This window comes from Antechinus flavipes, chromosome 1, assembly GCF_016432865.1.
Source record: "Antechinus flavipes isolate AdamAnt ecotype Samford, QLD, Australia chromosome 1, AdamAnt_v2, whole genome shotgun sequence".
Classification (NCBI taxonomy): Eukaryota; Metazoa; Chordata; class Mammalia; order Dasyuromorphia; family Dasyuridae; genus Antechinus; species Antechinus flavipes.
This window is the reverse complement of record NC_067398.1, coordinates 590,667,071-590,788,966: the sequence shown is the minus strand read 5'-3', so window position 1 is coordinate 590,788,966 and position 121,896 is coordinate 590,667,071. Positions and strand designations below refer to the sequence as shown.

Below are 121,896 nucleotides of genomic sequence, written 5' to 3'. Positions count from 1 at the left end.
TTGTACTGGGTTATCTTTATATTGTCTTTTGCAGCTCTAAATCCTATGATCTTCAGATGCGTGTTTACCAGAGCCACGGGTAGATTGTCCCATCATTTTTTTCCTCTACGTCTAAATCACTCACTAGAGGGCGGGGCCAGCTAGCTAAGGTTGGGGAGGTAAGCAGCTAATAAGTGAGGAAGGGTATGTTAGCCTAGAGCTAAGGGGTTTAGGACTTAACTCAAACCTTTTGTACCCTTTGCTTTTGTTTATCAATTGGTCGGCTAGCTCAGGTAGAGGCAAATTACTATCATCCCTGGTGGAACTTGGACTTTTCGCATGGTTGGGTAATTGACTAAGGGCGTCCAGTTGCTTCTGAACTCTCTCACAGGGGAGACACCTTAGGATCCCGCTCCCAAATGCAGTTGTATCCCATCTGCAAGAGGTCTCGGACCGACTAGTTGCGGGAGGGAGGCTATTCAGTGGGTATTTCTCTGACCTTCTGCAGTGGCCATGGCTGCCCTGCCGCGGCTCCTCATTCGCGGGGGCAGGGTGGTAAATGAGGACCGCTCTCAGCTAGCAGATGTGCTAGTGGAGGATGGCGTAGTGCGGGCTTTGGGGCCTGACCTCCTGGCGTCTGGAACTTCTGCCGAGGGTTTGCGGATCCTCGATGCCACCGGCAAGCTGGTGCTGCCCGGAGGCATCGACACTCACACGCACTTGCAGTTCCCTTTTATGGGAACACAGTCCGTCGATGACTTCTATCTGGGGACCAAGGTACTGACCATCCGTTCTCTCTCCTTGCGACCAAAGCAATCAGGAGCCCGGGACTGTTCTAGTGGAAGAGGGTGTAGGAGGGTTTCCTCTCAGCAGGGCATCAGCCGCAGATTTCTGCTCTGGACTTCATTGTCTACTCCCTTCTGAGACTCCAGACCCTGGGAACTGTCTCCTTGGCTGATCAGTCGGTTAAAGTTAGTAGGAGCCCCAGGAATTCAGGAAACAGTTTTTTGCTTCTTTGCGGGGGGATGAGAGTTGGGGTGGGGATTGGGATTGGGAAACGGGAATCTGCTGTGAGTTTGCATAAAGTGAGGGATTTGAAAGCAGGGCTGATTTGCACCACTTTTTTCTTGGCACATTTGTCTGTCCGTTTGCCATCCTATCTGAACTTTGAAATAGAGAGAGAAGCTTCTCTTTTCATGCCATAGGACTTTTTTTTTTTTTTTATTAACTTAGAAAGGATCCTTCCTCTTGGGTTACAGATATTCGAAACTGGTCTCTTAGTAATAAAAATAACAATAGCAAGCACTTATATAGCATTTGAGATTTGCTTGGCAAGCTACATAATCATCTCATTTGATTCTCACTATGACTCTGTTCTAATTGTTGGGGAGGAGAGTTTTGTTGGCTGAAGACTGGGCCAGATCCATATGTTCTTCTCAGAGACTGCTCCTCACAGAGACTGCTCCTCACAGAGACACCTCTCTCCAGCCCCCGACCCTTTTCTCATCCCAGGGTTAGTTACCCTTCAGAAAGTCTCAAGGAAACTAAGTATTGTGGACTAGCTAGCAATCTGAAAACTGTCTCATCTGTCCTTGCTCCTGCTTTATAAGAAACATAGGAATAGCTAATGGGAAGCCAGAGACAACATAGAAATAACTTCCTACCTCACTTGCCTACCACTACATAGATGCAACCTTGTCCTATTTGTCTTTCTTTTCCCTCATTCCCTTCTCCCCAGTATTTTGCTTCTAAAACAGCCCTCCTCTTTTACAGTCCCTCCCTCTTTCTTATACTTTTACTCTTTCTACTTCTGTTCTCCCTTCCATTAGCCTCCTCCGTCTTGTCCTATTTGTCCACGGAATTGATATTGCTCATTAGTTTCAGTATGAAGAGAAAGACTAATAATTTTGAGCTTACTTCATTTTACTGCCTACATAGATCTGAATCTTATACATAAATCCAGAGATTGTCAAGTGGTATTACCTACAGTCAAAGAAGCAAATCTTAAAAGTCTCCAAAGGATATGAGAGGAAAGGAGACTCTTAAGGAGTCTCCCCAAAGTCACGTATCTTTGATCTCCAAACATTTTTCTAAATCAGAACTTGTAAGTCTAGCCTTCTTGATTATTCCAATTTTGATTGTAATATTTTGGAAATGCATGATCTAGCATGTTTTTTAGGGGGTAGCAAATAATCTAGTTTATCAATCTCCATTGGAATTTTCCCAACAACTATAATCAAATGTTTGAAAAAGGTACTCTATAATGTATTGTGTTTATAATCCCACAGTCTATTTTTCCTGTTTAAATTTTTTTAATTATGAATTTAGCAAGTGCCAAATAAAATTAGCATTTCCATATATACACAGAAAAACAAAACAGGATGTTCCATGAAACTACAAATCTCCAATATATATGACAGCCTTATAAAAAAAAATACAAATTCAATCTGTAGCTTTCAAAAGCTACAAAAATTCAAAAATTTCCTGATTATTTGTACTTCTTTCTGAATTTCCTTCTGATCTCTGATTTTTTTTTAAAGTTGCCTTAAAAGGAAATGAAGATTAAAGCAACTCAGAGTTTCAACATAACCTCTATTAGATTGTAAAAGCTGACAAAGAGGGAAATAACAAATATTGGAGGGACTGTGAGAAAATCATTGCTGATGGAATTATGGACTAATTCAACTATTTTGGAAAGCAATTTGGAATTGTGCTAAAAAAAATCATTCAGCTGAACATATTTAGCTGATCTAGTGATAACACTATGTGCACATACCCAAATATATAAAAGAAAAAAAAAAGACATAGGTATAAAAATATTCCTAGCATTTTATTCCATAGCAGGGTGAAAAAAGATCCCAAACCCCAACAATTTGTCCACTTCCTAGAAAATGATTAAATAAAGGATAAAATATGAATGTAATTGAATATTGGGTCATAATAAATATGGGCAGTTTCCTCAGAAACTGAGAAGACTGATTTGAATTGATGCAGAATGAAGTAAGGAGAGCAATTCATAATATGATAACAACATTGGTTATTTTTTATTGTTATTATTTTTATTTTTTATTTTTTTATTAAAGCTTTTTATTTTCAAAACATATGCATGGATAATTTTTCTTTCTTTTTTTTTCTTTTTTTATTATAATAACTTTTTATTGACAGAACCCATGCCAGGGTGACTTTTTACATTATCTCTTGCACTCACTTCTGTTCCGATTTTTCCCCTCTCTCCCTCCACTCCCTCCCTTAGATGGCAAGCAGTCCTATATATGTTAAATATGTCGCAGCATATCCTAGATACAATATATGTGCGCAGAACCGAACAGTTCTCTTGTTGCACAGGGAGAATTGGATTCAGAAGGCAGAAATAACCCAGGAAGAAAAACAAAAATGCAAATAGTTTACATTCATTTCGCAAAATGAATCATTGTTGAAGTATATAATGATCTCCTGGTTCTGCTCATTTCACTTTACATCAGTTCATGTAAGTCTCGCCAGTCCTCTCTGTATTCATCCTGCTGGTCATTTCTTACAGAACAATAATATTCCATAACATTCATATACCACAATTTACCCAACCATTCTCCAATTGATGGGTATCCATTCAATTTCCAGTTCCTAGCCACTACAAACAGGGCTGCCACAAACATTTTGGCACATACAGGTCCCTTTCCCTTCTTTAGTATTTCTTTGGGATATAAGCCCAATAGAAACACTGCTGGATCAAAGGATATGCACAGTTTGATAACTTTTGGGGCATAATTCCAGATTGCTCTCCAGATTGTTCACAACTCCACCAACAATGTATCAGTGTCCCAGTTTTCCCACATCTCCTCCAACATTCATCATTATTTTTTCCTGTCATCTTAGCCAATTTGACAGGTGTGTAGTGGTATCTCAGAGTTGTCTTAATTTGCATTTCTCTGATCAATAGTGATTTGGAACACTCTTTCATATGAGTGGTAATAGTTTCAATTTCTTAATCTGAGAATTATCTGTTCATATCCTTTGACCATTTATCAATTGGAGAATGGCTTGATTTCTTATAAATTAGAGTCAATTCTCTCTATATTTTGGAAATGAGGCCTTTATCAGAACCATTAACTGTGAAGATGAACAACATCGATTATAAAGAAAAACAAGTTTGAAAGACTTGAGACCTGATCAATTCTGTGATAAACCAGTAAGTAGTTCAAAACACTAAAGATGAAACATGCTACTTACTTCTTTTGAGATGTGATAAACTTCAAATGAAGACTAATATTTATATTATTTTTTCTACATGGACAAGGTGGAAGTTTATTTTGCTGGACTACTTATTGATTATGAAGGTTTTGTTCTTTTTCATTGTTATGAAATGGGGGTTAAGGGAACACATTAATAATAGTAAATGTGTAAATACACAAACAAATAAAAGTTGCCTCAATGATCCCTTTTTCTCTTTTTTCTTTTTTGCTCTGCTGTTCCAATCTCTCTTTTGCCCTTTGCCACTACTTGAGAGAAAAAAGGAATGGAAAACAAAGCCTTTTAACAAATGTACATAGTAAAGCAAAATAGAATCCCACATTGTGAAATATGTTTGCCTCTTCATGGAACCCATCACTTCTCAATGTCCTTTAGAATTTTTTGTTTTATTTTTTAATAAGTTTTTTTTTTCTTTTTCAAAATCCATGCAAAAATAGTTTTCAGCATTTACCCTTATGAAACCTTATGTTCCAAATTTTTCTCTCTTCCATCCTCCCCATTAGACAGTAAGTAATGCACAATTCTTCTAAACATATTTCCACATTTATCATGCGACCCAAAAAATTCAGATCAAAAGGGGGAAAATGAGAAAGAAAAACACAAGTTAGCAAACAACAATAACAAAAAAGGTGAATATGCCATGTAGTAATCCACATTCAGTCCCCACAGTCCCCTCTCTGGATGCAGATGGCTCTCTCCATCACAAGTCTAATAGAATTGGTATGATTCACCTCATTGTTGAAAAGAACCAAACCTATCAGTTGATCATCACATAATCTTATTATTGTATACAATGTTTACTGGATTCTACTTACTTTATTTAGCATGAGTTCATGTAAATCTCTCCAGGCCTTTCTGAAATCAGCCTCTGATTATTTCTTATATGTGAAGTCCAGGATAGCTCCCTGGAGGCTTCAGGAACACCCATAGTCAGGATAAATAAAAGTCCTTGGTCTTCAGGGGGAGAAGTGAAGGAGACACACAAACTGCCACAAGCTTGCCACCAATCTCTCTTCTCCTGGTCCTGCTGCAAAGTGAAGTTCTCTTGCCTCTCTCACCCCACTCTTAATTTTTACCTACAATTATCTTTATACACCAAAGATCAAGCCAGCACAGACAGTGAGAAGGGCCATTTTTTCCAAACATATGCTAATAGAATCATTGTCCAATAGGTAATTAGCCTTAAGTGCTCGGTTGTCTGATTCAAGCACACCTTTTAAGAGTTTCAGCCCTTTACACTTATAGAACAATAATATCCCATTTCATTTATATACCATAACTTATTCAGCCATTCCCCAACTAATGGGGAATTTCTACTTAGTTTTCAACTCCTTGCTACTACAAAAAGGGCTGCTACAAACATTTTTGCACATGTGGGTCCTTTTCCCTTTTTAATTTGGGATACAGACCCAGTAGAGACTATGCTGGATCAAAGAGTATGCACAGTTTGATAGTCATTTGGACATAGTTCCAAAATATTCTCCAGAATCATTGAATCATTTCATAATTCCACCAACAATGTATAAGTGTCCCAGTTTTCCCACATCCCCTCCAACATTTAACATTATCTTTTCCTATCATTTTAGCTAATCTGAGAGGTATGAAGTGGTATCTCAGAATTGTCTTAATTTGTATTTCTCTAATAATAGTAATTTAGAGTGGTTTTTTTTTCATATGACTAGAAATGGCTTTAATTTTTTCCCTGAAAATTGTCTGTTCTTATCCTTTGACCATTTATCAATTGAAGAATAGCTTGTCTTCTTATAAATTTAAGTCAAAATTCTATATTTTAGAAATGAGGGCTTTATCAGAAACCTTGGATCTAAATTGCTCCCTTCCCCCCAATTTTTGGCTTCCCTTCTAATCTTGGTTGCATTGGTTTTGTTTGTACAAAAACTTATTAGTTAATCAAAATTATTTATTTTGCATTTCATAATCTCCTCTAATTCTTATTTGGCCATAAATTCATGTAATGTCCAGGTTAGTTTTCTGGAGGTCTTGGGACCAGCCTTCATTTCAGCAGAATAATCACCACAAGAATAGTTAAGGATAAGGTCCAAAGTCTTTATTTTCTCCTTCACAGTCTATCTCCTTCTCCTGGGGCCCAGGGTAGCTTTCTAGAGGCCCTCTGGAATGGGTCTTGGTTTCAATGTAGGAGGCAGGAGAGTCACCAGGACAGCCTTTATCTTGAAGTCTGTGTCTGGCTGAGTTTGTCCAGTTTATATACTCTATTACAATTATATCATTATAATATACTGAGTATAAACCAATCATTATATCACTAGGGAACCATTTTTTGTTGTAAGATTAAATCAATCATACTGAACTAGAGAACTCACATGCTAAACTAGATAATCATTGTCTTATCAATTCTACTGAGTTAACACCTTGTTGTAGGATTAAATCAATCATACTGAGTTCCTTCCCTTTACAAATTCATTGCTTCTCCACAGATCTGAGAGGTAAACTATCTGTTGTTTTCCTAATTTCCTTTTTGTCTAAATAATGAACTCATTTCCACTTTATCTTGGTATAGGATATTAGGTATTGACCAGGGCCCAATTTGTGCCATACTATTTTCTAATTTCACAGCAAATCTTGTCAAATAGGAATTCTTATTTCACAAGCTGGAGTCTTTGGGTTTCTCAAACACTAGATTACTATAGCCATTGATTATTGTGTCTTGTGAACCTAACCTATTACATTGATCCACTACTCTTATTTTTTATCTAGTATCAAATGGTTTTGATGACTACTGTTTTATAACTTATAGTTTTAAATCTGGTACATCTAGGCCACCTTCATTATTATTCCTACCTCTATAAAATAGTTTCTTGGAAGTTTGGTATAGCACTGAATAAGCAGATTAATTTTGGCAGAATTATCATTTTATTATATATATATATATATATATATATATATATATATATATATAAGTTCAGCCTATCCATGAGTACTTGATATTCTCTCAATTGTTTAGTTTTGACTTTATTTGTGTGAAAAATATTTCATAATTGTATTAATATAATTCCTGGCTTTGTCTTGGCAGATAGACTTCCAAATATTTTATATTTATATTCCAGTTATTTTAAATGGAATTTCTCTTTCTATCTCTTGCTGTTGGACTTTGTAGGTAAATGCTGGTGATTTCTATAGATTCATTTTATATCCTACAACTTTGCTAAAGGTGTTAATTGTTTCTAATAGTTTTTTAGTTGATTCTCTAGGATTCTCTAAGTATACCATCATATCATCTATAAATGGTGATAAATTTTTTCCACATTGCCTACTCTAATTCCTTCAATTTATTTTTCTTCTCTTATTGCTAAAGCTAATATTTCTAATACAACATTGAATAGTAATGATGATAGTGGGCAATCTTGTTTTCCCTTGATCTTATTTGGAATGCTATCCTTTAGAATCTTGATTGGTTGTTTTATTTTCCTTGGTCCTCATCAAGTTGCTTTTCTTTATAATATTGTTATTTTATAAATTATTCTGGTTCTATTCACTTCACTCTGTATTAGTTCATACTGATCTTTGTTTTTCCCCAAACCATTTCATAATTTCTTATTTTATTGTTAAGTCATTTTCCAAGACCATGCACACCATACCACAATTGGAGCTATTTATCTTATAGATGGGAAAATTAAAGCTGGGTGGAAGTAGGGAGTGAGGATGGACAAGTAGTTGTGTTGAAAAAAAAAACAATGCAGTTTTTTGTTTCTTTTTGTTTTTAGTCTCAGAATCCAAAAACAATTTAATTCAATTCAACTTTTCTAGCTTGTAGAGATATCCATAACAGCATAGTTCCCTCTGCCCTCTAACATGACCCCTTTACTCCAGATGATTTGAGATAAGATTTATAGAATCTCAGAAGAAAAAAAAATGTTAAAATAGTATCTTGATTAACCTTCCAGAATCATTGGGTAACCAAGTATTCAATCCTTGAATACTCCCTTTATTCTTGGAGTTAAACAAAGACATCCCCCCACTTCTGTCCCAGTGATTAGTACAGTGCCTGGCACAAACGTTGGTTGACTTTATGCCTAAGATAACTTGATTTTTTCTCAAGGAAAAAGAGTGGGTCCTATCAAAAAATACTTTGAATGGATTGAATTACAATGACCTGATCAAGACAAAAATTAAATTTGGTTATCTTTAATGCATTTCTCCTTTTCCCTTGATTGATTATCACTTATCTTTTCTAGGGGTTTTACCAATGATTTTATAAAGAACTTTTTAGAGCAGAAAAATACTGTTTCTTAATATAGAGAGACTGCTGGATCTGGGGTCAGAAAAAACTGACTTCAGTCTAGCCTCAAACCCTTTCCTAGCTGTCACAATGACCTTGGACAAGTCACTTGATTTCTGCCTGCCTCAGTTTCTTCATCTGTAAAATGAAAATAATAATAGCATTTACATCACAAGATTCTGGTGAAGATACAATGAGATTATATTTGTAGAATGCTTTGTAAATCTCAACGTGCTGTTATAATTAGTATTGTTAAAATTTCTAGAGAAATTTAATAGGAGGGTTTTTAATATGATTACACAATTATCTTCAAGAATTTGTTGGCTTGAAGGGAAATTTAATTTGGACAGAACTAGTAGTTAAGAGTGGATGAGATAGATTTAGAATTGTTGTGAGGAAAATATTTCCTTAACAATTATTGTCCAAAAGTGAGCTGCCTTAGAGGGATCATGTATTCTCCCTTGCTAGAGATTCTCAAAAAAAGTCTTGATGAGTATTTGTAAATGCCATGTAGAAAATTCTTGATTAATTACAAGATGGATTTAATGACCTCTGAAATTCCTTCTGACATTTGTTGTTGAAGTGAACTCTTATCTACTTGTGTTGTTCAGTCATGTCCAACTCTTCATGACCCTGTGGGTTTTCTTGGTGAAGATACTGGAGTGGTTTGCCATTTCCTTCTCCAATGGATAAAAGCAAATAAATTAATTGAATTGCCCAGGATCACACAATTAGTGAAAGAAGGCCAGATTTGAATTCATGTCTTTGTGACTCAATACCAGTGTTCTATTCACTGAGCTGCCTCTTACATACATGAAGCTTTGCCTCATTATTATGACTCAGCTACTACGAATTTCATGTCCAAAATTTACCTCGTAATTATTTTGTATAAAATTTCTACACAGCATACAAGTTGTCTCCCCCAGAATAGAAGCTCTTTAAGAATAGAAACGATTTCATTTTTTCTTATATCCCCTAACGTCTAACATGGTGCTTCACAAACAATGGGCATTGAATAGATGCTTGTCAGTTACTTGATTCTAGGGTCACATAATTTGTTATAGAATCTCTACCACATTTCCATTGTCATCATGTCCTTTGATTGAATAGGAAGGCATGACATGGTTTGGAGAAATAGTGTTACACTCAAATAAAAATTTCAAATGCACATAAGAATCCCAACAAACACATATTTACTTAGAAAACCACACATATAGATAACATTTTCTATATTTTATTGTGGGCTGCTAAGTGCCACAGTGAATTGTGCTGGTCCTAAATTTGGGAAGACTCCTATTCATGAGTTCAGATCTGGCCTCAGCCACTTACAAGATGTGTGATCCTGAGAAGTCACTTAGCTCTGTTTGCTTCAGTTTCCTCATCTGTAAAATAAGCTAGAGAAATAAATGAAAAACTATTGCATTATCTTTGCCAAGAACATCCCAAATGGGATCACAGTCAGACATGACACAAAATGACTGAACAACAATATTCCATTGTATTTTTGTATATTTTGTGAAAGATTTCCTGATTATATTTCAATTTGGTTTGGTTTGCATTGGAGAGTATCCACTCTGGTTTGAAGGATCTTATAAATTACTTTGTAGAATTTTGCTATAACAACATATGTTAGAGCTTAAGCCTCAATTATCTTTGTGGTGTCTCTTTGTTTATATTCACTGTATGAGTCTTATATGATGAGGTTATTAAGTGTTCTACTATAAGTCTTTCTTGGGGCAGCTAGATGGCACAGTGGATAGAGCATAGCCTCTGAAGTCAGGAGGACCTGAGTTCAATCTGGTACTTAACACTTCCTACCTGTGTGACCTTGGGCAAGTCACTTAACCCCAATTGCTTTAATGTGTATGTGTGTTGTTGTTGTTGTTGTTGTTGTTGTTGTTGTTGTTGTTGTTGTTTTGTTGCCTTTGATAACATTTATTTTATTGTTTCAGACTCTTTGTGACCCTATTTGGGATTTTCTTGGCAAGAAGTATAGTTGTGCTTTTCTATTTCCTTCTTCAACCCATTTTAAATTTGAGGTATTGAGATAAACAGGGTTAAATGACTTGGCCAGGATTATACAGCTAATATGTATCTGATGAAAATGACTCTTTTCTTATTGCAAGCCCAACACTCTATCCACTGCACCATCTAGTTCCCTTTGAATACATACCCCAGAGAATCTGGCCGAACTATTGAGAAGATTTGAGATCATTTTATACAAAGATTATTTGTAGGTAATAATAACATTTACCCTGGAAAAGAGAAGATTGAAAGTATGATTGCTGTTTTCAAGTATTTAGGGAGCCTTCATGCAGAAGAGGGATCATTATATTCTATTTGGCACTAAAAGACAGAACTAAACACTATGATTGGAGTTACCCAGAAGAAGATTTAAGCACCATAAAAGAAAAAAACCTCACTAATGATTAAGAATGATCCAAAATGGAATAAATTATCTCAAAGGGTAATGGGTTTCCCATTCTTTAAAGTCTTTAGGAGAAGGATGGATGATCCCTTGTTAGGAATATGGGTGACACTATTCCTCTTCAGGTATACTATTAATACTCGATCCCATTCCTGCACATGTACTACCTAAATTTTCAAACCAATTAATCATTGCAAACACTACCCATTTTCTCCATTATATCTAAGAGGCATGATCTTAACTTTAAAATTCTTAAGGCCATATTTACGACAAGGAAAACTTCTTGAAGTCATTATTTTCTTTATCTTGGCATATTTTAGATAAAAGAACCTTTGGTCAACTGAATAGCACCAAATAAACAGACTATTTTTAAGAGAAGATATAGAAAAATATTTAATGAGAGATAAGATAATTTATAGATTTTGAGAGAATTTTATAGCTTAATATAAATATACTAATCCATCAAAATAATATCTATAAATTGTGAAAACAAACACATTTTTATACTAATCCTAAAGTAGAAATTGCATATTCATGAAAAAAATTATGGAATCAAATTACCTTTCTTGGCTTCAGTCAGACCTGCCTTGACATGAAATTATATAGGTATTAAAATTGCTAGTGGGAAGGTGGGGAGGGGAAGGTGAGGAGGGGAAGTGGGGAGAGAATGGGGGGGGGAACAGAGACAGAGAGGCAGTGAATAGGGAAAAAGACAAAGACAGAGAGAAAGAGGGGGAGGTAGAGAAATTTAAAAAGTAGAGAAAGGAAGAAGGTGTGTGTGTGTGTTATTAGGAAGCAAAATACAGGGGCAAAATAAAGAGCAATACTTTAATTCTCCTTTAATTCTGTCTTGTCAGTAAGGGAAAGATTTGTGCTTCCAGAAAGGAAATAGAGGCTCATACTAAGATTATTAAGTCCTACTGAATATTTCCAGGCTAGTCAAACTTCTTTTTTTATAGAATTTATGTTCCTCATCATGCTCCCTCCCTGTTGAGGGAGTTGAAAGCAACAACAGACTAGCATTCCAAGTTATAGAGCAGATTTAAGAGTTAATGAAGATTTTCTTTTCAAGGGACAAATCAGTTTTGGATTAATATGATCCTCCTATCATTATAACAATAAAAAGTCATATATTCAATCCAGCTATATGAGCTGATGATGTATATATTACCAACTCTCTCTCTCTCTCTCTCTGTGTGCGTGTGTGTGTGTGTGTGTGTGTGTATGTTTGACTGAAAATAAGTGAGACAGAGGTGAATTATCTATGAGGTAACTTGGTGTCTAGTATAATTAAATCCTGCTTAAGTTGACCAAATAAGCAGACTTCTAAAAACAAATTAAAGAAATTAGGATTTGAGATCCCTTCAAATTTTTGAGATTCTTTGATTACAAGGAAAACATTTTAGATCAAGGGGCTTCTTGCAGATCAGAAATTGTCTTTGGGGATCAGGGCCCATGAGGAATTCTTGATTTTTTTTATTCTTCTATGCTGACTCCATGGATACTCTTAAAACTCCAAGTGAGGATCATAATAAATGATTCTCACAGGATGGTGTGTGTGTGTGGGGGGGATGTAATGCATTTCCAAGAATACATGTGATAGGAACTAGAGGTATCCACTTATAGAATTTGGACTTTCTAAATCTGGGATTATTGCTATTGATACAACTCAAAAGTATTTAAAAACAATCACAGGGCTAAATTTATTGGGGATAGTAAGTAAACGGTGAATGATGGAAGGTATATTTTGAGGCTTCAATTACCTGTCTCAGAAATAGGACAAAGAAAAAAATACCATTTCAGAAATGCTTCACCTTTGTACTACAAGGAACTGTAGCACTGAATTTGATCCTGAAGAAAATTATTTGCTTAAATCCTATTTCTCTGAGAGATAACAGAGGCACACTTATGTATACTTGTACTCACCTCTTCTAAGGACACAAATATGATTATCTAAATTAATTGAAGTCAAGAAATTCAGAGAGATATGTCATGGTCTCATGAGATGGCTAGACTAGAAACTGTTTACTTGATTAATCCATCAAGCTATTCATTTATATGCCTTTATAAATAAGAGATATTGCTTGCGGTACTTTATTCATTGATCACTGAAAGGTAAAGGTATCCAATTTAAAAACTAAAATATAGGTCAATGAAAGGTTACAGATTTTTGAATCTAATATATGTCAGAAGCTGGTTTATGAGTTAAAATTGATTCACCTAATTATCAGTAAAAGCTTTTTCTCCTGAAATAACTAATGAAAACAACTTTGTACTTAAAAGAAATCATATTTCATTTCTTTGACCTGTACTGAATTACAGTAGCCTTCCAATAATTCAATATCTGTGAGTGAGGACAGTACAATTTTTTTCAATTGAATATCAAGAATTAGATAAATCTGAAGGATTTATGACTTTGCTTTTTGCTAAATCTATGCTAAGAAAGTGAATTGCAAAAGCTTAGCTAATTACATGTATTTAATTTTTATTTTATTTGAAAGTAATGATATTGTTATTAATCCACTTCTATGTGTGTGTGGATTTGTATTAAAAATCTGGCAGTACCCTTAATTAGCAAAGGAATTATCCAAAAATTTAAGACAATATGTTGGGTACATATTCTTAAAAAAAAACAAACTAAAAATAGTTAAGAAAGAGGACTGTGTCTGATTGTGGGGTTTTTCTAGTAAGGTCACAAGGAACAAGATAGTGTAACATATGATTAAATGCATATTTTGTATATTATTTTAAATACTCCTGAATATCACTTTATCTAAGAGTTGTATTCAAACAAAATTGGTTACAAATTGAATTCTGTTTTTTGTGATCTGCCAAAAAATTGGTCTGAAAGTCAGGAGAACTAGATTCTGCTTCTAACTCTTTTACTAATTCTATGACCTCAGTCATCAGTTAGCCTCTTCAGGATTCAATTTCCTCATCTGTAAAATGGAATTGGATTAAATGAACTCTAAAGTTTTCTCACTCTAATAGTTGATGATTCCATGATACTATTTTGTAGGTACTATTAGACTGAAAACCACTAGACAGCAAGGACCATATCTTTAGTTTCCTAAATGAGAACCATAATCCAATTCAGCCAATTAGACAGCCATCCAACAATAAAAATCTAGTGGACATACAGTACCTATTGTCTAAGCTATGCTGTGCAGTTGCTGTGCAGGATCACCCAAGGACCTGGTTCATCAAAATATCTACTTTGCATAGACATTATATATGACAATGATCTGGCTCCAGTACTGAATAGAAATAGGTAAGAAGGCTGCATTTTCTTTAGAAAATTGTTCTCTTAATAGCCTCAAACTTCTTTATGAAACAAAGAACAGTTTCAGTAAAGGCATTCTTTGGGCTGAAGAATTGATGTAAAAATTCAAAAGTACATGTTGGCTATGAATGCATTACAACATTTTTATCAATTAGCTCAGAAAAAGTATCATTAGAGGTTTCATCAGAAAGATGTGATTAGAAAATGAAGCAGACAAGTCATGTAGTTCTAGTGCAGGATGACTGATGGACAGATTATGCTCTCTATTTTTATCCTCTTGTTATCAAGAGAATTCAAAAATGTCTTAAGTGAACCTACTTAGGAGAGTTTATAGAAAGACATGACCAAGAATTACATAGGATGTAGAAACATGGAGAGGTTGTGTTCTATACATGAATCATAGAATTCATAGTTGTAAAGGACCTTGGTGACTTTCTATTTCAACCCATATCTGAAAGGATTCCTCCTTAGCAAATGGTCATTCTGCCAACCTCCAAGGAGGAGAACCACAATTTCTTCAGACAATTCATTCTGTGTCTGGAAAATTCTAATTGACAGAGAATTTTCTGGCCTTAAGAATAAATTATTCTCTTTGGGATTTCTACCCATTGTTTCTGGTCCTGCTGTCTAGGGCCAAGCAGAACAAGTTTAATTCTATACTTCAAATATTTGAAGACAACTATCATATCCCTCCCTAAAAGACCTTGTATTTATTTTTATTTATTCCCTGTATAGTTACATGTGTACACGTTTTCTGAACAGATAGAATATAATCTCTATGAGAAGACAGATTATTTCATCTTCATATTTATTTACCTAATTCCTATATTTTGTATGCTAGCTTCCTGGTATATAGTAGGTGCTTTAAAAATGTGCCAATTGTTTGATTACCTACTTTTGGGTTAAGGGAAAACATTATGTAAACCATAAAAAGCTACATAAATTTATTGATTATAAAATTAATTAATATCCAATCTTATCAATTCTATAAATTAGAAACTCTGATTAGTAATATTAATTAATATCAATATTAAGCGTAAAGCATAGAGACATATGATTGCCAGAGGGAGGGATATCTGGCTCCTACTGAGAATTGTTCCCCATAGATGGTTGAATAGTCTCTTAATTGTAAATAGTTTTGTCCTGATTTCATCCAGGGTTGGAACATTGCAGAGTCTCTTAGAAATGGAAAAACTGGACAATGAATGGTAATCTCTCAAAGGAGTTTGGTGTAACTATGCACATAGCAAAGATCAAGTAGATGAAAAATTCCTATTTTCCTGTGATGAGATGCAGTCAAGTGGAAATTCTATAGAATTTGTTCATCAATATATGTGCATGTATTTGTATGTGTGGGCACTTAGGTGGTACAGTAGATAGAATGATGGACCATAGAGTCAGACACTTATTAGCTATGTACTATTCCATAATTCACTTAATCTTGTTTGCTTCAGTTTTTTAATGTGAAAAATGAATTAGAATACAAAATGGCGAACCACTACAGTGTCTTTCCCAGGAAAACATCAAATAGAGTTATGAAGAGTTAGACATGATTGAAAATGACAACAACAAAATATTTATGTGTATGTATATATAAACATATTTTTGAAAGATGGCACAAATGGATGTTAGGTTCAGAATTAAATAGGAGGAAGGTAGATTAGGTTATTTTGGGAAAATTGTAAAATTCTCATTATGTTACCTCTTAATCATTATTTTATTAATTAATTATGATTCTTTTTGGGGAAAAAAGTACATCTTTTTAAGACTAATATTCTATCCATGTCTTTGAATGGTTACATTATAGAATATTAAAGTCTCTGAAAAATTTAAACTGTACCACTTTAATATTAATGGAGTGGTACACGATGGTGGGAGTAGGCTACAATATAAGACAAATTAGGAACTATGAAGAACTGAAAATAAGAAATCCTTAATGAAATAGTTGATAGAAAAAGATGGATTGGTCAGTTGTTGAAAGTAAGGAATAACCAATATATAAGTTCACATATTTGAAAAGTATTTTTAATTTTAAAAAATGAAGATACCTCCTAGATATTTGAGGAAGATAGAGATGAGTATGGTACGAGATGGCAGACATGGATGGATTGTGATCCACATCATTCAAGAGACTGATGAGATTACAACTCCATTTGAGTTTTTGAGAGAAGTTATATATAAAAAAAGTTTACTTAAAATAAGATGGTTTGTATCAATAATGTTATAATGAAGAGCAGTTTATATTTCATAAAATTCTTATAAGTGATTTATCAATATAACAATAAATTATTTCATCAGTATTTCATCTGAGATTAAGTAATGAACACCTTAAAATACATATCCTGTCTTTATACATGCTCAAAATTTCTATTAATTTTCACATCCATTCACTAAATACTTATTAAATGCTTACTATATTCCAGCAGCTCTGTTAGTAGTTGGGGAAACAAAGAAACATCATTTGATATTTTCCCAAAAGTATTTATATTCTTTTGAGAAAAATATTATATATATGTATACATTTGTATGCACACACATATTTTGTATAAATGAAGAGTGACTTCAGAGGCAGAGCACTAGCAATGAGTAGAGAGGAAAGGGAGACTGAGATAGCTTTCCTCCATGAAGTGGCATTTGAGTTGAACTGAGAAGGAAGCTAGAATATTTGCGAGTAGAATGTTAGAAAGGGAGCTCATTCCAGACATGAGAAGATGGCCTCTGCAAGGAAGTATTAATAGAGCATTGAATATCATGGACAAGGAAGCTAATTTGGATACATTGTAGTATATATGAGGAAAGGAACTGCTAGATGGTGCAGTGAACAGTGTGCTGGGTGTCTAGAGTTAGGAAGAACTGAGTTCAAATCTTGTCTCAGACACTTAGTAACTGTGGTTGTAGAAAAGTCATTTAACCCTATTTGCCTTAGTTTCCTCAATTATAAAATGAGCTGAAGAAAAAAATTGCAAACCACTCTAGTATCTGCCAAGAAAACTCTAAAGTGGGTCATTAAGAGTTGGACATTACTGAAAATGACTAAACAATATTGTGCAATATACAGGAAAACTAAGGCGTAACCAGGTAACAAAAAACTTTAAAATATAAAGAGAACGATTTTTTTTAAATCCTGAAAGAGATTATTTGTCCAAGACTAGTAATTGTTTAGAACAAAGGGCATTGAACTGGATGGAACATATCCAACAATATGTTTTGGTTAAGTAGAATATGATCACCTATCCATATGAATCATGGAAGAAAGTAACAAAAATTCATCTAAATAGAAAGGTCCGTTAGATAAAGCAGGGTGGGAAGTGGTTTTGTGCTTTTATGAATTGAAATTTTTAGTAACAAGGAATAATGTTCAAAATTCTGCTAAAGTTTTTTTTCAAAGCTCTGATTATAAGCTTTTTTTCTTTTACTTAAATTTATTGGATCCTATGATTGACTGCACTGAAACTTGTCATCTATTTCAGAAAAAGCTTAGAACCAAGAAAGCTATGAGGTCTTCAGATGGAGTGCATGCTTAGGTACTATGGTAATACATAACTTGGAAGGAAATAAATTAGATGGATAAAATATCATGTTATATAATATTATGATCCACTCTTTGTTAGAGTTTATCTAAATTTAAATTCCATTACATTTTACATCTGAGATAGCATATTCTTTTTCTAAAGAGAAGATTTTGGATAAATTAGAAGGTTTTCAGAGAAGAACAACCAAAGTAATTAGGAACTGAAAGGCTTGATTTATGAGGCAAGATTAGAAAAGGTAAATGCATTTTGTTTGGCCAACTGACAAATATAAGTGCAGAGAAATTTATTTTGGGTGAAAACAAGGAATATAGATAGATAGATAGATAGATAGATAGATAGATTCATATACATATATACATACATATATATTAGGACCTTAGATTTTATTGGTGGGAACTACTTCTGTTGTGGTAATTCTTTCTATCCATTCAGATGGGCTATTGGTATATAATTTATAGCCTTTTGGAGTCTCATGGAGCATTAAAAGATTGTCACTGTTATGACTGACTACATGTTTATCTTTATCAGGGTAGGGCTTGAGTTCATAGCTTTCTGAATCAAGAATAGCCTTGTATCCAGTAGTGAAAAAAAGTCTCAGATTTGAAATCAGTAGACATTGATTCAAATAATATTTCTGTCAACTAGTTACTGTGTATGACTTTCTATATATCATTCAATCTCTCCGAATTTCATTTTCCTTATCTGAAAAATCTGTATATATGTGTGTATGTTGGGGGAGGGGAGGATACAGTCGGACTTATTGGCTTCTAGAGTCCCATCCAGTTCTAAATCTTTGCTCCTCTGATCCAAGACTCTATGCCAATTTAACAAGAAAAAAGTAGCTCTTTCTAGGGAATAAAACAATCTTTCTAAAGAAATATTCATGTTGTCAAGAATTTTCCTTCTTTTAAAATGTTTGGTGACTCCTGACAGATATCTGGAAAGTAGAGAACAACAACAAGAAGAAGAATGTCACAACAATAACAACAATAATAAACTCTCCACTAATTGGCATGATTGGAGAATGCAGTTTTTTGGTTAACTGAGTAGAATTATAGCGCAATCCTTCTAAGATAGAGAAACAAGGAATAAGGGAGAATTTGACTTTGTCTAAAGACAAGGGGAGAAGGTATATGGATCTGAATGTTTCTTTCTTGTTTCAAGTCAGTACCCTGTTTTCTGCTCTAAAACACTGGATTGCTGGAAGAGGTGGCCTAACAAACTGATCAAGTCAGAGGATTGAATGAATGAATGACCACTTTTTTATATTTCCAGAGCAAAAGTATAGGACTGCTAATCTTTGATAGTCATTGTTCTTTCATACCAAGACATTCAATAAGTCATTTTGGGAGGGAGTAACTATTCTTCCCATGAATTAAAATTCTCTAGGAAGAAAAAAAAGTTAAAAAGGAAAGGGGGCAGCTATATGGGTCAGTGGATAGAGTATCAGCATTAAAGTCAGGAAGACCTGAGTTCAAATCTAATCTCAGACACTTAATACCTACCAGTGTGTGACTCTGAGCAATTCATTTCACCCCTATTGCCTTGCAAAACACAATTACTAGGAAGAGTAGTCTACTGGTAGACCTGTGATTCTCTCATTCCTTTTACCTGGGCTTTGTCAATAATTGTCCACCTCTAAAGTTTCCTTAGGAGATCTCATTCCCTGAAGGTTAAATAAGGTTCAATTCATGATAAAAGTTGCATGACTATGAGTATTATTCATAAGCTTGATTCCATTGCTTAACTCTTTATTCTGAGACTTCATTATTCATCTGATGAAATGACTATATGGATAAGGCTAATTGCTTCTCTCCTTCATCCTCTCCCTCATCTCCATCCCTAAGGGAGAATGACATGTATTTTTGGTTTCTCAGAGGTCAAGGTATAGGTTGAACCTTCCAGTGGGAATGGTCCTCCTTACTCTTTTGTATCCCAGAGAAAGAGAATGAACACTAAAAGCATGTTTTCCCTCTTAAATTCTTAAACTTAGATTCTTAAATTTTAAAACTAAAACAGAGCTAGAAAATCAGACATAACATATAACTTAAATTGGAAAGCAAAAGTAATCACATTTGAATGTTTGGATTCTACCTAAGAATAATGCCCCTAATTCATGAAATTTCTCAGGATTTTACATCTTTTCCCTTTTAGGCCTCTTTATGTTTTAGTTATATATATTTTTGTACATTTAAATCTTGTGAATTACAGTCACTTTCAACTACCTTTCATCAGTAGCTCAATTTGATCTTCATTCTGAGAACAACTTCTGACTAATCTTCAAAAGCATCTTATTCCCCTTCCCCTATTCAACTTTGTGGCTCCCTCAACACATTCTATCACTCCTTTTTATATTTGCTTTCTGGAAGATTGTCTAATCTGTCACTGAGTCTCTTATTTCAAACCCTGCTCCCAACATATTCCCAACAGGGAATTTCCTTGGGACTCTTTTAGGTGTGCATAATTATATCACTTGATTTTTTATGAAAAAGATCCCAAAATCACATATTTAGAATCGAAAGAAACCTAAAACCTCATTTTACATATGAAGGATATTAATTCTCAGAGATGCTCAGCATCAATGCAATTTTAATTTATGATTTCAAATATATGTGACTCATTGTGCCAAACCAGGACTTTTCCTAATGGTTTTATAGAACTAGAGTCTTTTGGAATAGACATCTTCATTGCTGATTCTACATATAAATGCAGAGGACACAGAGCAAGAAAAATAAATTTGCCTTCTTTTATAAATATGTCTGATTAGGTTGCTAATAACTGAGATAAACCATAAGCAATATTTTAGGAAGTTATAAGAGTCAGTATCCCTCAGATTACTCTAGTTCAGACTGATCCAGAATAACTGCTGTTTCCATCTTGTGTTTCCCTACTTTTTCCTGTTTGGAAGAGGAAAACTTGAAAATAGATAGACATATATATATACACATATATAGATAGATAGATAGAGATGTTATATATAGATAGATAGATAGAGATGTAGATTTTATATATATATAGATAGATAGATATGTAGATTTTATATATATACACACACACATATATATGTGTATATATATATATAATATACATATTCTGACTCTACTGTCATCTTTTCTTAGATTAGTATAGAGATACCACTATAGTATCATTTTGTGGGTATTTCCCTATTAATTTCCACTTTAGCATGTGGTTCAGGAAATGGAGCTTCTGTACTTTTAGAAATGCAACACTTTATTTTATAGGCCATAAATCTACAGTCTCATAACTAGACCATTAACTGCAGTGTCAACACTCTTTGAAAGTGATCTCATTAAACTACAAAGTTAAAAGTTCTTTCTAATGGTTTAGAGAATGCAGAATAAACTGAAAAAGAAAACGAATCCTTTTCTCCCAACTTCATAAAATTACAGAATTTTAGTGTTAGGTAGGGGTCTTAGTAGCCCCCCGTTCTAATCCATACTGCTCCCCAAAAGAATCTCTATTGTAACATTCCTCTAAAGTAGTCATCTAGTCTTAGTTAGAAGGTCTTCAATGAGAGAAGAAAATTCTCTCTAACTGCCACCCATTTCTATTTATGAGCAACTCCATTTGTTAAGAAGTTTTTCTTTATATCAAAACTATATTTTATTTGCTTCTTCTGTCCATTACTTTTATTTCTTCCTCATGGATCCAAAAGGAACTAAGTAATCCAAAAAAATCTCTTATCTTCATGTGACAATTTTTCAAACAGTTGAATAAAGTTATACTTCCCCTGAGTCTTCTTTTCTCTAGGTTAAACATTCCCAGTTCATACAGATCAAAAGCTACAAAAGTTCATGAGAAACTATAAGCATATATATATGTATATATACACATACACACACACGTACATACATGTGAATTATATGTTCATGCACACACATTATCTAAAGTGTAAACATTAGAGAAAATTCTAAAGAAATGGAACAGTTGGAAACTGCTTGCTAAAGTAATCAGTGGTTTAAAAAATTAGATGTAAGCCTTTTTGCTCTGTTTTTTGGCTAACTAAATAAATATAGACAGTGCATAAGTTAAATCTCTCCTTTCCTAACCCTCCCAACTCTTTTCAAGAATACAAGAATAGAGAAGTAAATTATTTTGCCAACATATCCATTCAAATGCATTAAACATAATTCCGCTTCTGCTAACTTTGTGTCACCCTAGTAACAAATATTTACTGGCCTTGAATTTGGCTTTAGGGATTTTAAATAACATTTAATTTTTTTTCTTATGTTCCTCAGTTGGTACTTGGGGAGGGGATAATTTGGAGGCTTATATTTTATACATTAGTTCATTGCCATAAGCACTTAATAATTGGTTGCAGGTTGTCAGTTTTTTTAGAGATTATAATACTTCTATATTTTTCTCTCTGTTTAGTTCTTGGATTTTTTTCTTTGCCTACATCTATAGAGGATGCACCAAAGATTTCCTTTTTTTTTTTTTTTAATAATTCAGGAAAAACATGTTTTCTCTTTACAAGATGTACCAAAAGTCTTATTGCAGCTAAAAGCTATTAAAGTTAGTTGGACTATTTTTCTCCCTGTCTTCTATTCTTCAATACCAATTCCATCTCATCATTTGACATATTGTGGACTTAGATGCTATGGGACCTAAATGGTTGCGTGCCATTGTCATCAATGATGAAAGCTGAGGAAGAAGACAAGGAGATTGTTGAAGGCAACACCATTTTGAGAAGGTTGAGAGATCATATCTCTAGATATTTGAAAAGGAAGTTCCTGAATCATTGCAAAAAAATCACAGATAGAATATTACCTCAAAAATGCAATTAAGTAGAATGGGAGAGAAGGGGAAAGGGAACAGGGGAAGGACATTTTATACACAAGTCAGAAATACAAGAAATATATTTATTAATATAGAATAAACTCATAGGAGATTACAAGACACAAGTTAATTCAAGTTGTTTATTCAGGTGGGAGGGATTGGTTTCCATTCATAGATTCTATGAAATATAGCCTCCTTTAAGAGGAGACTGTCACAGTAGTCTCCAGACCACTAGGCTTTATCTTACAATAAGCCTGGAGACATTAATAAGCCAGGATTTAAACCTGGTTCCAAGACTCTCAATCTATTACTCTTTCCACTGTGTTGTACCTAGTGATTGACCTATAAGCATCTAGGTGAGACAATAATTAAAGCAATGGATCTAGAGTTAGAAAGATATGATCTCAAATCTTAGAAGTTTATTAATTATGTGATTGCGGAAAAAGCATTATTTCAATTTCTTCACTTCTACTTCCTTGAAAATTCAATTAAATATCATCTCAGCTGTTAGTGTCCCCCAAATTATTTTCTATTTTATATATATTCTGTATTTAATGTGTCTTGAGACAGTTACTCCTCCCCTATTCCAATTTTTTTATTTTTAGTTTTGAACACTAATATCTTAATTATAGCAGGCTTTTAACAAATATTTTTTGAATGAATGTGTATAGAAGTCAGTCAATTATGTATATGTATATATATATATACACACATACACACACATACACCAAAATACCTAGGACTAGAGAAGCCCAAGAAGTAAATCCAGAAGAGAGTAACTCTAGATAGAATCTTAGAAGGGAAAAAAAGATCCTGGTCACACAAGATACAGGAATACCTTGAGAAAAAAAAGAAGCAATTGAAATAAAATAGAACAACTGGGAAAGAATGACAAGGAGAACTAATAGCTTAAAAGAGATTGATAAAAATCTAATCAAAGAATTGAATTCCCTGAAAATTATGAACCAAAAGAAAACAACTCTGTGAGACAATAAATATTAAAACAAAATTAAAATATTGCAAAAAGAAGAGAAGAAAATGTAGGCTATTTATTTTAAGAAAAATGTACCTGGAAAATAGGTCATGAGTTAATCTAAAAATGATCAGATTACTGGAAAAAATTATTTATTATTTTATAAGAAATAAGAAAACTACACAGATCATGTAGAACTGAAAACAGAAGGAATCCTTTGATCACCTCCCAAAAGATGTCCTCAAATAAAAATTCTTAGGAATATGATAGTCAAAATCCAGGTCAAATAAAAACTATTATAAAATAGCTAAAAATAAAAAGTTCAAGTAGTAAAAGGTCATAGTCAAGATCACACAAGATTTTTCAGCTGCCATTATAAGAAGAGAAAAAACTTGGAATACAATATATTAAAAGGCACAAAATAAAGACTTAGAACCAGAAATAATCTGTCTTATAAAATAAAGCATAATTTTTTCCCCAGACATATATAATTATGCCTGGAGGAAGGTGCCAAGAAGAACTAGACCTTTAATGAAATGGAAGATTTATGATCATTCCTTATGAAAAGGCTAGAAATGAGTAAATATGTTAAAATGGAGACAAGATTAATTATTTAAGAAGGAAAAGAAACAAGTGTCTTCTTAAATCCCTTAAATCCCTAAGGAACAGACTTGCCAAAAATTTCAATTTCATCTGAACTGTGCAAAGGAATATTGAATATTCACATGCAAACCACCCACATAAACACACACATAGAACATAATGCAAATTTCTTAAATTAAATTGATTTAAGGAGAGGGGAGAAAATGTTTTAAGAGGGTGAACAAGATAGTTGATGGAGTAGCCATAAACATAACAAAATTCAGAGTTAGAAGTGGAGCATGAGAAGGGATTAAAAGGAAAAGAAAAAATAAAAACATGTGATTGGATGTGGGGAATAGGGACAATGGGATACATATGGCATCATTTATATATTATAAGTTTAAACAAATCCTTTTGCAACTTTTTATTGTTTTTTTTTTTTAATTTTTGCAAATGGAATATAGGAGAGAAAAGAAAAAGTATGAATATAGAAAGAAATATACAATTAACAATCATAGCCAGGAATGTGAAAGGAGTCAACTCACCAATAAAATGAAAGAGTAGACTAGAATGTATTAGATAGTAGAATGCAATAACATATTTTTATTAGAAACACACTTGGAATATTAAAATTTACAAAGAATTAAAAATGAAAGGATATAACATCTATTATGTTTCCAGTAAACTCCAAAAAGTATGGGTAACAAACAGATAAAGTTAGAGTAAAAACAGATATGATAAAAAGAAGTAAGCAGGGAAACTATACTATACTTAAAGACATAATAAATAAACATGAATACTAAACAAATATGCACTAAATTGAATAGCATATATAATTACATTTTAAAGGAAAAAGTTAATTGAATTACAAAGAGAAATAGATAACAAAACTGTAATAGTGAGAGACCCCAATGTATCTTTTTCAGATCTAGATAAATCTAACAAAAATGATAAGCAATGAATAAGTTAAGGACCTGAATAGAACTTTAAAAAAATTATAGATGATAATAGATATATAGCCATAACTGAATAGGAATATGAAGAAGTTAATAAATTTACTTAGTTGTGTATTTTTAGAAAAATATGACTATGCACCACTACATGCCTCTCAGAATGGCTTAGATGACAGAAAAAGTTAATGATGAATGTTGGAGGGGATGTGGGAAAAGTGGGACACTATGTTCACTGGACTATCAAATTATGCATACCCTTTGATCCAGCAGTATCTCTATTGGGTCTGTATCCCAAAGAGATCATTAAAAAGGGAAAAGGACCCACATGTGAAAAAATGTTTATAGCAGCCAATTTTATAGTGGCAAAGAACTGGAAACTGAGTGGATGCCCATCAGCTGGGGAATGGCTGAATAAATTATGGTACATGAATATTATGGAATATTATTGTTCTATAAGAAACTATCAGCAGGATGATTTTGGAAAGGCCTGGAGAGACTTATAAGAACTGATACAAAGTGAAATTAGTAGAACCAAGAGGACATTGTGCATAACAAGATTATGCAATGATCAATTCTGATGGATGTGGCTCTTTACAACAGTGAGGTGATTCAGGCCAGTTCCTATGTCTTGTGATGGAGATAGCCATCTGTACCCAGAGAAAGGATTGTGGGGACTGAGTATGAATCACGACATGGTATTTTTACTTTTGTTGTTGTTTGCTTGCATTTGGTTTTCTTTCTCATTTCTTTTTCCTTTTTGGTTTGGTTTTTCTTGTGCAGCATGACAATTGTAGAAATGTATAGAAGAATTGCAATGTTTAATATGTATTGGATTATTTGTTGTCTAGGGGAGAGGATGAGGAGGAGGGATAAAAAAAACTTGGAACACAAGGTTTTGCAAGGGCAAATGTTAAAAACTATGCATAGGTTTTGAAAAGAAAAAAGTTTTAAAAATAAAAAATTAAAATGACCATGTATTAAGACATAAAAACCTCACAAACACCAAAGATTAGAAATCATTGACACATTTATCACTGGCAACAAATACAATAAAAATACATTCAATAAAGAGCCTTTGAGGAAAATTAAAGATTAAATAATTTAATAATAAAAATGGATGATCCAAACAACAAATCATAGAAAAAACAGAAAAGTTCAAATAAAATGCAATAATACATATTTAATGTTTTATTAGTGTTTGGGAAACTCATGGTTCAGAAAATCTCAAAAATTAGCAATAAATAACTGAATAACTAATCTGCTAATTTGATGAAAATCTTTTGTGGTTTCAGGCAGCTTTGGCTGGAGGCACTACCATGATTATTGATTTCGCCATACCTCAGAAAGGCTGCTCCCTCATTGAGGCCTTTGACAAGTGGAGAAGCTGGGCAGATCCCAAAGTTTGCTGTGACTATGCACTTCATGTTGCAGTTACATGGTGGAGTGACCAGGTAGAGGGAACAAGAGTCATTAAGTAGTCATTAAGTAGAAATTTATCAAGTATCAATTTGGCATAATATTCTGTTTCAGGAATGTCCTAAATGTTGGGTACACAAATGTGAAAAAGAAAGAGTCTCTGTCCTTGAGGAGCTTATAATCTAATGGGGAAAAGATAGAACCCAAAAGGAAGATAAAAGAGGAGAGGGAAGGGCATGGAGGCATGATGGAGAAATGCAAAGTGTTATAGCCAGGTGAGAAATGAGAAGACTGGCTTGAACATTTTCTTTAAATAGAGGTTAGGAGAAAAGCTCTTCACTCTGCTTTTCAATCAGAGTTTCCCAAGGGTAGAGAATGTGTTGAGATGTGACTACTAAGGCTGATGTGATCTTGCTGTATGATGAAATTCCTAAGGGCATGGTGGAGAAGTCCAAAGGAATATTGTATTTGGGTAAGAAATGAATAATTAAGTAGAATTGTGTGTGGTAATTTAATAGTAACAATTTGGGGCACATTTACATGCAAAATCAGTTATGGGACATATTTATACATTAAGAACTGAATGGAGAAAAAGATTCCTTCTGGAGCTCAAATAGAGTATTACCCTTGAATGCCCCAGTATAGTTTTGGCCAAGGGCAAAATACGCTTTTATTTAGTTCATCTATTTGGTTAAGTTACTAGATTGTAAATATTTGATGGCAAGATTTTGTTCTCTACTATGTTTCCTTCACTTATCTGTCTAACTATCTATCTGTTTATTAACTGTTGGCTTTTGATGAGACACAGCAAAATGATTAGATATTACAACTCCTCAAATAATTGACAGTTCTCAGATCCACTAATGTTCTTTTTTTCTTCACAAAATTTCCATTTGGCTTGATCTTGAGGTGCTTCACTGTCTTGGTTGCTTACTTCTGTATAATTGTCAGATTATCAATTACCTTACTAAAATCAGAGTTGTGCCCAGAATTGAATGTTATAGTCCAATCAGGACAGAGTATGACAAGACTCTGTTGTCTTTACAACAGAGATATCTGGCCATTACTGAATAGGAATATGAAGAAGTTAATAAATTTACTTAGCTGTGTATTTTTAGGAAAATGTATCATTACACACCTCTCAGAATGGCTTAGATGACAGGAAAAGTTAATGAGAAATGTTTTTTCCCTATTCACTATGCCTCTCTTATACCTGACTAGGATGAAATTAATTTTGTTTTGTTTTGGTTGGTGATTTTATTTTTAACTGTTATGTGCTTGGCTAACTCATTTTTCATTTGAAGCCCTTGCCATTGATTAGTAACTGAAGAAAAGATCCCTAACATCTCTTGGAATTTTTGTTTTATTTTCTTATTGTTGTTCAAGACTTCCAAATCATTTTCAGTGTCTTGAACGACAATATAGAGTAGTAGATAGAGAACTGGGCTCAGACACTTAATACCTATGAGATACCGGTATTATGTGACTGGCTCTTTTCAGATATGAATGCATATCTAGTAAAACTTCCCTCATCTTTTATTTGTGAAGATAATTTTTTGAACCCACATATAAGACTTTACATTTACCCCTTCAAGATTTCATGTTATTAAATTGTGTTACTGTTCCACCTTTCAAAGTTTATTTATTTATTTTTTGGATCCTATCTGTCATGTAGAATGTTAATTATCCCTTTGTGTCACATACAAGTTTGATATATTTTTTCATTTAGTCATTAATAAAAACATCAAAGAACACAAGGTCAAGCATGGCCCCTGAATCACTTTACTAGAGACCTTTAAATTATTAATAACTACTTATCTGGTCAAACCATTTAAACAGATTTGTATTCATCTAGTTGTAGCTGAGACAGGTAGGTGGCACAGAAGACAGAGTGCTGGGCCTGGAGTCAGAAAGACTCTTCTTTCTAAATTTAATTCTGGTCTTAAACACTCACTAGCTGTGTGACCCCGGGCAAGTCCTTTAATGTTGGTTGCCTCAGTTTCCTCATGTATAAAATGGCCTGAAAAAAGAAATGGCAAACCATTCCAGTATCTTTGCCAAGAAAACACCAAATAGCATCACAGAGTCAAACATGACTAAAATGGCCGAACAACATATAGCTTATATTACTTTTTCTTTTCTACCAGAACAACATAAGCAACTTTGTCAAATGCTTTGATAAAATCTAGGTTTAAAAGTATTTCTAGAATGCCTCTGATTTACCAGCCCAGGAACTCTACCCACCAAAAAAAAAAAAAAAATGAGGCTAGTCTGGCATAATCTGTTGTGGATTTTGATTGATCCACTGCATTTTAATGATCACTACTCTTTTTTTTTTTAGATGTTTCTGCAATTTTCATCTATTTCCTTTTCCCATCCAGATGCTATATTTTAATACACCAATAAAAAGGTCACTTTTGTTTCTGCCTTTATTGCTCTTCATACAAATGAGCTGTTTCTTGATGTCTACCTACTGCTTCTAGTTTTTAGATTTTCTTGCATGCATAGATCTTCAGATTATTTTGTTCTTATATCCCCTCCTAACAATTCTTTTACTTGCCTTCTTCTGAATAAGTAGTATCCTTTAAGAGCCTCATTCCAATTATGGTTTCATACTACTAAAACTCAGTGATACCACTAAGGTAACATTTGCCTCTTTGAGTTCAATTCTTCAGATTGCTTTTCCTTACGCTTTATGAATTTGTATAAAAGCATCATGTTTTTTCCTTCAAAAAAACAAAGAACAAAATCCATGGATTTACCAGCTTTTAAATTTTTTTTTTTTTGATTTTTGTCTCCAGTGAGTATCTGTTTGTCTCTGCTGCTATGTACTCCTTTCAATATGGTTTCCTCTTTCTATAGTTTCTAGTTGTATAGACTTACATAGCAATTTTCTTCCTCCTCCTAGTTTTATATTTTAAGACTCTTTGGATAAGAGTTGCAAGAATATATTCCATCCTTGATCAGGAGTCCTTCATTTCTATATAGTTCATTTTCAAGGTTTGTTTCTGTAATTCAAATGTCATTCACATATACTGTCTTAATAATGAATGTCTTATTCATTTCCTAAATCTTTGTTTTTCATGTGAGTCCTTCCCATTGATTAGTAACTGAAGAAAAGATTCCTAAAATGTCTGGAATTTTTTTTTTTAATTGTTGCTCAAGAGTTCTTATTCTCATTCTTATACAGTACTTATTCTGTAGAGTATGAGCTAGCTCCCTGGAAAGCTTCAGGGTCAGCCAGAGCCAGGACAAATCAAAGTCCTTGGTCTTTAGGGAGAGAAGTGAAACAGGCAGGTAAGCTTCCATGAGACTTGCCAAAGATGTCTCCTGGATTCTGGAATCTGGAGTCTCCAGCCTCTCCTCCTCCTCCTGCCACCAAGTCACACGATTATCTTACTATACCAAACATTCAGCAAGCACCAAAGGTGAGGAGAGCCATGATCTAAATATATGTTAATAAAGCCATTGTCTCACATCAAATAGGTAATTAGCCTTAAGTACTTTGCATTCTCAGATAAGTATACCTATTCAGAATTTCAGTCCTCTACAGTTATCAGTATTTTTAGAGACAGTGGGGAGTAGTGGCTAGAGCACTGAACTCAGACATTTACTAGCTATGTCCTTGTACTAGGCACTTAGTCCTTCAGTTTCCTCAAATGTAAAATAAGAGATTGAAATTAATAAGAAGGGATTGAAAATAACCTTTCAGATTCCTCTCAGGGTTAAATACAATTTTTTTTTTTTTAACCACTGTAATTTTTGTCTATGTGAATTCCTAGAAATAGGTGGTATTCATTTGGTTTGGCTCACACAATTATAAATAAAGAGCTGGGAGGGATCTCAGGGGTCATCTAGTATAGCCTCCTAATTTTGTAGATGAGAAAATGTAGATTCAGGGAGATCAAGTAACTTATCTTAACTCATATATATATTAGGTGGTAGAAGTAGGATTTAGATCTAGATTGTCTTGCTTAATTAAGAGCCAGTGTTATTTCTACTTTTTCTACCATCAAGGAAGCAAACATCTCTATTGCTGTTACCTGATCAACAAATTTTTTGTCTCATTTCAGCAATGAGTCACTTGACATCATTTAATAATATTTAAAACAACAACAAGAATAACAATAAAGTTACATGGAAGCTTACAGTGTACTTTATATATGTCATCTCTTTTGACCCTCATTATTATTATTTACTCCATTTTACAAGGAAGGAAATAGAATCTAAGAGGTGCTAATTAATTTCCAGTCACACAGCCTTTACTAGATGATGTCCTACCAAATAGCCCCTCAGATCCACAACATCATTTCTTGGAGAAAAAACTAACTGCTTCCTTTATAGATGATCCTTTTTCAGAAAGGGCCTCCTATCTGTCTTTTGACGCTAATATTCAGTGGTTATTTTTCCATTTATCTTGTTCCTTTTTTCTTCCTTCATACACAAGTTAGATCCATTTTGTTCTCTCTCTTTTCCCTTTTCAGTCTTTTTCAGCTGATTTCCTTCTCCCCCACCCCCCAGGCAATTGGGGCAATTGGGCAAGTTACTTGACTTGCCCAGGGTCACACAGCTAGGAAGTGTTAAGTATTTGAGCTCAAATTTGAACTCAGGTCCTCCTGACTTCAGGGCTGGTGCTCTTTCCACTGTGCCACCTAACTGCCCCCTTTTCAGTTGATTTTTAAAGTAGTTCATTTTCACATATATCATAAAATCTGTCACTTTCTCTGTCTCCTTAAGTTTGAGTCCAAACACTCTTTCTTCTCCTTAAGATCTTTACCTCTTTCCTCTACAGGTCTCAAGTATGAATCCAGATGAGGCTCTTATCTATGACTTTAGATAAAACTTCTAATCTCTTTGGACCTCAATTTCCTCATCTGTAAAATGAGAAGTTAGACAAGATGACCTCTGAAGTCCCTTGCAGATTTAAATCTGTGATTCTATATTAGAAGGAGGAGAGGATGAGAAATAGCCAAGACCAATTTCAATGACATCTCCTCTGTACCCATGACCTATATCAGGAAAATCTTGTAGCCCAGAAGGTACTATAATAGGCAGCTGTGGATTTTCTTTCCTTGGGCACAGCTACCATATACCCTATTGGAAATTTAACTATTCTTTTATTTCATTGTTCCCATCTGTAAGACTGCTTCAGTTCCAATCCTTCTGGCCTCCTTGAGAAAGCCTCCCCATCCCCTTCCTGTCTTTACTCCTATTCTTCTTCTTCAGGTATTCTGGCTCAGTGAGCATTTTAAAAATAGCACCCACTCAATAAATTTGAACACCATAAAAAAAAAAAACACCAAAAACAAAACAGGCAATGCAAAATAAGTTGTGCTCAAACACAGATTATATAAGATTCTGTCATTCTTGCTTCCCGAGGCAGAAAATCAAAGTCTTGATTAAGTGAAATCTCATATTACCTAATCACAAAATAGGCAGTGATTATCTCTGTTCTGCACCAAATCTGGATCATTTCATGTTCTGCTGATTCCAAATTCCCTGAACAATCTTAGTAGAATGCAATTCTGTATTTCATGTCTTAAAAATTATTGTACAGACATTTTATGTTCTAGTAGAAGGCAATTATATATTGCCTTTAAGACTCTGATTCTCAATAATGGGCAGTCCTTCATTTCAATTATTTATTTATTTGGAGGTGTGGGGAAAGATAATATAGTATGAGGTCTCCAGTATGTTCACCAGTTTTAATTTTCTAAAACTGGTTGAACAACTTGCTAGTTAAAAGCAAAACCAGAAAATGGATTGTTTCATTTATCTTTGAAATTTTTTCTCTGTTGCTCAGCAAGATACCCTAATACTGATCAGATGCTCTTATATTGATCTTGATGATCAAGGATCTCTTACCAGGGATCCCTTCCCAGAAAACTTTGCCAGAAGCAGGGGATTAGTATGAGTGACCTCATACATTTCTGTCTAACTTTATTTCTTTGATTGTCTCTCACCAAGGTATTGTGAGTGTTTATGACAATACATGAAATATATAATATGAGCCCTGAGGGAAAAGATCTAAGACATTTTCATGTATTTTATAGATGCTTAATAAATAATACATATGGAGGAAAGATACTTTATCTATAAACTGTATTGTTGTAATATGAAATGAATATATATTCATTTGAGCTTACAAATAGATTTTAAAAATTGTTAGATTTTCAGGCTTTAAAATATTCCATAGTCCTCCTCTCATTGATTAGTATTACTGCAGTTCTGAAGGCAATGAACATTATAGTTGCTCAAAAGCACATGGCAGAATTTCAGTTTTTAAAAATTTTACCAATGGCAGTCATACTTTCTGACTCTTGATGTTTATCATTAAGCATCCTAAGGTTATAGATTATGATCTAGAAGAGACCTTAGAGATAATTTACTTCAAACCCTTCATTTTACAGATGAAGATAATGAAGTTTGGATTAAAATACCACTTGTATTAAAAGGTTAATGACTAGCCCAAGTTTCACACAAGTATTAAGTAGCAGAGCTGGGAATTAAATCCGGAATGCAGCAGTATCAGAACTTAAGATAAGAAGGCCAGAAAATGAACCTAAGATAAACAGAGGACTATAAAAAAGGCAACAAAGACTAAACTCAAAGCAAATACAAAAACCTCTTAAATTGTGGTAAACAAAAATCGAGGTGGGATTATGAGGGATGATTGAGTGACCTGAGTAAGAAAGGGGGAGACTAGCACCAGCCCTGAAGTCAGGAGGACCTGAGTTCAAATCTGGTCTCAGACACTTAACACTTCCTGTGTGACCGTAGGCATATCACTTAACCCAATTGCCTCAGAAAAAAAAGGGAGGAGACTTGCTACCTGAAAGTGTCATGGCAGTAGGATAGGAATTTGGTTCTAAGACTCTAAATGGCAAAGAAAGTGCCTCCTTGAATTGACAGAGAGAATTGCCTCTTTTTAAGATTTTCCTCAAGTCTAGGTCCTGTCTGTTTCCTTTCTTTGGTACCCAGTTTTGGGGAGTGATGACTATTATTTGGGTTCAAGAACCATCCTATTTGTTCCCTTTCAGGTCAAAGAAGAAATGAAAATTCTAACACAAAATAAAGGGATTAACTCTTTCAAGATGTTTATGGCTTATAAAGACCTGTACATGGTTAGAGATGAAGAGCTTTATGCAGCTTTTTCTCAGTGCAAGGAAATTGGAGCAATTGCTCAAGTCCACGCTGAGAATGGAGACTTGATTGCTGAGGTGAGTGTGTGCATTTCAAATCTGCAGACATAAAAGTGCCTACAGCTGTGAGGGAAGACAAGTGGCCTACTTGGTGCCAAAACTGAAAGCTTAAATTAGTAAACTCATTTAATGCTTCAGGTAAGAAGGAAATCCAGAACATAGTTCTCTGTGCTTTAACTGGAAATATGATTTGTGAGCATTGGTCACTTTTACCTTCTGTTTATTTAGAGCTTCTTAGAGTTAAAATAAATACTTCCTTCTTTATAGTAAGCCATTATTACATCGCAGGCCTTTCTTATTATAAAAATATTAATAATCCTCATTACATTTTTTAGTACTTCTTGTTTTGAACCATTCAGAATGCTAGTGCAGAATCCCAGCATCTGGGAAAACAGCCATGCAATCTGAGAGCCTGAGTGTGGGTTGATTGAAGCAATGGACTTGTTCTTGGTAAAACTAAATCATAAAATGTATTCTGGAGAATGGAGAATTCTATTTCCTATATTCTTATATTATAATATATATATTCTTATATGTAATTTCATATTACTTCAGAAATTCCACATTACTTTCATGAGTTTTATAACTTTAGAATCCTCATTTTAACCTTAAAGTGTTCTTTGAGTCTATGGAATTTTTAAAAAAACATTTATAAGTATTTCAATATAATAGGTTTCCTTTGTAATCCTATGCATTTTATTTTATACATTTAATAACACTATTTTGAGAAAGGATCCATAAACTTCATCAGGTTGCCAAAGATACCCATGATACAAAGTTGAGAACCCTTGTTTTAGAGAGAAGAAAATGAGCTTATGGTGAGGAGAGACCAGAGTTCAAGTGCTAAGTCAGTGGGTAAACTGCTTAATGAGCTTAAGTTTCTAAGCATTACTTATCTTACAGAGTTGTTAATCACATTATTAGATGTGTATCTCTTAAGGAATATCCATGACTGAATCCACAGGTTAAGAAGATAGAAACCCAGAAAGTAAAAACCTCCATAATTAACACTGGAGAACTTAAGACAAACAGGTCTCATTTAGCATCTACATCCCCAAATGATTCCATGGGCCATATATGTTACAAATAGTCTTGCAGGCCTGTGGACTCAAGGTCAAGCTATTGGGACCCTATGATACTACTTATGCTTAAACTCATCTGTCCTCACTAAAGACAGAAAATACTGCATTATCTATCCATGAGAAAGAAAAGAGAAAAGAACAGACTGGAGGAGGGGAAGAAAAGATTTAGAAAGGATGAAAAATGAATGCAGTGCTGTGAGCCTGAAACTAAAAGAAAACAAGCTTTGAGTATGAGGGAAAAGGGACTGAAAATTCAGCTAGGGATCATTCTCTCTTTTCCCCAAAATGTATCCAAGACAAGAACCTCGACCTATTCAATTCCAGAAATTCTAAAGTGAGGAGACTGAGGGGTCTCAGTCAAACCAGTCTCAGCAAGCTGTGCAGTAGTGGAAGAGAGAAGGAGCAAAAAGTGACCACGATTCTTAAGAGCAAATAATGGTGAATACCAGAGAAATACCAAAATGTTGATATAGGAAACCTGAATAAAAGCCTAGTAAATAAGAAATAAAGAAGCAGATGGGATACCAATAATGGAAGCTTTAATAAAGTTTCAAAGGGATCTTTTAACATAGGATGGAGGAAAATAAATCAAGATAGCTCCAAGGAAAAATGTAATCTTGAGGATTACTAAGAGACTATGGAACAATAGTAATAAACTCAAGATAATTTTTTAAAAAGAAGCAAAAAATCTTAACATGAATTCAGGAATGATTTTAGGTAGAAATATGATTTCTCAAAAGAGATTTTATTTATTTTTTATTTTATTTTATTTTTTTCTAGTAAATTTTTTATTTTTAATACACTTTACTTTATGAATCATGTTGGGAGAGAGCAAAAGGGAAAAACTATGGGAGAGATAAAAATGGAAAAAGAAGTGAACATAGCATGTGTTGATTTGCATTCAGTCTCCTTAGAGTTCTTTTTCTGGATGCAAGTGGCATTTTCTGTCCAATGTCTTTTGGGATTGTTTTGGAGTACTGAATCAATGAGAAGAACTAATTTTTTTTATGATTCCAATTTATTAAATTTCAGAATTAAATTAATTAGACAAAATATTCATTTCCCAAAAAACATATAACATCACTGATGGCTAGGTTTACAAAAAGAAAATGAAAGACTGTAGTCCTATCTTTCCCTCGGTGGTTTCTTGCTCTACTACACTTACATAAATTTTATTTTATTTTATTTATTAAAGCTTTTTATTTTTCAAAACTTATGTGTGGACAATTCTTCAACATTAGCCCTTGCAAAACCTTGTTTTCCAATTTTCCTCCCCTTCCCTCATGTCCTCCCCTAGATGGCAAGTAGTCTAATACATGTTAAACATGGTAGAAATATATCTTAAATCCAATACATGCATACATATTTATACAATTATCATGCTGCACAAGAAAAATCAAATCAAACCAATAAAAAAAGAGAGAGAGAAGCAAAATAAAATGCAAGCAAAAAACAACAAAAAAACAATAAAAAATGCTATGTTGTGAACCATACTCAATTCCCACAGTCCTCTCTCTGGGTATAGATGGTTTTCTTCATTACTAAATAATTGGAACTGATTTGAATCATCTCATTGTTGAAGAGAGATATGTGCATCAGAGTTGATCATTTTATAATCTTCTTGTTGCCGTGTATAATGATCTCCTGATTCTGCTCATTTCACTTAGCATCAATTCATGTAAGTCTCTCCAAGCCTTTCTGAAATCATCCTGCTGATCATTTTTTACAGGACAATAGTATTCCATAACATTCATATAGCATAATTTATTCAGCCATTCTTCAATTGATAGGCATCCATTCAGTTCCCAAGAACTAAGTCTTTTATAGTTGATCATTGCACATTCTTGTTGCTATTGTGTACAATGTATTTCTGGTTCTGCTTGCTTTGTTCAGCATCAGTTGATGTAAAATTTTTCAGGCCTTTCTAAAATCAGCTTGTTCAAGTTTTTTTTTAATAGAATAATAATATTCCATTATCTTCATATATCACAACTTGTTCAACCATTCCTCAATTGATGGTCATCTATTCATTTTCCAATTCTTTGCTATACAAAAAGAGATGCTGCAAACATTTTTGCACTTTTGAGTCCTTTTTTCAAAACATGATTTTAAAAACATGAATAATAGAATAGGAAAAATTGGATACATGATGAAGGATCTCCCTAAAGAATTGGTAGATCAGAGAGAGAGAGAAAAAGAGAGAGGACTGAGGGGGGAAAAAGATTTGGAATATGAAATTACTGAAGCAGAAGAAATATTGGTAAAAGGAAAGCAAAAGGCAATAGCTTTTTTAAAAAGCATGAATTTTACAGTGTACAAGTCAAAACTGACATTGAAGAACTTAAGAATTATAGGCCTCCCAGAAGAAAATAAAAAAGTAAAAACAGAAAAAGAATCCCCAAGATTACAGAAAATAATACAAGAATTTCTGAATAAAGAAATTTTTTGTTGATTGAGAGAAATCATAACTCACTATCAGGAAAAACAACACTAACAAATATTTCAAACTTTTCATGTCATTTTTGCCGTTTCAAATTTCAAGACATCTATTGGTTAAATATAGCAATTTCAGTTATAAATTAAAAAAATAAAATTGCAAGTGTCCAGGAAACTTAAATATGAAGAGAAGGAATTTCTAAAATACTAAATTAATACTAAAATTACTTATGTAGGGAAGAAAAGGCCTATTATATATATATATGTATATGTATATATATATCAGAGGCAGGACTTCTTCATTCTGAAGCCAGCTTTCTATCTACTATACACCATGTATATACTTTATAATTAAGTATACAAGAATCCAGTGCATATCTAGTGGTCTTTACTTTTAAGATCCAACAATGCATATTGTCACCAGATAAGGCAAGTTGTGGTAATTCTTAAGATATTTGCCAAGTCAGAAGGTCTCTGACAATGTTTTGATGGACCTTTTAATATTCTTAGGTGATTAGGAAGTCCCAGCAAATATGATTGTGTTCAGTCATTTTCAATCATGTGTGATTGTTCCCATTTGTGGTTTTTTTTGCTAAAGAAACTTGAGTTGTTTGCATTTCCTTCTCCATCTCATTTTTGAGTAAACTGAGGTAAACAGAGTTAAGTGATTTGCCCAGGATTACATAATTAGTAAATTTCTGAAACCAGATTTGAACTCAGGAAGATGAGTCCAGGCCAGGCCCCTTACCCTCAGAAACATCTAGCTGCTCATCTGTCAATATAGTTAGAGACTACTAGGAAACTATATCAACTAGGAAGCTATATTAAAGAACATGAAACTTGATATTTGGTCTCCTTCCATGGCTAATTAAGTCCCATGGACAGTTTGTTTCCTTTTAAGGAAAAATTAGCCTAATCCATATTATAGGGAAAGGAAGAAACCTTGGTAGATATTGTTCCTATTTATTGCAAGGTGGGAGTTAATTTTTCCTAACTCCAATATCAGATTTTTCACTAAAACCTATCTTTTATGTAATTAGGATTAAAATTGTACTTAAATTTCAGACAGGACATAACCTGGAGTCAACTCAATTTTTTTTTTCTCAGGACTTATGTTGGATGTCTAACTGCTGCACTATGGAAACTTTTCCTTAATACACTGATCATGAGACTCTTAAAAGATGAATATCTATTAGGATAGAGATAATGTTAGCATTGCTCATTCTGAATCAATAATGATCCTGAATATTTTATCCTTATTAACTTTTTATTACTAATTTTGACTAGGTTTTCTATAAAGAACCTAATTAGCATTAATTCTCATTAGAATTTTTTTTCAGTTGATCAAGCCAAGTAGTTTAACTATAAATTAGTGAAAAGACATTTCTTTTCTTTCTCTTTCTCTCTTGTATAACACCCAGGTAATGGGAACAATTGATTTTTACTCAATTTATTTAATGCGTTGGTATCTTAAGTGCATTTGGTTTTATATGTGTATGCATTTTTATCGGTCAATTTTCAGGGGGCAAAGAAGATGTTGGCTTTGGGAATAACAGGTCCTGAGGGCCACGAGCTGTGTCGTCCAGAAGCTGTAGAGGCAGAAGCCACTCTGAGAGCCATCACTATAGCTAATGCTGTAAACTGTCCACTCTATGTTGTACATGTGATGAGCAAGTCTTCAGCTAAGATAATAGCTGATGCGAGGAGAGAAGGTACCATTTTATTTCAAATTCAAATTTCAATTCAAAATGAATTTCAGATTCAGTCAATATGCTTTAAAGTTGATGTTGGAATACCACTTTAAGACTTGTGAAACATTGAAATTAATCATCTTATTGGTCCTTTCAATAGCCTCATGGACTAAGTATACCAAACTTATTCCTATTGCACAAATCAGAAAGTGAGGCTTAAAAGAGATTAAATAATATGCCAAAGGCCAAATTATTAGCAATTGATTTACAAACATTTTTAAAGCACTTACTTTGTTCTAGGCACTGTGCTAAGTTCTGGGACTACAATGAAAAACTGAAAAGACTTCCTATCTTCAGGAAGTTTATACTCTAATGGGGGAGACTAAATGTATATAAATAGGTGTATACTATACTAAATCCATTATAGATGGAAGAGAATTTTTTTTCTTTTTTGTATAAGTATGGATGTGTGTATATGTGAGGTAATTGGGGTCATACAGCTAGTAAATGTTAAATGTCTAAGGGTAGATTTGAACTCAGTTTCTCTTGACTCCAGGGCTGATGCTCTATCTTCTGAGCTATCTGGTTGCCCCTGTGAAGAACTTTTAATGTCAAACAGAGGAGTTTTATTTGATCCTAGGCTTAGGATACTTACTAAGAAGGGAAAAAGTTGATTAAAGCTATGCCTTAGGAAAATTACTTTGGCAGGTCTAGAGATTGAAGTAGAAAACAACATGCAGCAAGGAGACTAATTAATTAGAAAAAAAATATGGCAATAATCTAGGTAAGAATGGTGAGGGCTTGGACTAGAGTGATGTGCTCTGAGGGGAGTGAAAGTGACCAGTGTGGCAGTTGTGATTGATTAGCTATATAGGGTGAATGAGGGGTTGAGAACAACATTAATTTGTCAGAAAAAGTAGTTCCTTCACTGTTGTTGATTATAGTCCCCATTGGGATCAGTGGTGACCCAGATCTTTTTGAACATTCCTATGGCTTTAAATGTTTGTCCTTTAAAGCCTTTCACTACCTCTTAATTATCCAAATTTACCTCTTCTGCACTTCATTGTTCAGCCAAATTGACTTTCTTTTTGTTCTTTATGCCTGTTCCCCCTATCAATTATATCATCAAAAAGCATTTATTAAGTGTTTACTATGTGCCATAAGTGTTACTATGTGTCAGACATTCTGCTGGATGTTGAGGCTATCATCACAAAAAATAAAACAATTCCTTATCTCAGTGAACCTAGATTCTCTCATGCCTTTGAGCTGGTGATCCCTCATGAATAATAACAATAACAATAATAGCTAACATTACAACAATTTAACATTTGCAGAACATTTTACATATGTTGACTCATTTCTTTCTCATGAAAGCCCTGTCAGCGTGGGTGCTAATATCTATTTTACACATATTGAAACAAAGTAATATGTCCAAAGACATACATATAGTAAGTAACTGAAGAAGATTCAAACTCAGGACACCTGCTTCCAGTCCAGAGCTTTTGATCTCTGCTGGAGTTTGGACCTTGCAGCTGTAGAGTTGCTAGAGTTTGGACCTGTTTGAGAAGCAGGCTCACCTCCATGCCAGAGCCAAACCTGAGGGAGCCAGAGAATGGTAATAATTATTGTCAAAATTAGGATCTGTTGCTTCCAAAGTACATAGAATATTCATCTCCTAACAGAGAACTGATAGCTCTGGAGCATTGAATGAGTCATACAATTTTAGACATGGCCAAAGAGGAAATTTGCTTTGCTTAACTATATACATGTGTGCTGTAAGAATTTTGTTTTCCTTTTCTTTTTCCCCAGTAAGGTAGGGTAAAAAAAATCAATTTTAGGAAGTTTTTTAAAGTAAAATATTAGCTTCTATTTTATTGAAACAAACCCAAACAAAGGAATTTCCCATTCTTCATCTCATTGTACCAGTGTCTTGTTTAAAGGGTATGCATCATACCATACACAGGGGACAATGATGCCTTTCTATAAACAATACATATCACTATGTTCCTGGCAGCAGCACTTAATATTTTCAGATCTTTAATGGATTAAGGAGAGTCCCTTTTTTCAGGGTTTGGTTTTTTAAATGATAAGTTAGAATTTTTCCACCAGATGGCTCTGTTGCCAGCATTATAGAATTAGTCATTCTATAATTACTTACCTTTGCAAGTCATGTACTATATACCATCCTCTGTCAAGTCCACAATGTCAGAATATCATTTAAGAAACAGTAAAATCAGCAGAAATGTCCAGACTTAACCCACCAGCAAGCTGAGGTTTTGACAATGCTGTCAGGAAGCAGTTTCTTGATCTTTTTTTTTTTCCTTCCTCCCTTGGGACAAAATTCCATTCAGAGTATAATAGAAATCCAAGGAAAAAATTTAGAATATAGGACAGAAGTAGAAAAGTTATTAAACCTAAATATGGACCACTAGAAATCTTCCCCCAAATATAAAGTAGCTATAGTTGGTCAGTTGGTGCTGAGTCAGAATAATGTTTGACTTAGAAGCAACATTGTGGCAGGGTTTGTAAAGGGAGCATACAAAATATTTTAAAGAAAGTATTCTTATACTACAAATAATGCAATCTAACTATGATATTGGAAATAACAGGAGCAGGCCTATAGCTTCTCCAAATTTCCCTATTTTTTGTTGTTGTTGTTGAGGTTATCATCAACCTCACTCAAACAGGTTCATAACTTCAGTTACCTTGACTCTTTGTTCTCCCTTACTTCAGTCTTATCCATTTGGTTGCTAAGTCTTGTCAAGTCAATTCTACTTCCTCAGAATCTCTCTGCTCATGCCCATGCCCACTCACACAAAGTCTATTTTTGTCTATCTTATCACTTCTTTCTTGCTCTTATCAATCACTTCTTTCTTGGACTAGTCCAAGTCCAATTTCTTCCCCTCCAGTTTGTGTACCACATCGACTGACAAAATATTCTTTGTAATGTTTAGGTATATACATGTCGTTTTGTTGTTAAAATTTTTTCAATGGTTTTCTATTGCTTATAGAAAAGAAAAAAAAAAACGGAATCCTCTTAACAGGATATTTAAGACCTTCCACAGATAGATTGATTATCCCTTATCTGTATAGCCTTAGTTCATACAATTCCCTTCGTGAACTCTATGTTCTAGCTGTTCTCCAAATTCAGCATGCCATCCTCCCTCTGTGCATGTGCATAAACCATCAAACCCTCTTCTCTCTGCCCTCATCCCCTTTCTTTCTAGACTCCATTCTTACCTCTGCTTCTCAGGATCTTTAGTTTGTTTCAAGGCTCAACTCAAGCACCATTTACTCCATGAAGCCTTTGATAATTGTCCCCAGTTGTGAGAGTATTTATCTCCTCATTTTCCTCCTCAATCTTGCTTCTTGTTGTTTCCTATGCTTTGAGCATACTAGATGTTTAATGGATATTTGTTGAGTTGAATGAACTTGCTATGGGGCAATCACTTATCCCATTTCCAGTTAATTTTGAGCAAAAACAGACCAAGCATCTGAAAAGGGCAGAGGAAGAGGGTTGAAAATGGTTTGAGGCTCTTATAGAGTCACAACAGAGCATTTTTTTTTTGTAGCACAGTGGATAGAAAGCTAGCTTTAAAGCCAGGATAAACTTCAGTTCAAATCTTCTCTTAGACATTTACTAGTTGTGTGCTCCTGGATAAATCAGTTAATCTCTTCTAGCTTCCATTTCCTTCCATGGAATAATCTAGGTAGTTCAGTGGATAGAACTCTGGGCTACAAACCAGGAAAACTTGATTTGCAAATTTGGACTCTGACACTTCCTAGCTGTGTTGCCTCAGTAATCTCAATTGTATGATGGGTGCAAAAATAGCACACACCCCTCCTCCATAAGGTTGCTGTGAGGATCAAATGAGATAATATTTGTAAAGTGCTGAGTATTGTGCCTAGAACACAGTAGGTTCTTACTATATGCTTTTTTCTCCTTTCTCTCCCTCCCTCACATAGTTGTTGAGAAGATGAAATAAGATGCTCCATGTAAAGATTTTTTGGTTATTGTTTTTGCAAACAGTAAAATATTTTATAAATACTAAATGCTAGATATGTGAACATGTTGTAGAAAGGCATGTTGGACAAAACATTATCTGATTTTGGCCACATTCATTGTCCTGGATGACAGGTCATCTTAACATTCTCTTGGAATCTGTGGCACAATAATACATATTTATGAATAGTCTCCTCATTCAGAGAGGGATGAACAGCTTAGCTTGAAAAATCAGAACAAGAACTTTGTCAGCCCACAAAGATTTTCACCCACTCATCTTCCCTCCTAAGAGGCACAAAGGATATAAAATAAATGTCAGTGGTTTTCTTTCCTCCTTGTCTAACGTAAATGGTTACTCAGCCTGAGTGTGTGGCTGAATGTCTATTTGCAACCTTGGAAGGAGAGCCAGATAAGTTCAAGGTGGAATCAGCCAGCGGTGCTAAGAAAACCTTGTCTGAGAGGATATTCTGGTCGCTTTCTTTTTGCTGGGACTCTGTTATTTTAACTTTAAGCTGCGGTAGACAGAAGAAAATGTGAATGAAACTTCTGGCTCTAATCTATCAAATGCTACTGCTTCAATTTACCCCTTTGGGGGGCTGACAGGAAATAGCATTTTTCTATTTTATGCTTGACCCTGAAATCACAAGAAGAACCATATCTCATCTATTTCCCATGTCAAAGACTATTAGAGAGTTGATATAAGCAAACCAAAGCAAACAATTTAAAAAGTGGAAAGGGGGCTGTCTTGGTAGGCAGTGGGTTGTCCCTGATTGAATCCTCAAGTGAAAGCTGCATAGAATGCTAATTGAGGGCATTATAGAGGAAAATTTTATTGATAATTTTATTAATCATCCTGGGAAACCACTGAATCTTCTTTCAGTTCTGAGTTCATGATTCTAAAATCACAAATATTGATTTAGGATTACACTAACACTGGAAGTTATCTGGTCAAATCCCCTGGTTTTACAGATTAGTAAACTGAAGCCTATGGGTGTTAAATGATTGTTTGACTCAAGGCCACACAGTAAATAAAAAAAAAAAAAAAGTCAGGACTTGAATCCAGGGCCTCTGGCTTTAAATTCAGCATTCTTTCCATATCACCATTATTCTTCTTAGAAGACTTTCACCTAAATAATACTAACCTCTGATCCTAGTACTTAAATTCAAAGGTGGCTAAGTAAGATAGAATTATGATACCAATAGAAGATTAATCCAGGGAAGTCTTGTCTTGGCAGTGGACCTGATCTTATGCATTTTAGAAGTCAAATTCTAGGAAGGCCTGTGGCTTTAAATTCAAATGGGAGCGTGACCTAATTGACAATTGTTTTGTGCAATAATTGTGCCTAATATGCTTATCCTGCTTTTCCTTTTCCTACTAAAATACTGGAACGGTATGACTCTTTCTTTTGATTCCTCCCCTATGCTTCTCAATGTGACTAGCATTTATATAGATTCATTAAATTCCCTTGCTTTCAGTTACTGAGGTCCTAGAGTGGGGATATTCTCTAGAAATCTGCTCTTTGCCCTGTGTGATCTATGTTTACTATGGTTTTCTTCCTCTCATAATGAACTTCTGACATGTTTTCATAGGGCTATTCAGTTCAATCTACAAACATTTATTAAGTACTTTGTACACAACCATCAATTTTATCCACTCAAATGATGCTTCATTCTTTTAAGGTATTGTAGTTTTCATTTAAACTTATCAAATATTCTTTCTGCTAAATCCATTATACTATATATGTGCATTGTAGTATCTGCTCTCTGTCTCTGTGGGGAAAAAAAAAAAACCTTTTCAATTTCCTTAGTCTTCCATTTCAGGCAAACTCTTTGCAACCATTTCTCTTATATTCTTGAGAACATTGCAGTGGTGACAAGCAGCCATGGTGTGGGCCTCTGCAGTAGTATTCTCTCCCCTCTGGCAGTCATTGCTTTGGGAATAAACTGTTTACCCAAGTGAAGTGAATTAACTCTTAGGATTTTCACTTTGTGGATATAATCAACGTGTGTGTTGCTTCAGTGATGATTTGGTTCTCAGGCTTAGCTTACATAACACAAACTTTCTTTCACATCTAATTTACTATGCTACTGGATTTTAAGCAATTAACTGTTTCTTAGCCTTTTAATTTTTTAAAAATGAAAGTGTTATGTTTTTAAAATCTATCTTTAAGCATTCTCCTTATAGGTTTTTTCCCCTTGGGTCAGACCTACATATTTCATACATCTTTTCCCTCTGTCTTTTATAAATATATCTCTTGGAACCAAAACAGCTTCAGAAGAGTACTTCTCAGAATGCTTTTAAAAAGAAAAGAACAACTTTTTAATTGTTGCAGATTTTCTCCCCTCTTGATGGTTGGGAGTAGTTGGGAGCTGAGGGGATTGGAGGGTGAGGGGGTAAAGGAGGGAAGGGGGGAAAGAGAGAGACTGAGAGAAAGAGAAGAGAGACAGAGAAAGAAAAGAGAAAGAGACACAGAGACACAGAGACAGAGATACAAAGAGACAGGGAGACAGAGAAAGAGACACAGAGACAGAGAGAGACATATACACATAGAGACACACACAGTGAGAGACAGAAGAGATGAGAGAGACACAGACAACAGAGAGAGAGGCAGAGAATGCTCTAAAAGAACCGTGATATTTGCTGAGGTACTGGGATGAGATTATTGATAAAAATCTATCTCTCAAGAGTTGCTGAAACCATTTGAATAGCTAGAGTAATGAGGAAAATAATACAATGAGACAGAAATAATGAGTAGATAGAGAGTTGGTCTTGAAGATTTAAGGTTTGGAGTCAGGATGATCGTCTTTGACATCCAGACTGGGTGACCTTAGAGAAATCACTTAAATTGTCAGTTCCACAATCACCCTCTAAGATTCTGGGTTTTCAGGCAGATTCTGATCTTTCTTGATAGAGATAGTTTCTTAGTTGGGAGTCTGATTTACCTCTCTGTAAATACAGTAAGAATGGATTAGAACATGTTTGATCATCCCAGTGCTTTATCTAGTAAATAAGCACTAGAATGGAAAATGCTAAAACCTAGCAATAGATACCATGAAGTGGATTGAAACTATTAAAAATACAAAGGAGCATAGATTTAGAACTGGAAAAGACCAATATCTCAGACTAATCCCCTCATCTATACCAACATGATAAAAATGAAATTCAGAAAACAAAATGACTTGCTTGTGATCAATCAGGTAGAAGAGACAAAATTAGGATGTCACCCCAGATTCTATGACTCCAAAGCCACCATTCTTTACGTAATCTCATGTTGTCTTGCCCTGAGCTTTGCCAAGGAAGAGAAAGTAGAAAGTACCAGGAGTACTTACCACTCTGAATTCCACATCCTTTTATATATGCAACCAATCAATTTTTAGTTATTTATATGGGGTCTAATTGTCTGATCTATGGATTATTGAAGTCTTTTGTTTCTCCTTTTTCTTGCCTGTTTTTTGTTTAGTTTTGTTTTGTTTTTTGGTCCCTTGACAGCTTTTTGGCCTCAGCAATCAGATTTCCTACTTTAAGTAGAAAAAACTAGTAAATTTTCCCAGTTGTTTAGTGTTTCTGAAGGTTTTGATGAAAGGAGGTTGACATTTTCACTAAATGAACAATTGTCAGCCAGTTTCATTCCTCCCTCCACACCTCTCACCGTCTCTGTCCTCAGCATTAACTCATGGAAGTGATAGTTGGCTGCACATTCTGAAAAGTGGCCTAAGACATTCTAAGATGGGGAAAGAAGGATGACTGAGAAAATTACCTGTCATCAGATCTCAAAAGAATACTGGCAGGATCTGATCCTTTTAATTCTTGCTGATAGTTATTAAAATGGTAGAACTTTTGGAACTACTGTCTTCTATTACCTTGATAGGACAAGTGATTGAATAGAACATGTGATAAGTATCTTTCCTCTGTGACAAAGCACCCTAGAAAGTACTGAGTTAGCAATTTGGGAAGTGATTGCAGATTAAGTCACTAAGTTCTGCATTGCTCATGTTATTGGGCAGTTATTTTAAAAAATAGAGAGAGACGATTTTATCTCCTGTTTTGGGGAATAGCAAGGACACACCAGGGTGATTCTTTTTCATCCATCACAACTTGCCTGTGTTTTTTTCTATTTATGTGTAAAACTTTATGGTACTTTTGCCTTCTATGAAGCTAGAAAACATTCTATTCCTCCTTAATTGATTCAATAGTCCATTTTTTAGAGTAGCAGCTACAAATCAAGTTTTTCCACAAGTCTCCCACCAAACACCCTCCTACTATCTTCTCATCCAATGACCTCACTTCATAGCATGCTAAAAATTGACATCTATAAAAAGCTCTTTCTTTTCTTCTCCCTCCTCTTTATCTCACTATCTTCTCCTTCATTCTAGTCTCAGATGAAAAAGTAGCCTTTCTTCTTGCCATGAAAAACCCCTCTACATTCACAAATGATCCTATTCCACCCAGTCTTCCCTCCTAAAATTTGCCAAAACTATCCTTTCCACATTCTCTCCTTGCTGCCTACAAACACACCCATGCCTCCATCTTTAAAAAAAATACTCTCACTTCACCTAATCATCACTCTTAGTTATTGTCCTTTCTTCTTTTCATGTCTAAATTTCTTGAAAAAGCCATCTACAATGAATGTCTCCATTTTATTTCCTCTTACTCTTGTCAAATTTGTGTAGTCTGCCTTCTGAATTTCACCATTTTACTAAAAGTATCTCTTCAAAGTTACCAATGATCTCTAATTGTAGATCTAATGGCCTTTTCACAGCCTTCATCCTTCTTGATTTCTATGCAACTTTTGACAATGTTAATCATTCTCTTCTTGAAACTGTTTTCTCTCTAGGTTTTCATAACAATGTTTTCTCCTGCTTCTCTTGTCTGACTGCTACTTCTTGATCTCCTTATGCTGGATCTTCATCTAAGTTTTATCTAATACCTGTGGATGTTCCCCAAGCTTCTGCCCAGTACTTCCTCTCTTTCTGTACTATTTTACTTAATCTCATTTGTTCCCAAGAATTCAATGATCTTCTCTAAGCAGATGATTCTCAAATCTATTTTTCCTGTCCTAAACTCTCCCCTGACCTCTAGCCTCATATGTCTATTAGACATCTCAAACTGGATATCTGTAAGACATCTTAAACTCAATATGTCCAAAACTAAATTCATTATCTTTTTTCCTTAAATCCTTCCCTCTACCTAATTTCCCTAACATTGTTGAGGGCACTACAATCCTTCTAATCACCCAGTCTCACAATTACGTTGTCATTCTGAATCCCACAATAGAATCTATTGGCACATTTTGTCATTTTCACTTTTATGACATTTCCCATGTATGTTCCCTTCTCTCCATTCATATAACCACAATCCTAATTCAAATCCCCATTAATCCTCACCTAGATTATTATAATAAATACTTTTCAAATTAAATTAAATACCAGTTTCAAGTCTCTATTTCAATCCATTCTCTTCTACTCATCTGTCAAGGTGATTGTTCTAAAGTGTTAATCTGACCACATCTTTCCCCCTGCTCAAAGAGCTCAAGTGATTTCCTTTTACTTCTGTGATCAAACATGGAACTTCTCTATTTGGCATTTAAAATTCTTCATAACCTGCCCCCTTCCTCCATTTTCAGTTTTTATATGTATATACCTTTCTCTTCTCCAGTCACTGTAAATCAAGCTACATTAACTTGCCATTCTGGAAAAAAGAATCCTATATCCTATCTTCATTCCTTGGACTAGCTATCCTTATACCTATAATGCTCTCCTTCTACTCCTTTGCTTCTTAAGTTCTCTGGCTTCTTTCAAGACTCAATTCACATCTTACCTTTTGTAGGAAACCTTGGTCCTTCCAGCTGTTAATGCCTTCCACTTTAAAATTATCTTCACATGCTCTGGCTACATATCATATATATCTTCATATTTTCATGTTTTCTCTCCTATTATACATCTTGAGAGAAGGAACTGGAGTTTTTTTTGCTTTTTTAGTTTTCTTATTTTGTTTTTAGCTTTTCTTTGCATCTCTGGTTTTTATCATAAAGCTTGGCACATAGGGAGTGCTTAAAAATGCTTGTCAAATAAGTGATTCTATGAAGTAAATAATATGTTTCTCCTCAGTGTGAGTTAAAAATCAAGACTCCTAGGTGACTGTGGAGGCAGGTTGTTTCATATATAGTCAGACATGGTCATTAGACTGGCTGTTTGGGGCTCTACTATTTTTCAGTAAAGTATTCAGTTCTAGGGGCAGGGGGGAAGAGATAGGATGATTATATCCAGAATTTATTAATTTTAGCTAGATAGTGAGTTTAGAATGATTGAAAAACAATAGGCACCAAAACCTATTTTTCAAAATGGTGACTCCTCTTTCAGCAAGCCAGAGAAAGACCAGTGAATCACAGATTTTAAAGAGACCTCAGAGATCACATGATTTCCAGTTTCCTTATCCTCTTGGTCACTTTCCTTTTAGACACAGTACAGAGATATCAATGGTATCATTTTCTTTGCATAGAATAGGAAACAGACACAAAGACATAAAAGAATTTGTCATAAATGAGTAACAATTTTGACAGCTGGAAGCCATATGCTTTCTCCTCTCCAGAGTGCTACATTTACTTCAGTGATCTAGGAATTTTGGCTAGCTACTATTAGCAAAACAATTTGAGATAGTGGATAGAATATAGAGGTTGGCATAAGAGAAATCTTTTTCAAATCCTACCTTTTATTTCAGCCAAATTATTTCAGTCAATAAACATTTATTAGTAGCAATTAACATTTATTATAAAAGTTATTTGATTTCTCTACCTTTAGGCAACTTCCTTGGACTTACATACTAAGAAATAAAGGGTTTGACATGGTGCATTGGTGGAGGGTTCTCATACTAATAGTTCTCCATACTGATAAAATCACAGATTTCACTTACTTTTAATTAAAACTGGCATTTGAGCAAACCAAGTAGTCAAGCCAGTGTCTTCCCATAGATTACCCTTATTCTACTTCTGCTTAGAGGATTTAGTGCAAGGGTCAGTTAACAACTTTATTTAAAAAAAAAATCTAAGCTAGGAAATCATCCAAAAACAAAGGGCCAGCTTTGTTCACAGTGGTAGTTTGTTAGCCCATCATCCACTGGATAACCATGAATGCTAACCAGAAGTAGAGCCTGCATTTCAAATAAAAATTCACTTTGTATCTATACTTTTATGTCTGTGATTAGCTTTCATTCTATATGCTCTCAGAAGTTTGTATGAAAATGATCGGGGGGTTTCATGCATTGCAATCAGTAGTATCATATGGTCAAAAATATAATGCAATCTTGACTTCCTTAAGAGATAAGATAGAGAGGTTATTGTCATTGGATAATAGCTCCAGAGCTAGAAAGAACCTCAGACCTATTTAGTCCAACATCCCTATTTTGTAGATGGGGAATCTGAAGCTAAGTTAAATGGCATAGTAGATAAAACGCCAGATCTGGAAGTAGGTAAACCTACTTCAAATCCTGTCTTGGCAATTTACTATAAGTCAGCTAGATGATATAGAGTACCACCCCCGAAGTCAAGAGGACCTGAGTTCAAATGTGACCTCAGATACTGTGTGACCCAATTGCTTTGTCATAAATAAATAAAATTTGAAAAAACTTACCAGTTGGGTGACCTTGGATAAGCCATAACCTTTAACAGTCTCCATTTCTTCATTTCTAAAATGATAACAATAGCATCCACCTGCCAGAATATCATGCACATGAAATAATATTTGGAAAGTACTTTGAAAACTTTAAGGTGCAAATACTGCTAGCAATTCAAGATAGACAGTCAATAATGCTAGCAATTCAGGATAAATAGTCAAAGGATTTGATTAACCTGTGGGTTGGTCACACAGTAAACACCAGAGGCAGGATTTGAACCCAGGGCATCTGACTACAGTCATTTGTTTTTTTTTTTTTTTTTCCTCCCTATCATACCATACCTAGCATGCAAGATCCTTCTATAATAGCTGCATCTGGAATATTATATTCCACTCTGGGCACCAAAACTTTAAATCACTGTTAGAATGAATGGTAGAGTATCCAGAAGAGAACTTTAGTTAATGCCATTGAAGGATAGACTAAAGACATTGAGGATGTTTAGCATGCTAAAGAGAAAATCCAAAGGGGACATATTTGTATTCATGTATTTCAAGAGCTAACACATGGAAGAGGGGATTTAAACTTGTTTTGTTTGGCCCCAGAAGGCAGAGTCAGGAGAAACAGATGGAAGTTGCAGAGGAGAGAGTTTAGGTTAAATGCTAGGGAAAGCTTCTTTACAGTTGTTGTTCAGTTGTTTTTCCAGTTGCTTCAGAATCTTCATGACCCAGTTAGGGTTTTCTTGGCAATGATACTGCAATGATTTGCCATTTCCTTCTCCAAACTGTTTTACAAATGAGAAAACTGAGGCAAACAGGTTAAGTGATGTGTTCAGGATCACACAGCTATAAATGTTTGAGGCAAGATTTGAATTCAAGAAGATGAGTTTTCCTGACTCAAGGACTGGTGTTCTATCCACTGAGTTATCTTGATGCCTTTTACAATAAACAGTGGCCAAAATGGACATGGCCTGCCTCAAGAAGTAGTAAACTTTCCCTCCCCTTCAAATAGGTACTGGATGACCACTTACCTGCTATATTGTTCCTTTCAGATGCCTTTCGGGTGGAGGCTTGATGCTGAGATCTCTTTCACTTCTAAAATTCTTGTGTGAATCTGTATGTGACATAAACCTCTGTCTGAGTATGCATCCATGGCTAAGATTTTATTATCAATGGATAATATTTTTTTTGCTAGTGTTGAATAGTTTAGCTGTTATTGTTATTGTTAGCTGTTCATGTTTAAAGGAGAGTTCTCATTGAATTTATAAGCACCCTTCTTCTCCAGGGAGAACCTGTCTGAAAAAGAATAATAACATTTACCAAGATGTTACCCATTAGAATTCAATATCTCTGATATTATGAAATGTACTTCCTCAAATGTAGTTAAATGCAGAAAGTATATGCATGAATGGATTTTAATCCCCTTTCCCCTTCTTTTTTCCTCAAGGGGAAAGAATAGCATACTCTATATTTAAGTGCTGATGAAACTTTTGTACTTTTCAGGAAAGGTGGTCTTTGGGGAACCTATAGCTGCTAGTCTTGGAACAGATGGGACTCACTATTGGAATAAAGAATGGCATCATGCTGCCCACCATGTCATGGGACCCCCGCTAAGACCAGATCCTTCAACTCCTGATTTCCTTATGAATCTACTGGCTAAGTAATTATTCAAAAGAAGTCATAAATACTGAGACCATGTAAATTGGTATAGTGGAGGCAGTAGGATGGAGTAGGGAAGATTTGGAATCGGATTTAGTGCAAATTTTACCATTGCTATTCTACTAATTATCTTTCTGACCTTGGCCAAATCCCTGAGTCTCAATTTCCTCAGCAATAAAATGAAGAGACAATTAAATCTCTCATGCTCCTTCCATTCTAACCTCTAAGTAGTTAAGTACTTACCATGTGAAAATACAACAAAAAAATGAAGTCTTTTTGCTCAAAGACCTTACATTCTACTGCCTCATAAGAGGTAGCAAGGGAAGATTATGGGAAGATGGCAGGGTAGATCATAAGAGGCAAATGAGTGATATAGTGGATAGAACTAAGAATAATGCCTGAGTTAAAATCTGGCTTCAAACACACACTAGCTGTGTGAGACTCTGGGCATGTCACTTTTGACTCTGTCTACCTCACTTTCCTCAATGACAAAGTGAAAATAAATAATAGCACTTGTCTACCAGGGTTGGTGTGAGTATCAAATGAGATATTTGTAAAGTGCTTAGCATAGTGAGTAGCATAGAATAATATTTAATAAAATATTTATTCCTCTCCCTTATATAAGTTCTATCCAGGTTCTTTAGTTAATATACCAGATGTAGGTTGGAAGGGGACTGTGTTTTCCAACTGTAATATTAGATACTTTTATGTATCCTCTTTGAATATCCCAGGTTTTATCTGTTTTAATTTGCCCCTATGGTATTTGGAAAATCAACTTGGCTGGGGAAGAACTCCTTTTAGAATTCTTACATTGATATACTCTCACATCCACTTTGAATTAAAAGGGATCAAAGGATCTATTAATGACTTGCTCCATTTTAATTTTGTTTGTATATCCCTTTCTATATACTTTTTATTCACTAGCTAGAGGCTTTTTAACTGAGGTACAAACATCCCTTTCAGGGAATTTGTGAACTTGGATGGGGGAAAAATACATCTGTATTTTTAGTTAATCTTTGACAATTAGCATTTCCTTCAATTTTTTAAACACATTATCCAGAGGATTCCCTACATTTTACTGGATACATAATAAAGAATCCCTGGGCTAAAAATTCTTCACAGTAGTTTATTGTCAAAATGTGTGTGAATTTTTCATTTCTAATAATACTAATTCTTTCCATTTATCTAGATCTTTACAATTTTCCAAAGGCTTTCATACAGACAGCTTTTTCATTTCATTTTTGCCACAATCAACTAATCTAATCAATTAGTATTTATTAAGAGCTAATGTATGCTAGGCACTATACTAAATTATAAACTAAACATATATACTGGGGATTTTTGTACAAAGAAAGAAACAATCCCCATTTGAAAGAAGTCTCCATTCCAGTGGAAGAGAAAACAAAGAAGAAAAGGTGAAGAGAATAAGCATTTATTAAATGCCTACTGTATATCACACTAAGTACTTAACAAACATCTAACTTGAACAAGAATGCATTGAAGTATATAAAGAATAAATATAAAGAGAATAAACAGAACAAATATAAAGACAGTGAACATATGCATATGTATATATAAGTATACATATTAGTTCTGAATCTAAAGTATACACACACACACACACACACACACACACAAACACATATACTTTACATACAAGGTAGTTTTGGAGGGAGAGCACAGGCAGTTGGGGAGAATCCAGAAAATCTATATCAGTGCAAAAGAAGATGCTATGATAAATATGGAAATATGTTTAGAAGAATTGTACATATTTATTGGATTACTTGTTGTATAGGGGAGGGGAATGGGGAGAAGGATGGGAGAAAAATTTGGAACACAAGGTTTTGCAAAGGTGAATGCTGAAAATTATCTTTGCATGTATTTTGAAAATAACCTATTATTTAAAAATATTAAAATTATTTTATATGTAATTGAGAAAAAATAAAATAAGAGAAAATATATAACTTTTAAAAAGATAATCCTATGTAAGAAATGACCAGCAGGATGAATACAGAGAGGACTGGCGAGACTTACATGAACTGATGCTAAGTGAAATGAGCAGAACTAGGAGATCATTATACACTTCAACAACGATATTGTATGAGGACATATTTTGATGGAAGTGGATTTCTTTGACAAAGAGACCTGAGTTTCAATTGATAAATGACGGACAGAAGCAGCTACACCCAAAGAAAGAACACTGGGAAACAAATGTGAACTATCTGCATTTTTGTTTTTCTTCCCGGGTTATTTATACCTTCTGAATCCAATTCTCCCTGTGCAACAAGAGAACTGTTCGGTTCTGCAAACATATATTGTATCTAGGATATACTGCAACATATCCAACATATATAGGACTGCTTGCCATCTAGGGGGTGGAGGGAGGGAGGGGAAAAATCGGAACAGAAATGAGTGCAAGGGATAATATTGTAAAAAAATTACCCTGGCATGGATTCTGTCAATATAAAGTAATTATTAAATAAAAATTTAAAAAAAGAGCTGTATATATATATATGTATATATGTATATATATATATATATATATATATATATATATATATATATATATACATATTTTTTTTTTTGGCAAGGCAATTGGGGTTGAGTGATTTATCTAATATCACACAGCTAGTAAGAAGATTCTGAGGTTTGATTTGAACTTCCTGACTTCAGGACTAGAGTTTTACCCATTGAGCCATCTAACTACTCCTAGAGCTGTATCTTAGAGGAAGAAAGATACTCACCGAATATAAGAATTGGCAAAAAGTTGACAAAATTGACAATATTGTCTCCAGTTTCTATATGAAGAAGCTAAAGTGGAGAGAATTTATTTGAGTTTCCTGAAACCATACAACTGAAAATAAATAGAGGTGAGGCAGGAGTTCAGGGATTTTAATTCTAAGTCCAATGTCCTTTTTATTTCATTGTGCTTTTCTCAACAGGACTTTCTAAAAGGGTGACATATAAAAGGAAAAGATAAAATTCGAACTAAAAGATGGATAGTTATGTTCTTGGTGAAGCTTAGCATTTGCAGTTTAGTTTTTTGGGAAAAAAAAAAAAACTAAGTTTTAACTTAGTTTCCCTCAGAAGGAGGGAAAACTCTGGACAGGATCACTGGGATAAGGTCCTTGAAAGGTCCAGTTTCTATGTCTCCTCATTCCTGTATCTTGTTTATTTGCAGTGATGATCTTACCACAACTGGGACAGACCACTGCACTTTCAATACCTGCCAGAAAGCACTTGGGAAGGATGATTTCACCAAGATCCCTAATGGGGTCAATGGAGTTGAGGATCGAATGTCAATCATATGGGAAAAGGGTGTGGTGAGTTTCATGAAATAATGCCCCAGGCAGCCCCTTCCCTCCAACCTGTGGCTCAGAGACCAGAGTATATTAAGCCTTCCAACAGAGAAGTCTTCTACTAGTTTCTCCAGGGGATTGAAAATTAGCTCTCTCTATTATAGGGAAAGCTGGAGTATAGCTTTCCCTCTTTTGCACAGCTTGGGGGCTCTAGTGCCTCATCATGCAGAGCTGTTAGAAGTTAATGAAACTAATTATAAACTAAGTATGTTAAAATCTCAGGTTATAGGACCCTTCAGCCTTGGTTTTTAGAACCATTAAATTCTAATATATCATTGGAATAAACACACGAAATAACAAAACAAGGCTCAAATGAAACTTATTCCTCACAATAACACTCTCTTTCAGGAAACCCACAGAGATGGCCTTTGGGACTCATGGAATCTGTGACTTGCAGTTTTAAAATTATTGCCTGCAGACACATATAAGTGATTGAACCCATCCTCAGAGTATAAAGTCTCATTCCAGAGATTTAAAAACAACAAATACCAATCCAGGTTTTCATCATTCTAAGTCCAGTCTCTAGTTATTCCATCTCCTAGTGGCCTTATAGTGTTGCTTGTAGTGTTGCTAACAAAATGGGAATGATTCAAGCTATTTCCATCTAAGTGGCCCTTCAAAGGATATGTCCCAATGACCCTCCCCAATGTTTCCCCTTCTCCTGAGCCATTTTGGCAAAGTCCAAACTGGAAATGCTGGTGTATTCTATGTACAGTGACAAGTTTTCCACATTAGAAAAAATGTAATGGGATGAGGGAGAAGGATATTTTTTCCTAATGAGTTGGAATGTTTATGGCTATTGGCGAAGGAGGCAGATACATAAATAGAGCAGTGGATTTGGAGTCAGGAAGATCTGAATTCAAATCTAGGCTCAGATACTTACTATTTTTGTGACTTTAAGTGAATAATTTTACCTCACTTTCCCTTAGTTTCCTCAGCTGTAACATAGGGGTAATCAAAGCACTTATTCCCCAAGGTTATTGTGGAGATCAAATGAAATATTTGTAAAGTAGAGAGTTTGGCACATAATAAGCACTCAATAAATGTTTATTTCCTTTCTTTAAAATCCCTTCAATTATTGACTGCAAGAGCAACTTAACTAATGTTCTTCTTCCTCCTCTGCCTCCCTCTAATTTTATAAAGACTGCCACCCTTTTCTTTGCTGTTGTCATGACAACATCAACATTTTTAAAAAAAATTATCACCAACTTTAACTGTATGGCATAATTCCTATTTGTAGATTATTTTTTAATGATGCCATTTTAATTTGGCTGCTCTTTGATAACAACCAGAGAATGACCTCATTTTCATCAGGACTGTGCCTCTGGCTCACTTTGTAGCATGGATGATGTCTGAGGTCTCTGGTTGGAAAGGAAGCCTAACTATGTTTTGTGTTTTAAGAAGTTTTCTCATAGAAGCATGTCAGCATGTCAGTATCTTCTTTTTGTGGTCTTTCCCATAGACTGATGAATTGTCCCTCTTACTTTCGGTGCTGTAACTGTCTGAACCGTGATTGTACTCTTCAATAGATATTGGGCTTGCAAGAAAAAGGCTGGACCTTCCTGAAACATGACTCATGGATAAATATTATATTTTTTTAATCAGAGGAAAGAGGATTTCAGCCATCCTCATTGATTGAATTACAAGGAAATGATCATTTTAATAAAAATGCAAAATATTTCCAGCACAGGGACTACAGATGTTATTACTCATGCTTAGCTGACTACAGATGCAATTTCATTATGGTTTTGGTAAATATGGGAGACAGTGAAATCATTTTTTTTCTGAACTAATATTCTTTATATGCCAAAAACACAGGATTCATCAGTGTGGGCATTCATTGCACCATCTCAGATCTCAACTCTTTAATGTCATAATACACAGTGTTGTTGTTATTGGTGGAGGGTTTTGTATGTTTCCATGGTCAAAAAATCTATCACTCAATAGCTAATCTGATGAATGAACCTCTCTAGGCTTAGTTAGGGTGATTGATCCTCAGATTTCAGGGGTGAAGTTAGTTTCTGGGCCTATGTTGGAACTTTACTAATTTGATACTAGAGTATCCTTTCCTTCGCCAGCTCATTTTATAGGGGAAGAAACTGAGGTAGACAGGATTATGTGATTTGTCCAGGGTCATACACCTATTAAGTATCCAAGGCCAGATTTGAATTCAGGAAGAGTTGTGTTGGCAGAATCACCAAGAACTCAGAGTAACATCCATGACATAAGGAGTGCCCAAAAAAGGATTTACATGGAAAGGATTTATATTGACTCAGAAAGCTCAAGATCTTTGATCTTTGCACATGGTTGTACTTAGGGAAGCATTTATAATATAGCAAAAATCAAACTAAAATTTGAGCTCAGAAGACCTGAATTCAAATCCCAGTTTAGCTCTTATGTGCAGTTTCCTTGAGTAAAGTGAGAGAGTTGGAGTATATAACCTTTAACATTAAAAATTAATTTTTGAGGTGCTTATTGGTTTCCATTATTTGGATCATGTTACAGTTATTTAAGACCAATTAATAGACCAAAATAGGTTGAGCATTATAACATAAGATATTAGATACAATATAGATGGTTAATTGGTGCCATAGATAGAACATTAGACCTATAATCAGGAAGATTTGAATGTGAATCCTACCTGAGATACTTAATAACTGTGTGGCTCTGGACACAGCAATTAATGACTTCTACTCTCAGGTTTCTCCTCTGTAGAATGGGAATAATAACTGTTGCTATCTGTACAGGGTTGTTAGGGGATCCAATGAGATAACATAGGTAAAGTGCTTTTCAAATCTTAAAGGTATTCATAGTAATAATCTCAAAGCCACATGTTTTTGTTAATAGGAGATTGTTGTCATATTTCCTTATTGTAATGATTTTTTTCTTTTTAAATTATATTATAGCATAGTGGCAAAATGGATGAAAACCGATTTGTTGCTGTTACCAGCTCTAATGCTGCTAAAATCTTTAATCTCTTCCCAAGGAAAGGAATAATTGCCATAGGATCTGATGCTGACATTGTTATTTGGGACCCAAAAGCAACAAGGTAAGGTACAAGACCACATACTTCTGAGCTTTGAGGGGGACCAAGAAAAGGAGTTGTTCTCCACTATTCAACCAACAACTCAAGCATTTATGAAAAGCCTGCTATGTTCCTAACACAAGGTTAGGCAATATGGAGTCAGAGACAAAAACAGTTCCTGTCCTCAAGGGACTTAAATTCTACTGCAGGGATTCAACATGTTCACAAATAAATAATTCAGAGAATGTAAAAAGCAAGTACAAAGTTATTAAGAGGAAGAGAGAAAGTGGCCCTAAATAGAAAAATCAGGAAAGAACTCTAGAAAAAGATGCTACTTGATCTGAACTACTAAGGGATATGATCTTCAAAGAAGCAGAGAGAAAGAAGTAAAGAGGAACAAATCAGGTTTGAAGGGCAGATTTTATAAAGGTAGGAAGTGAGAGATGGCATGTCCTGTGTACCTTGCAAATTTGTAAAAGAATTAGGTTGTATGGGACCATTTTCTATCACATAATGTATAGAGAGTCTCAGATACTTCTGAGACTTACATTAGAAGAAATATATACAGAAAACATAGGCATGCTCATTTATATTTTATTGACTAAAACAAGTTTTCTAGGACACTTCTCAGAAATCAAGTGTATATGAATACCATTTGTGATTTAACCAAAGACCTAGAGTACAAATGATAGAAATGTGAAGAATTAAGAAGAAGAATAAAAATTGGAAGTGACTTTGTAGGATCATTCTTCTCATTTTATTTTTTGGATAGATGAAGAACTGAGGCCCATAACAATTGTGACTTTCCTAAGGTTTCACAAATAATATGTAATACAGCCAATTTCTGTAACTGTAGTAGTAGCTCCACTATACTTTCTTGCCTTTTTTAAAAAAAGAAGCTAAACTGGAAACTGGGCATTTGAAATAATTATATCCAAAATGGCACAATAGAAATCACATTCAGTTTACTCCTCACAGGGGCTAAATTTACCACTTGGATTTACCTTCAACCAAGAATTCCCTGTGCACACCAGCTTTTCTTTTCTAATTTCCTTTGTTCTATAGTAATATTGGAAACCTGTACACAGTTCACTTAACTGAGAAAACCATGGAATAGGGAATATAATTTTGTTAACTTATCTAATTAAGCATTTAACAAATGGAATAATCATGGAGAGGCATTTTTCAGGTGCTAATTTAGTGCCTTATTATTGCTAGAAAAAAAGTTAGAAATGTTTCAACAAATTTTGTATAAATAAGTATGGGACCTAACAATGGTAGGTTCTACCATTATTAAGTAAATTACTATGTAAATGGGCAAGTCACTTAAAACCCCATGGCCCCCAGTTTTCTCATCTAAAAATTAGGATGATAATTTGGATGACCTCTGAGGTTTTGTTCAGTTTTGGATCTATGATTCTATGAATGTCAGTTGTGAGTGATACTATAATAGGCACTATGAAATATAACAAAGAAATAGAAAGAAAGGTGCCTATTTTCCAAAGAGCTGCTATTGAAATCCTATTGTTAGAGTATAGCACTGGGATCCACTTTACATAGCTGATTGAGGGGTGAGAGTAGTGACATCATCATTTATTCACTGATTAACTTAACAAAGTAGGTCCATATTTGCCTGAAGGTAAGATCTAGACTTTGAGGCAAAACAATACAAGACGTTCTCTTTTGACAGAATACCTCTTTAGATCTACTATGAATAGAGATCAGAACATGACCAGATGGGAAGACCATGCAAATTCAAAAGAGAAAATTTGGAATTGAATTCTGACTGTTACTTACTAACTAAGCAACTCTGCATAAATCTGGTCACTTATCTTCTCTGGGCTGCAATATTTTCTCAAGCAATAAATGAAGAGTTCAAACCATTTGGTCTCAAGGAACATTACATACATTACAACTCATACATGAACCTTATTGAGGACCCCCAAGAAACTTTTTTTAAAATGTAAGTGAAAGCTATTGACAATTACTGTTTTTAGAAATTAACACATCTTAGTATTGTTATAAAAATAACTTTGATCTCACTTGATCCTCATGGAAAGATCTTGAAGACCCATGGGTCCTTAGACTAGACTTTGACAACTATTGGCCAGACGATCATAGAGGTCACTCCCAGATCCACAACTTGTAATTTCCCCAACATGGTAACAAGTGTATATAGTTGATGAGCCAAGTAGTAGCATGATGCTACTTCTAATATTTAATAAAATATATTAGTTTATTTTTATTCCCAATTTTGCGATTCATACTATGGAATATATGTAATATAAATGCATCATTCATTTTGAAAATTGTCTAAAGGTGCTAATTGTATCTTTGTACCAGTTATTTTCTTAATAGTCAATTTCAAAATGAGAGAGTTGGGCATCACTCACAATAGACACAGATAATGCCTTAGAAATCTGAAAGCAATGATCAAAAATGTTGCATAGAATGCCAGACCAGGAGTAAGGAAGACCTGACATAAAATCATTCCTCAGACATTTAACTCTGTGACTCTAGAAAAGTCAAATGCCTCAGTTTCTTTATATGTAAAATGAAGATAATACTATTCCCTATCTCTCAGGGTTGTTATGAACATTTTTTAAAAATAAGATAATATTTGTAAGGTGTTTTTAAAGTCCTAAAGAAATAATAGGGGCAGCTAGGTGATGCAGTGGATAGAGCACCAATCCTGAAGTCAGGACAACTTGCGTTCATATTTGGTTTCAGACCAGCATCTCACTTAACCCTGTTTGCCTCAGTTTCCTCATCTGTAAAAGAAGGAAATGACAAACCAATGCATCTTTACTAAGAAAACTCCAATTCAAGGCAATCCTAATAGACTTTGCATAGAAAATGCTATCTGCATCCAGAAAAAGAATTATGGAGACTGAATGTAAATCAACACATACTATGTTCACTTCTTTTTTCTTTTTTCTTTTTCCATCCGAAGGTTTTTCTTTTTTGTTCTGATTTTTCTCTCCAAGCATGAAAAAAAGCAATGTGTATTAAAAATAAATAAATAAATTTTAAAAAGAAAACCCCAAAAGTCCCAAATAGGGATATGACTGAACAAAACAATAACTGTGATGATTTTTAAAAATAATATAATATTTTTAAAGTATCCACTCACCAAGACATAGTATTATCCAATCAGAATGGAGCATATAGAGCTCACAACAAAACAGCTCAGCTTTGATTTTAACTTTCTGATCAATGATCCAGTCAGGTTGTCACCTACCAGAATCTTCATCATCCAGTTACATCCCAGCATTTCTTTATGTACAATAGAACCACCACAAAGCCTATAGTTCTACCCTCCCTCTTTTTCTTTCTCAAACAAAAGAATGCAGCAAGAATAATTGAAGCTTCTGAAAGGCTTCACATCTCCTACTGAAGGGCATCAAAGGGCAACAGTTGGAACTGAAGCTCTTTTCCAAACCAGCTCCAGTCTTGATTCAATTAATCAGTAACTGGAAGCCAAAACTTTCTTATCAGCTGAATATTGCTGATTTCTTCAAACAGCTATGATGGAGGTATTTTCCCACCTCACCCTCTTCTGGTCTTTCCTCTTCTGCTCATTTGTTTGGTTATCTTCACCAAATGCCTTAAATCAGAGCATGCTGTTACTCAAAATTCATCCTTTCCTTTGAGGTTAAAAACTCAGCAAATCTCCACTATAAAATCAAATTCTTATTTAATCTTTGTCTCCAAACAGATAAGTGACTTTTTCATCTTATGAGTTTTATCCTCTTAAGTCTTAAAACAATTACATGCAAATGAGCTGAGGGACCACAATGTTCAGCAGCTCCAACCATTAATCAGTTTTCAAAACAATCCTCCATTTCAGTCTGTATCTTGCAAACTATTTCTTCATGTTCACATTTTATCAGTTTTTAAGAAGTAAAACTTCTTTCTCTCCCTCTTTTAATCTATCAATCTGTTCATATGCAAACCAAGCATCACCTTACATCCTTTACAAGGTTATTTAAGCCTTTATATTTATGCCACAGTCATTTTCTGCCCTAAACTTTTAAAATCATAGCTGGAGTGTATTTCTTTATACACATTTTAGCAGTTTTTATTAAAACAAAGTTCTTTCCCACTTCCTTCCTTCACCAAAAGCCACAAAAGAAGCAATACCTCATATTCTTTACTAATTGATTTTCACTTTTTCTTTACACAAGTGTTTTTTTTTTTTTTCTGTTTCTCTCAGCAACCTAATCAACCTGAAAGGACAATGACCAAAGAGACAGTATAATATTATATTTTAATCTCAGCATGAAAAACACATAGTAGGTATTTTATAAATTTTTATTAAATGAATTATTGCATGAGTCAACCACAGAAGACTGTTTATCCAGTTGTTAAATTATCTCAGTGACTTCCATCTTGTTGATCCTGATATGAGGATCTTGAATAGTTAAGGCTATTTGTACTTGACTTTTCTATTATCAGTGCTCATAAAATTTTAGTTTTAGATTTAAAATATTAGCTAGACAAGGAGTTTGGGATAAGCCATAGGGATAAGTTTGGAATAAGAGATAGTACTGGGGGCTTGCCCATTAGAACCTGGCCCAGCCAGTGTCTTTCAGAGTTCAGGTACCTCAATGAGTTGCTGGAACTAGATAAGGATGTTTTTAAATTGTTTATTTGGCTTAAGGAGATAACAGTATTCTCAGAAAGCACAGGATATTTTTTAAAGTTATCTTTCCTACAGTAGAGGGAAGAAGCAGAGAATGAAAATTTTAATCTATTTTTAAAAACAGCTTCTAGATATATGGAAATAATTTGGTTTTCATGTATACAACTCGCAATCCTTTTCTATAATGCTTTTTCACACATTCTCTCACTTGGTATATGGTAGAGCAGAAAAGAACACTGGCTTCAAAATCAGGAAGACTCTTAATTTCAATTCTAGCTCTGCTTGGGTGACTTAGACAAATCACTTCCTTCTGAACATCAGATTTATCACCTGCAAAATGGGAGGGTTGGATTAACTGATCTCAAAGTCCCTTCTAGCTCCAAATTATGATCATAAAAGGTTCACAATTATGTTATCCAGGAGTTATCAGTCAGTCAAGAAACATTTATTAAGTACCTATTATGTGCCAGGCACAATGACTAGAAATACAAAAAAAAGGTACAAGACAGTCCCCTTTCTCATTATGGCCTAATAGGAGGGAGACAACATGCCAATATCTTATTGATAAACATGATATAAACAAAATAATCAATAGAGGGAAGATATCAACATTAAGGGGTTTGGGGGAAAGTTTCTTGTAGAAGGTAGGATTTAGCTAGGATTTCAATGAAGTCAGGGAAAACAGGAGGCAGAGATGGGGAAGAACATACTAATTGTGGGGGACAGAGGGTGAAAATTCCTGGAATTGGGAAATAGTTGTCTTGTATCACAAAAGTATAAATAAAACTGGAAAGATAGAAAAGGGCCAAGTTATAAAGGACTTTGAATGCCAAAGAGAAAATTTTATATTTGATCTTGAAGCTGATAGGATGCCACCAGAGTTTATTGAACAGGAGACTGGAAGAGAGGAAATGATACTTTGGTTTTAAAAAACCTATTTTGACAGCTGAGGGTGGACTGGAATAGGGAGAGACTTGTGGCATATAACCAATCAGCAGAAAATTGAAATAGTCAAGGCAGAGGGTTATTTTCAGGGTGATAGCATCATTTGATGAGGAAACTGAATTGTAGAAAGGTTTTTTAGAGTTAAACAGTAATGATTTTAGGGACTGGAACAGATTTTATAACTTCTCCCCCAGTACTCACTATACCATCTTGTCTTCCTTTACTAAAAGAAATTTTGTTGTACATTTAAGAAGCCACTCAAAGGAAATTAGATAATAAAACACAAAATAAAATTTAGTTTTTTTTTTAAAAGCTGCTCAGTCCTTAGTTTAAGTGTACTAACAGAATGATTTATATTTGCTGATTTGCTAAAAAGCTGATAATATTTTTGTACGCAAATACAGTTGGTATTCTCATGCCTGTTATTGTGAAGAAGCTCAACAAACCTTTCCCTGTCATTTTTCATGTAACTTTGATGTTTTTGATGTCTAAACAAAGGGACTTCTCTTACTGCTTCTAGTGTCCAAATTAGGTGTATGTATTGTATTCAAGGCGTTATCTTCCATAGACAATTGGACAAGGAGAAACGGCTTGAACTGTGAATAATGCACTTACTTCATTTACCATATATTGCTACTTTGAGGGTATTTATAGACTGTGATTATGGCTCTTTGAGTCATCTGGTTTCTGGACTACATAAATTTAGATTCCTACATTTCTCACAAGTTTTAGCTACCAGTTTCTATAACATTGCTTTGTCCTTTGTTCTTCAGTTTTAAGTGTTCCTTCTGAATTGTGTGTCAAGATCCTGGTGTGTTTCTCTCCCCACCACTATCTCAATCCCAAACACAGTCACCCTCAGAGTCTATATGTCACTTCCCTTATTCTCCTCTGAAATTTTCTTCAGTTGAAATTTAAGAACTGAATTAAGGGAAAACTCAAAGTATTTGTACTTTTCTGTTTTTTATTCATCTCTCTGGATTTTAAATCCTTTCTTACTCAATAGTTGTCCTTTATGTATTGATGATTAAGAAAAATTGAATATTTCTGTTTGCTTATGTTTACATTTTGGGGTAAACATAAGCAAAATGTATAGCTTTTTAAGAATTCATTCTCTTTCTTATACATACATATATGCATATATGCATTATAGATATAGGCAGTATTGTTTGGTGGAAAAAACTGATCTTAGAGCTAACAAATTCTGGGTTCAAATCTTGCTTGTGACAAATTTTTATTGTGTGATCTTGGGTAAGTTAACTTAACTCTTTTATGCTCTGAACACTTCTCTAAGGTGTAGGGAAGGGGTTGATTTGCACTGATAGAAGAGTTCCCTCATGAAAGGAATTTTGTTATTTAGTCATTTCATTTGTATTTGACTCTTTGCAACCCCATTTAAGTTTTTCTTGGCAAGGAAACTGGAGTGGTTTGCCATTTCCTTTTTCAACTCATTTTACAGATTAGGAAACTGAGGTAAATAGGATTGAGTGACTTAGCAGGTTCACACAGCAAATGTCTGAGGCTGAATTTGAACTCAGGAATATGTCTTCCTGACTTCAAGCCAAACTTTCCCTGCACTATGGCGCCGCCTAGCTGCCAACATCTGAGAGTAAAATCAAAGATGCCATTCCATTCACTATCCACATATTACATAACACATTTATTTCTATATTTAGTCTCCAGTTTATGATTTTAAAGGCATTAAATTTTGACTTATTTCATTATATTCAGTTAACTGCTATGTTACAGGCTTTATCTATTAATAATTAAATGGCACCAATTCTACTCTTCTTTCTTGCAAAGTGTGGTGCTTCATTTAGTCCCCTTCTCCACTTGGGGGATTTGCCAATCAGACATATACAGTATTCCTCCATCAACTCATCAGTGAAGCTTCCTAGAATTTCTCACATGGCTGCTTGTGAATCTTGTGATATTATATTTAGCAATGGATAAAAAGAACATCTGAATAATGATATTTTCAAGGAATCAGCTTTATATAAAAATAATCATTATAAGAAAAGGGGTAATGGGTAGAAATATCCATTTTTCTGAAAAATTTCTCTGGCGTTTGACAATTATTATACCTTCATTTCCTCAATGAGCGATGATGTTTAGTAAGCAGACCCTAGAATCAGGAAGATCCCGAGTTCTAGCTTCATTTCTGACATATACTGATTCTGTGATTCCGGACACATCGCTTAATCATTGAGTATCTTGAGTACTGCTCTTGGATTATAAATTATAGAATAGATGCTATCTCTATTGATTAGGGGGCATTTCCTTAGTGAAAGTACTTTATCCTAATGAAATTGCAAGTTGTCCAAAACAAAATAAAACAGAACAAATAAACCTAAAAAGCAAAAAGTAATCAAATGTGGATCTGGAATAGATAGGGAGCCAATCTAACTATAATCTATTAATGTCAGTCAATAAATTAACTTTTTTTTTTTTTAAAAAAAATGGTCAGTCATTATGAACTCTGAAACACTTAATCCAATTTTCTGAAAAGTCCTATCTATGCCAAATGTAGTATTCAGCTCTCGTCTTTTGTGTTTTAATACTTGTTTCTTGCTTTTCTATTTTCTAAAGCCTAATACATAACATAGAGACAGTGAGTCAAGTGCTAAGTTATTAGGAAAATGTGGATTCAGATTTTATCTCTACTGACTGAGTGTAGATGAGTTTTTTAACTTTTATATCTCTCAGACAATTCCCTAGGACATATCTCCTAAGTCAAAGGTAGGTGTTCCCATATATCTATATAATAACAAATCCAGTGGCCTGAGGAGACTAGGATGTCATCTCATATTAAAAATCTTCAGTTCTGGAATCTCACAGACTGAATTGAGTCTTGGGAGAGTTTGGTCTCTAAAGAGAAGAATCAGGTTGTCCCCTACCCCCAATATTTCTACTTCTATACTAGGGCTTCTTTAATTTTTGTGACCCCTTTTTGTCCTATAAATTTTTACATGACCCTGAGTATATAGATATTTAAAGCAGATATACAAATCAAACTTTATTGATAATAAATCATGATTTCACAGCTCCCACATTCCGTTACAAGAAGTTATATGGGATTGAGAACCACAATTTAAGAAGCTATACTCTATACAATATCAACTTGGAAGGCTTGGTTCAAGTCTAGGCTCTCTTCTAAAGAGATTAGAAAAAAATAAAAAAAAAAGAACCCATCCCCAAAGTCAATTAATTTAATTTACCCCCTTTTAATCTAACCAAAGTTAAAACATTAAAAATGAGCATCTCACAGAAAAGGTAGAATAGCTAATTTTTCCCTACACAAAAGAAAGACTTAAAACATAAAAGATTCATAAACACATACTGAGAAAAACTTAAAACACAAAACAGTAGCCCCTAATTCTTATTATACCATTTTAGGAGATAGATAAAAAGTGGAAACTTGAAATATTTAGTGAAACTTTTGAATAACTACCTCACCTTCCTTGGTTCTGTAGTGTCAAACAACTCTCAAAATCTGTTATTTTCTAGTTAGCTAGAACATTCATTGATCTCACCTCTCTATGGGTGGTCATCTTCTTTGAAAAGGACAAAGTTGCAGAAAACTCTTACTGCCAATCAACTCTGGAACAAGGAACTCCTGGGGAAGTCCATCTTTCTTGATAGCTATTTGGTCAACTGTGCTCAGAGAAAGAAATACAAACAAGAAGCAGCAGGTCCTAGAACATGTATTTGTGGCCATATGAGAATCACCACCATATCTGCTAGTAGTAGAAAAGGGAAAGCTAAGAGAGAGGCTTACAGAGGCACAAAGTTACTCTTTTTTTTAGGTCTGCTAAGTAGGCTGCTCTCAGCTCATTGTTCAGTTCTCTTTAATGAAGCCCCCTTATAGTTGGGAATCAACCAGAAATTCTGGTCATGTGAATTCTTTAGCATGAGTCAGAATCTCCAGTCCTCTCTTCCTGTTCAACCAAAGCATGTGTTCCAATGAATTTCTTCTATTATATTCACAAAACAATAAAAATTGCCTTCATATGTCCAGCATGAAAATTTTATATCAATATGATTATCCTATTTAAGTAGAAAACAGTGTGACCTAAGTAGGGAGGAGTGTGCCAGGGGAGAAAAGAAGAAAGTGCTTTTATTATTGTTTATATTAATTAGTGAGTTATATTAATTAGTACAGACAGCTGAACATGCCACAGAAGTAAGATACAAATAGGCTTGGGTATTGAAAGGATTGGAAAACTGTTTGATCAAAGACACTATTAGAAGGAAAAGAGTGAAGTTTTTTAAAAAAAGAGTGAAATAAAGAATATGCTATGAAATTTGGGATTAAAAGAAAGATCAAGGATCAAGGATTTTAGTAAAAGAGAGATTATTAAGTAAGAATATTTTGCCAATGATATTTTGAAGTAGGTTAATAAGATAATGGATATCCATCTGGAAAAGACCTCAGAGTTCATCCAGTTCAAATCCCACACTTTAAGGAATTGTAAACTGAACCCAGATTTTGTTATAGTCACAAGGAAGTATAAGAGCTTATGTAGATACAGGTTCTCTGGTTCCAAGTCTAGGACTCTTTTTCTTGTTCCAGATCTATAGAAATAAATTGATTTAATCTCTTCACTTCAATGTTCTACCTATAAAGTTGTGATAATAATAGCACTTACCTCAAAGGGTTTCTTGTAAGAATTAACATATTTAAAGTGCTTTGCTGAACTTTGCAACTAGTCAGCATAGTGAATAAAGCACTACACCTGGAATTAGGGAGACCTGAATTCAAATTTAAACTTAGACATTTACCAGTTCTGTGAACCTGGGCAAGTCACTTAACCACCTCCAATTCTGTTTGCCTCAGTTTCTTCATCTGTTAAAAAAATGGACATATGATAATTATAGCACCTATCTCCCAAGATTGTATTAAAGATAAAATGAGATTATTTGTAAAGACTTTATAAACCTTAAAGTTCCATAATAGATGATGATGGTTAGTAATATTATTATTATAATAAGCCTCTCATAAAATGTCAGTAATGATGTTTATTATTGCCTCTACCTTGTTCAGTTCCACTATAATCACTATTACTGACCTTATTTCTACCAGCTCATTTTATTTCTTAGGCCTGTATCTTTGGCTATCAAACCTGCTTGCTTACACTACAGTACTGTGTCCTTCCTTACCCTGGCCCTGGAAATTCTGAATTAGTGCTATTTGAGGACTGTAGGGATAGATGAAAAGGAACATGTTGATCATCAGTCTCTTTTATCCATTTTCGCTCCCTAGGATATATATTTTCTAAATGGGTGATTTTTGTGGTAATTCAACAGCCAAACTAGAGGAAGAAAGAAAAGAGTACAAGGACAAACTAAAATATTCTCATGAGATTTATTGAAAAGCTACTCTTGACATTGAACCAAAGCCTCAGCAGAATCAGGGAATGTTGCCATTTTTCAAGTCTGTCTTGAGGTGGATCTCCACTAGCTAATGGGGTGACTTTGGTGTCAGATCTAGTGGGAGTGAGGGAATGAGGAAATCCAGAGCAACAGAAAAGACCCTATCTCTGCTAAGTCTTAGCCAGTTTTCTTTACTTCTCAGAGTCCCTAGAGCAGCAACTGGGGAAACAAGGTGTTATCTGCTTCCTCCACTTCCAGACCTCCACTTTGGGATCTCAGCACTGTAATTGGGGGAATGAAAGAGGGAAAAAAAGTCTGGCATCCTGTGGTTGACTGCAGATTTATTGCACCTGTTCTGATAGAGATAGGGGTCCCTGCTCTCCTGACCTGATTTGGGCTCTGTGAAACATTTCCCAGCCTCCAATAAACAAATGACCATTAGTTCCTAAGTGAGGAACCTTTTTTTTGTGTCATGAACTCAGTGCTTGGTAAAATGAGGGTATTGGATTAGATGGTCTATGAATTCCTTTTCCAGTTCCAGATCTTTGCTTCTGTGGGGGGAAAGGAAAAAGGGTCATTAAGCTTACTTGTGCTTTGGATTTCTGACTTCACTCAATGTCTCTGAGGCAATCTCTACATCCATGAGTAGAATTCCTTAAACATGGACCCTTTAAGTATGAACACCGTTTTAGGATAATGTTTTTAAATGCATAAAATAAAATATATGGGACTACAAAGTAAAGCAATTATATTGAAATGCAATTGTCAACATGTTTTTATTGTTTTAATTTTTAATAACTTTATTTTCAAAATACATGCAAAGATGGTTTTCAACATTTACTCTTATAGAACCTTGTGCTCTAAATTTTTCTCCCTCCCCCCACAAATTCCTTCCTTAGACAGCAAGTAATCTAATATAGGTTAAACATGTGCAATTCTTCTAAATATATTTCCCATTTATCATGCTGCACAAGAAAAATCAGATCAAATAGGGAAAAAAAATGAGAAAGAAAAAAAAACAAGTAAATAACAGCAAAAAAGATGGACAAACTATGTTGTGAACCACATTCAGTCCTATAACCCTTTCTCTGGATGCAGATGGTTCTCCCCAACAACTCTATAGGAACTGGCCTGAATTGCCTCATTGTTGAAAAGAACCAAGTCTGTCACAATTGATCACCACATGATTTTGAGCAACATTTTTTTTAAATTAACAGTTCATAGACCCCAGATTCAGAGTCCCTGATCCAAATCATGATATTGATACAATAAACATGTTCAGAGTCACTTGGGTTCTTTTATATCTATAAGTTGGGTCAGCTACATGGTGCAACCTCCTGACAGTTTTAGTTTTATGCAACTTTAATAAACTTTAATAAAAAGCACTCCAAATGAGTGACATCACTTCCTGAAGTGAACAGATTAATTTAGTGGATTTTTTTCTCTTCCTCCATTGTTAACCATATGATAACCACTGACAGATAGAAAGGCCTGAGATAAAATCATGTCTGAAACACTAGTATTCTGTGACTTAGCAAGATCTTTAAACTCCTATGTGATTTTAAGCAAATCATTTAACTCTAGCATCTATCTTTCAGGGTTATGAGATGAATTAAATGAGCGAATATTTGTGAAGTACTTCACAAACCTTAAGGTTCTGTAGAAATACTATTTTTATTAGTTCACTACCTCCCAATTCTACCATTCTAACTTATTCAATTGCAATTGCACAGCTAAGTTTTCTTTTGGTCTAATTTCTATTAGGAGGGTCTTTATTCTAGCTCTGGCTAGGGCCAGGACCCTCAAAGAAGAGGATTGACTGTCTAGGGCAAAGAGCCAAAAACGGCTCAAAGACTTTGACTGGAGGTGAATTGGAGTAGTAGAGAGGACACTGGATTTGGAATTAGTGGGACATGGGTACAGTTTCCATCTTTAACACTTAACTCTCTTTAAAACCCTGGGCAAGATATTTCATCTCTACATGCCAAAATTTTCTCATCTATAAAGTGATGATCTTGGGACCTTCTAAGGTTTTTTCTAGTATTAACTCTCTGAGTTTATGATTAAGAGAAACAAGAAAGGAAAGGGAAGCTGTTTCAATTAACAGCTAGGTTATGTGGTGTATAGAGCACTAGACCTGGACTCAGAAAAAACTGAGTTCAAATCCAGGTCTCTGATACTTACTGACTATATGATTCGGGTCAAGTCATTTAATCCCTACTTTAGTTTTCTCATCTGAAAAAATCAGGATAACAATAGCACCTACCTACCGGGGTTGTGGAGAAGATAAAATGAGATGATATTTTAAAGTGCTTTATGAATGCTAGACATTATTTTGAGGGAAAGTGATGGTTTTGGTTTGAGATATATCGAGTTGCAGATGTCAGTATGATACTTTAGATAGTTGCAAATGTAAGTCTGGTGCTCTGGGGAGAGGTCAGAAGCAGAGCCATAGATTTAAGTGTCATCCTCTTAAAGATGATAATTGAAGAAGTGGGAGTAGATGAGATCATGTAGAAAACACATCTTAATGATTTTCTTCAGCAACATTTGACAGTCTGAGGGTGGGAGCAAACTGTTGTGACCTCAGATTAAGAATGAGCATGACAGGTATGCCTGAAGGCTAAGAAAATGAACAATCATGGGTAGTATTAACTTGGCTAAGAATGGAGTCATCATATCTGGGTAGTGAGACAGGTTAGTTAATGTAAAAAAAGGTCAGGGATTGTGATGGGGCTAGGGAGGGGTCTTGATCACAGTTAAAGTTAAGGGCTAATTCACGGGGAAGGGGGAGTGGGGGAAAAAAGAAGGGGGAGAAGAAGGAATGGAGAGATGGAAGACAAAGGACTCCTTCCCGCCAATCTTATGACAGTTTTAGGTTTATCAAAGTAACTTTAATAAAAAACCACTCTAAGCAAATGACATCACTTCCTGAAGTGAACAGATTAATTTGGGGGATTTTTTCTCCTTTCCTCCATTGTTAGCCATATGATAAGACCATTTAGACCAGAGGTTCTTAACCTTTTTTTGTGTCATGAACTCAGTTAGCATTAAAATCTATGGACCTCTTCTCAGGATGATGTTTTTAAATAAAACAAAATACATAGGCTTACAAGGGAAACCCATTATTGAAACATAATTATCAATTTTTAAAAAAGATTCCACAGATCCAGTTAAGAATTCTTGATACAGAGGCAGTTAAGTGGTGCAGTGGATGGAGCATTAGCTGTGAAGTCAGAAGGACCTGAGTTCAAATTTGACCTCAGACACTTAAGACTTCCTAGCTGTGTGAGCCTGGGCAAGTCATTTGACCCTAATTGCTTCAGCAAAAAAACAAACAAATAAAAAAAAAAACAAACGAATTCTTGATATAGAGATGAAAGTGTCCTTAGAGATCATCTAATCTAATCCTCTCATTTTTCAGGTAGGGAAACTGAGGTTCAGAGAAATTAAGTGATTCTTTAATCACTGAATCAGTTGGCTTGTTAACAAACATTTGTTAAAAATTTTCTATGTTACTAACATTGGGCTAAGATATAAAAATATGAATATATCTTTATATATAAATATTTAAAAATAAGTATAAATATATAAATGTAGCATACATACAATATAACAAATATATAAATATATTATACATTATTAATATTATAATATTATATATTATGTATATAGATACAAAGTAGAATATAAATGTATAAATATAAAGAAAGGTCAAAAAGAATGTTCCTATAAAAATATGAATATATCTTTATATATGAATATTTAAAAATAAATATAAATATATAAATGTAGCATACATACAATATAACAAATATATAAATATAATATACATAGATACAAAGTAGAATATAAATGTATAAATATCAAGAAAGATCAAAAAGAATGTCCCTATCCTCAATGAGATAATATTCTGATAAGTTAGAAAATGTAAACAGAATAGAAAGAAGGTAATCTCATTGGGGAAAGTCACTGACAACTGCAGGACTGGAAAAAGCCTGCCAGGGACTTGAACTGACTTTTGGAAGAACACAAAGAAACTAAAAGGTAGAGGCAAGGAGAGAAAGAATTCAAGAGATGGGGTACAGTCTTGCAAAGGCACCAAGCCAGAGATGGGCTGGGCTGTTGTGTGCCAGAAAATTCAAGTAAATTAGGTTGGCTGAATTGTAGTTGGAAGAGAATTGCACAGCTTTTCTTGCTTTCAAACTTAGTGTTATTTCCGTCACACCATGGTTCCTTTTCTAAATCAGATTTACATTGTTTTAAAAGGTGTTTTGTTTTGTCTAGAGCTATGATTTCATCAGTATAAGGAAAGTTCCAGTATGGAAATTCCCTTTGCCAATGCAGATTTGCAACTAATTCTCAGTGATTTACACAGGTTAACTGAGGGGCTAAGTGATTTGCCCAGAATCACTTAGCCAATTTGGGTCCAGAATAAGATTTTAACCTAACGTCTTCCAGATCCAGTTTTCTATTTCCTAAGCTTATTGCCTCTTTGAGGCTTCTAAAGGAGCATTTCTTAAAAGAACACTATATAGAGAACAGATAATGAAAATGTTATTATTCTCATTTTATAGAAGAAGAAAAATTGGTCCAGAAGTTAAATGATTTGTCCAAGATTAGGCCTTGTAAAAAAACAAATAAATAAGGTCCCTATTAGAAATCTGACCTAAAGAAGATTTTAGAATTTAGCAAAAAGCTCAATTGTATAATTGCAAATAGAATGATTAAACTTAGAATGGTAGGATTGGATGATAGTGAACTAATAAAAATAGCTAGTATTTCTGTAAGATCTTCACAAATATTTGCTCATTTTATTCTTGCCAAATCCCGTGAGGTGCGTGCTATCATGATTCCTACTTTACAATGGAGGAAATAGACATAAGTGGATGGTAAATAACTCACCTAAAGTAATAAGGGAATCACAAGATATTGATTTTTTTTTTTCCCTCTGGCTGAGGTGACTTTGCACAAGTTGCATCACTCTTATATACCTCAGTTTCCTCAGTTGTAAGATTTTTATTCTTGTTCAGTGACTTCTATAAAATGTTATTCAGTTGCTACATTGGATTTGAGCAATTCCAGCAAATTCCTGAAGGGGGTACCCATCACCCATCACTGAAGAGAGCCTACATTTTCCCATCAAGCACGTGAACTGTTATATAAGAACTGGGCTAACCCCTGGGGTTTTGCTGCATTTTGCTAATGATTTTCAGTTTCACAGTACCTTGTGCTTTCCCCCCACCCCATCCCATTTTTATTTTAATTGATACTCATTAATGCTGTTCAATTGAAAGTATGTTTGCAGCATATCTCTGGCTTTGTTGCAAAAAAAGGAGAGAGCTGGGGGAGGGAAGAGAAGTATATACTTTTTAAAAAATACCAGATCACACCAGGGTGAGGTATTGGAAGGGAATGATGAATGATGCTGGAGAGTTGAGGGTGGGAATCTATTAGGATGATTTGGACATTCTGATGAAAGATGTTGCTAGCTCATTAAAAAAAAAAAAGTCCTCAGAAAAGTCAACTATAATAAATCTTATGTTACTGCACAACAAAACACACATTTGTGTGTGTGTGTGTGTGTGTGTGTGTGTGTGTGTGTGTATGTGTGTGTGTGCATGTAGGACATTTACCTTGTTGGAGTTAATGGGATATTGCTGGATTCAGCTGACAGCTTATTGAACTTGGGACTATTGCTTTTGACAGAGGATACCATTCTAAAGCTTTACCACTGGATCTGGAGCATCAGGTTTAAGGACACATAACAATCTAGATCTTGGACCCTTTTCCATTGGAATCATGGCCCCCCAGAACAAGAAGCATGATTTTTATAGGATATGTATACATCCATAGGAGAAAACTGGCTTCCTGACTATGGGACAGGTTGCAGGAACAAGCAGTTCAGACAGAAATGTGTCAAATCTGCAAGCTCATTAAAAATCCTATTAAAAAGGATAGCATATAAGATACTTGAAAGCCTATGACAGCTCCGACAATTTAAGAATATCTTATGAGCTTTTGTACTTCAGTATTCATTAAATAGCACTTAGTTACTATAGTAACTGTCCCTTCCTGGTATTTATGAGCTGCAGGGCTAGCTCTGGAGATTCTGGCTCATACATGCACACATAAACACACAGATAACCCAGCATGCTGTGTGCACTGCCCTAATGAAGATTTCTTGCTGGGATGTATTCTGTCGAGTAGGCACATTTTACCCCCAGTTACTATATTTTTTCAACTCACTTGTTTCAGGCTTTGACCTTGAATTCGACAACCTTGACGGTGCCTGCTGCTATTCTCCTTTCCTTTCCCATTGAAAATATTGACGATTCTCCAAAATATATGCATAGAATCAGTGAATTAGAAAAGAGATTCTGAAAAGAGGAATGGATTCTTCTGTTTAGCTCCAAATCTTTGTGGAGACTAACTATTATTCTAGGAGTTGAAACAAGCAGAAGCAAAATTGTCTCCTCTCCTTAGGGATGGAGAGAGGGGTTTAGGGAACAACAAAAAGCAAAAATTTGTAAGCCATATCAATGTGGCCTTTGGGGAAGAAGGGTAACTTTGTCTCCCTCTGATCAGTCTGTCATAAATTGACAGGAATAACCAAAGACGTTTATGATTATTCATTTTGTATCACTGGTTACAAAACATATTACATTCACTATATTTCCTAAAAGAAAAAAAAATCATTAATCTGTTTTCAGGGAGAGGCAAAGTAGCACAATCAATAGAGGAGGCCCGAGAGCTAAGAAAACCTTGGTTGCAGTCTAACTTCTGACACCTATTGGTGGTGAGACGCTGGGCAAGTCACTTAAGCTCTGATTGCTATAGGAAATGAAATTTTAACTTGCAAAAAGGCACAGATTCAAATGGGTAGGGGGAGTTTCCTTGTGCAGATAATCACAGATTTGGTGCAGAAAAAAGAATCTAAGATCTATCAGAACATAATGAGAGGAAGAGAAGTAAGAGTAGAATGAGGAGGAAGACTAACAGAAAGAGACAGAGAGACAGAGACAAAGAGGAATGGCGACAGAGACAATCAGAGACAAAGAGAGAGAAAGAGAGAGATAGAGAGTAACAGAAAAAGTGAGAGACACACAGAGAGAGACAGATAAGAGAAGGAAAAGCAGAGACAGAGAAACAGAGACAGAGAGCTCCAGTGAGACAGAGACAGAGAGTTAGAGAGATAAGAGACAGAAGAAGAGACACAAAGTCAGAGAGACAAATAGAGAGAGAATCAGAGACAGACACACACACAGAGAAAGAAAGAAAGAGAAAGAGAGAGAGACATACAGAGACAGAGACAGACAGACAGAGAAAGGAAACACAGATTCAGAGACACAAAGAGAAATTATTTTCTAAACAATTGCCATGTATCCTGTACTATGCCATGCACTAAAAATAAAAACAGAAGCAAACTAGACAGCCTCTACCCTCAAGGTGCTGATATTTTAGTGGGGAAAGATAGGACACATAAGGCAAGTGGAAAAGAAAAAGGGAGAAAAGTAACAAGCAAGGAGAAGGAGGAAAAGAAGTTCCAAGAATGAGTCCAGATGTGAATGAAATGAAATATTTTGTGGTCTGTCTGGGATCCTTCCTTAAATGATAGTCTCATAGACAGAGTTAATAATAATAATAATAGCTAGCTTTAAGCTAATAGCTAGAGCTTTAAGTTTTTCAAAGCAAAACAATTATCTATGTATTATCTCATTTTATCCTCCCAACTCCAAGAGGTAGGTGCTGTTATTATGCCCAATTTACGAATGACAGAATTGAAACAAACACGTTAAGTACATTCTCCAAGGTCACAAAGCTAGCATCCAAAGCTATGTTTGAACTTAAGACTATTATGACTTCTGATATAGTGATCTATACCATTTATCTGCCTTTTCAATCAAGTGGGCAGGGCTCAGGGTTGGAAGTTCTTCCATGGTAGCAAGGAAACAGGTGAGGAGAAGGAAGTGAAACATGACTGGATTCCTTCCTGAAAATGAAACTCTTTCATTTTAAAGATAAGTAAAGTTGAGACTTTACTTTTCCAAGATCACCAGAAAACTGGGCTATTTATAAAATTATGAATCCTGCCATGAGTTTTGGAGAGTCCATCTGAAAGCCCTTGTGTTAAATATAGCAGTCCTTTGATAAAGGTATCATGATGCATGATTACGTGTTACCCCAGTGCAAGTGTTGATGTTTTGGAAATATGGCCACCACAAGGGTGAAACTCTAAATTTTACCTAGAGGTAGCAATTGGCTGCAGAAACTCTCATTGTGGGTTGGAGCAGCCAATTCTGCCTTTGATAATTACATTTACTCCTCCTCTATCACTCTAGACTACCTTTTAATAGATAATTCTAGGATTATTTGGTCCGGGGGCCTCCTCTCTGGCTCATTCACTGACCAGACAAAATTTTGAGGGGGTTTTGAAACTGCACCACTTGATGACTCACCTTTTCTCTTTTCTCACTGGCCACATTTAAATTGCAGCATCTCCCTTTGCCTTATTGTGGACATAGGACACCTCCTTCCTCTCACCATTCTGCTTCACTTCCTGGCACTTAGTATGAATGCATAAACTCTGCCTTTCTTTCTTTTTTCACATTATATCTGATTACAGCTGACAATGCTTCTTGGTTCAGCCTTATTTTTAAATATATGAAGGTTCTGCTGATACCCCTTTAAGTTATATTCAAAATACTCTCTAGGAGCTTTCTAAGAGATTGCATGTTGTTTTTTGTTTGTTTGTTTTTGTTCTTTTGTATTTTTTGTTTATTTTTGCTTTATTTTTCAGATTACAAAAGAAACTATACTTTCCTGAGTCTCAGGGATTTAACTGGCTTATTAATAATTTAACCTTTGCCAAAATGAAGCAAAATTTATTTTAATACGAGGGATCATACAAAAAGCAAGCTTTGACATTTTTCAGAATATGGCCTAGGTTAATGAAGTTTCCTGGTTAGATTTAGCCAAGCTAACTCTATTCTTGGCTTCAAGCCAGGGTGCCCATTTTATATCTCTTTCCCTTTTAGTTAGAGAAAAAAAAAACTCTGTTACTTCCCTCCTTTCTGAGAAAAGCAGATGACAGAGATGTATTGCATTGCTAGTGGCTAGTGAGTTCAGACAGAACAGAGCACTAATAAAGGCAGAATCATGGGGTTTGAACTCAGTGGCTGGTTAGCTTTGCTCTGTAAACCCATACTGAAAAACATTTCAATAACCTGGGGACAGAGAGAAAGGAGCAGAAGGGAAGACACATTTGTATTAAGGACTTATTGTATGCCAGGAACTATGCTAACCACTTTACAAATATGATTTCATATGATTCACCTAATAACCCTGGGAGGTCAGTGCTTTCATTAGTTTTATCTTAGAGTTGAGGAAACTAAGACAAAAATGAAGTGACTTTCTCAGATTCATACAGCTTACAAGTGTCTGAGGCTTTATTTTAATTAGTCTTCTAGTTAAAGGCAAATGATAAAGCTGTTTCTTGAGTGCAAGAGGAAGTGTGAATTCATCTAAAGTCAGTGCCATAATTAGCAAAACAACTCAGTGCCCATGTCCTTGACCTTATAGTATGGGCTTATATATTTACTTATTCATTCAACAAATAAAGGGGTTCTAAAAGACTTAATTGTAGTGATAATCTTTAATAGTACTAAGGCATTTGGAACCCTCTGTATTGTCTAGCTAATCTTAGAAAGGAATTGAATAATAGATATTTCAAGGAATACAAAAGTGAGTAAGACTTATACCCTGTTCTTGAAGATCTTATAGGCATATAAGGTTATAGTTAAGGATAAAAAAGTGGACAAATAACTCTGAAAGCCAAAATATATTAAGTATTGTAAAAAAGGAAAAAGCAGGCTTCATGAAGCACAGAAAGGGTAACTACCTGCATTAACTAGGAAAATGGATCAAATGACTTTCAATGTCAAAATATGATAAAGAAGATATTTAACTTGGGGCTTAGTGGACAAATAGGTTTTGATTAGATAGAGATTCTGAGGTGGGGTAGAATAGGTCTGAAAAATTTTAAGTGGAGAAAATAGTTTGGATCATAAAATATGGATATAAAATTCAGATGGGATTTGAGGGAATGAGAGAATAAGAAAAATATTTGAATGGAATATTAAATGGGAACATGGTGTTGTGGCTAGAAAGGTAGATTTGGAACCAGATTATGTAAATCTTTGAATGCCAGAGGTAAAGAGTTTGTATTTTATTTTGTAATCAATTAGAAACTATTAAAGATTTTTCAGTGCGGGAAAGATGTGATCAGAGATGTGCATCAGGAAAATTAATTCAGAAACAGGCTTTGAGAGTTTGATGAAAGGAGAAATTGGAGGTGGAAAGACTAGTCAAGAGATCTTCAAAACAGTTCAAACAAGAGATAATGAAGGTTGGTTAGATGGTGGCAGTTAAAATGTCAGAGAATAGATTCTAGAGATATAATTAATCAAGATGAACTTTCATAAACCTTGTAACTGATTGGAAATGTTGGGTCCTACTTGAATGAGTCCTGCCCAGAATGAAGTAGGAGTTAAAAAAGACACCAATTTTTTGATCCTGGATGGCCAGATCAATGGTAGGTCCATTAATAGAAATAAGATAGGAGGAAGAAAAATAGTGAGGGTGGGCAGGAAGAGGATGGATCAATTCAGTTTGGGACATGTTGAATTTAAGGTTCTATTAGTACATCCAAATGGATCTGTTCAGTAAGCAGCAAGAAATATGGTAACAGAAGTTGGGAGAAAGGTAAGGGCAGAGATTTAGTAGTCATAAATGAAGAGATGACAGGTATATATTGACCTCCTCTCTTCTGACTTTCTGGGTCTGTTGAAAATGTCTCATCTGTTAAAGTTGAGATCCTGACAAATGTTTCCTTTCTTTTTAGAGTTTTTAAAATTACTTATAGCAACTGAAAGTGGTGCGAGTTACTTCTATTATTTGTAAAATGTTTTTTAAAAATGTTGACCTTTTTGCTTAGAATAAGAGCATTATTGTATTTTAGAACAAGAAGTGATTGTCATCTAGTCCCATCCTATTTCTAATCTAGAATTCATGTTACAAAAATCTCTGACAAATGGACACCCAAAGTCAAACTTTTTCACTCACTCATAACTTTCTAAGACAGTCTGTTTTATTGTTGGAAATATCTTCCATTTCTTAACCTAAAATCTAAATCCCTAAAATCACCATCTATTGGTGTAAGTTCTGTCCTATGGGATTAACTACACAGGTTAATCTAATTCCTTCTGATCTCCATCAAGGTGGCTCTAATATCTCCTGCTTCTTGCCCTTGTTCAGGTTTTATTCTGATGCTTCTTTCTGCTATAAATATAATGTTGGGTCTTGAATGATATGCCAAAAGAATAAAAGTCCTGGAAATTTCTATAGAGACAAAAGGACTTCCAAAATGGGCTTCACTTTTTTGTTGAAATTTGTTTTGTTGAAAATTAGGTGCTAAATTATTTTTTTCTTGCTACAGCAACATGTAAAATAGATAAAAGCTGAAAATGACACTCAGTTCTATGTAGTCTTCTCTTTTGACAGTGATGGTGGTGATTTAGATCAAAAAGGGCAAAGGATGATAAGAATATTATGAATTTTAGTACATTTACAAATATTAATTTAATGGTAGATATTTTTAATCTGAAATCTTACCCTTTTTAAGGAATTGAATCATGTCCATGTTCCTGTAAATGATACTAGAAAACATTAAAAATTGTATTGAAAAAAGCTACATGGAGTTGGTGGAATTGGTTTCATCTTGCAGTCAAAGGTAATAACAAGTATCATTTTTATGGATTTCCCACATTGTGGGGAAATTCATCAACATGAAGCCATTTTTGGTGAAATCAGTCTCAGAATTCATTTAAGTTGTTCTTCAGGAAACAGATATGGTTGTGGACTTGAAGCTTTTCTAGCTTATAAGCCTTGACAGAGTTTAATGTTAGATTATCAAAGCCTTAAAGAACCCAGGGTCATCTCCATAGCATGAAGAGACAATGGAATAAAACTTTAAAGAAGGACTTTCTATTCATCTTGTCAAATGTATGCTTCTTCCATGCTATTGTTTTTGGTTCATTTTTCCATCTGTTGAGATCTTTTAAAAACTTTTTTAAAAACTTATTTCTCTCATCTAGTATGTAAACTTTCAATTCCAGCCATGAAGTCAATAAGCATGTTTACATCAGAATGAGTCAGACGAAACCTTTTACAAGGGCTGACACCCCACAGGTAGACTGAGGGGGATGGACTGTTAAGACAGATCATCAGAAAAAAAATATCTCCAGGCTAGTGCCTTATGTGAAAACTTGAGCATTTCTGACTAAAATCATCCTACCCCTCTTCTACCCACCATATTGACTCTAAACATGGCCCTATATCCTTTCTCATTTTCCTGACCCAGAATCTGGGGAATTGAATTTTGTTCCATCCTCCACTTAGGTCACTCTTTTCCGCATTAATCTTGCCTTAGTTCTTACTTCTTCCTCATCCTTTTGGTTTTCTTCAGAGCTGGCTTTCACAATTTAAGAAGGATGTTGATGAGCTATAGAACATTCAGAAGAGAGTAATCCATATGGTGATGGGTACTTGAATCCAAGTCATCTGGGAAATGGTTGAAAGAACTAAAGGTTTATCACCAGGTGAAGACTTAGGTAGACATCTGAAGTCAATCAATCAATCAACTAACTGACTAATGAGTATTTATTAAGCACTTATATGCCAAACACTATGCTAAGTGCTGGGATATACATTCAAAAGTTAAAAAGACTCAGCAAAGGAAAATAAGGAGACAGATTTGAACCAATAGGAGGAGAATTAAGAAAAGTCAGTATCTTTTTAGAATTTGTATTCTGAAGAGGGAGAATTATGTATATACAAAGTATAGATAGAATAAACACAAGGTAGTTTAAGAAGGGGATACACTAGCAGCTAGGGACATCAGGAAAGGTTTTGTAAACAGGGTGAGCTGAGTCTTGAGGAAACCAGGAACTCAAAGAAGGTAAGGTAAGGATGGCTCCTCTAAGCATGGGGCTTGTAAATAAGAAATAGAATGTCATATGTGAGGAACAGCAAGTAAATTAGTCTGGCTGGGTCATGAAATTTGAGGAGAGGAATAAGTATAAGCAAACTGGTCAGATAAGAAGGGGCCAAGTTGTAAAGAGAATGAGATGTCAGAAGAGCTTCTATTTGATTTTGGATCTAATTTGGAGCTACTGGAGCTTCCTGAGTGGGTATGTGTGTTGCGGTGGTAAGAGTTATGGGACTAGACCTGTACTTTAGGAAAATCACTTTGGAAGCTGTGTAAAGGTTGGAGATAATTGTAGAAAGGCTTGAGCCAAGGAGGCTATTGCAATAGTACAGACCAGAAGGGATGAGTACTTGAATTACAGTGATGAGTGTGTAACTAGAAAAGAAATGTGTTCCAAGAGATACTGTACAGTAACAGCAATATTGTTTTAAGAACAACTATAACTAAGTTATTTTGACTCTTACAAGTACCAAATAGAAGTAGATATAGAATGATTATACATTTATGTACATATTTGTATGTGTCTAATGCTGTCTAGGATTGGGGGGGAGGGGAAGAAAAAAGGGAAAAAAATATACATGGTAACTTTATTTTATATTTAAAAGGAATAGCAAGTTGTACATAATGTGTAATCACTTTTTTCCCCCTTCAATTTTACTAAGTTATTACTATGTAATATGCTATGAAACAAGCAATTCGTAAATTAAAAATAAATAAAAATTTTAAAAGGAGATATGGTGGGGATAGTCATGTTAAGATTTATGAACTGATAGGATATATTGGGGGCGAGAGTAAGCAGTTGAATATGACACCAAGGTGGCAAAGCTGGATCACTGGAAGGATAGTGATGCACTCAACAGTAACAGGGAAATCTGGAAGAGGATTGGGTTTTGACAGAAATAATGAGTTCTTTTTTTTTTTTTTTTTGGATATATTAAGTTTAAGATAGCTTAAGTTAGTAACATCTAGGGAGAAATATTTAATAGATATAGTGGAGCTCAGAAATAGATAAGACTGGATATGATCTGGAAATTATCCATATAGAGATAGTCATTGAACCTATGGGAGTTGATCGGGTAACTAAGAGAGAGATTTTACAGGAAAAAGACAAGGAAGCCCAGGGCAGAGCCTTGGGGTACTCCAGCAGGAACGACATGGATGTTGACTCAGCAAAGAAAACTAAGAAGAAAGTTTTAAATCAGTTGGAGGAGAATCAGAAAGATCAAGTCACCCAAATCCAGAGAGAATGAGTATCTTGGAATAGAAGGTGATCAACATTGAAGCCAAAGGATAAAGGAGGATAATGATTGAGAACAGGCCATTAGATTTCATAATTAGAAGACTCTTGGTAATTTTAGAGAGAGTAATTTCATTAAATGATGAGATGAACTTGGAAGAAATATTAAACTTGTTCTGCTTGGCAACAGTTCTAGCGTAGAACTAGTGACACTGGGTGAAAGTGGCCTAGAGGCAAATTTAGACTAGATTTCAGAAAAAAAAAGTATTGATAATATTGCTCCAAATTGGAATAAGTTATTTAGAGGATCCCCATTACTAAATATCTTCAATGAAATTCAATGACCAATTGTCATATAGTCAAAGTGTTCCAAAACACTTGGTATAGTTTGAAGCTACTAAAGCTTTAATATATTTATATATATATTTTATATACATGCATATATATGAGCTGTAATATATATTAAAGATTTAACATTAAGATATCTATCTCTATATACATATATACATACATACATGATCATATGTAAATATACATATATGTGTGGAAAACCCCTGAGAAACAAATTCTGGGTAATTAATAATGAATTTATTAATTAGGCTAGCTGGCAATCAATAAATTGATGACTAGTCAAAGACAAAAGAATGAACTTTAAAAATTTAAAAATTGTTGAAAGGAAATATAATTTGACAACTGAACATTAACTCTAATTGGTAAACATTTAATGAGGAGGTAGGCTAGAAATCAGCTGAGAATTTATCTTGATCATGAGATTTAGCCACCTCTAGCAAATCAGACATGAGAATTGATTTCCATCCAAACCACTCTGATTGGTTTTCTCTTTCATGAGCTGGGTCACCCTAAACTTTAAAGGAGGGTATAAGGAGAGGGGCTCATTTCCTCAGGGTAAAAACTTCTCTAGACTGGATTCTGTTCATATTCTAAATAGAAGTAAGATCTCCTAGTTGAGAGGGGTCCAGTTCAAAATTAATGAGCATGTAATTTGAGGATTAGGACAATCTCATCAATCAGTCATGATTGATTAACTTTTTATAGGAATTGGACCTAAAATTAGCAAATAAAGGAGAAAAGCCTGGATCCCAAATTAACAATTGGTTATTAATTTAATAGTAAAATAATTTTTCTCATTATATAAAAGCTTTAAGAGCTTCAGACTGTACCAAAATTTTTGGTACATCCTATATTATAATAGGAATTCTTTTTTTAAAAATAAGTTAGTCCAAATGATTGCAGAAGATTTTTCCAACTCCAAATCTTGTGATCATGTGAGTCCTGAAGTAAATAAAGTTTACCAGCAGTTTTATTTATGAATCATGAGAATCAATTATCACTCTTAGATTGGGTGAATAAAACAAAGTCTTTTGATAAATTTCTGAAGAAATAGGGATGTTTTTATCCAAGGTCTGAGTACCTATAGTACAAACCTAATTAGCTATCACCTTGGTAACCCTTACTAATTAGTCATTCTGATGTAATTCTCAAACAATTCTTTCTTATATTAATTGTTCTCAGCATGTCCATAGTTTTAAAAAACATGAAGCATGAAAAAATCCTATTCTACCGACTTCCCTATGTCTTCTAAATGTGCTTCTTCTTAACAATGCTTTACCAGAAGTGCCTCTCTAGCACAATAGATAGCAAATTAATTTCAGAGAACAATTCTGCTTTTGAGCCAAGAGTGGTTTGTTTGTCTATAGTCACTGGGTTCATTTGAGTTGAACATAATGTCAATGAATCTAGGGGCCAATGTGTTCTCTCCTATAAAGACAAGGATCCAGGACCACAGACCATTTGTCAACCTTGGACAGAAGTGATTGACAATGGGTGACTTGATCCTAAACAACCCCTACTCCTGGGAAAATAATTCAACAAAGCATTTTATAGATATTATCTTGATTGATTCTCACAAGAACCCTCTGAGCAAGATATTATGGGATTCAAATAATCATAATTATATTCACATTTATATAGTAGTATTTTACACCATAAAATGTTATCTCCTACCTATGAGATAGAGATTATATGGAAGGGGGTGCAGAGATGTTCAAACTTGTCTCTCTATATATATTTCCTAAATATCTGAGGGAAGATCCTAAGCCTTCCTGACTCAAAACCTAGCACTCCATTCACAAAGCTGCTTCAAATCCAGGCCATCCTTGCTTACAAGTTTGGGGTTTCTAATACAGAGACACAGCTGAGACAGTGCTGGAGTTGGAATCATGAAGAACTGAGTTTAAATTCTCCCTCAGACCATGTAGCCAGGAAGCAGTCAATCTCTTTCAACCTCAGTTCCCTTAGCTGTAAAATGCCAACATGAATCTCACCAGTTTTGCAGGGTAATTTTGAGGATCAAATAAGGTAACATTTGTAAATTGTTTTGCAAACTTTAATGTGTTACATACATGTTAGCTCATGCTATTGCACTGTCTGATTTTTAAAACACGGCCTCTGTGGGCAGCAGGTTAGCTTTGAATTTGTAGAACAGTAAATATGTCTGAAGATAGAATGCAGAAAGCTCTATTAAACATAGATTTCCTAATCAATCCAAGTTGTAGGAATCATGGAGACAAGAAGAGGAGCCATACCAGGAAAGCTAGTCTCAAACTAGTTTGAACTTGAACTCAGATTATTGCATCAAACTATCAAAAAAGAAAGAGAGGTCAGAGAATTGTACCTGGCTATGGCTACTCTAAAACCCTGAGAGGCATATCAGAAGACAGAGTCAACTCAGTGCTTGAGATGGATTCGTATGGCAAAGATAGAGAATAAAAGAAGCAGGCAAGAGCATGAACAATTATGGGGAAAGGTTTGGTTGACATTATATTTGATTAGAGCTAACATTTTGCTGTCAATATGTATTTTAACCATGTTTAACAGCCATTTTTAAAGAGAAAAAAGGAAAAGAAAATAGGTTCCTTTTAAAAAGTGATGACAGAATGCAAAGGAGAGACAGAATATGCTCAGTTTATTTCAGGAACACTGTGATTTTTTTTTTTTTTTGTCTAACACAATTTCACTTAGGCTGACTTTTGAAGAATTCTTTGGATTTGGATACATAAGAGAAGAGGGAAGTCATTCTAAATTTGGGGAGAGAAGAGGGAACAACATGAGACAGAGTAGAAAGTATGTTCAGGAGAAAATGAATAGGTCACTTTGTCCAGAGCAGAGGGGTTTGAGAAATGAAGGGTAGATGATAAGTCTGGAAAAGTAGGTCAGAGCCAGATGTGCAGACTGAATGATGGATAATGGCAAAGGTTTTTTTTTTTTTTTTTTTTTTTTTTTTTTTTGGTCTTTGTTGCTGGGTGGCAGAGTCTAAAGTCAAGAAAACTGAATTCAAATATATTTTCACCTGACCATTGTTATCTTAATCTCCTCACCATATAATGTGGGGAGAAATAGTGCCTAATCTCTATTTGCTTTAGTTTCCTTATCTTTAAAATGGATAGAGAAATAGCACCTCCTTTCCAGAATTGTGAGGATCAAATGAGATATTTTTTTTTTAAGTACTTAGCATAGTGCCTGGCACAAGCATCATATATGTAAAAGTTAGCTTTTATTAATAATTATGGACCCCTCTAGTAGTTTAGTGAAATGTATGAACGCTTTCTCAGCATAAAACACAGAGTTACAATAGAAATCAATTATGTTGAAACTTAATTATCAAATATCTAAAAATCAAGTTTCCAGACATGAGATTGAAAATCTCTGGACAGATTCTGTAGGTCATGGAGATTTTAAGCAAGAACAGTAGTCTTATTTTTTTTTTTTTTTATAACTGAAAAGGGAATGTAGTATTTCAGATTTTTTTTTTTTAATCCCCAAGATGGTATATAAGCAGCAATATTGGATGGTGGATAGGGCACTAACTAGACTTGGAAATCAGAATGACCTGAGTTCAAATCCCATCTTAGACCCTTACTAACCGGTTGACCTGAGACAAAGATAACTGAATCTGTCTGTTTCCTCACCATAAATGGATTATTTGATATTATTTAATTAAGTGTGCTGGGCTGAGGGTTTTAAAGATAAGTAAGATATAGTCTTATATCTTACCTTCCAAAACATGACAAAACAATAGATTGTATATCTATCCCACCCATTAGTCAGAGTTTGGGTAAAGATCAGATGTGGTAATATATATATGAAAGGATATGTGCAGAGACAGATTCTTCAAACAGACTCTGATAGCTGGAATGTTAAATAAACTTCAGGGCAAGAGAGAGCTAGAGGGGAAGCTAGGATCCTGGGACTTCTCTTTAGTTTTCATGCTTGCCAGCAATAAATCTCTGGTGGCTTTGCATTTTGGCCTGAACCAAAGTGCCACTCTCTAGAATACTAATGATGTAAGATGTGTTATTGATGGCGAAGGTAATTTAAGTAGTGTTTTAGAAAGAATAGAATATCACCAGAATGCCAGATTTTATAGTGGGAAAGACTGGCTACCAGTTAAGAGGTCGTTGCAAAAGTATAATTGGGAGACTGACAGAATAAGACATTATAGCAGAGTTAGTTGATTAGGAAGATCTAGAGTCACATTTTGTCTCTGTTTACTATATAGCCCTGTGTGACACTTTTCAGTATTTCCAGTGTTAGGGCTTGGAGTCAGAGCTGAGTTTGGATCTGGCATCAGATGTTTGCCTCAGTTTCCTTTTCTGTAATATGGGGATTAGTATGATGATCAAATGAGATAATATTTGTAAAGTGCTTAGCAAAATGCATAAAACAAAGTCGGTTCTATCTTATTATTATTTCCTTCAGGGATTTTCTTTCTTTTTTCTTCTTTCCTCCTACATTTTCAATGGTATTTCATTTTTCCAAATACATGTAAAAATAGTTTTCAACATTCATTTTTGTAAGACTTTGTTTTCTAAATTTTTCTCCCTCCCTTCTTTATCTCTCCCTTTCCCAAGGCTGCAAGAAATGTGATAAGGGTTAAATATGTGCAATCTTTTAAAATTTATTTCCATATTTGTTATGTTGTGCAAGAAAAATCAGACCAAAAAGGGGGGAGTGGGGAGAAACCATGAGAAAGAAAACAAACAACCAACAATAAAAGATGAAAATACTATGCTTCCATCTACATTCAGTCTCCATGGTTCTCTCTCTTTCTCAATCAATCCATGAATGTGATTATCCTCTTCCATCCCAGGAAGTTTCTTAACATGTCTTTTGAATATATTGTTGAGAGAATTCTTTCAGGCAGTATGCGATGAATAAGATGGCCACTGAGATGCCTTCTGACTGAAATTCTATGCTCTTGTAGTTCTATGAAAGTGATTCAGTATCAGGGGGTATACGTAGAAATAATTGGTAGAAATTTCAAAAGAGTAAATTTAGGTTTTAGGAAAGTGCTCTCTCTTTCTTCTTTCTAACCAAGATTCTTTTGTCAGTAGAGGGCCATTGCTACATTTCACAGCTGAAAAGTCTTTATCAAAGGCTTATATTTACTTTTCTCTTTTTCTAAATATGTTTTCTCTAGAGACAGGATAGATTTACTCTTTCCTTATAAAGAGCTCTTCCCTTCTCCCTCCCCCAGTTCTTTTTATTAGTATTGGTATTCAAGGCCTTAATTTTTTTTTTTTCAAAATAATGTTTCCTTTCTACTCATTCAAGCAATTGAAATTTTTTTCTTTATCTTTTGAATCATTGCATATCAAAACACTTCTTGTCAAAGTCTCCAATATCTGGCATATAGTAAGCACTTTATACATGTAGGCTTTCTTTCTTTCAGACACTCAGGAATAAGTACCATGCACAATAAATTTGTGGAGAAAAGAAAACTTCCATTTCACCCCTGGATTTCTCATATTGGAAATATTTGCTTCCCTTAAGCCTTTTCCTCTGCTTGGCTGGCTCTTCTCAGAGTCTCCATTCTAACTCCTTAGTTAGCCAGGTTAACCATGCTCCTCTACTCTGGACTTTCTCTTCCATGAACATTGCTCAAACCCTGCTTTTCTCACTTTTGCTTTTTCATTTTCTTTTTATGTATTATTTTCCCTCTTATTATTTAAATTTTTTAAAGGAATTGACTGTCTTTCTTTCTGATTGTATTTGTATTCCCAACACTGAGCATAGTGCCTGACACACAAGAAGGGCTTAATAAATTTGTGTTAACCTGTTTGGACTCTTCTTCATTCTCTCTATCCACATAGCATGTACCCATCTAGCTTTGTGGTCTCCGGGAATCAATGAATGAATGTTTAGTCAACATTTACTATATGCAAAACTGTGCTAAGCTCTAATTTTAGAAACTTGTTTCTTGCTTCTTTCAAGGATCTCCCATTCTAATTGGGGAAAAAACAGATATAGGAGGTTTCAGCTGCAAGTCAGATAAAAAAGGACCCAAAGCTTTCAAGGTTCACCACTAAAGCAGATCCTAACACATCTTTAATTTCATTTCTCATATCAGTTTATGATACATTTGACAGTGTCCAAGGACATTCTGGGTGAGTACTTTCTTTTCTCAGGCTTCAGTAATCATTTAACTTTCCTGAGTCTTGGTTTCTTTGTGTAAAAAGAAGGGGGTTAGTTATTTAGATCTCTGAGATATCTTCCAACTCCCCATCCTTTGATATCTTATGATCTTGCAAAAAAGTAATTTCAGAGTTTGAAGTAATATCAACCAGATTTCTAATTCCAAGAGCATTCATACTAGCAGGATTCAGTATGTTAGCCTGAGAATAAAGACTACCTGGTATGGTGCATAAAAAAATTCAAGAGACAAATTTCTACATAATTGATCTTTTTATTAATTATAACTAATAATTAATTTAAAAGATCACTGTTCATTTGACTGCCTTGCAGAACCCAAAGACCCCTCCTCAGGCTCTTGATGCTTATATGTCCTTGGAATAATAGGTATTTCTGACAGGTGAAAATCAACTCTGATTAGCTAATAATTAATGAGAGAATGAATATTATAATGAGAGGTGGGCTTATTCTAATGAGGTGCCAGGGGATATGACTTGGATGATGTCTCTTATTCCCAGACACCCCCAGCAAACTAGACAAAAGGTACCCCACACATAAGCCTGAGTAGAACACAATGAGCCAGAATTCACCTACATAAGATTCTCTTGGTAAAATTTTTCTAGTTGGGTAGGGTAACAATTTCACCTAGATAAATGTCCTTGGACATTGTCAAATGTATCATAAACTGGTATGGGAAATGAAATTAAAGATGTGTTAGCATCTGCTTTAGTGCTGGACCTTGAAAGCTTTGGTTCCTTTTTATCCCTCATGCAGCTGAAACCTCCTGCATCTATATATATATATATATATATAGATATATATATATATCTATATATATATCTATATATATATATCTAGTTGGGTTGAATTATTAAGCAAGATCAATAATGTCCTTCAAAGGCTGACTATATAATCAAGGGGTTTATTTCTGAATGAAGAAATAGAAAAAAAAATCTTAATCTATAAATAATTGGTGATAAATATAAGAGAGAAATAATCATTTCTCTCATTCACATAGATCTGTCCTGGTAAGGGAACCAATTACCCTATTCTGGGTCTGAGCCAACCATAAAGTCAGTGAAGCAATATAATTTTCTTCAAGAAGAACAGTCACATTAGAAAAACAATCATATTAGACAACACAGGATGAAGCATAAGAGAATGAACAACTTCTGTATATTTCTATTTAAGGGATGATGAAGAGAAAAGGAATTGCAAAATAGTCCTGAAACTTCTATAAGAATCTTTCTCACCTGGCAATCAATTGGTTGGGGGTATGGAAGAAAAATCTATATTCTGTATTTTAGGCACACACCTGGAGATAAATTTAAAAATATATTTTAGATTATTCTCTTCTAAGCATTTCTGCTTAGAGGGAGAGAAGTTCAGAGAGTTACATTAATAGCTTTGAAAATCTTTCTCTAACATCTTTTCAGAGTTGCAGATATAGACTTTTCAGACAATGAAAAAATTCCATCATGCAATATGCATAGTTACAATGCCCAAGGTAAAGTTCAGTTTTCATTTTGCTTTAACAAACAGAACAATGATTGCTTGATTTTCTGCATACCCACTTTTCTAAAAACATTCAATCCTTTTGACCACTCCCTTTAAAGAGTCTTCTTTTCAGCTGTTCTAAATTGAACTCAAGAGATATTCCAAATATAATCAGAGAGGGTGGGACTTGGCAGCCTCTAAAGGTCTTTTCCAGCTCCTAACCCCATGATCCTATATATCCTATCTACCCACATATATTGGCTCATTAACTAATGTTACCTCAGGAAGAGGCTAAAGATGCTAGATGACAGCAGAGGGACTGGTCTGTATTTTGGAACACTGAAAAATATTTCCTATTACTTTAAGAAAGTTGTTTTTCTCCATATGAAAATCATTTTTGTAATTTTTGGATCTAAGCATCTCCTTCAGTTGAAATTTGGAAATAAGGTTTCAAGGCACTAGTTTTGCTTTTAAAAATTCCTAAAGGATGAATTTCAGATATGATGAAAGTATTTCTGTACTAGAAATCAGGATACTTGATTTTAAGTTCTGGTTCTATCTTGTATTAGCTGCATGACTTGGGTACATCTTTCATTGCTTCTCTGTTTATTTATATGTAAAATAAAAGAATTGTGTTAGATGATCCCTAATTGAGTTTTCCTTCTAACATATGATTCTATGAGTAAATGTTTTGATTCTTGAAATTAGGGTCCTAGAATGTTTTTGAGAAGAAGGCCCAGGATTAGAGATTTAGAGTTCCAAGGGATATTAGAAATCATTGACAAATCCTCTCTTGTCTTATAGAAGAGACCCAGCAAGATAACATGACTTTTCTAAAGTCACACAAGAAGTTGCAAAGAAAAGGACCCAGGTCCTCTAATTCCAAATTAATTCGATTAATTTCCTTTACTTTGATGGTATCCTTAATGATTTACACAATAAACTCGATATTAGTAGTTATCTTTCCTAATCTCCTAATTTCCATTTCCTCAGTTAGTCAATAGTAATCTCCTGGTTCCCTTGTTATTTATTCCTGGAACATAGAAGTCTGTGCCATTGTATTGTCCATTCTCCATCCCAGGAATTCTATTTGCATTCACCTTCAAGCTTCAACTAAAATCTCACCTTCTGCTCAAAGCCTTCCTTAGTTTCTGTTCTTGCCTCCCCCCAACCTCCAAACTTTTCCTCACTTTGTTATTTAAATCTTGTTATCTCCCCAATTAGAATGTGTGTTTTCAAAGGGCAAGAACTGTTTTTGGCCTCTGTTTCCATTGTACTTAGGTCAATGCCAGACACATAGTAAAGGCTTAATTGAAATGTTAACTGAATGAAAAAACTAATAGGTTACATTTCTATAGTGCTTTTGTGGGGTAGGGTGCTAGACCTCCTTTCCCAAATTAACTAATCAAAGAAATCTTCAGGTACAAAGAAAAAGCATTTATTTAATCCCTTCAGGGAGAGGCCCAAGCACACCTGGGAGCTATCCCAGGTCCCACCATATGCTCATGAACCTGATCAGTTTTTGGCTTGTCCAAGATTTAAAAAGCAAAAGACCGGAGTCTTTTCATTGGATAGACTAAAAGGACATAACCATCCTTGACCAATGTTGTCTACTTCTTCTGGGTCTGACCTTTAGAGACCATGTGACTCCCTGCAACCTGAGGCCCAAGACCTCATCTTCTTGCTCTGGGTATAGGGATCATAAGATTTAGGCCTAATCTCATAAGCTGAGAAAACTTCATCCACTCAGTCCCATTTACTTTAAAGTTTGCAAATTATACTATACAAAAATTATACTATACACACATTATCTCACTGGATCTTCACAACAACACTGGCAGGTAGGTATGATTATTATCCTCATTTTACATATGAGAAAACTGAGGCTGAGTGAGGTCAAGTGGCTTGCCCAGAATCACACAGATAATGCCTATGATAGGATCGGAACCCATCTTTCTACTCTTCCAGAACAGTATAATGACGCTCTATTTTATGACTCTAAATTAAGAGTAAATCAGAAACTGTACATAAAGGCAAGCTATTCTGGGATTCTTGTATAAAATATTCATGAGAAAAAATGACAACAACAACAAAAAAGATAAACAGTCTTTTTTGTCACACCTGCATGCAGTAACAGAAATTCTGTCAGGCAGTGCTATAATTTTATATGAATAATAACAACAGTTCACATTTTGCAGATTTACAAAATACTTCACATTTACCATGTGAAGTTAGTTGTATAAACATCATATACTGATTTTGCAGATGAGGAAAGGGAGATTCAAAAAGATTAACTTGTTCATGGCTAATTAATGTCAGTAGGGTTGCCCCATTGATAAATAATCAAAAAATATGAACAGATAATTTTGAGATGACAAAATAAAGCCATCTATAGTCATATGAAAAAATTCTCTAAATTACTATTAGAGAAATGCAAATTCAAACAGCTCTAAGGTACTACCTCACACCTCTCAGACTGGCTAAAATGACAGGAAAAGTTATTGCTAGAGGGGATGTGGGAAAACTGGACACCAATGCATTGTTGGTGGAGTTATGAATTGATCCAACCATTCTGGAGAACAATTACGAACTATCCCCAAAGGGCTATAAAACTATACATACTCTTTGACCCAGCAGTGTCTCTACTGGGTCTGTCTGTATACCAAGGAAATCATAAAGGAAGGAAAAGGACCCATACATGCAAAAATTGTTGTAGCATTTTTTTGTGGAAGAATTGGAAAATGAGCAAATGCCCATCAGTTGGGGAATTGTTGAATAAGACATGGTATATGAAGGTAATGGAATATTATTGTTAGATAAAAAATGATGAACAAGCTGATTATAGAAAGGCCTGGAAAATTTACATGAACTGATGCTGAGTGAAACAAGCAGAATCAGGAATACATTGTACATAATAGCAACAAGGATGTGCAATGATCAGCTATAAAAGACTTGGTTCTTCTCAGTGGTTCAGTGATCCAAAGCAATCCCAATAGACTTTGGATAGAAAATATCATCTGCATTCAGAAGAACTATGGAAATTGAATGTAAATCAACACATGCTAAGTTTACTTTTTTTTTTTTCTCTATTTTTGTCTCTCCTATGGTTTTTCCCTTTTGGTCTGATTTTTCTCTCCCAATATGATTCATAAACCAATGTGCATTAAAATAAATTAATTTTTAAAAATGCCAGCAGGGATTCAAACTCAGTTTTTGCAACTCAGATCTAAGGTTCTCTCCTTGAGGTTTAATGGGTCTCAATGTGTGGTCCAAGTATCCCTTAGGCTTCCTAAAACCCAGGGGATCAAAACTATTTTTATAATGATACTAAGATGTTTTCATTTTTAGTATAGTAAATATTGATTAGTATCTGAGATCAGATTTGAATCCAGAGGAGTTTTCCTGATTCTCTAGCTCTCACATGCTATCCACTGCATTACCTAGCTCTAACTCTATGAACCAGTGAGATGTATTCCATAAATCACTCAAAACCAGGGTTATTCTTTAATTGGATATTCTCAGATATACTGCATTCTTCTTTAACATCATCTCCCGCAGGAATGTGTTAAGTGTTGATTTTTTTAGTTTGTTTTGAAGAGGGAATTCTGGAGCTGTGATTTCATTTATGTGATAAATGAAGCATCCTCTGCTGACACTAATTGCCATCCCATTCCTGGTTTGTGGTCTTAGAAGGGTTGCTTAGAGACACTGATAGCTTAAATCACTTGCTAAAGGTTACATAGCTAGGTAGCAGAGCTATGTAACCTTTAGCAAGTGATTTAAGCTATCAGTGTATTTAAGCTATCAAATCTTGAACTTAGATCTTATTCACTCAAAGATCATCCCTTTATCTGTAATATTACTCACTTTATATCACATTAATTTTTTAAATTGCTCATGTCTAATTTGTGTTTCATAGTGCTTCTAAACTCTCTTGTTTTCTGCTTTTTGAAAATGATTATGTAGGATGTGCTTTGTTCCAGCAAAATTAGAACTTGATTTACTCTTAGTACATATCCATATATCACATACCATCTATGGAATGAACTCCACTTATCTCTTCCTTTTTGATTTAGATCTTCCTGCTAGGTTCAATTCAAATGCTTCCTCCTCTAAATAGCCTTTCCTGTTTCCCTTAACTTTCAATATTCTTTCTCTCCTCAAGAATTTCTAAAGGGTTCTCATCACTCCTTATATTCTATTTACTGTTATGTAAATACTTTTTACTTGCATCATAGGTGGAACATAAATTCCTTGAGAATAGGAACTCTTTCATTTGTGCCTTGTTGTTATCATGGATTAGCATAGACATCTAGCCACCAGAGATAAGGAAATAACAATTTGTGATTTAATTGTTATAAAGAATTAATATAAGTTGACACCTTTTTTTCAAATTAGAGTCTTACAGTCTTAACCAAATCAATGGCTCGCAAAGTGTGGTCTAGAGAATCCAGGGGTCTACAAATTCAAAATTAGTTTTTATTTCTAATATGATAAATATCTATAAAAATAACCCACATCAATAAAAACTCTTTGGATAAATCCTCAATACTTTTTAATAGTATATAAAGGGATACTGAAAAGAAAATTTTGAGGACCATTGGCCTAGAGTAAAGGTTTTAAACTCAACTCTTGGAAGTGAGACCAGAACCAGATTAAAATGTGATTGAGAAATATTTAACAAAAAGAGATTAAAATATAATATAAAATTGTTGTTGTTGTGTGTTGTTCAGTCATGCCTGATTTTTATGATCCCATTTGGAGTTTTTATGACTAAGATACAAGAGTGATTTACCATTTCTTCTCTAGCTCATTTTACAGATGAGGAAACTGAGGCAAGTTGGTTAAGTGACTTGCTCAGGGTCACACAGCTGCTAAGTATCTAAGGCTAGATTTGAATTCAGGAAGATGAATCTATATAAGTTTAGGCCCAACCTTCTATTCATGTTGTGAATTTATAGTTTCCTAAGTCAACATGCTGCCCACAGGGATCTGGGTCTATTAGAGCTTGATACCATGTAAAAGTTAAGTGGCTAGACCAGGGTCATGCAGTTACTGAGTGTTAAAGGTAGAACTTGAATCTTGGTCTTTATGCTGTGAGGCTGATTGCTTTTCTTCAATACCTCTTTATCTCTTTTGTACATAGTAGGTACAAATAAATATTTTAATGACTTGAATTCAGTATTAGCTCTGGATACCATAATACAAGTCACCTTTTCCCCCAGATGTCACTGTCAGCAGAAACTTCAAGAACCAACTTGCAGGATAATGAGGCCATTTTACTTCTGTTCATACTTGGTCCACTTTTCATGGGCCTGTATTACAATCTTCTGCCATCTACTTAGGCCCAGAGAAGATTTAAGGCATCGTCCTAAATAGGCTTGAACTGACAACTTGATTTTCTGTTCCTTGAGAGCCCAGAGTATAATTTGGACACATAAGGGAGGTGAAATTGATGGGTACACTGGGTAGCAGCTTTGCTTAATAATGGTGATGCATGGGAAATGACAACTTTTCATCTTTTAGGAGGCCTGCCTGGGCTACTCCAAAGTGACACGACCTGTCACTTCAAAGAGACTGTTAAAATAACAAATCTATATCCTAAATCTCTCTACTATCTTGACCACTTTTTAAAAGGATGAGGAGGTTTTGGCTCAGAGCCAAGGCTGATAGGCTTCCAGAAGCCTTCAAGGCCAAGAGGGAGTTTGATTCTATATGAGGCTGAAAGTGACTAAAAGTCAAATCTGTTTGACAAATTCACCTCAGCTCAGCAGACATAGGTAACTCACTAATTATATGCAAGAAAGAAAGAAGGAAAGAAAGGAAGGAAGGAAAGAAGGAAAGAAGGAAGGAAGAAGAAAGAAAGAAAGAAAGAAAGAAAGAAAGAAAGAAAGAAAGAAAGAAAGAAAGAAAGAAAGAAGGAAGGAAGGAAGGAAGGAAGGAAGGAAGAAGGGAGGGAGGGAGGGAGGGAAGGAAGAAAGAAAGAAGGAAGAAAGAACGGAGGGAGGAAGGAAGGAACGAAGAAAGAAAGAAAAAAGAAAGAAAGAAAGAAAAAGGAAGGAAGGAAGGAAGAAAGAAAGATAAAGGAAGGAAGGAAGAAAAAAGAGAAAGGAAGGAAGGAAGAAAAAAGAGAAAGGAAGGAAGGAAGGAAGAAAGAAGGAAGGAAGGTAGGAAAGAAGGAAGAAAGAAAGGAGGGAGGGAGGGAAGGAAGAAAGAAAAAAGAAGGAAAGAAAGAAAGAAAAAAGAAAGAAAGAAAAAAAAGAAAGAAAGAAGGAAGGAAGATGAAACAGTCCCTGCCTTCATCATGTATGATACATACAATACATACATGCATAAGTAATTGAAAGACATTTTGATGAAGCAGAGTAGCTACCATGAAAAAGGGGGTTTTAGTCTTTTTGTATGTCATGAACCACTTCATCAGTTCAGTGTAGCCTGGGACCCCTTCTTACAATAATAGTGTTAAATAGAAAAGGAATAAACATTTATATAGTGATTACTATGTGCCAGTCATTGTACTGAGAACTTTTTACAAATTTTATCTCATTTAACAACAACCTTCCAAGTCTGAGGGCTAAAGGCATACTTTGAATTCTGGTCTTGAAGTCATGAGACTGATTGCCTCATTGCACTGCTATTATCATTATATCCATTTTATAAATGAGGAAACTGAGGCACATAGAGATTAAGTGACTTGACCATGATTAAATAGCTAGCAAGTGTCTAAGTCTTTATTTTGACTAGAGGGACAGTGCTCTATCTATTGTCTTATCATAGAATTACCCCCCCAAAATCAATTATATTGAAATATTATTTTTTTAAATGCATAAACCCCAGGTTAAAATCCCCTGTCTTAAAATATACATGAAATAATTGCCAGATAATGATGATGATGATAATGATGATAAAAGCTAGTGTTTATATAGTGCCCACTGTGTTCTAGGCACTCTGCTAAGCACTTTACAATTATCTCAATATTGTTGTTGACTTCTTGGAGGAAGTAACGTTTGAAGTGAGCTTAGTAAACTAAAGAAGGTCTTTGATTCTATTGCAAAATGATCAAAATCTCTAGAAGAGACCTCAAAGGTCACCTGCTGCAATGTTCTTCCCTGCCTCATTTTATGAAAGACATAATACAAGGAGCTACTGCAGCTTGTCTAGAGTTACACAGGTAGAAAGAGACAGGATTCTCTGAATCTAAATCCACTGTAACCCTAAGAAGGAAGATTCCAATGATGTGGTTCTAATTTGGCTTGTGGTGAAATAGTGGGTGGTGGTTGTTGTTATTGTTTTATGTTAACTAAATACCTTTAATCCATATGCATTTCCTAGCATTTTTTCTTGTTCCATATAAGAAGGTATAATGTCTATAGTTCACATTTATATTGTGTTTAAGATTTGCAAAGCTTCTTTTTTATTATTTTGTTTGAGCTTCACAGTAGTGTTATAAGGTAGGTATTATTTTTATTCTCATTTTACAAATGAAGAAACTGAGGGTCAGAGAGAATAAATTTTTTGCCCAGAATTATTATAGTTGTGAAGTATTTGAGGCAAGATTTAAATCCAGATCTTCTTAAAACAAATCAGCCAGCAACAAGAAGATTATATGATGATCAATTCTGATGGACTGGGCTCTTTTCAACAATGAGATGATTGAGGCCAGTTCCAATGATCTTGTGATGAAGAGAGCCATTTTACATCCGGAGAGAGGACTGTGTGTGTTGTTGTTTGCTTACATTTTGTTTTTTTTTCTCATTTTTCCCCTTTTTAATTTGATTTTTCTTGTGCAGCAAGATAATGGCATAAAATATGTATACATATATTAGATTTAACATATATTTTTTTAACATGTTTAACATATATTGGATTACTTGCCATCTAGAGGAGGGAGTGGGGGGAAGAGGTGAAAATTTGGAACACAAGGTTTTATGAGGGTCAATGTTGAAAAATTATCCTTGCATATATTTTGAAAATTAAAAGCTTTAATTAAAAAAAAAAGTCTAGCTCTCTATCTATTATGGCACACTATTGTGTTTACTATATACAAATCAATATAGAAATATTCAAAGTGGTGGGTTAACACTCGAACTTGTATTAAAATGCATGCATCCTTGATTGATACTATTGTATTGGGCCTGAGACATTCACCAATAATAGGTCATATTTATATAGCTTCATGGTTTACAAAACACTTTTACATATATTATCTTATTTGATATAGGGCAGTGCCTAACACATTGTAAGTGCTTAATAAATGTTGACTTGCTCCTTAAAGCAATAAGGAGTTACTAAGTAGTGTATGTTTTACCATCAGACCATGTTACTAATAAAAAAACTGAGACTCAGAGGTTCAGGGATTTGCCTAAGGTTACCCACCAACTAATAAGTAACAGAGCCAGACATTTTGTTTTAGTTTAATTAACAATTATTTGTGCTCTCTTCCCTGCCCCTCCTATAATCACCCTCCACCTCTACCCCCAGGAAGAAAAATCCTTTTTTAACAAATGTGGATAGTCAAGCAAAACAAATTCTCGTACTGGACATGTCCAAAGTAGATGTCTCATTCTTCACTCAGAGGCCATTATTTCTCTGTTGATAGTGCACTACATGGGTTTTCTGGGATCATAATTGGTCATTGTGTCCTGATCAGAGTTCTTAAGTCTTTCAAACATCATTATTATATAAAGTGTTCTTTTGGTTCTGTTCATCTCACTCTGCATCAATTCATACAAGCCTTTCCAGGTTTCTGTGAACCTATCCCTTTTGTCATTTCATTTGGCAAAATAATATTCCACTGCTTTCATATACCACATTTTGTTGAGTCATTCCCCTGACTGATAGGAACCCCCACAGTTTTGAGTTCTTTGATACTGCAGAAAGGATTGCTGTACATTATTTTTGTACCTATGGGTTCTTTTCTTCTTTCTTTAATCTCTCTGAGATAAATCTGGTAGCTCCCTTTTTTGTTGTTGTTATTCTAATTGTATCCAATCCTCTATGACCCGATTTGGAGTTTTCTTGGCAAAGGTCCTGGAGTGGTCTGATACTTCCTTCTCTAGGTTATTTTACAGATGCAGAAACTGAAGCAAAGAAGGTTAAATGGGTAAAAAAAAAAAAAAAAAAGGGTGGGGGAGGCTATGCCCAGTTCAAAAAAATTTGGAGGGGTTTAGTTCCAAACTGTGAATCACTATAGCAGTCCCAGATTTCAACCCAGTTTCTCTTAATTTCAAATCTAATTCTTTTTTTTTATTCCTTCTCACAGACTCCATATTCCAGATATCGTATAAATATCTGGTTTTCAATAGCTTTTCTAGCTTATATGTTAACTGAGTGAAATGGAGAAAATAATGTAAAACAACTTAAAATAACTTTTCTTATAATAAGGAGGGTCAGTTTGGCACAAACTTTTAGCTACCCTTCTCATTCCTCTCCCTGCAAATCAAATAAAGGAATTCCTTTGGGCTGACCTTCAATAATTTTTCTCATGAGTAAAAGCAATTAAATCTTTTAAAATATAATAGAAAGCTATTAGCAATGGATAAACTATTTTCCTGCAGCTATAATGTGAATGATATCAAAGTTAATAAATTGGATAATAGTCTAATTTTTTACCCTTCAGGGTTTTTGCCTTTCTCACATTTTTAGTCTTAGAGATGCATGTGACTAGAACTCAGTAAGTCATGCATGGCATTTAGTAATATACAGAGACAAACCTGTCTATATGTGCTCCAAGGGAATTAAATAAACTGCAAGTTTCCTCAGGCAAAGTGACCAATGAAAACTGCTATCATATGAATGAATCCACTAGTGAAAATAAACCTAACAACACAAACAGAGGATGATTGCTTTTGATCTATGCCAGTTGATGAGACATTCAAGGCGTGGGTGTTGTTAGGTTTATTCCATTAAGTGTGTCTTAAATAAAAATAATTATTTTGGCCCATTTCATTATCTTGCTCAAAAAACCTCTGTAGCTCCCTACTTTGTTGTTCTGTTATCTCAATTGTGTCCAATCTTCATGATTCCATTTGGGGTTTTCTTGGCAAAAGTACTGGCATGGTTTGCCATTTCTTCCAGCTCATTTAGTAGATGAGGAAACTGAGGCAAAAAGGGATGAATAATTTGCTCAGAATCACATAGCTCTATTGCTCCTAGGATAAAATACTAGCCCCTCTCTGGCATTTAAAGCCTGTCTGTCACAGCCTGGCAGCCATCAACCTTTCCAAGCAGGCAAGCAACATCATTTATTGTAACCAAAATGGTGATCCCTGGAAGGAATAGACCGATAGGAGAAGAAGGCTTGAATGATGGAGCGATATTCTAGGGGGAGAAGGCAACAGGGCCAAAGTGACGAAGTATGGAGACTAAGAAGCACAGTTGAGAGGAGAATGGTTTTAGACTTATTTCATGTTACTTTCCTTCTAGCAAAACCATAAACTGTACTAGCTGAACATAAACTAGCTGTCCCATAAACCTAACATTCCATCTCTGATCTTCCTGCTTTTATATAGATTGTCATCCACAATGGAAATTCAGTGTCTTCTCACCTCTACCTCAGAATTTTTTAGCTCCTTCAAATATTGTTCAGGTGCCAGCTCATTCAATTCAATTCAATCAATTCAACAAACATTTATTAAACCTTTTCTGACTCTCCAGTTGTTCTACTCTCTCCAAATTGTCTTGTATTTAATTTTCTTCGTACCTGTTATCTTTTTCTCTGCCCTCCTTTCCCCCATTCCTTGCCTCAAATATAAACTACTTAAGGGAAGGAAACATTCTGGTTTTGTCTTGTATCCCTAGCACCTGACACAATGGCCAGCTCATAGTAAATGCTAGTTGAATTGCCTTGCCTGGCATAATTATTTTTTTGAGAAAAACTTAAGCACCAAAAAAAATTAGAAAATGCCCAAGGAAACAGTTACTAAAAGAAATACAAATGCCATGTTTTGTTTGTTTGTTTTTTGGTTCAAGAGATTGAGGTCATTGGTCAAATCTGTAGTTCTTTGCTTGAAAAGTAACTTTTTTGTTATGTTTCACATAAGCATTTTAAAAATCCCTTCCTGTCCTCCCTAGTCTTGGAAATGTCTTTTCTTCTTGGGAATTTACAAGAGACTAAGACACTGTTGTTCGAATCACTTTAGAATAATTTTGCTAATTATGCCTAAACTGCATCTGCCATGTTGTTAGCATGAATGACAAAACACCTGGACAATCTAAGAAACAATGATGTGGAAGGACAGTTGAAACTATCAGAAAGATATTAAAACTCTGTGGTTCAAGAATTACATAAATTCAAATTAGTTTTTATTATTATTTTTTAAGCAATAACAACAGGAATCATAGTATAACAGATAAAAAAGCTGCCCTCAAAGTCAGGAAGACTGGAATCAAGTGCCATCTCTGACAGATACTGATTGTATGCTTAGTCAAGTCACAATCTCTCAGTGCTTAAGACTTAGTTACTTAGTTAAGAGTTAGTAACTTAGTTACTGAGGTGTTAAATTGCATTGATAAGGGGAACAATCTCTTTTGAGAGTTCCTGATACCAGTGAAATCCCAATAACCAAAATGAATAGGACAATAGGACTGGGGAATAAGAAATTTCTCAATGGAAGTTAGAACCTTAATTCTTACAGACTATTGAGTGCCATATAGTAAATATTAGAATCACATTTTTAAAAATGGATTAAAATATTTCTTGAGCAATAGAAATAACCCCCTACCTGTCCTCTTTACTTCTATTCTTTAACTAATCCAACCCAATTTTCATTCATTTTGCCAAAATGACCTTTTTTTTTTTCACTTTCTCTGGCGTCAGAGTATGTAAGATCCAATATCTGTTTCAAGTCCTGCTTAATTCAAGAATTAAGAATGATCTGGGAAAATCACAAGTCATTTAATCTTTCTTAATCTCAGTTTCCTCATCTGTTAAATGAGAAGATTGGATATGGTGACTCCTGAGGTCCCTTTCAGAATAAAGTCTATGATTATCATGTCCATAATATATGTTTAATATTTGCTACCCATGGTCCCTACCTCTGAAAAATAAAGAAGAGAGAGATGAATTTTCTCACTTTCTTTCTGGAGATATCCTTTGTTATTATACTAACCCAGTATTCATTTTTTTTTGTTCTTTCTATTTATATTGTTATTTGTTGTTGTTCTATCATTTTTTCAATTTTGTCTGACTCAGTGTGACCCCATTTGGAGTTTTCTTGGCAAAGATACTAGAGTGGTTACCCTGGTTTCTTTGGTTCTTTCTCTGGTTCATTTCACAAATGAGGAAACTGAGGCAAATGGAGATGAGTGATTTGCCCAGGCTGCTAAATATCTTAGGCCAGATTTGAATTCACTAAGATAATTCTTCCTGACTCCAGGTCCAGTACTGTGCCACCTGAATGCTGGCATTTATATTGTTATAGTGTGTGTTGTTTTCTTGATTCTGTTTTCTTTATTTTGCCTCTTTTTTCCACATAAAGACCCCGTGTTTCTCTGGATTGCTTCGTATCTATTTTCTTTTGGCACAGTAATATTCATAGTCATAGTCATATTTATACATCACACTTCATTTAGCCATTCCATAATCATTAGGATCTGGTTCTTATTGCTGGTTCTTAATATGATTTTACAAATACACAAACTTTAGTCTTTCAATACATGAAAACAAGGACCTCATACAACTAAAACTGGTATAAAGAGGAACTCCTGAAAAATTCCCTCAATTGTTATGATATACTATAAAATAAGCTCATTGTTATAATATACTCAGAGTCTATAAGATAATTGGCAAGCATTCTTGTTTCATACTTGAACTTCATGAATCCCCTTTTGTTTTAATCTCATGCTTTTTAACGTATCATATAATTTCAAAGCATTGTCTATCTATCTATCTATTTATCTATCTATCTATCATATATCCATCCTACTATATTGTCTAGATATCTTTTGCTTTTACTTTTTAAGCCTGGAAGTTTGAAAAAATAAGTTGGGGGTTAAGGGTAGTAGATAACGTAAAAAGTCCTTTGCACCAAAAGGATTTGTCCAAAAAGCCAAAAAATATGGCCTCTTTTTTTTAATGCCAAAAAATAGTGGCAATACATTTCTAAATGGCACACAGCATATATAAGAGATTCTGGATTTGCCCACTAAGAGATTACATTTTTCCCCTGCATTTTTTCTTTGAAAGGAATAATCTTCCAAAATAAGCTATTCTTTAAAAATCCAACTTTTTTAGACAAGATTATAAAAATAGAAATTTAAATCCAAAGGACAATTTCCTTACCTGCCTTAATAAATGGAAGCAATTGCCTATTTGATTTTATGCTTTTAGGAAGCCTAATTACTTTGTGGTGAAATATTAATGTCATATTCAATTCTTGTAGTCACTTCTCAGAATATGATAAAGCTATGGTTTAATAGAGTTCCTCAGTTTTTTTCCTAAGTCATTCTTCTTCAAGTATTTTAAGTTCCACTCAGAAAAACACTAATGAGTTAGAGATTAAAAAAAAGTTAGATTATTCATTCATTTCTTTCTCTTTTTTTTTGGATACATTTTGTTTTGACCCATTAGTCACTTTCAACAAACAACCCAACCCATTCCTCCCATTACTTTTTTACATTAAAAAAAATGAATCTACCTATTAGAGTGATTGCAAGTGGTAGTACATGTTATTTTCCATTTTAAATACAGGACTATTTCTGCAAAAACTCATCATCAAGCTGTTAACTTCAATATATTTGAGGGAATGGTCTGTCATGGGGTACCCCTTGTGACTATTTCAAGAGGCAAGGTGGTATACGAAGCTGGAAATTTTAATGTCAGTGCAGGAGATGGAAAATATATTCATCGGAAACCATTTGCTGAATATGTTTACAAAAGAATCAAACAGAGAGATCAGGTGAGTATAGAAAAATCTATCCAGAATAGACTACCACTCCCTCCCCAAATTTGGAGTTTTTCCTCTCTCAATTCTATTGCTTTAGATTTCATATAAATCAGTCAGTCAATATATGTTTGATTATTGTGTGCCAGACACTTTAGTAAGCATTGAGAATATTATTGTTTGTTTTTTATTCTCAAAGAGAACCATGACATTGGAGAGGTGATATGACATGCAAGGGAATTGGATTTAAGTGAAGGGTACTATGCAAATCACCTACCTCACTTTCTTCTCCAGAGCCATCTGGGTCTAGTGGCCAGATATAGATAAGGATCATTGGATATGAGCCTGGATTCACTTTGGTAAACTAAGTCTTTTAAGAGGTCTCAGTTTGACTAAGACAAATCCCAATCAGTGATTAAATATAGGCAAGAGCAGAGTCAGAGAATTACCTCTTTTACTTAATTAAAAAAAATCATTCTGAGAAGGGAAGATTAACAGAGTTTCTGGCCCAAACAGAAACAATCGCTACTTACATTTACTGGAAGTCAATCAGTGTGTATAAACATAAGCGGAAGACAAACTCTGACTTCAAGGAGCCTGTATTCTAATGCAGGAAGAAAACACATAACATGAAGCTGAAAAGGTTTCAGAAAGGAGGAGGATGGTTATATTGAAAAGCATGGTAGAGAAAGTGTAGAATACAACCTAGAAAGGAATACAGCTAGCCTGAACTTCCCTCCATGAATGAACATTCTGGGAGAAACCACCCAATCAGAGGAAGAGGTCACAAGAATAAAAAGTACTTTCAGTGGATGAATTCTAGACCCTGGGGCATATCAGCAGCATAGTGAAGAAAATCCTAAATACATTTTAGAGAGTATTTCCATAGGGCCAAGAATGAGATCAATGTTGTACTTGGATTGTGTACTCGCTTTTCCCTTTTAATGTAGTATATTTTAAAATTTTAACTTTTTTTTCCCAGCTCTTCTTCCATATGTTGTTAGATAGAGAAAAAGAGAGAGAATCCTTCTACTAAATTATATATATATCCTTCTACTAACATATATATGTTTTATCTTTGTATATATATCTATATTCACAGATAAAATAGTCATATTGACTATCTCCTAAAATGTGTCATTCTGTACCTCTTTGTCAGAAGGCAGAAAGCATACTTACTTGGTCCTCTAAAATCTTAATTGGTCACTGCACTGATCAAATTCCTTAAATCTTTCAGGTTTTTTGACAATGCTAATATTATACAAATTGTTCTGCTGGTTCTGCTCAGTTTACTCTGCATCAGTTCATATAAGAGTTCTCAGGATTTACTTTCCATCTTGTTCATCATTTCTTATGGCACAATATTATTTCATTACTTATATATACAATAATTTAGCCAGATATTTCTCAAATCATGGACATCCCCTTAGTTTCCAAAACTTTGCCATTATGAAAAGAGCTGCTATAAATATTTTTGTACATATGGATTCTTTTCTTTTTTTCTATATTTTCTCTGAAGGATAGGCCTAATTCTTATCACTAGGTCAAAAAATATATGTGGTTTAGTGACTTTTTGAATGGAGTTCCAATCAAAATTTTACTAGTAGTACAAATGCATCACTCCCTGCCCTCTTTGCAGTCCCTCTTAACATTTTTCATTTTCCTTTTTTTGTCAACTCTGCTACTCTGATTATTGTGAGGTGGAACCTCACTTAATTTATTTGCATTTGTCTAATTATTTGAAGCATTTGTCATGCAGTTATCGATTGTTTTTATTTCTTCCTTAGTAAACTGCCTATTCATCTCATTTACTGTATCAATTAAGGAATGGCTTTTATTTTAATAAATTTGAATAATAAACTAGTGCACTTTCAAAAATTGCTTCCTATGTTTAGCAATGCTTAGACAAATGTTTCTAGAGAAAGTATATTTGTTATGGATAGTCTCAAGAAATAAATGACCCTTTTTGCTGGATGAAAGCATAACAACCAAAGGTCATGTGCCTATATTATAGTGGTTCTAAAAAATTATATATTGTAATCCAGTGAGTTTATTAATTAAATAGTAAATTTTCTTTTTTTTTAAATAACTTTTTATTGACAGAACCCAAGCCAGGGTAATTTTTTACAGCATTATCCCTTGCACTCACTTCTGTTCTGATTTTGTAAATTTTCTTAAATTAAAAAAATGATCCTGTCATTATTGGCAGGGGATCCAAAAAAAGACAACCAAAAATTAAATTTTTATAAATCATAAATATTTCGAGTGCTACCTGCCAACAGAAAATGCTTTCTTATTTTACTAGTAAGACCAATGCATTATTTCCATAATCTGGATTTATGAGCTTTATATAGTGATGTTTATTTCCTTTATTTTCCTGATATGAAGAGCTAACCACCTTGCCTCATGATGCTATGAAGTGGTCCTGACTTCTCAAAGCTAATGGCCTGCATCAGGGGAATAGTCTACCCAAGTTTGTAAAGCTTCATCACCAGAAGGTTGGCCACTAAATGATGGAGTTTTTGTTCACAAGAGCTTTTGAAACCACCATTTAATAGGGTACATCAGTAGGGACAGTTCCATTACACATAAGTGGAATTACATGTATTTTGAAGCGCTTAAGGCAAGTAGATGGGACAGTGGAAAGTGTGCTGGACTTGGAGTCAGGAAGAACTGAATTTAATTCGGAGTAAACCTCAGACATTCACTGTCTGTGTCACTTCAGTCAAGTTATTTAACTTCATATATAAAATGAGTATAATAATAACATCTACTTCCCAATGTTGTTGTAAAGATAAAAAGAGGACATATTTGTAAAAATGCTTAGCAACCCTTGAAGTTCTATATGAATACTAAATATTATATCATATTTTTAAAGAGTGGATTTCTGGTACATTTTAAAGGATTGTTTAATAAAAATTCAGGTCCATCAAAAAAGAATCCATTTTGTCAAAAAGGCCAACTTGTATAGACTACTCATTCATTCATTAATCTAAGCATTCATTCAGTGCTTTGAAGATCTACAATTTTGTTGGCATAGGAATTCTCCCTACACAAGTCACAATCCCTCTAAATTAGTAGCCGGTGTTCATCAGTTGCCACAGTCAAAAATTTAATCTTTATGGTGACTATCTGAACTTGGCCTGGTTCTCAGATAACAAAAGTAGATGGTCATCACTAGGTCTATAGACAGAACTTGGTGAAGCCTACTAGAGCTTTACTCTACTTGAAGAATGTCAGAGAACTGGGATTCACTTCCCTAACATAGAAGTGACAATCTATGTGGCATGGGAAGCCTTTAGTGGAGGCACATTGACATATACTCAAAATAGTTTTTAGTACACTGATGCCTTCACTGCATCTCTCTCACTGGATGGCATTTCAGTGAATAATTCCTTGATAGAAAGGTAACCATTTCTACATCCACCATGTGTAATTTAGATGTCTTCCTACTTGATTTAAGAAGAAATCTTGAAACTCTTTCATTATTAAGAAATGAAAGCAAAAGAATTAATTGGCCATATTGATCAATAAATGTTAAATTTATTGATCATCTTTATTTAATATATATTAAGTTGGGGGTGAGAAGAGCAAGGTCAAGGTGAAGTTCAAATATGGTGTGTTTACTTCATTCAGACTCTGCTAATTTGAAATAATTGCTGGACCAAACATTTCATATATAGTTGGCTATATTAATGTATAATGTGTTTGCTTTCACTAAGGAAAAATACAAAATAATTTACATGTCTGGAAATTTTCATAGTATTTCTCACATATGAATTAATCCAACCTAAAATCCAGTCTTTTGAAATCATAGGCTCATGAAATTAAGGACTCCTTAAATATAGCTCTAGCAATTATTTCTTATACATTAAAGTGCTTTTTATCTTTATGATACAAATTTGTCAAAACATAGGCCTGCTGTGAATTTTAATTTTTCATTAATTTGTCACATTTTATTTATTAGTACAGAGTTAAATTTTCATTTAGAATGTATACTTCATTCCTTCATTAATCATTTATTAGGTGCTTATTACTTGTAAGAGATTAGAGATAAAAAGGTGATTATGATACAGAATCTACTCTCAAGGACATTATAATCTACTGTAAGTATACAAATACTTATAATATAAAGGAAAATGGAAAAAAATACAAGATAACTAAAAGACTGAGAAATTTCAGGGAGCAGAGAGCTAGATCATTTTTAGCCAAAGAGTCAGTAAGTCTCACTGAGATGGCACTGAAATTAGACTTTTGAAAGGGATAAACTTCAACAGATGGAGATTGGAAGTAAAATTCATCGAAGATATGGAAAATGATATAGACAAAAACATGAAAAATGGAGAGGATAGGACCAATAAAGAAAGATGGATATTAATAAAATGATATTGATTAGAATGCAAAATGCATAAAGAGGAATGGTAATGGAAAAAGGCTGGAAAGGTAGATTGTAGTCCTACTGAGGAGGGTCTTGAAAACCAGAATCAAATAATAGAGAGCCACTGAAGGTTTTTGAGTAAAAAATAATAACAGGATCAAAATGGTACATTAAAAAGTTTACTTGAATATTAAAGATAGAGAAGGATGGACTTAAAAAAGAAGAAAAAGAAAAGGAAGTAGGTTATTACACTAGTCAAAGCAGGCAAAGATGAGGATCTGAGTTAGAGTGAATGAAGTTTCCATGGCCAGCAAATGTGAGAGCTACTGCTCAGGTAGAATCAATCGAATTTGATAATTGATTGAAAGTACACAGTGAGAGAAAAGGTGACTGAGAGGATGGTGATGCCATCCACAGAAATAGAGAAATCAAGAGTTGGCACTACACACTTCTCAGATTGGCTAAAATGACAGGAAAAAATAATAACGAATGTTGGAGATGATGAGGGAAAACTGGGACATTGATACATTGTTGGTGGAATTGTGAATACCTGCAGCCATTCTGGAGAGTTATTTGGAACTATGCTCAAAGGATCAGCAAACAGTGCATGCTCTTTGACCCAGCAGTGTTTCTGCTGGGCTTATATCCCAAAGAGATCTTAAAGTTGGGAAAGAGACCCACATGTGCAAAAATGTTTGTGGCAGCCCTCTTTGTAGTGGCAAGAAAATGGAAACTGAGTGGATGCCCCTCAATTGGAGAATGGCTGAATAAGTTATGGTATATGAATGTTATGGAATATTATTGTTCTATAAGAAATGACCAGCACAAGATGATTTCAGAAAGGCCTGCAGAGACTTACATGAACTGATGCTGAGTGAAATGAGCAGAACCAGGAGATCATTATACATGGCAACAGCAAAATTATACTACAATCAATTCTTATCAACAATGATATGTTTGAGGCCAGCTCCACTAGATTTGTGTTGGGGAGAGCCATCATTCAGATATTTTCAACTCATCATGGAGAGACAGTACACAATATAAATATAAAGCATTCATTTTCTACTTTAAAAAATTGTATAATTTAATTTATAAAATACCAGAGACCAGAGAGAGGACCAGGGGGACTGAGTGTGAATCACAACATAGTGTTTTCACCTCTTTTGTTGTTGTTTGCTTGCTTGTTTTTTTCTTTCTCATTTTCTCCTTTTGATTTGATTTTTCTTGTGCAGTATGATAAATATGGAAACATGTATAGAAGAATTGCACATGTTTAACATGTATTGGATTGCTTGCTGTCTAATGGAGAGGGATGGGAGGGAGAAACATTTGGAACACAAGTTTTTGCAAGGGTGAATGTTAAAAACTATCTTTATATGTATTTTGAAAATAAAAATCTATTATTAAAAAAAGAAAGCAAGGGTTGAGGAAGATATGGGGAGAAAGACGGTGAGTTCAGTTTATGTGTTAGGTTTGAAGTAACAGGGGGACTTGCAAGTAAAGATTTTATCCATGACTATGGTAGGAGAGTTTCTAGGTAAAAAAATAGCTGGGAAAGATGTCAAGGGACATGATAAATCTTGAATCTTCAGATGATAAGCCAGTGAGTTTGCTTACTATTTCTAGTGAAATTTATTGTGGTTCAGTCAGGAAATAATCTGGGATTTGCTTGGTAAATCTACTAGAATAGTTTTTGCCATTCTCTCCTCTAGCTCATTTTATAGTGACTTGGTAGGGTTACACTGCTGGCAAGTGTTTGAGGTCAGATTTAAGTTTGGGTTCTCCTGATTCCAGATCCAGAACTCTATTCGTTGTGCCACCCAATGTGCAGTACCCTAACAAGCTTGTTTGATGGTAGTATTCAGAAAGCCAGATGGTAGAATAAAAAACAATTCTGGGGTTAGGATTAGAAGACTCAAACGCTAGTCCTGTGGCTGTCTGCATATATGGCCTTGGATAAGGCACTTTTATTTCATAGGGGACCTCGGTTTCTTCTTTTGTCAAATGAAGGGATTGAGTGAAATCTCTAAAATTACTTTTTATGCTAGAGGTACATCTTTGTATAGATTGATTATATTATTTATATTGGGTAAAAACATAATATATATTTGCCACAAGAAGGTTTAAAAATTTTTTTTCTCTCATTTTCAATTAAGGGGTGGAAGGGAGAGAAATAAGACTTATTAATTAAAAATATATAATTAATTTTAATAATTCAATTAAAATATTGAAGGAAGTACTAGAAACATATCAACTGTAATCACACCTACTCTTGAATTGGGAATTTTTAAAAAGTCTTTTTAAGTTGGGGCATCTAACTGGCACAATGGATAGAGCACTAGCCCTGAAGTCAGGAGGACCTGAGTTCAAATCTGGTCTCAGACACTTAACATTTCCTAACTGTATGACCTTGGGCAAGTCATTTAACCCCAATTGCCTCAGCAAAAAAAAAAAAGTCTTTTAAAGTTTAAAATTTTAAAGTTAATTACACTTTCAGTCTTAAAGGTAGTATGACATAGTGGGTAGAGTGTTGGGTTTAGCATCAAGAAGCCCTGGGTTCAGACCTCCTTTGGCACTGATTAGCTGTATGATCTTGGACAAATCACTTTATCTCTATATGTCTAAGATAACTCTCCAGACCAAACTTTGATCATTCAGATATTTTCAACCCATTATGGAGAGATGTACACAATATAAATACATAGCATTCATTTTCCACTTTAGAAAATTCTATAATTTAATTTTTAAAATATACAATAGTTGGCTTGGTAGCACATTCCTGTAATTCCTGCTGTTGAGAAGGTTAAGTTGGTAGATTGCTTGAGTTTCGGAGTTTCGATATGGGATACACACTAAGTTTGACATTGATATCATTGCTTAAAGAAGAGGAAGTTAGCCCAGATTGGTCAGAATCAGTGTCCAAAACTCCCTTGCTAATGATGGGATAGTGATTGGAATGAGGCTCTCTGTAGTTTCTCACCCTGGTCTTTAGAGACTTTGTCAGTTAACAATTTATTTGTGGCCAGTATGAAGTTTTAGCTTTAGGAGTAGGGAATGCATATCTGCACACCTGTGAAAAGGACATTATTTATTTAGAACAGAATTACAAGTTTAGTCAGCCTATACCAGATGCTTGTTCCAGGTTCCTCTTTAGTCCAGATGTAGCACCACTGCTCATGCAAGCTGTTTGGTCCATAGAAGGGGCAAGGGAAAGTAATATCAGTATTCATATTAGAGAAATAGAGCAAAACTAGCATTCTTTCAAGATTGCCAACAAAAAGTGTCATTGAACATTATCATCATTACCAACACTTATCCAGGGTATCTTAAAGACTTAGTGCAATTTTAAGCTATTAAAACTTAATATTTTGCAAAGCACTTTACATTTGTGAGGCAAGTGCTATTACTATCCCCATTTTACACATGTGAAAACTGAAACCAAGCCAAGTTAAATGAATTGCCTATGGCCGCATACATAGTAAATATTAGAGACAAGGTTCTAACTCAGATATTCCCAACTCCAAGCTCAGCATTCTATGCCTCGCAGCATTTATTGCAAGTTTTTAAAATTAAATTATTAAGTAATAGCTGAGATATATTCAATTCAACAGTAAAACACAACAAAAAGTCAATATATTAGAATGGGATTTAATATTAGGTAATAACAATCACAAGCATAGAGAGCTATTGTAGGAACTCTGGGGGAACAGAGTAGAGACAGATAAGCTTCAGTGCTAAGAAGCATCACAGGACATGATGTTAAAGAAACTACTTTGGCTGGATGAGAAGAGCTTTGGCAGAAAATTTGTGGAGTCAGATCTCCCTGAGCCAGGAGGAGAATTTCTGTCAAAGGGATGGGGAAATAGTACAATAGTGAGAAGGTCTCTCAAGGGCTTTTGCTTATTCCCAAAATTTAAACAAAAAATGTTTTGTCTCATTTATATAGTTAAAGATCTTCAAATTGCTTTCTCTACAACTTTTTAAGATAGCATAAACATTATCTTCAATTTGTAGGTTAAAAAAAAAAGGATTAGAGAAATTAAGACTTCCCTCAATTATACAATAAATAAGTCAGAAGGAGGATTTGAATTCATATCTCCTGAGTCGAAGTCTGGTTTTCTTTCCCCAGCTACTTTTATTACTTGGAAATTAGACTTCTTGAAATTGCCTAAAAAGACTTGCATTTAGTTTTAAAAGAAGAGAAGCTAAGAGATAACTCCCCCAAAACTACATGCACAAACACACACACATGCATGCATACATAGAAACACACAAAAAATGAAATATATAAAAAAAGAAAAATGTAATGTTTTTTTCCAGACTTGCATACCTGTCCCTGTGGAGCGACTCCCTTACAAAGAGGAAGTGATTTTGTTAAAGGGCAGTGGGAAAAAAGAAGCTTCAGCACCTGTAACCAGGAAAAAGGCCCATCACTAAGGCTTTGTTTTAGCACTCTCAGGTAATGCATTGCTCACAGTCAAATACTATTCAGGGGGACTTTGGTGCCAGAAAGGCAACCTGGGTGTCATATGAATTTCATATCTCCTTCACAATTTGTAAGTTTGTAAAGCAAGTGAACACTAAAGCACAGAAGTCTTTGGGGAGTTTGTTTAAAGTAGGGTAATATTTATAAAAAGCTTCATATATCATAAAGCTCTATTATCAATATTGTCTATTGTTATTATTTAAAGTGATGAGAGTCTGAATAATGGAAAGTTTAAGAAAATGACCTTTCATTAAATTTGGGTTATTATCATTAGGTAAAGAGTTGAATGCAGAGAAGGCTCACCCTCTGAGATCTAGAATTCATTTAAATTCAACAAAATCTATTAATCAAGAAATATTTTATAATATATAATCACTGATATATGGTGAGTGCTGTGCTAAGTGTTAGAGATACAAAGATTTAACAAGTGAAATAGCCCAGGCCTTACCTGCAAAGAGCTTTTTTTAAGAGCTTGATATTCTCTCAGGAAAGACAATATGTATCTATACATATATAGGTAGATGTCTATATGTATATATATACAAATGTGTATGTATGTATGTACACACATGTATGCTTTGATCCTACTGTCTTAGGGCCAATAGCATGTGATAGACCCCTATTATATATAAGTATATGAAAAATAAATAACTAATACATGTGGTTTTTTAGGGAGATAGAGCATTATATAGCCATTGGGGAGATCAGGGAAAGCTCTATTTCATGCAATGTGTTGTGTTGGGTGCTGAGAGTACAGAGACAAAAGCAAAATGATTTTTGGACTAAAAAAGATTACATTTTGCTGGAAAGGACTGCTAAGATTGGTAGGGTGGGTAACAAATATCATGCAAAATTTTGGGAGGATATGGTATGGTCTGATCTGTCTCATTTATCTCAGATAGATAGATAGATAAATAAGAGAGAATATATGATTCAGAGGAATTATATTCCTTAATAATCTATAATTAATGACAATAACTTATCCATTAGAGAAGATAGCAGCCATTCTTATCTCTCTTATTGATTTACTTTGATTAACTTTCTTAATGATAGGCTATGGGGCTCAGCATTTTCTGTGTGAAGGGATATGTTACAATATATTTCTCTTCTTCTGTTCATAGGTTAAAAAAAAAAGCCAGAGGAAAGGGACCCAGAATATCATACCTTCAGCTGATAAGTCATGGTCTTATCTAGAAACACACAGTTAATATCACTACTTAAGGATTTTCTTGAAAGAATAATTACAATGGAACTTTTGTTCTCTCAGAAGTAAAGATTGCTGGAATTTTATGCAGAATCAAATTATAGACATAAATGAAGATGATGATTTTGGAAATTTCTGTATGAAAGTTAACCAGGAATCATTTGGAATAGTGTTATTACTTGTATCAAACATTTTAATTTTATGAATAGAAGTTATATCATATTCAGGATATATCTGTCATGAAAAGCTCCTTTCATTATAAGTAATAAAAATTTTTAGATCCTCATTAGCTCTTTAAAGCATCCTTTCTCTGTAACAAATTACATTTTCCCCCTTGATCCTAGGGGAGCTAGAATTCAGCAGAATGATGTCTCAAATGTAAACTACCTTCTCCACAATTATAAAATATATTCTGCTATACTTTCCCATGAAATTAGAAAATTCTTAATCTTAGATGACTTGAGAACCATGTAAAGGAATGAGAGATAGAATGGTCTCATTGCCATAAACATAGCTCACCCTGGAGATTGATAAGCCTGGATTCAGGTCCTGCTTATTATAAATGAAAGCTAAGTAATCATAGAGCAAGTTATTTAACTCTTCAGTGTCAGGCAATAATCTAAACTATAATTTAACAGAGTACTTGCCTGTCGGTTTCAGTTGACTTTCCATTCTCTAAATTCCCTGATTTGATGAAATCACACATCAAAGAGCAGAAAAAAAAAGATCAGGAAAAGTAGGAAAAAACAGGATTTGAAAAAATTAAATTCAATCTGCAATGCTGAAATGTAGGCTTTAGAGATGATTTTTTTTCTTGGATTTCTTTATTGTCCTATGTTGTAATTCTCCTTTGGTTGCAGAGAGAGAAACAAAGAGACCATAATAAGTATTTTTCTTTTCCCTAAGGAAGAGAAACCCTCAAAATGGCATAGATATAAAACTTTATGCCCTTTTATTCAAAACATATCCAAATCAATTTAAGAAATTATTATTTAGTATCGCCTATAAGCAAGGTGTGATGAACTTCACTTTGACCTAATCACAGTCAAAGTTTTTATTTAACCTCCATGCTTGATATCAAATGTTTGGAGGCCATCTGATTTGCATATCTAGTTCACTCTACCAACATTACAAACAGAATCACTTTGCACATTACAAACTTAAAAAAAAAATCCTTTTTGTTTTAGACAACCATGACAATTTTTTTTTTTCAAGCAGGTAGTTCTTTTCATATTTTTTGTTTGTTCATACTTTGTTCTCAAAGAGGACAAGTCATTATCAGGATGATGTCTTGACTTGCTTATGAATTGGATTTAAATGTGCAGGAATTGGATATGAGTGGGCCAGAGCTCTGCAAAGAAAATCAACCTGGACTTCCGGTTAAGATGGCGGAGAGGAGGCTCACAGTTGCATAAGCTCCGCGCTTTCTTTCACTATCCACTTCATTACAAGCCTCTGAATCAATGCTTGACTGAAAAAAACCCACAAATAGTTACCAAGAGAAGCCATCCTTGAGATCCGCTAAGAAAGGTCTGTCTTTACTGGAGGGCTGGGGCGGTTTTAGATCGGGCGCAGGCTGAGGGCAGCGGCAGTGAGAGCACGGGAGCAGACTGGAGAGGGGGTGGAGAGTGATCGTAGCCGTTTCTGCGGGGAGAGCTTCGCTACAGGTTTGGATACTTTCCTCCAGCAGCAAATCAACAGCCCAGCAGAGAAGCTAAAAACACCGGGGCTGAAGAACACAACCCCAAACAGCTGGAGTCTCTCAGGACCTGGCCGCCCCCCCCTTCCCCCCCCTCAGTGATTCAGCACGCTCTGGGATCTCAGAGCGCAGGCGCAGCACAGTCCTGCTAGTGCCTCACTGCTGCCCCCTGCAGTCTGTAGAGGAAGCTCGATAACACACCCAGCCCCCCCCCCAAAGAAAGACTCCAGTTTTTTCTGTTTTTCTTTGGTAGTTTGTCTCTGATTAATAGACAGAATGAGCAAGAAGCTGAAGAGGACTTTAACCCTTGACAGCTTCTACACAGATAGAGAGCAGACTCTAAATCCTGAGGAGACTAAAAACAGGCAGTCCCCAGGTGATTCCCCAAAGGAGGAGATTGTCTGTTCCTCAGCACAGATGAACCTCATAGAAGTGATTAAAAAGGCTCTCACAAGGGAGCTAGAAGAAAAATGGGAAAGCAGAGTGAGGCTTGGGAAAAGGAGAGGGAGGCTTGGCAAAAGAGCCTGGAGAAAGTTAAAGAGAGAGTGGATAAAGAAGTAAAATCCTTGAAAAATAGGATTAGTGAACTGGAAACAGAAAACAGCTCTCTAAAAAACAAAATTGGCGAAATGGAAAAAAATTCCACAGAACAAAAGAACTCAATGGGACAATTAGAGAAAGATTTTAAAAAAGTGAGTGAAGAGAATACTTCACTGAAAATCAGAATTGAACAAGTGGAATTGAATGACTCGAGGAGACAAGAAGAATCAGTCAAGCAAATCCAAAAAAATCAAACAATGGAGAAAAATGTGAAATACCTTCTGGGGAAGACAACAGACCTGGAAAACAGATCCAGGAGAGACAATCTGAGAATCATTGGACTCCCAGAAAAACATGATGAAAAAAAGAGCCTGGACACTGTCTTCCAGGAAATTATCAAAGAGAACTGCCCAGAAGTCATAGGAACAGAGGAAAAAATAAACATTGAAAGGATTCATCGATCACCCACTGAAAGGGATCCTAAAATCAAAACACCAAGGAATATAGTGGCCAAATGCCAGAACCCTCAGATGAAAGAAAAAATATTGCAAGCGGCTAGAAAAACCCAATTCAAGTATCAAGGAGCCACAATAAGGATCACCCAGGATCTGGCAGCATCCACATTAAAAGATCGAAGGGCCTGGAATATGATATTCCGAAAGGCTAAGGAACTTGGTATGCAACCAAAAATAACTTACCCAGCGAGAATGAGCATCTTTTTCCAGGGAAGAAGATGGACATTCAACGAAGTAAGCGAATTTCATCTATTTCTGATGAAAAAACCAGAACTTAACAAAAAGTTTGATCTACAAATATAGAACTCAAGAGAAATCTAAAAAGGTAAAGATTAATCTTGGGAACTATATTTTGACTATATAGATGTATAAAGAATACATGTATACCTTGTTCTAGAAATTGATGTGGAAAGGACATTGTACCAGAAAAAGGGTAAAGTGGGGGTAGTACATCTCATGAAGAGGCATAGGAAACCTATTATATCTGAGAGAAAGAATGGAGGGGGATGAATATAGTGGGTATCTTACTGCCTTCAGAATTGGCTTTAAGTGAAAAATCTTAAGACATATTCAATCTATGGTGAAACTTCTCCCATCTCATTGAAAAGTGAGAAGGGAAAAGTGGAAAGGGAAGGAATAAGCTAAGCGGAAGGGAATACGGGAACTGGGAGGGAAAGGGGTAAGATAGGGGGAGGAACTCTAAGGTGGGGGGAGGGACACTAAAAAGGGAGGGCTGTGAGAAGCAAGGGGTGCTCACAAGCTTAATACTTGGAAGGGGGGGAAAGGGGAAAGAAGGGAGGAAAGCATAAACCGGGGTTAACAAGATGGCAAGTAATACAGAATTGGTCATTCTAACCATAAACGTGAACGGGGTAAACTCCCCCATAAAGAGGAAGCGGTTAGCAGAATGGATTAAAAGCCAGAATCCAACAATATGTTGTTTACAGGAAACACACCTGAAGCGGGGAGATACATGCAGGTTAAAGGTAAAAGGTTGGAGCAAAATCTACTATGCTTCAGGTGAAGTCAAAAAAGCAGGGGTAGCCATCCTGATCTCAGATCAAGCTAAAGCAAAAATTGACCTAATTAAAAGAGATAAGGAAGGACACTATATCTTGCTAAAGGGTAGCATGGATAATGAAGCACTATCTATATTAAACATATATGCACCAAGTGGGGTAGCATCTAAATTCTTAAAAGAGAAACTAAGAGAGCTGCAAGAAGAAATAGACAGTAAAACTATAATAGTGGGAGATCTTAACCTTGCACTCTCAGAATTAGATAAATCAAACCAGAAAATAAATAAGAAAGAAGTCAAAGAGGTAAACAGAATACTAGAAAAGCTAGATATGATAGATCTCTGGAGAAAATGTAATGGAGACAGAAAGGAATACACTTTCTTTTCAGCAGTTCATGGAACCTATACAAAAATTGACCATATATTAGGACATAAAAACCTCAAACTCAAATGTAGTAAGGCAGAAATAGTAAATGCATCCTTTTCAGACCACGATGCAATGAAAATTACATTCAACAAAAAAGCAGGGGGAAGTAGACCAAAAAATAATTGGAAACTAAATAATCTCATACTAAAGAATGATTGGGTAAAACAGCAAATCATAGACATAATTAATAACTTCACCCAAGAAAACGATAATAATGAGACATCATACCAAAATGTATGGGATGCAGCCAAAGCGGTAATAAGGGGAAATTTCATATCTCTAGAGGCCTATTTGTATAAAATAGAGAAAGAGAAGGTCAATGAATTGGGTTTGCAATTAAAAATGCTAGAAAAGGAACAAATTAAAAACCCCCAGTCAAACACTAAACTTGAAATTCTAAAAGTAAAAGGTGAGATCAATAAAATTGAAAGTAAAAAAACTATTGAATTGATTAATAAAACTAAGAGTTGGTTCTATGAAAAAACCAACAAAATAGACAAACCCTTAGTAAATCTGATTAAAAAAAGGAAAGAGGAAAATCAAATTGTTAGTCTTAAAAATGAAAAGGGAGAACTCACCACTAACGAAGAGGAAATTAGAGCAATAATTAGGAGTTACTTTGCCCAACTTTATGCCAATAAATTCGACAACTTAAATGAAATAGAAAAATACCTCCAAAAATACAGCTTGCCCAAACTAACAGAGGAAGAAGTAAATATCCTAAACAGTCCCATCTCAGAAAAAGAAATAGAACAAACTATCAATCAACTCCCTAAGAAAAAATCCCCAGGACCAGATGGATTTACATGTGAATTCTACCAAACATTTAAAGAACAATTAACTCCAATGTTATATAAACTATTTGAAAAAATAGGGATTGAAGGAGTCCTACCAAACTCCTTTTATGACACAGATATGGTACTGATACCTAAACCAGGTAGGCTGAAAACAGAGAAAGAAAATTATAGACCAATCTCCCTAATGAATATTGATGCTAAAATCTTAAATAAAATATTAGCAAAAAGATTACAGAAAATTGTCACCAGGATAATACACTATGACCAAGTAGGATTTATACCAGGAATGCAGGGCTGGTTCAATATTAGGAAAACTATTAGCATAATTGACTATATCAATAACCAAACAAACAAAAACCACATGATCATCTCAATAGATGCAGAAAAAGCATTTGATAAAATCCAACATCCATTCCTAATAAAAACACTTGAGAGCATAGGAATAAATGGACTTTTCCTTAAAATAGTCAGGAGCATATATTTAAAACCATCAGTAAGCATCATATGCAATGGGGAAAAACTGGAACCTTTCCCAGTAAGATCTGGAGTGAAGCAAGGTTGCCCACTATCACCATTATTATTTAATATCGTATTAGAAACACTAGCCTCGGCAATAAGAGTCGAGAAAGATATAAAAGGAATTAGAGTAGGCAATGAGGAAACCAAACTATCACTCTTTGCAGATGATATGATGGTATACCTAGAGAACCCCAGAGATTCTACCAAAAAGCTATTGGAAATAATTCATAATTTTAGCAAAGTAGCTGGCTACAAAATAAATCCCCATAAATCCTCAGCATTTTTATACATCACCAACAAAACCCAACAGCAAGAGATACAAAGAGAAATTCCATTCAGAATAACTGTTGATACCATAAAATATTTGGGAATCTATCTACCAAAGGAAAGTCAGGAATTATATGAGCAAAATTATAAAAAAGTCTCCACACAAATAAAGTCAGACTTAAATAATTGGAAAAATATTAAGTGCTCTTGGATCGGCCGAGCGAACATAATAAAGATGACAATACTCCCTAAACTAATCTATTTATTTAGTGCTATACCAATCAGACTTCCAAGAAAATATTTTATTGATCTAGAAAAAATAACAACAAAATTCATATGGAACAATAAAAAGTCGAGAATCTCAAGGGAATTAATGAAAAAAAAATCAAATGAAGGTGGCCTAGCTGTACCTGA

The 121,896-nt window shown here is 34.6% G+C and overlaps 1 protein-coding gene across 1 annotated transcript; it reads left to right on the top strand.

Annotated features, from left to right (window-relative positions):
- The first annotated feature begins 484 nt into the window (after positions 1 to 484).
- DPYS (dihydropyrimidinase) lies at positions 485 to 115,986 on the top strand. Its single transcript, XM_051970968.1, has 10 exons — positions 485 to 756; positions 26,327 to 26,485; positions 33,491 to 33,670; positions 38,693 to 38,882; positions 51,973 to 52,129; positions 55,310 to 55,451; positions 58,394 to 58,536; positions 105,440 to 105,647; positions 114,331 to 114,469; positions 115,618 to 115,986. The coding sequence occupies exons 1-9, from the start codon at positions 493 to 495 to the stop codon at positions 114,445 to 114,447; spliced, it is 1,560 nt and encodes a 519-aa protein (XP_051826928.1). The 5' UTR covers positions 485 to 492; the 3' UTR covers positions 114,448 to 114,469; positions 115,618 to 115,986.
- The last annotated feature ends 5,910 nt before the right edge of the window (positions 115,987 to 121,896 follow it).

Excerpts from the sequence above, each read along its gene's own strand:
- DPYS (XM_051970968.1), top strand. The coding sequence starts at position 493 with ATGGCTGCCCTGCCGCGGCTCCTCATTCGCGGGGGCAGGGTGGTAAAT. Across the intron at positions 757-26,326 it reads ACTTCTATCTGGGGACCAAG|GCAGCTTTGGCTGGAGGCAC; the intron begins GTACTGACCATC and ends TTGTGGTTTCAG. Across the intron at positions 105,648-114,330 it reads GAATCAAACAGAGAGATCAG|ACTTGCATACCTGTCCCTGT; the intron begins GTGAGTATAGAA and ends GTTTTTTTCCAG.